Source organism: Odocoileus virginianus, chromosome 14, assembly GCF_023699985.2.
Source record: "Odocoileus virginianus isolate 20LAN1187 ecotype Illinois chromosome 14, Ovbor_1.2, whole genome shotgun sequence".
Lineage (NCBI taxonomy): Eukaryota > Metazoa > Chordata > Mammalia > Artiodactyla > Cervidae > Odocoileus > Odocoileus virginianus.
In genome coordinates, this window is record NC_069687.1 from 62,370,399 (window position 1) to 62,514,577 (window position 144,179).

The 144,179-nt window shown below is 48.3% G+C and overlaps 2 long non-coding RNA genes and 1 pseudogene across 2 annotated transcripts; all 3 read right to left on the reverse strand.

Moving 5' to 3' along the window:
• Positions 1-9,951: 9,951 nt before the first annotated feature.
• Positions 9,952-18,239, reverse strand: LOC110139792 (uncharacterized). The gene is made up of 2 exons (XR_002314583.2): positions 17,973-18,239; positions 9,952-10,350 (listed from the first exon to the last, which is right to left on the reverse strand). It is a non-coding gene; the product is annotated as an uncharacterized lncRNA (long non-coding RNA).
• A 6,916-nt stretch (positions 18,240-25,155) lies between these two features.
• On the reverse strand, positions 25,156-30,010 carry LOC110139786 (CD151 antigen pseudogene; annotated as a pseudogene).
• A 4,310-nt stretch (positions 30,011-34,320) lies between these two features.
• LOC139038286 (uncharacterized) lies at positions 34,321-93,571 on the reverse strand. The gene is made up of 3 exons (XR_011491276.1): positions 93,443-93,571; positions 86,580-86,754; positions 34,321-37,554 (listed from the first exon to the last, which is right to left on the reverse strand). It is a non-coding gene; the product is annotated as an uncharacterized lncRNA (long non-coding RNA).
• Positions 93,572-144,179: the final 50,608 nt, after the last annotated feature.

A 144,179-nucleotide genomic window follows, 5' to 3' on the forward strand; every position in this document is an offset into this window, starting at 1 on the left:
GCTGACTCTCTATGGAGGTGCAGTTCTTGGTAGAAAAACACAACTCTTTTGGTACAGGGCACCAACTCAGGAACTTCATTTTTTCTCGTGTAAACTTAGCTTGTAAACTTAGCTTGACTCCTTGCCACCTTGGATAAGATCTTTGAGAGCTGGAAATTTAGCCATCACTTCTTTGGTCACTTATCTTGTGTAACAACAAAACTTTCCCCAGACACTTATATTCCCAAGAATAGTCTCAATTCCATAATTAAAATTTCTAGTCCAGGTAATTGAAGGGACTCCAAACTTTATTTAAAGTGAAGATGTGTTTCCTCCCAGCAAGTTGCCACCTGCTTAGGACCCTTGCGCTGGTCTCCTTTGGTTCCTCAGGGTAAATGGAGGGTGGAGCTCAGGAGTGCTCATCTCTCCATGGTGCCTGGTCCCCATGGTCTCTGGATTTGGTCTTCCTTGGCTTTGGCAGAGGGTTAAGCCTGACTCTTTCTCTCCTATCTTGTGGGTCTCACATCTCGTTGTTGTCGTTCAGTCACTCAGTTGGGTCTGACTCCGCGCCCCTATAGGCTGCAGCAGCACTCCAGGCCTCCATATCCTTCACTGTGTCTGGAGTTCGCTCAAACTCATGCCCACTGAGTCGATGATGCCATCCAACCATCTCACCCTCTGTCACCCCCTTCTTCTTCTGCCCTCAATGTTTCCCAGCATCAGGATCTTTTCCAATGAGTCAGCACTTTGCATCAGGTGGCCAAAGTATTGGAGTTTCAGCTTCAGCATCAGTTTATATTCCAGTGAATATTCAGAGTTGACTTCCTGTAGGATGGGCTGGTTGCATCTCCTCGCAGTCCAAGGGACTCTCAAGAGTCTTCTCCAGCACCACAGTTTGGAAGCATCAATTCTTCAGCACTCAATTCACATCTTGCAGATTCATCTTTGGTGTCGTTGCGCCTAGGTGGCCATTTTGGATAAAGACTCCGGTCAGCCGCCGCTTCTGCATGATGCCCGCATCTAGATTCTCTGCCTCACCAAACGGCTGGCCATTCCCAGCTCGGCACTCCTCTGCTTTTTCTTCACCCCAGCCTCTTCTCGGCCCTGACCTCTTAGATGGAGGGCAAACACCAGCCCTGTGTGTTCCTGCAAATTCAAGGGGCAAAGACCAAGCTCTCCAAGTAGTCCTCTGAAGGCGTCAGATGGGAAGGAAGTACTCCCCCCACCCCCATTTCCTGCTTTGAGGCTGGGCCAAGAGAAAATATCAGAGCATTTGCCAGGAGGGTCTTTCCTCTCAACCTATTCAGTCTCAACACTTTTATCCCCTCAAATAGGTATTGGGCTCAGGGTTACAAAGCTAGAATTTTGTCCCCCACCTCTGTAGATCCAGCGTGGGTGGAGGAGTTGGCCATTTTGCGGTAGCACGGATCCCATTCCTGTGAATCGATGTTCCATCAGAGTGTTCCATAAGCACATGTGTACTTGGTAGAGCAGAAGAAGGCGCTTGTAGAGAGTTCTGTTTGTGCCTGTGGAGAGCGTGCCGGGCCGGGTGTCTGTACATGGATACACATTGTGTGTGCAGTGCATGAAATGATCGCAGTAGGTGTAGGGATCGTATGTGCACACACATGTGTGTGTGTGTGTGTGAAGTGTGTGCTTGAGCTGAATGTGCACATGCTGATCTCATCTGTGAGCGCTTTCCCCATGAATGACCCCACGTGCTCCAGTAGCGGAGGCTTCCTCCACGACTCTCTGCTAGGTGGTGTGAAACCAAAGGCGGCTGAGACCCGTGTGTGGGTCCTCAGCCCCAAGGGAGGTGGACCCACCCTTCTTACAGGCGGGCACCCTGCCAGGGAACAGCAGTCACAGTCACTCTCAAGTAGGGTGAGGCATTCACGGCATTAGCCTCCCCCCGCCTCACTGAGGAGGCCTAGAACCACAATTTCATTTTCCTTAGAGCAAAACGCTCCTCTTCTGGTTTTACCTCTAGACTGAATGCAAGGGGGAGAGAGCGAGAGATTCCCGCAAAGATTATCGCATTTGTGAAGCCAGCTTATTTCCCCTCTTCTTTGAACATGAGCTACATGAGCCGCCCATGTGAGTCTTAAGTCCCCGCCGTGTGACTCTCTCCTCGTGCTGGTGGTGTCGGCGGGCGGCTAGAGCGTTGCACCAGGTCACCGTGCCCGTGGGTGCGCCTGTCGTGGGGCCCTCGGAGGTGCCAGGGAATGCCGCTGGAATATGTCTTTCTGGAGAGCCGGGGACCCATTTCCATGGCAACGCGCAGAGAAGGCTAGGGATGCGGGGACAAGTTGCCAGACGCCGTGACCAGGGCAGGCTTGCCACGGTGCTCAGGAAGAAGTCCTAGCTTGAGTGAAGAGAGTCGGGAGGGAGGCCCGTGCTCTGCCTGTAAAGAATTTGCTGTGTGTTCTGCTGCATGTCTCCAGCAAACTCAGGCCCCCAAGGAGGAGTATTTGCATTTCCCCTATCTTACTCCAGAGGACCTAGGAGTCCACCCTAGTACCATAGACACCCAGCATCCCTTTTAGTAAAGGTGCCAGTTAGAGGGGCTGGTTTTCCACAGAGTCTGGGAGAGGTTACTGCAGAAATAGTGGGGGCAGTGGGAGGGGAACCCAGTCAGTCTCATTCTTCAGGTTGGACTGGGCCATGGGATTATCCAGTAAACTCTCAAGGAATGGTTAGCTTGCAGTAACTAAGACAGTGATGCTCTTTCTTCTAAGAAAGATACAACACAGTGAATCTCAGTCATTTTAGACTTTTACGGCTTGACAGCCCCTGCAAGTCACCACCTCTGCAGGTGGGCATACTGAGTTCATTCATTTACTCATTGGGCACATAGGTACTGAGGACCCACCATGTCCCTGAGATGGGCTCTGAGAGGACAGTAAGTCATGAAGCATCCTGGCTCTCACGGAGCTGACATTTCATGGGGGGAAGAGTATTGATGATAATGAGGATTAATAAGTGAGATATATAGCATGCCAGGTGGTAATAAATGCTATGGCGAAAAATATAACAAGGTGAAGGCCATTGAGGGGGAACGGTGGTTGCCGGAGGGACATTTCTCTTCATAAGGGAGGCAGAAAGGCCTCACTGGTAAGACGGCCCATGAGTTGAAATCTGAAAAAGTGGAGGGCGCACACTATAGAGATATCAGCAGGAAGAGGGTTCTGGGAGTACAAGTGCAAAGGCCCTGGGGCAGGAGCTTGCTGAGCATGTTCAGAGAACTGCAGGAAGTGCAGAGAGGCTAGAGCTGAGGGCCAGAAGGAAGGTGGTAGGGGTCAAGGTCACAGGGTATCAGTGCCAGTTACGTGAGCCGTGAAGGCCTCTGTGAGGACTTTATTTTTGCCCTAAGTAAAAAGACAGGCCACTGGGGGTTTGATAACAGAAAACACATGATACTGCTTACTTTTCTTTTTCAAAATGCTTTTATTTTGGTGAAATGCTCATAAAATTTACTATCTTGCCATTTTTAAGTGTACAGTTCAGTCATATTAAATATATTCATAATATTATATAATCACCACGATCATCCATCTCCATAATTATTTTCAGCTTCTTAAATTTTTTTATGAAGTCCAACTTACTAATGCTTTTCTTTTTAATAATTTTTAAAATACTTATTTATTTATTTGGCCTTGTCAGGTTTCAGCTGTGGCACACGGGCTCTAGAGTGAGCAGGCTCAGTAGTGGCAGAAGTTCCTCTTTTCCGTTTTAAAGCTGAAACTGTGTTCATTAAACCACTCCCCACTTCCGCCCCTTGCACCTTGGCAGCCACCTCTGCACTTTCTCTCCCTGGGATTTCACCTAGTCTAAGTACTACACAGAAGTAGAATCACACAGTATTTGTCTTTCTGTGACTGGCTTATTTCACTTGAGCATAATGCCTTCAAGGTTCACCCATGTTATAACACGGATTGCAAAATCTTTGTTTTTCATAGCTGAATAATATTCTATTGTATGTATATACCACATTGTGTTTATCCATTCATCCACAAGTGGACACTTGCATTATTTACACCTTTTGGCAATTGTGAATAACACTGCTATGAACATGAGCGTGCACGTGTCTCTTCAAGATCTTCCTTTCAGCTATTTAGGATCTGTACATGAAGTCCAGATTCTTAACCAGTGCCCAGTCAACACAGTGACACCAAGGGGAGCGGTGTTCTTGCCTTAATGAAGCATGTCTAGCAGGCACTGGACATGCAGCTTCAGGTGTTAAGGGACACAGATGGCCAACCTACTGTGTGGCCCAAAGGCGGAAAAATAGTGAAGAAAGATTCAGACTCTGCTCCTGAGATGCTCGCAGAGTGTAAGAAGTAACCAACCCTGTTAGTCAAAGGGATTTAATTTATCATCTTTTTAAGGAGGTGTCTCATGGTCCTGATGTACCCAGAGTTGGTTGAATAGATGTTTTAGACCCACAGTAGCCAAATAATGATGTGAAGGATGATGGTCTTTACTGACTCTTCACCCTGTGCTAGGCATCGTTGAGAGCTTAACGCATTGTCTTAACTGAATCTTTGCAATCACCTTGTAATGTAAGTATGGTTATTGTCATGCTTTTACAGATGAGGAAACTGAGGCTGAGGGGGCTGAACTCATCTGCCCAAGCCATGCAGCTGGGGTCAGAACCGGGGTCAAGCCAGCCCTCCCAGATGCTCAGGCCCATACTCTCGTAAGCCACTGCCTGCCTGTTCTTGGCTCTGCCATCGGATCACTATGCCTTTCCCTTCTCTGGCAAGCTGGGTGAATCAGGCTTAGAGAGGGCCCACGTGGGCCAGGTCCAGGCCCCCAGAGTGAGGAGCCTTTTGCCACTGAGAGAAGCACCAGTAGATTTCAACACCCACATTTCCTCATCTTCCTTTCCCAACATGTGGCCCACAGGCCCCAGAGCACGGCAACAGTCAGGGAGAGGAGGTCAAGGGTCAGGAGACAGACCTCACTTTGTCACTTCTCCACTGAGCCCTCAGCATCTCCTGGCCGTCGGGGTGCTGCACAGAACCCCGAGAGATCCTTTAAATGTACAAAATGCATCACTTTATGCAAATGACTGCAACGCATTTGTAGTTTCCCACAGCTCCTGAAATAAAAGTTACACTCCCGACCCCAGCTCAGATTTCCCTGGTGGCTCAGCTGGTAGAGAGTCCACCTGCAGTGCAGGAGACCTGGGTCTGATCCCTGACCTGGGAAGATCCTCTGGAAAAGGGAATGGCTACCCAATCCAGTATTCTGGCCTGGAGAGTTCCATGGACTGTATAGTCCATGGGATCGAAAAGAGTCGGACAGGACTGAGTGACTTTCACACACCCCAGCTTACGAGGTCCCATGTGGCGCTGCCCTCCCCCGGTCCACCTAACCTCAGTCTCCTTGCTTACCATGGTCTGGCCAAGTTGACTGTATCCTGTTTTCGCCTCCACTCTGAACAAAAGTTCTTTCTTCAGAAAGGCCTTCTCCAAACTGCTTAGGTAAATTAGACCTCTCTTTGTATCATATAACTTTTTTTAAAAAAAAAAAAAAAGTCAATATTTTTTTACTATGGTAAAATATGCATACTTCCCAAATGGCACTCGTGGTAAAGAACCCACCTGCCAATGCAGGAGACTTATGAGACAAGGGTTCGATCCCTGGGTTGGGAAAATCCCCTGGAGAAGGAAATGAAAACCCACTCCGGTATTCTTGACAGGAGAATCCCATGGACAGAGGAACCCGGAGGGCTACAGTCCATGGGGTTGCAAAGAGTCAGACACGACTGAAGCAACTTAGCACATAGGCACACAAAATATGCATGCCATAAAAGTTACTAGCACACAAAATATGCGTGCCATAAAAGTTACCACGTCAACCATTTTTAAGTGTATGTTTTAGTAGCATTAGTTACATTCACGATGCTGTGTGACCATCACCACCAACCATCTGCAGATGGAACTTTCATCATCTTGAAAAGGAACTCTGTACCCATTAAACAATATTTTTTCATCCCGCTTCTTCTTCCAGCCCCTAGTAACCTCTATTCTAATTTCTCTTTCTATAAATTTGCCTATTCTAAGTAACTCATATAAGTGGAATCATGTGACATTTGTCCTTTTGTGTCTGGCTTATTTCATTTAGCGTCAAGTTTTCAAGGTTCATTCGTGTTGTAGCATGAATCAGAATGTCCTTCCTTTCTGAGGCTGAACAATATTTCACTGTATGCCCATTCCACATTTTGTTTGTTCATGTGTCTGTTGATGGAAACTTGGGTTATTTCCACCTTTTGGCTACGTGAAGGATGCTGCTATGAACAGTGGCCCACGAGTATCTGTTCGAGTCCCTGCTCTCAATTATTCTGAGTATCACAGAATCTCTGGAATTGTGTCTATAAAACACCCTAGGACCTAAAATTATTTTGCTTATTCCTTTGTTTGCTAACTTGACTTCCACATCCTCCCATGTCTCCTTGGATTCAAGAACCTTGTCTGTTTTGGTTCATAATTGTTATCACAGTGACCAGCTGATGGTAAGTGCTCCATAAACATTTTTTAAATGAATGAATGGATGGATGAGTAACACTGCAGATGGGCCAGCCTGTTGGGTACAAGACTAGTCACTTCTAAAATGAGGACATTGCTGAAATGCTAAAATGTTGACAGGCATTCACAGACATTATTTAAACATTTTTCTCTTTTGAAAAAGCAAATCAAAAGTTACAAAACTGACATGTGTATCACCATCTACAGAAATGAGAAATGCCTATGCAATCAACATAGCATCAGAAAGTTGGAGAAATCAGAGGAATATTCTGCCCACCTGTCAGTGTGTCTGTGTTGCTGGAACCAGGTAAGGTGAAGGTTTGGGGGGCTCTGGGCCAAGGGGCCAGTCTCCCCCAGTCACCCCTGCCCCCAAGTGAACACGTCTCTGCCGGCCCTGGTCATCTATCTGCACTGCTGTGAGGAGGAAGAATATTTCAGGAGAGACAGAAGCCCTTAAACCCCAATGAAACCACAGTGTCGGTGAAGCAAAGTGAGGGGAGAGGCTGGGATCCCAAATTCCGCCTACTCGCCCCTCCGTGTTTGAAACTGGAGCCGTGTCATTTGTCCCCTTCACTCTTCGTGTCATATGCCTTTCTGCAAGTCAGCTGGAGGTCCCACCCCCCATAATATATTCCCGGTACATAAGTACCCTTCCTTATGTGTGTATGGGTGTGTATATGTGTGCAATATTGTGCTTTATAGTAAAATATATATATATATATATATATATATATGTTCTTCATCCCAGTTTCTGGCACAGAGCTCCTAAGTGATAGGAACGATAAAGCTGTCTCTGGATATTCATAGCAAACCACTTTCAACCACACCTAAGTGTGCCTGAGGATGCCGGCTGGTTACCAGGGAACCAACCAGGATTAGAGGGTTGGATTTTCTTTCTGCTTTTTCACTTATTTATTGAGCCTTGAAGAGGATGGGGTTTGGAGAACATCAGGTTGGAGAACGGGGAGGTACCGGTAGAGTGGGGTGCTCCTGTGGCAGGGGTAACGGGGGCGGGGAGAAGCTCCTCTCCCCATGCCTTGCCCAATGCCTCTCCTCCATCTAGCTGTCCCTGAGTTATATCCTTTCCTAATCATCTGGTGATTTAGGAAACACAATGTTTTCCTGACTTCTGTGAGCTGCTCTAGCAAAGTAATTCAACCTCAAGAAGAAGGTGATGGCTTCTGACTCATAGTTGACAGATCAGATGCTCAGCAGACAACCTGGACTTGTGATCGGCATCTGAACAGAAGACAGGACAGTCTTAGAGGACTGAGCCCTTAATCTACAGGATGCAACGCTTTCAGTAGACAGTGTCTGAATTGAGTTAAATTGTAGGATGCCCAATCGGTGTCCACTGAGATTTGAGTTAATTGCCTGGTGATGCTAGGAAATGAATTACACAACCTGTGTGTGTAAATATGGGTGTGTATGTTTCTGGATGTGAGTGCAGGCATGCATACATGTGTATATGTGTGTGGATGTGTTTACCTGCAGAGTCTTTGGGTTCAAACTCAGTTCCAGTTGGACTGTGCCACTTACAAGCTTGGGACATTGGATAAATCACAGACTCTCTGAGCCTCTGTTTTGTTTTCCATAAAAACAGCTAAATAGAAACTCTCCCACTGCAGGATCTGTGAATTAAATGAGGTGATGTCTTTTAGCACTGCCCACAGGGCTGGGGTCTGGCTCAACATAAGTGCCAATAGATGATGGCTGTTGCTTTCATTTTTTTCAGTTTATTACTCAAATTCCTGGCCAAGATTCGTGTCGTCAGTCACTAGTTAAGCTCAGTAAACCACATTCTGCTTCCATTCAGTGGGAGGTGGAGTGCAAAGAAGGGACGTCAGTCAAAGAAATGAGAGAAGGCTTGATTCACCAAGCACGTCGTAGAAGGGCAGGTTTTCTAGCCATCCTGTATTTTATATCTATTTCTTCACTGAATCCTCACCTCAGCCCCATGAAGGTGGCATAATGATGCCCAATTTCTAGATGAGACACTTGAGGCTCAGCAAATAAAAGGTCACGTATCCAGCCAGCATGGAGCCGGCATTTGAAGCCAGGCCTAGGGTCTTTAGGGTCAGTGTTCCCCATGCTCCCTGACAGTACAGCATGGTTCGAGGACCAGCCAATGACACTGCTGCAGACTGTTCCAGGCAGAGGACCCAGGGAAGAGAGGGAAAGAATGCAGTTGATCCCAGAGGGTAGAGCTAATGTGAAGAAGGCAGAGATGAAGACTGAGACTGGAAAGGTGAGCAAAGACCAGATAACACAGGAGTTTGCAAGCTACACTGATGAGTTTGGAATTTTTCCCAAGGCCAAGGGTTTCAAACAAGGAAAAGAAGTCAGATGGGAGCTCATGGAAAATGACTTTTCATATTCAATAAAATTAAACCTTAAGTTACTCCAAGAAAAAATCTAGGAGCAATGGCAGCGGCCTGGGCTAGGAAGGATGACTCTGGGAAGCGTGCCTGAGGAAGCAGCAACCTCTGAATGCCTACAGGGTCCTCACGCTGATCACAGTGGCCACAGCATCCTCCTCTCTAGGAGACGGCCGGAGGCTGGGATACAGCTGCCACCTCCCTCTCCCTCACTGCTCTGAGCCAGTAGGTCTGTGCTCCAGGCAGGAATTCCAGAACCAACACAGATGTCAGTGTAGGGCCTGGGTACAGTGGCCTCAGGGCCCTCCTGGAGAAGGAAGGTCAACAGAGGCACGGGTACCACGCTATCGGGAAGACACGCTGATCGTGGCAGTACTTCCTGTTCTGTGCTCCTATGTTCACGCTTCCTTTTTCCAGGACAAACAGGTAGCCTCATGCTATAAATAGAAAATGCTCAGTGGCAATCTGCCTCCTTGGGGTTTGTGTTTCAAAAACCCTGAACTTGGGACTTCCCTGGTGGTCCAGTGGTTGAGACATCCCCTCCCAATGCAGGGGGTGCAGGTTGGATCCCTGGTCGGGGTACTGGGGTTCCACATACCTCACAGCTAAAAAAACCAAAACAAAACAGAAGCAGAATTGTAACAATTCAATAAAGACAAAAAAAACAACTCCACATCCAAAAACTAAATAAGTTCAAATCTTAAAAAAGGCCTGAATTTGAGGTTATTATCCTTCAGAGAAGAGAGAGCCAAGTGCCTCTGAGTGCAATGAGATGGAAGATTCCCCAGGGGGATGGGGCAGAGGCTGGCTGCGTCAGGGGAGGTGGCTTGGAGGGGAACATTTAATTTAGGGAGGCCAGCCCCTGGCATGGTAGTAGCAAGGATGCCTTCTATCAGGGTGCACAGGAAGGACATGGGGAAGATCAACAGACCTGTGGCTGGAAGGATGCCTGGAAGACCCATTTCAGTGGACAGCTACCATAGTGGGCTGCCCTAAACCAGAGGGGTCCCCTCACCCCAATAACTACTAAGACCAAATTTCCAGTCACCTTGGCAAGAATGTGGATGCAGGTCAGATTTAATTAGACTTTATGGACATAAAATAAGGCAAAATTTCTTGCACGGTCAAGTTAATGGAGTGGATTCATACCTCGAATCATTTATTAATAGGACATAATCAGGAATTCCATCGGGAATTGTCTGGTTGCTAGGAATAGAATTTTACTTGGAAAAGTTCGCATAAAAGTAAGCCAGTCAACAAGATACAGAGCAATCTCACAGTCTCGGACTGTAGGAAACATGCTGGGCTCAGGGGAACCAAAGATTTCTTTCTACATCTTTCTGTGGCTCCATGCTTGGGGCAGCTTCTCTGATCACGTGCTCCACCGTCCCTGGAAGACCCTCATTGTCTTCAGGTTTTTGCTTCCTGCTTCAAGCTCGTGTCCAGCTCTGCTTTATGCCCTGGGGAGATAGGGCATGAAATGATAAAGACCCAGGTCACATCCTCTCTACTGAACTTTATTACTGCCCCTGCCAATGGATGAACAATACAGAAAGATAGCACCAATGTAGACAAATTCTGTATCTGTATCCTTTCTTCTCTCCTCCCCACTAATATAGCTGGTGTGTTTATATTATTGATTAGAGATCCATACTGAAGATTTAAAATAACACATAGACCTTACAGCATATGATCATAAGGTCTCAGTGGAAATCCTTCTCAGTATGCAAAACTCATGTTAGATTTATTTCTTACATTCTTCAACTTTTGTGCCAGTTCCAAGAAATGCTCTATTTTGGAGTAAATACAACTTATTTGGAATTTTTACTGGAATTTCATTATAAAATTTATCACATTTACATGAACAAAATGAAATGGTTTCTTCTACAAATACCTTAAATTTTCAATATATGTATGATGAAAAATATGTTTTTTTCCTAGAAAACTGGAAGGTATCTCAACCAGCTGCATGCCAGAACATGACAAATACGGGATTTCACTGGAACTCAGTTTCCCCATCTGTAAAATGGGGATACTACTTTACAGGGTGATGTGAGAATGAAATAAAGTGTGCAGAAGAACAAATGTGCAGCAAATATTAGTTATCCTTTTTCCTAGAATATTGCAGCTGTAGACTAACTCTATCTAATTGATCTATCAATTGATCTAATTGGTTTAAACTCTCCAAAGGATCAATCTAATTGTTATGGAATACGTTTCTTGAGGGTCAAGACTCTTTTGGACTCTGGTCCAATTAGCTTGACGGGTGGGCGGGCTCATGTGGCGCAAACATGGCTGCCCAGGCCAGCCATGTGGCTGGCTGGTGAAGACAGTGATTGCCACGAAACTGAATGGGTAGTTCTGCAGCAGCGCGTGTCTGGAATCAACACTCAGAGCATTTAGAGCTGGAAAGGCAACTGAAATCATCTGGCCCAGTTGTCCCAATTTTACACGTTTAGAAACCAAGGCTCTAAGAAACATGGTGACCTACTTGGGGTCACACAGTGAACTGAGGCAGAGGCTCCCCCAAATACACAGTGTTCTTCCTACCTGTCTCCGTCCAGTGGGGCAAGAGCCCTCCCACCAAACCACCTTCCAGGACCCTGCGAGTTCAGTGGTGTCACAGCCTCCACCTGTCAACAGCCTGGAATCCCAGGCTGCAGGAAGTCTTCAGACTCCCAGCCTGTTGCTGCCCAACCCCGGCCACCTGTCTAGCCAGATCCCACCTGTGCCCTCCAGCCGAGCCGGTCTGGTTGCCACAGGTGTTCCTTCCTCTCCACCTTTGCTCATGGGGCAGTTTACTGGAATGCCGCCTTCTCCCACACCCATCTGGGCTCCGCAGGCCACCACCTCTGGGAGGCCCTCCAGTCTCTGTGTCTTTTCCTCTCTCTCGACTCAAAAGACCACCGCCTGCTCCATTCAGGGGATTCATAATTATATACTACGGGCTTGTTTTAATTACCTCTTGAGATTGGAAAACTTATCTCACTCATTTTGCATAAGCAAAGCACCCAGGGCTGTGTTAGGTGTTTTGAAGGTGCTCAGTAGACATCTGTTGAAGGAATGAGTAAGTGAGTGAGTAAATGACTGAGTAAACAAACAGAATGATTGGAGTGACCGTCAGGTGGGACTCTCTCCTGCCCTCACTACCCTGAGAGTTGGACCCTCAGCAGCCTTTGTGGCCCTTGGATCTCCTGGGAAAGGTGGAGAGGGCCCTGGTGTAGACCGGTGACCACAGCCCGTCCTGGAAGACTCACTGGGATGGGTCAGCCTGGAGGCCTCACTGACCACTGCCCACCAAGGCTCACCCTGTTATCGCTCCCATTTCACCAACGAGGAAACTGAGGCTCAGAGCTGGAAGGGGGTCCCTGAGGGTCACATGCAACTTGTGCCTGCCTGGGGACTCAGACCGGGGTGAGGCTGACCCCACGGCTCTGTCCACCCATCTCAGGTGCATGCCATGTGTGAGCCCCAGGCATGCAAACGAGCGGGACACACCTCTGACCTCCAGGAGCCCGCAGGGGCCTGGTGAGCTGTGGCTGGGACCAGCCCTGAGCACACCACTGAAAGCCAGGCCCCGCGTGCCCAGCAGAACAGAGGCTGGACAGGGGGTGTGGGAACACGAAGGACAGCCGCAGGGAAGCCAGAGAAAGCAAGCAATCCCTTCCTCTGCGCAAAATCTATAGGGTCCCTAGACCTTCCGAACTTCCCCATAAGACAGCTGGGGTGAGGACAATGAAGCCTTATTTACAGGACAGCACACAGTCAGAGGGTTAAGAGAATAAGGAGACCAGTGTGAATCTTCTTTCCCAGGCTTCTCTCCACTAACCACTTCTCTTTCCGCTGTCCTACAGGGAAACCCAGGGCTCCCCTGGTGGCTCAGATGGTAAAGAATCTGCCTGCAATGCAGAACACCTGGGTTCGATCCCTGGGTCAGAAAGATCCCCTAGAGAAGGGATGGCAACCCGCTCCCGTATTCCCCACTGGAGAACTGCATGGACAGAGGAGCCTGGTGGGCTACAGTCCATGGGGCTGCAAAGAAATCAGACACAATTGAGTGACTAACACACACACAGACAGAGACAGAGGAATCCCATTCCAGAGAGTCAGCTCTTGGTTTTCAAACATACCCTTCCTGATTTGGCTGCCCAACCTTTGCCCGGGCCATTCCCCAAGCCTGGACACTTCCCACCTAAACTTTCCAAGGGCCCAGCTTTGTAGGACACAACCCTGATCTTAACTTCCTCTCAAAACCTCTCCAGGTCTCCTCCAATCTGAATAAACCCCTCCTCTCACCCCAAAGAACCTCTCCCTATATCATGCTCTGATTTAATACTTTTTTATTATTTTTTAAAATTATTTTTTAATTGAAGTACAGTGGATATACAACTTTGTGTTAGTTACTGCTCTAGAGCAAAGTGATTCAGGTACACACACACATAGTCTTCCCACGTGGCGTTAGCAACAAACCCACCTGTCGATGCAGGAGACATAAGAGACTTGGGTTCAACCCCTGAGTCGGGAAGATCCCCTGGAGGAGGGTCCCACTCCAGTATTCTTGCCTGGAGAATTCCACAGACAGAGGAGCCTTGCAGGCTACGGTCCATAGGGTCACAGAGTTGGACACGACTGAGGCGACTTAGCACGTACACACACACATATACACATATACATATATGTGTGTGTGTATGTATTTTGTTGTTGTTTAGTCACAAAGTTGTGTCCTATTCCTTTGCGACCCCATGGACTGTAGCCTGCCAGTCTCCTCTGTTGATGGGATTCCCCAGGCACGAAGACTGGACTGAGTTGGCATTTCCTCCTCCAGGTGTCTTCTTGACCCAGGGACTGATCCCACATCTCCTGCACTGACAGGTGGATTTTGTACCATTGAGCATATATATATATTCTTTTCCATTATAGTTTACCATAGGAGATTGAATATAGTTCCCTGTGCTATACGATAGGACTTTGTTATTTATCCATTCTATATACAAAAGCTTCACATCTGCTGACCCCAACCTCCAACTCCATCCCTCTCCAACTCCTCCCCCTTGGCAAACACCAGTCTGTCCTCTGTGTCCATGATTCTGTTTCTGGTTTTCTAGACCAGTTCATTCACATTTCTTTAAATGATAACACAAGCTCAGGGCCCAATGTCTGGCTCAGACCACACTCTCCGGAGTGAAATGGTGTTCCACAAATTTTGGCAGAATGAAGGTATGAATGAGTGGTGGCCCTTTCACTGTTGTAGAGGGGATTCATTTCACTGAGATGGCCTACAAAGTCTCCAGCCTGGAGACAGGCCCTGAACAGGGGCCTGTAATATGCTCAGTGCCATGAAGTGGTTTGAAGCAATGCAGTCTCCTAGGCCACACCCGGCCAGCATAGCTAGACTTCCTGATCGGAACAAATGCCAACACAAAGGCTCCAGCAGGCCCAGTGCCAAGGAGCTGCCCACTGATTTCAGATAGAAGCAAAGTCTGTGGCCCTGCAAGGCCACCCTTCATCCTGCCAGCTCCCATCCCCGCCTCGCCAGCTTCCTAGGCCCACAGTTTCAGGAAGAAAAATGAACAAAACTCAGGTTCAACCAGATGGTCAAGCTGTTTTTTTATTCACCACTTGTGGAGTCCTGGGGCTGGGCTCAGGAGGTGTGGCTGCAAAGCAGCCCAGGGTGGCTCACAGTGAAGACTAGAGGCCCTGGGTCTAGATGGATTGCTGGCCTTGAGGGTACCAGATGCTGTGACAAGGCCTGGGCAAGGCCATCTTCCTCTCCAAGGCTCAAATTCCTCACTTACAAAGTACAAATAGTACATTGCCATATGTTAGTCTGTAGACAAATACTGACTTGGGACATATAAGACAGACAGAAAAAGGATAGCAATGATTATTGTATATTTATATCATATATGATATACATATTATATATATATTACATATATCAACAACACATATGTATATCCATATCTATAGATCCCTCTATATATTATGTAGGCAAATATACAGACATAGTGACATGGTGATATTTATCCCCATGTTAGGTTTTCAATTGTCTTCCCTTAAGAAGAATTTTGGCCTTTTTTCTGAGATTATGTCTCTCCTTTATTTTTTTTTTATTTTGTGGTTGAAAGGGCTAGGCTTTTTGTTCTTCATTCTCTCCACCTGGAATCCCTAATCCACCCAGCTGTCCACTCACAAGGCTCATTCCCTCACCAGCTTCAGAACTTTACTCAAACGTGTCCTCCTGGACACGGAGGAGGAAAGCTTCCCTGACCTCTATTAAAAGTTACAGCCCATCCGTGGTACACCCGGTCCCCTTCCCTGACCTGTTTTTCCTCCATGGTACTTAGCACCACCAGACCTAATATTTATTTCCTGGTTTGGTCCATTGTCTAACTTTTCCCAGGAGGACAGGGAGTTTTGTCCATTTCATTCACAGCTGTATCCCAGAACCTGAAATACACAGTCAACCCTCAATAAATATTTGTCAGATGAATAAACAATTAAATGAATATTTGTTTTTTTAATGTGTTTCCTTGACAAAACTAAAAATAAACAACTCACTTCTTTTTCAGTTCCTGAAATCAGGCATTGGAAAGGAGAGGATTTTACAGATCTGTGAAATCGTTAAATCACAGAGCAAACGCATGTGAAAGTTTTGGTAAAATTCTAACTGGTAATAACGATTCCACCCGTCCTCCTGTGCCCCTCCCCCACCTCCTCCCCTCCTTTCCTCCTCGGTCCTTATCTCTCCTCACCAGGACTGTCCCCAGCCCTGCAGAACTCACAGGAACTCTCGGGCCTCTCAGTTTGCCTAACTCATTTAGTTTCTTTAAAAACCCTGATTATAGGCCTGGCTTGGGAGAACCAGACTGTCAACAGGCTGGTAATGAAAGCTGTCCTGCCTGGCAAACTCAGGCACCTGTGTGGGCAAGACTGCGTTTATGATCCCAGGCCACAGATGAAATCAAGGAAAGGCTCTTGTTAGTTTATCTGCTTCTCAATCCTGGGCCTGCTGTTTCAGGAGTCCAGGTGCTCAGCGCTGAGAAGGTGCCGGCCTCTAGCAGGAAGGCCTAGGGAAGCTGCTGGCTGACACACGCTGGCCTGAGAAAGGGGGGGGCAGCTTCAGGACCCTGGACGAGGTCCAGAAGGAAGCTCAGAGACGACACAGACTGACCAAGTCAGTGCGCAGCTGAGCAGACGAGGGTCCTGGAGAGCCTGGGACTGACTCAAGATCTCACTTGGAGGGACTTCCCTGCTGGTCCACTGGTTAAGAACCTGCCTTCCAACACAGGGGATGTGGGTCTGATCCCTGGCCGGGGAACTAAGATCCCACATGCCGGGGGGTGGGCTACTGAGTCCCCTCGCTGCAACTAGAGAGAAGCCTGTGCACCACAGCGAAGGGTGCGCGTGGGGCACTAAGACTCGATGCAGCCAGAATTTAATTAATTAGAGAGAACAATCTCACTTGGAAAGGAGAAAACCAAAAACCTGATGTCTTTTTCCTGATTCCCTGTCCAGCACCCTCTGACTAGAACAAAAAGGACTTCAGCCCTGGGCCCTGCAGTTCAGAGAAGCCCACTTGGGCCTTCCTTCCCCACAAGTGAGGAGTCTCAGGGAACAGAGGAATCTGCCCAGTTGGAGCCCACAGACCTCCCCTCCAGGTGGAACTTTGGGTTTCTAGGACTTTGGGATTCCCACTTACGAGTCCGAACTCACTTCCCAGGCCTCTGTAGGCATCTCACCCATTCTGTCTTCCCTTGGGAGGCCAGTGGGTGCCACTTGCTAAGTGAGGGTGGAGGGGCGTGTGTGGGCTGCTTCCCAGAAGCCGCTCACAGAGCCAGAAAACACCGAAGATGGGAGGGCAGCTGCCATATTCTGGGGTGAAACTGCAGAGTTAGGCCTAACTCCAGGTCACTAGGAAGCCCTGTCACGTTAGGCCTTAAGACACACTGTAGTTGGCAGTTTCTTCACTTGATCTGTGACTTTTGGAATAAGTAGACTATGGTTTATGACCAGATCTGGGATGAACCTGCTCTCTGGAGTGTACACTGCTCCTCGGGACCTCCAGTGTGCCCTGCTGGAGGCCTCCCTCCTCAGGCCTCTGGGAGGAGGGAGCAGACAAACAGCAAGTTAACTTTGAAATGAGAAAAGGAGGGGACAGAAAAAGATGCATTTGCCCCACCCCACCCATCGGAAAGGCCCCTTCAGCATGTGCAGGTTTTGCTGGCTGGACATCTGCCTGGCTGCTTGACCTGGCCAGCTGAGGTGGGCAGGGGCTGTGTGCCTCTCTTCCTGACTACTGCTACCATCCAATCCTCTACCATGCTGTGACTTCTCAGGAATAAGCTTGATATAAGGGGGTGACAATGCAGGAAATAAAAGCTGGCACCAGATGTGCCAATGGATATGACCCTGGAAAGGGGTTTCCTGGGAAGTTAGGCTTCCCTGTATCTTTCCCTGGGAGCTCCCAAATCTTTGCTAAGTTAATTTCCTATGGAAGGGAGACTTCTACTCTGCCAGAGCTTCTGTTTAATTTTCTGATGAAATGACCTGAACCAGAGTTCTCTATCAGACCTACCCTCCCCTATTTAGAACATCTAAACGGTGGTCCCATCTGTTGCTTCAATTTCCTCTTTCCATCTCCCCTCCCGGTGCCCTGGGCTCCACTAACAGCTTCCTAAGCAACTTTTGCTTTTGCACATGCTGCTTGCCCTGGGATGCCCTTTCCCTCTTTTCTCCAACCGGCTGAAAAGTTCTTCTTCGGGAGCCAGCTCAGTCCCCATCCCCCTGGCCTGGCCCCTCCCAGTTGCCCCAGCCATCTCCTCTATGCCTCCCCTGTTCTCCCCAAGCCCCCTGTGCTTCCTTCCATAAAAGGACTCTACACTGAAGGCTGACAGCTACCTGTCTGTCCCCACTAGAGAAACTAGTGAACAACTTGGGGCAGGGACTAGATATTTTTCTTTTCTTTGTCACTGCACAACTCAAGTCTGGAAGGCAGTAGGTGCTCAGGAAAGGTCAGCTGAGGGCGGGAGCCCTGGCTCTGCATGGGAGTGATCCCAGCGCAACCTTATCTGCTATTTACCGACAGAGGACTGATCAGAATAGCTATTGTTATTCCCATTTATCACTCCGGAGGCTGAGAAGCACTGGACCCAGCTCCTCTCTGGGGGCCCCGGTGTTTGCAAAGCAATCCTGGTTTTTCCCCTGCTTGGCTGGGGGCTGGGAAGCCACACATCACTGGCCACGTGCTTCCCAACCAAAGGGCAAAGTGGCCATTGACTGTTTTCTCAACAACTGCCAGACTTTGCCCCAGGGCAAGGAGGATGGAAGGGTGAAATGAGAGAGCTGGCATGCGGAGGCCAGAGACCCTCCCTCTCCCAGGGACTGGCAGAGGCCCAGGCGGGAGCTGGGTCCAGCCCCAGGGACACACCAGCGCAGGGCTGGCGAGAGAGGAAAGGTCGGTTGCAAAACCCCGTGTGTGGCAGCCTGACTGCTGAGTCATGCTCCTGAGGCCAGTCAAGGACCAAAGTCGGGGCTGCGAACTCAAAGCCGTCCGGTTAGCCTTGAGCCTGTTGATTCCCTGGGCTTCCACGACTAATCCTTCCTTGGGCCCGACTAATCCCCTTTAGTAGAGCACAGCTGTTGTTCTGGGGATTTTTTCCCCAGCATACCCTGCTCTTTGGATGACAGGATCCTGGTGTTCCATGGAGACCCTCTGCCCCACCACTCTCAGACTGAAAGAAGTCAGATTCTCTCCTCCCCACTCAACACTAAGGCTGGTCACCTGGCCCAGGCTTAGCCAATCAGAACATTTTCTCTTGCCCTTAACTAGCTCCAGGATAAGAATGTGGTGAATACAATAACCAATGAGCCTCAGTTCCAAGATAGTCGCATGTTGCATAAAAGATGCTTTATTTTCAACAGGAATTGCTAGCTCTCTGGAGCAACTAGAGACTCTGCATGCCTGCTGGTTGCCTGAGAATAAGGTCACCCCAGAGACAAGCGAGGCTGAGAGAGGGTGCAAGCGGGACACCCAGTCTTACAGTCATTTGTGAAACTCAAAACATACCTCTCGCTTTCAGCTACGTGGACTAATACTTGCCTCTTTGCTTATGCATGTTTTAAAGTTGGGTCTTTGTTATTTGCAAATAAATGACACCAAATAGCACCACCTGGATAATATTTATTCTATCTTCTGTTTTCACTCTATGTTCTAGCTTAAACCTCTTTGTTGGCCTTAGCATCTCTACCCTGGATTATTGTACCAGACCACCTACTAATAACTATAACAGAGTCATAGTAGTAATGAAATAACTGCTATATACATGCACTTCCTACTTGTTATAGCGACCCTTCAAACTGATACTCTCTTTGGCCTGCTGAAGAGACCGAGGGTCACAGAGATAAGGGGCAGTTAGCAAGTGGCAGGGCTGAAATTCAGTCTTCCACAGTCTGACTCCAAAGTGTGTGCTCTCTGACCACATCCTCATCCTGCTTCATTAAACTCTGCTACTGCTGCTGCTAAGTCGCTTCAGTCGAGTCCGACTCTTAGCGACCCCATGGACTGCAGCTCAACAGGCTCCTCCATCCTTGGGATTTTCCAGGCAAGAGTACCGGAGTGGGTTATCATCATTTAACTCTAGGCAGACCTAATTTCTCCCACAACAGTAGCAGATTTTGAGGGTAGAAACACTTTGGTCCTTTGGAAGCACAGAACCATGAGCAGTCAGACTGTCGATTATCCTGGACTTCAGGGACACTTTTTAGGGGCACTGGCTCTGCTTTTAGCATATCCTTTTTCTTTCCCCCAAGATCCGTGCTCGGTTTTGCTGCCATGCTCTGCTTGCCCAGGCTCGGGTTGCCTAACCAGCACTGGGCAACCGCTGTGGTCAGTTGCGCTGGTTGGGTTGCCTTGGGTTGTACGTTCTGTTCTTAGTTTCACCCAAACCATATGGGCAAAAAGTGGGGAGATGATCCCCGGGCCTATCAAAGTGCTGTTACCAGAAGAGAGAGCTGCTCCTTCTCACCCCTGCCCTAGACCTCAGCCATCCAAAGCAGCAATCATTTATTAATATTTGCTTTTGTGGGGTGCCAGCCCTAGGCTGAGCACTGGAAGGACAAAGAGGGGTGAGCACAGACTTGTCACTGATCCAAATGGTGAGTAGTTCGCTGTCTGAGAATAAAAGTATCATGAGCAAACTATCAAAATGCTGTAGAATGAGGTGATAACCAAGGAAGCATAGAGCACCCTTGAACAATTCATTGTGCTTGGGCATGGGAGAGGGGACATGGGAGAGCCATACTGAAGAGGTAACATGTGAGCTAGGCTTCAAAGCGTGTGGTCGTTTTCATCAAGAAAGAGTGGTGGGGAACAGTGTTTCTGGCAGAGGGGAACAGCATGTGCAGAGGTACAGAGACATGAGAAATCTCGTATATTCTGGAAAGAGTATAGTTGGGTAACAATGCAAGACAAGGAAGGGGAAAAGGGGCTTTTTAGCCTGAGGAATAAAGGGGGGGGAAAGCATAAAAGCAATCACTATTAGTTAGAGTTTAGAGTGACTACCTAAGCTTTGCTTATCCCAAAAGGAAGTTGGTACCTCCCCAACCCACAGCTTCCCTTGGGAGAGGATGGCTTAATTCAAACAAGATGAAGAAATGCCTGGGGAGCTGAGCGTGGTAGCGAGAGACCAAGATAGCCTGAAACCTGCGCAACGGAAAGGGGGCTGCAAAGGAGGGGGAGGCCACGGGAGGGACAGGTCAGTTGCTGAATTCAATAAAATCTTCCTTGCTGAGCCCTCTCTTGGGCCTTGCAAAATACAGAGATCAGTAAGGCAGGGCTCACAGGCTGGCTAGAGAAACACACAAGGCGACAGCAAAGACAATGTGCTGCATCTGTGGCTTGGGGTGTCCAGTAAGTGTCTATGGGGCACCAGAAACACCTGCTCCAGGCCAGAGGCAAGGAAAAGTCCTCTTAGAGGAAGTGACATTGGAACTTCCTCTAAGTTGGATTTTAAAGAATAATAGAAGTTTGCTGCCTAGAGACTGAGGAGCTCTTATCATTCCCTTACCCCCATCTTATTAAAACTGCACATGGTAGCTACTTGGCCAACACCTGTCCTGCCTGCTGAATTCCAGAGCAGCAGAGATTTTACTCGTCTGGTTCACTGAGTTCTCTCCTAGACGTAAATGAGCACCTGGCATTGAGTAGGGTCTCAATAATGTGTGTGTGTGCATGAGCGAGCAGCCTGTGCAAAGCCTCAGCAGACGGTGCAGACAGAGGCAGCAGCAGAAAGTATGATTTGGGATAAGGCAGGTGGGGCAGGCAGAGTCCAGGGCAGAAATGACCTGGATTGCCTATTTGAGTAGTTTGGAGTTTAGCCTTTAAATGGGGAGGGACATGATCGGATTTGTATTCACCCACTTAGAAGCTCCAGTTTGATCCCTGTTTGGGAAGATTCCCCTGGAGAAAGGAATGGCTACCACTTCAGAATTCTTGCCTGGAGAATTCCATTGACAGAGGAGCCTGGCGGACTACAGTCCATGGGGTCACAGAGAGTCAGACATGACTGAGCGACTAACACTACTACTATTATTTATTTGACAAAGACATATGGAGTACCTACTATATGCCCAGTACTGTGTTCGACCCTAGGGATACAGGAGCAAGACAAGCTCCTTCCTCACAGGAGCCAACATTCTTGTGGGAAAACAGAAAACTTGTAAGCTATTAAGAAATAGTGTATCTTCAGCTAGTGTTGAAATGCTAGGTAGGAAAATAAATACAGGTAAGAGCCTAGAAATCATTAAGAGTGGGCAGTTTCAGAGCCAGATGAGGAACACGTCAGATACAATTATATTTACTGCAAGGAGCAAAAGACCTGGTTCACAAGTAGCCTCGTGTGTAGGAGTTTATTTGTATCTCACAACAGGAAGTTCAAGAGGTAAACACTCCGGGGCTGGATGGGGACTCAGGGATGATGTCAATAAAACATGTTCCTCCATCTTCTTGTTCTATGCTGTGAGCTTTATCTCTGATGTTTTAATTTCCCTTAATGAAGAGTTACACATTACACATTTACTTCAAGTTCATAATTAAAGACACAATGTTTTGCTGACATATAAATTTCTCTATCCAGAAAACTTCAGAAAAGTCTGATGCTCACAAAAATGACTGATAGGCGTTTGGGGCAGTGGGAAATTGGAAAAAGGGCCAAAGCCATGTCTATATTGATAAGGTAGATGACTGGAGGGCACTAGTATGTGTGCAAGGTATTTAATTCCTATCCTGAGCAAATTCAGTGGAAGCAGGTATTCAAAATCAGAAATGGTCATGAGTGTGTAAGCCCTGTCTCCCCACATCTTGCACAAAGAAACGTTTTAGTGAGAGTGTCAGGCTTCCTAAATGTAATAGAATGGGAGATATGGGACAAGCTGACCGCAGCTGACTCTTGGTTTAGAAAGGATCACTCTGGGGCAGTGGGGAAGAAGGATGTGAGGAGCAAAGTCTGGAAGCAATAATCTTGGGAGAGATGGGGAAGGCTGGCCTGGGCAGGTGACAGGAATGGATGCAGGAGCAGCTTTGAGAACTACGGGGTAGAAAGCTGACACCGTGGCAGGTCAGATAGAGATGAAAGAAGGGCGACGCTGAGAGGAGGGGGTGCGTATGCAGCTGCAGGAATTGGTGAGTCCCCAACATTCTTGGGCCACCCTTTGGATTGCTTGTCAGAGGCGAATTCCAAGATGGTTTTCTGAATGCTAAGGAGTTCCTGGGGTCAACCTGTCCTTCTTTGATTGGTGGAGCCAACCAGTCATGCATTCAAATACTCCCTGGGTACTGGGCATTCACTAGCGTCTTGGTAACCAATGACAAATCTGTTTAAAAAACAAAACAAAACACGGTGCAGACATTTAAGGAACTTGGGGGAATGCAGGCCAAGGAACCCAGGCCTTGGACCCCAGTTACTGGACTTTTGAGTTGGTTACTGTTTAGGGGAGATTTTGTTGAGAGGTGATAAAAATTGCTCTAAAAAACTTGGGGCTGGGAATTCCCTGCAGTCCGGTGATTAGGGCACCTCGCTCTTACTGCCAAGGGCTGGGTTCGATCCCTGATCAGGGAACTAAGATCCCACAAGTCATGTGGTACAGTCAAAAAAGTAAAAACGAAACTAAAAGCCAAAAGAAACAATACCCTTAAGTTCATGAATATCATCTCCTAAACAAGGAAGGGAGGATATTGGTCTGAGAAAGCTTCCTTCCTCACAGATTAAGACCTTTATTTTTCTTTAATGTAACTAGCTAGACTGGTTTCAGGTAAACAAACAGTCTATGCTGCCTAGGCCAGGCACTAAGAACAAAACAGAAGAAATTCCTTCCCTGAGAGTTCTGGTGGCAGGAGACACCCAAGGCCCTAAATAAACAAGTTGTCTGTGTGGTACACTAGTGGTTTCCTTTTGTTTTCCTATGTTAGGCAGAGTTCTTGAGCTAAAGCTATCTTTCGTTACATAATTCACTTATAAGTCATGTTGGGTTTTTTTCTTCTTCAATCACTTAGTCAAAAGGAGATTTTGGTCCAGACGTGTGCCTGTCAACCAGCAATAGGAAAAGTTCTGGCTACCTGTTGTCCCAAAGTTTTTCATTCTAGAATTTGGGAGAACTCAAAATGGAATCACTGAAGCCCCAGAGTGAACTGTCCAGTTCACTTCAGTTCAGTCGCTCAGTTGTGTCCGACTCTTTGCAACCCCATGAACCGCAGCATGCCAGGCCTCCCTGTCCATCACCAACTCCCAGAGTTTACTCAAACTCATGTCCATCGAATCGGTGATGCCATCCAGCCATCTCATCCTCTGTTGTCCCCTTCTCCTCCTGCCTTCAATCTTTCCCGGCATCAGGGTCTTTTCCAATGAGTCAGCTCTTCACATCAGGTGGTCCAAGTACTGGAGTTTCAGCTTCAACATCAGTCCTTCCAATGAACACCCAGGACTGATCTCCTTTAGGATGGACTGGTTGGATCTCCTTGCAGTCCAAGGGACTCTCAAGAGTCTTCTCCAACACTGCAGTTCAAAAGCATCAATTCTTCGGTGCTCAGCTTTCTTTATAGTCCAACTCTCACATCCATACATGACCACTGGAAAAACCATAGCCTTGACTAGATGAATCTTTGTTGGCAAAGTAATGACTCTGCTTTTTAATATGCTGTCTAGTTCGGTCACAACTTTCCTTTCAAAGAGTAAGCATCTTTTAATTTCATGGCCACAATCACCATCTGCAGTGATTTTGGAGCCCCAAAATATAAAGTCAGCCACTGTTTCTACTGTTTTCCCATCTATTTGCCATGAAGTGATGGGACCAGATGCCATGATCTTAGTTTTCTGAATGTTTAAGCCAACTTTTTCACTCTCCTCTCACTTTCATCAAGAGGCTCTTTAGTTCTTCTTCACTTTCTGCCATAAGGGTGGTGTCATCTGCATATCTGAAGTTATTGATATTTCTCCTGGCAATCTTGATTCCACCTTGTGCTTCATTCAGCCTGGCATTTCTCATGATGTACTCTGCATATAAGTTAAATAAGCAGGGTGACAATATACAGCCTTGACGTACTCCTTTTCCTATTTGGAACCAATCTGTTGGTCCACGTCCAGTTCTAACTGTTGCTTCCTGACCTGCATACAGATTTCTTAAGAGGCAGGTCAGGTGGTCTGGTATTTCCATCTCTTTCAGAAATCTCCACAGTTTATCGTGATCCATACAGTCATAGGCTTTGGCATAGTCAATAAAGCAGAAATAGATGTTTTTCTGGAACTCTCTTGCTTTTTTAATGATCCAGTGGATGTTGGAAATTTGATCTCTGGTTCCTCTGCCTTTTCTAAAACCAGCTTGAACACCTGGAAGTTCACGGTTGACGTATTGCTGAAGCCTGGCTTGAAGAATTTTGACCATTACTTTACTACAGGCAATTGACAAACAAGATCCAGGTTTCCCAATTCATAGGCTGAGGTGGTACAATTCTCCACCACCTGATGGTAAAACTATCTATCTGTTCTATGCTCCAGACCAAGCTGGCAGTCCAGGGGTTGATACACATATGCCTCATGGTGAAGACTTTGTTAAGTATACAGCTCTTGCTAGGCAACAGAGAACTTCCACATTTGTTACCTCACTCTACACAGACTTACTAAATTTAGTAAATGAAGTTACAAATTACCCAGTTAAATCTGAATGCAATATTTGGAACATACTTATACTTAAAAAAATCTTTGTCTGTTTGAAGTTTGATTTTAATTGAGTGTCTTAGTGCATTTAGTGCTACTATAACAAAATACCACAGAGCAGGTGGCTTAAAAAACACACATTGATTTCTCGTCGTCTGGAGGCTAAGAAGTCCCACATCAAGGCACGAGCAGATTTGGCGTCTGGTGAGAGCCCTTTCTCTGGTTCACAAATGGCTGTCTTCTCCCTGTGTCCCTGTATGGTAGGAAGGATGAGGGAGCTCCCTGGGGTCTCGTATCAGGACTCATGACATCCATGAAGCTGCTGATCTTGGGACCTATGTAACTCCCAGAGGTCGCACCTCCTAATACCATCAGTAGGGCATTAGGATTTAGCAAATGAGTTTTGGTGAGATATAAGGATTTAGTCTATAGCACTGGGTGCTCTGTATTTTATCTGGCAACACTAACCCCACAATCCTCAGAGGCAAGCAGTATCACTGTCCCTGTCTGATCGTTGAGGCTCACAAAGAAAATTGCCTAAGGTCAATCAACCAAGGTGGTGGCGGAACCTGGCCCCTGGGTTCACCCCAGGGTGTCATCTTTAAGGCATCAAGGATGCACTGGGGTGGAATGTGGGTGTCTTGGGGCTAGAAGGGATGAACAATGTAAGCTAAGGCGATAGAGGGACCAACCAGCATGAGTTGTGGGCCCTGCGGTCTTCATATTAGAGGGCAGGGAAGAGAGTGTTTCCGTTCTTAGCTGTAGCTTATTTTCGGTTTTAATTTACTGTACCAGGACCTGGGCACCCCGGCCAACGAGGCTGGAAAGGCAGGAAGCCATCTGGAGCTGTGTGCTGAGTCATAGGGCCCGGAGAAAAACAAGAACATCGTGATGGCAGAGGAGGAGGTGGGGAGCAGCCTCCCTGGAGATCACGAATGGCCACCGGAAATAGAAACCGCTCCCTTTGAAGCATGTGTTAGAAGGGCCAAGATCACCACACAGCTGGAGTCCCCTTTCTATTAACCGCCAACTGAATGCAGAGCTCTGTTCTGTGAGAATGTCAAAAAGTCAGGTGGTTAGTGAAATTTCTAGCTTTTTTGAAGGGTAAGGTGGGGTATTGGTTCTTTTTTTTTTTTTTCAAATCCAGTCTCATTCTCTTCTCTTACTACCTGTCAGTCCTTGGGTGGTATACTTAAATTTTCTGACCTCATTTCATCTTCAGGAATAACTATCCTCACCTCACTAAAATAGTGTGAGGGTTTCAACGAAATCACAGTTTTAAAAAGTGTCTTGCCTAGGTCTAGTACACAGTAGATGGTCCCAAAAGGGTAGGTTTTGTTGTCAGAGAGACATAAAAATGTCTCCCTACAGGGTTGATGCAGGGATTAAATCAGATAATGTGGGGAGGAGAAACATTGGATCCAGGTCTCACTGAGAAGTCAGCTAAAGACAAGATTCCTTTTTCCTTGGTTTGCCCCTAGATCCTGAGATGGCTGGTTCTGGTCCCCCTGGATGCTGTTTAGTAAGGGTAAATACAAACACAGGGAAGGCTTATATATGTTCATTCCATTCACAAATGTTTCCTTTAACATTTTGCATATCACCGGTTCAGCCTCTGTGGAGGTAGAGACAAAATAAGGATGAGTTCCTATTTGTTCATTGTTTTCAGCAATTGTTTCATGGTCAGGCACTCTGTGAAGCACTTTATGCAGATTGGATTCTCAGAGCAACTTTTTCAGATAGGTACTATTATAATCCCACTTTACAGATGGGAAAACTGAGGCTCAGAAGGATTCAAAGGCACATTGTCCAAAGGCACAGAGCTAGTAGAAAGCAGAGGCAAGGCTCAGCCCCAGGCCTGACTATCCCCACCATGGACCAGTTCCCAGAGGGAGGCAAATACTCAGTTGGAGATTTCAACTTATCCAGGCACAGAGGTGTCTACACAGCACAGTGAGATGAAATGTCAGGGGAGAGGTTGGTCATCAGAGTGACTGACAGCAGTTTTGGGCTGGAGGGGCCTCCCTGAGGGGCTCCCAAGAAAGTCGGGGAGGGGGAGTAGCCTAGACTGTGGGGGAGCAGATTGAAGAGAGTATAGAGAAGCAGGTGAGCAAAGGCACATAAGACTTGGTCAGGTGTGGGCAGGCTTCAGCGACAGGCCGGCTGGCTGAGCCCAGGGCCTGTTTTAGACACAAAAGGAGGAATATCCAGTTGGGACAGAATCTGGCTGGGGCAGGCTGTCATCAGTTTCCAGAATGATAAACTCCTCAAGCCCAGCCGAAGCGACTTCTAGTCTTAAAGCATCACTGCTTAGAGGATCCCTACAAATCACGTGCTGGCCCTGTCAGCAGTGCTTGAAGGTGTACCTGTGGTGGGAAATGAAGGAGGTTTCTGTAGGCAGTAGACATCAGCTGTCTTGTTGAGTGACCTCAACCTTAAGTAAGGAGATTGTGACAGTTCCTTTGTGTTCAGAGGATTCCACTAAGAAGGCCAAATGCTAAGGGTCATCAAAGCAAACTCAGAGACGATACAACTGTTCTTCAAGCCAGTCTGGCAATATATATCAAGAGGATAAATATGATTCCCCCTTTGATGCCACATTTTTCAGTGCTAGAAATTAACCCTAGGGAAATGGTCATGGAGGGATGCAAAACTGTGCATACAAGGATGGTTGCCATAGTATCACTTACAAACACAAGTATCAGAAATGTCTGCCCTCCAACCCCAAAAAGAGAACAGATCTGTGGTTGGCAAAGGGGGGAGGGGGGTGGGGGAGGGGTGGATTGGGAGCTTGGGATTAGCGAATGCAAGCTGTTACATATAAAATGGATAAACAGTAAGGTCCTACCGGGTACTAAATTCAATATCGTGTGATAAACCATAATGGAAAAGGATATGAAAAAGAATGTATATGATTGTCTAACTGAATCATTTTGCTATACAGCAGAAATTAACACAACACTGTAAATCAATTATACTTCAATAAAATAAATCAAATAAGAAAGAAATGTCCCAACTAGTCAATAGCAGGGACTTAGTTGAAAATGATGATATATTCATTCAACGCACTACCACACTACCATTAAAAGTCGTTGTTTAGTTGCTAAGACGTGTCCGACTCTCTTGCAACCCTATGGACTGTAGCCTGCCAGGCTCCTCTGTCCATATGGGACTTCCCAGGCAAGAACACTGGAGTGTGTTTCCATTTCCTTCTCCAGGGGATCTTCCCAACCCAGGGATCAAACCCAGGTCTTCTGTTTGGCAGGAGGATTCCTACCACTGAGCCACCCGGGGAAAGTCACTGTGGTCACCATATTGAGTGACAACATCCAGTTGCAAACCATTAATATAGTATGCTCTCAGCTTGAAAGTACATTAATAAAATCCATTCCTTTTTATTTTAATTCCACAGAATTAAATTTTTTAAATTCGATTTATTGAGCGCCTGCCAAGTAGCAGGAGCAGCCCCAGGCGTGGAGCACCGCAGTGACTATAACCCGGGGCGCCTGCCTCCGGGGGAGGGGTGACAACAAAGAACTAGTGAACGCAAGCCTGCAGATGGTGTCAGCACAGTGGGAGGGCAGCAGGGGGAGCGGCAGAGGCTTGGCCAGGGGAGTGCCCCCCAGTTAAGGAGGAGGCCCCAATACCCGAGGGGTCTGTGGGGGAGGCACTTGGGGCCTCCTCACCTGCTGCTCGGCGCCCCCTGCGCCAGCCCATTTCTGCCCAAATCGCACAGGCCTGGGAGCAACCCAAGGCCATGACTTCAGCCCAAAGAAGACAGCGGTGGGAGGGGGGACCCTAGTTAATCCCCGCCCCAGCAGATAGGTGGGGCTGACCTTTAGGCCTTGGGACTTTGGTGTGCAGCTAGAGGCACTTGAAGCTGCCTCTGGGGTATGGGGTCCCCAGAGGTCCCGGTGATGGCACAGTGGGGGCCCCAGGCACCAGAACGCAGTCTCCCTGGTAGGGGAGGGGGCAGAGCCGCATCCTGGACTGCAGCAGCCTTCTGTCAGGAGCGTCAGTAGTCACCGCATCTCAAGGAGCTACGGCGCACACAGAGGGCTGGCTCCCGAGGACACGGGCAACAGTGCTCCAGCTTCAGGCTCCTGTACCGGCAGCTCGTGAACGGCACACTAAACACCTGCACACAGGTGATGCCCAGGCCCACAGCCCCGCTGATCCTCAGGTGCTCCTGGATGAGGGTCTCCAGCTTGGTGAGGCAGCCGCCCTCCACTCTGTAGATGTTGGAGGCTGGTCTTGCAGCAGCTGTCGGGGACCATGGGTCCACCTTCCTGGCCCAAGTGGATCCACTCACTGTCCTGCCAGTCCTGCAAGTTGTTGCTGCCACAACAGTAGAACTCCTGCTACAACCTGTCCACAGCGCTGGTCACGCCCTTGTGGCCCGGCTGCGGGTACCCCGTTTTCATGGTGTCCCTCAGGTTCTCCTTGAGCTCTGCATTCAGCTGCTGATAGTAGACATAGGCTAGGACTCCTGCAATGATCTCCAGCAGAGAGTTGATAAGGAGAAGGACGCAGTACAGACGTAGCAGGTTCCTCTGTTCCTTGAAGGCGGCAGAGCAGCCCAAAACCCGTCACCATGACAACAGCGCCGGCCACCACCAGGATGCAGGCTGTGGCCAGGCAGGTGCTCCAGGCCAGCTGGCTGATGCAGTCACGCCTGAGGGCCCTGCCGGCCAGTCCAGCCAGCCAGAAGCGGCAGCTGCAAGTGAAGAGAAGGGGCTTGAGGCAGGTAGTGCCACATGTAGTTGTCGACTTCTCCCTGAATTCGCCCATCCTGGGGCCGGCAGGCAGGGAAGGGGCTGGCTGGTGGGGAGGGCTCCTCTGTAAGCAGGAAGACAGAGGCTCTCACCTGAGGAGGCGCCACTAGAAGGCCAGGGACAGGTCACAGGTCTGGCTCAACCAGCCCCGCTGAGTCTGGTGGTGGGCGAGCCCCCCGCAGCTCTGAGCGCAGAGAATTCGTAGCCGGCCCGGGGCCCGGCCCGCGGCCAAGGACGCGATGCAGGTCAGAGCAGAGCTCTGCGCCTGGGCGGGACACCCCCTCGGGCAGGCCCCTGGGGTCCACCAGAGGCGTCAGAGGCCAGGCGGGCTGTGGCCCCACCGCGGTCCACGCCCTCTCCACTCACTTTTTAAGTCGCTAAAGTGCTGTGTCCCAGACAATATTCTGAACACTTAAGTGATGGAGGGCAACGAGGTGAGTGTATTATTTGGGAGGCAGTCAGATGTCAAACATAGAATATGTTCGAGAATAAACAAGGTAATTCCTGAGAGTAGTACAGTGCCATAAAGAAGATATAAGATGGGCTAGTTTAGACTGAGGGACAAGGTAGGGCTGATCCGAAGAACTGACGGTTTGATCGCCTCCCACATATTGAAAAACCTCTGGTCCTGAGATCTGGGGAGGAGCATTTCAGGCAGAGTGCCGAAGGCTTTAAGGACAATGCAGCTGGGGTATTAGAAAAGAAAATAAAGGAAGAGAAGTAGTGTGTGAGCCGGGAGAAAACAGGTAGGGGAGAGTCAGGCACACGCAGCATAAGTAGTCTGAAAGGCAACGTGAGGTTTTACAGGGAGTTTGGATTTTATTCTAAGTGCAATGGGACACTGCTGGATTTTGTCAGGCAATGATTATATTTACATTTACATTTTCATAGCCAGAAGGAACTACATCAATGGGTTAATAGAGACCATCAAGGGGTAGAGGGGAAATGAACAATTTTTTCTTTGTTTCTGTGCGTTTTTCTGTAACGCCCAAACTTTGACAACTAGAAACAAATAATAATTTCTCTTTTAAAAATCATGCACCAGAGAGCAATGCAAGCTAATGGCCACCGTTTACGTGGAGCCATTTACAGGAAGAAAAGTCTTTTGCCATGTCATCCCATTGCATTTTCACAATAGCCCCATGAGTTAAGTCAGACCATTCGGAAGGCCCAGACTCTAGCAGAAAATGTCAGAACTGGGACCAGAATAAAGTTTCTACAGCCTTTGCCCAGGCTGGCTGATTCTGCCACACAGTGAGGCTTCTGGGGCCCTTAGATCTGCCTTAGATGCATCCAGATACCCAGAGGCCCCAGGAAGAAGTCATGAAATTACTGCCCCCTACCCCCTCCCTGTCTGAGGGAGAGAAGGGAGGGCACAATGCCCCCAGTTGTACGTGGCTAGTGCAAGAGCACGTGTGTGCAAGAAGAGGGAGCTTGTCCACGTGGTAGATGCTCCATAAACATTTGTTAATTAGTGAAATGACTTGCTTTCAGGAAAATGCTGCTTACTCTTGGGAGGTGGTTTAGCTGACTTCACAATTCATTAGCTGTGTGATCTCAGGTTAATTATTCTACCCTCCAAGCCCAGAGTCATCTTCTGTAAGATGAAGATAAAGCCTGTACTTGCTCACCTCTGTGAAGTGTGATAGTTGGGGGCAGGCTCTAGAACCAGACTGCCTGGGCTTGAATCTGCTTCTACTCAAGACCTCAGTTTTCTCATCTGTAAAATGTGAGTAATAATACCTGTCTCCTAGCACTGATGTTAGGATTAAATGAATAGATGGAGAACTTTGAAGAGGTCGTAGCACATGGTATGTTCTCCTTAAATGTCAGATAATATTAGCATTAGCATTATAGGGAGTTTGCATCAAGGGAGAAGCTTTTGGAAGCACAGAACTTAACACAGGGTGCCAATAAGGCTGCTACTGACTTTCTACCACCATTCCTGCCATGATCACTGTTTCAGTGATTTTTAATTCACCAGCCACCCTTTTGTTTAGAAAGGAGACCCCTTACCCACCAGGAGGTCCTTTGCCTAGTTAAACAATAGATCTACTCTCTCTCATCTCAGGAGGTTTATCTGTTCAAGGTCATGGAAAGAACCCTCTGACATTTTCCGGGGTCTCTGTCTCTAATTCATTTAAGGAGCCACTTTTTACATTTCAGGCTTGACATTTGCTGAATGACATGAATGGAGCCTGCTCAGGTGAGCAGCCTGGGGTCTGTCCTCCGCCCCTGTTTTCAAGCCTCAATTGTTTGAGGACCACCAATAATTGTGCAACAGCTGTATACCCCTGGTCTACTGGGTCTCCTGTTCCCTCATTATTTTTCTTGAATTTGTCTCACATTCAAAGCTCAAAATATGTTGCTCCTAAAGGGAAGCATACTCATTACTATAAATGGAAAGCCACAAATAGAAGCTACTCATAAAAAGAAATATTATGCAAATGAAGCAGTATTGCTGAATTCTAGAGGAATAGGGTCGCCCATTGAAGACTCTAGGCTCATGAAGCCTTTTAGATGTTCATTTAAATGGGAGATCTGGAGAGGTGTGACAGACATTAGTGCCCCAGTGGGGGCCTTCTTGGTGTAATAAGGATTGAGAAAGACTTTAAAAAGGAAAAACTCTCTAACCACCTGATTCTATCTTTTTATTTCTGCGTCTGTTCACCTCCTAGAACTTTCTCGTCTGCTAGGGGCTCCCTTCTATGCTGTTCAGTTCTTTACTGAGAAAGGTAAGGCATGAACAGCCCATTCTGTGCTTCTCACTTGTCAGGTCTCTTTAGGAAGGTTCTTTGCCCTCTCTGAGACGCCACTGCCATGCTTTTGCTAAGTTGTGTCTGATTCTTTGTGATTCCATGGGCTGGAGCCTGCCAGGCTCCTCTATTCATGGAATATTTAGGCAAGAATACTGGAGTGGGTTGCCATTTTCTACTCCAGGGATGTTTTTGACCCACGGATCAAACCCACATCTCCTGAGTCACCTGCATTAGCAGACAGATTCTTTACCACTGTACCACCTGGAAGCCCCTCTCTGAAATGAGGGAGCTGGATTAGAAACATAGTCTTCTCAGATGATTTTCAGGCCCCCAAAGTGTGCTTGGCTACCCATCCATGTTTTTCCCCTGAGGACAGAGCAGGAGTGAAACCCACCCTAAGGATGGTCTCCTGGAATAGTTCAGGTCCCTGGATCTCCATGAGAAGCAAAGAAGTAGGATTTGCCACATAGTCACGAATGAATGTATGTTTCCAGAGGAGTGCATTTTCTGCATTTTGAACTGAGCAGATGGCTGTGTTTGAATGAAAAAGGAAATAGCCTAACCCCTCTCTGCCCAGACTACGCCCTAGGAAGAAATGACAAAATGACTTCAGGTTTCATCCCCTCATTCAGCAGCCCCTGCAAAGGTTTCCTTCATTAGAGATCCTGGTAAATGCTGCTGAGGCATCGCCCCTAACTGATTCCTCTTTCCAGGCCTCCTCCCTGCTTCTAAATTGCTTGGAATCTGCCGCACCTGTGTGTATTCAGATTCTTTAGCCTGGCGTGTGCGCCCCTCCTCAGTCTGGTTCTAACCTGCACTTTCAGTTCTGGCTGCTGGAACGCCCCTTCCTTGCACCTCCTGCTTCGGGCAACCTGGTTCCCTGGCACAGAGTAAGTGTGAAAAAACGTAATTTAAGAAAAGAATTTGTCTTATGCCAGGATGCCTCTACAGTCCTTTTCAACATGACCCTTTCTTGAGGGTCAGGGACGAATGGTGATTGAAAACTTCCTGTATGCCTGCCGTGGTGGGGTGACCACAGTCTCAATTTGCTGAGGATTTTCCTGATTCCGGCGCTAGCAGACCAAGAACCAGGCAACCCATGTGACAAAGGCAAATCAGGTCAGTCGGTCACACTGTGTGTGAAGACTGCATGTGCCTTCCCTCCGTGGGACCTCCGGCACAGTGGGGGAGGAGACAGTAAACAAATTATCCCGCAGAGAAATAAGTCATTACAAGCCGTGGCGAGTGCAAAAAGAAGGCAGCCCCAGGACTTCCCTGGTGGTTCAGTGGTAAAGAACCCACCTGCTAATGCATTGGACATGGGTTCAGTTCCTGGTCCAGGAAGATCCCACATGCTGCAGGGCAACTAAGCCCATGAGCCGCACTGACTGAGCCCAGGTGCCCTAGAGAGGTCCCTGCAGTGAGGAGTCCACACACAGCAACGAAGAGGGGCTCCCGCTCACTGCAACTAGAGAAAGCCCATGCACAGCAACGAAGACCCAGCACAGCCAGAAGTAAATTAATAAGAAGGCAGCTGTGAGCTGACTGATGTGGGTACGAAAAGGAAAACGCAGGGTCCCAGCCCTGAAGAAGCTCCTGGTTGCAGCTAGGAGAGAGGAAGATACACAGCTTGTTTAATGTCAAGTACCAAGTGTAATGGATCAGAAATGCACACTCCCTTTTCCCTGTTCACAATTCACCATTTCTATTTTAATTGCGGTGTCAAGCATCAGAAACTCACTGGTAAATTAAATAGATAAACATCAATCAAAAGGGCATTACAAGGAAAAGCTGAAAAACTAGGGGGCTTTGAAAGAGAGAGAAATGATGGTTTCTTAGGGAGCTGAGAGAGTAAAAAAATATGTCAGAACAAAAGAACATGCCTTGTTCCATTTCCATTAGAAAAACTGACTCAAGCCATCCTCTGCCCGTGGGTTTCTCTGCCCAATATTCTAACTCCAGTAAGAAAGAATTTGATAGCCAAGCCTGGGTCTCACGCCAACCCCTTGGCTAGGCTAGGGTGGCTACCATGATTAGAAATTCACCAAAATAGTTTGTGATGGGGCCCTGGGGAGTGGGGTGGTTGCTAATGGCAACAGAAAAGCCAGGATACTGGGAAGGTGAAGGCCTCAGTCACCTGTATCCCTCTTTGTGAGGCGGTCCAGACACCGCCTGCCCGAGGCCTTCCTGCACTGTGCTCACAGCCTTCCAAGGAGCTCTGTTGGCCTTATGTCCAGAATATCCTGTTCTATTGTGACCATGGACAGCCCCATGCTGACGTCTGCCTTCAGCTGATGGCACCTTGGCCATGCCCACCTTAGAGTGTGCGCTGGATCCGTGGGCACAGCCTGCGCATTTCCTGGCACAGAGCCTTGCTATTAAGGACTTTCGAGAGAGTTCTAAAAGAGCCCATTGCCCTGATGATCCCACTCGCCTTCCCCCCGGGCCACTGCCCTCGAGCCAAACCAGCCTTCTCTCTGCTCCTCACCCACTCAGCCTGCTTTGCTATCCCTTCTGCCCATTTGTCGGCTCTGCTGATCTCATAGCTCAGCATTGGGGAGATTTTGTCCTCCAGGAACATCTGCTGACATCTGGGGACAGTGTCAGCTGTCACACTAGGGAGCAGGCTGCCACCAGCATCTTACGGGTCGAGGCCAGCGATGCTCCTAAATGCCTCGTAAAGCACAGCACAGACCCCTGATAGACCCCCCGACAGACCCCCCGACAGAGAGCTACCAGGCCCCACACGCCCTCGGGCTGAGGTGGAGGAGTCCAGGGGTGTGGCTGAATGCCCGCGGCTCTGCTCCGAAGTCCTCCACGCCAAGAGGCCTTCTCTCACCATCTCTCTCTCGCCCCCTTTTGTATTTTCCTAAAATGATTGTGTCTGTGTATTCAGTTGCTTATTGGGGGCCTGTCTCCTGTACAAAAGGGTCAGCCCTCGGAGAGCAGGCCCCCATGGGCCTTGTTCCCAGCTGGCGCCCAGCCTGGAAAGCAGCATGCGGCACCCTGTGGGCTGCTCCACAAAAACGTGATGAGTAAACGTTTCACAGAGGACAGTGGCTCCACCTCCTCGAAGAGCAGAGGTCAGAGCACTCGGCTATGAAGTCCAGCCCTCCTCAGACTGGCCATCTTGGGATGCATTTGAGTTTGTTTATTTCCCCAGCCAGTTCACATTTAGCCTGTAGCAAGTTTCTGAAGCCTCTTGTGACTCAGTTTCTGCATCTGTCAAGTGGGGCTATGTTTATTAGCTCCTTCCTTGCAGAGACTGTGGTGGAGATGAAATAAATTAACCCACAAAACACTTAAGAACATGCCTGACTCAGAAGCGCCTTAGTAAATGCCATCTCTCATCATCATCATCACAATGACTTGGCCAGAGTAGGCGGTGGAGATGACAGAATGGGCTCTGGGGCCCTCCCAGAAGATTAGGGGATTAATGCAGCTTGCAAAGCCAAAGCTGTCCCCACTTGGTTTTGCCAGCTCCTTCTCTGTCCATGAAATAAACCAGATGAAGCCTTTATCCATCTCTTGTTTTGAGAAGGAGGCTATCAGGAACTGTGGATTTGATGTGGCAGATGGTGCTGTCCTTGAATTATGAAACCAAAGGAGGAAATTAAAGTGCTCCATTGCAACAGATATGGGCCAGAAGGGCTAGAGGGCAGGGCCTGAGCCACAAAGGAGAGTGAAGGAGGTGTTTTATCAGCTGGACAATGGCTATTCCTGAGAGTAGCTGGAGTCTACTCTCCAGCTAAGAATAAGAGATTTTATAGCATAAAATCATTTGAGACTACTTTCTTCATTTTATATAAGCAAATGAGGCCCAGAGAGGGAGAGTGACCCTTGAGGTCACATAGCCAGTTAGTGGCAGAGCAACCCACACCTCTTGTTTTGTTGATCAGGGTATGTTTTCCGTCCCAGGCCAAGACCGGGGGCAGCCTCTGTCCCAGGGCGTCCAGACTTCGAGCATCTCTGCTCTGCAGAGACTGGGGTACATGTACTCCATGTCTCTCCCCAGCATACTCATACTCCCAGGGGAGTATGAGCCAGAGCTATGGAACCCTGTCTGGGCCTTAGAACCTCAGTTTGCTTATCTGTAAAATGGGAATAATAATAGGCTCTATCTCACAGCGTCACTGTGAGAATTTGGTGAGTTACTATCATATCAAGCATTTAGCCATGGGCTTGGCACATAAAATGCTCTGTAAAATGTTGGTTCTTATTATGGCTCCAGAATTGACTAGGGTCTAAAGGCCCCTAGGCTGCAGGCCCCTCAGAGGCAGTGCCCATCTACAGAATATCTTTGGTCCTCTATGCCATGCCAAGCAATTATCACCTGCCAGGACCTCAGTAAACTGTAGTGGCTGACAGCTGGCCCCCTTACAGACCCCCATTTCTCAATGGGTACAACATAGCACCAGGAAATGCTGCCAGCAATGCATGTGACTTTGGTCACTAGTTTAGACTTTAATCGTAAACAGATAAAGCAACCCTCCTGTCCAGGAGTGAACCAGCCTCGTGATGAGGGCAGTGTTTGTTTCCCATCCTTCCTCGGCAGGCAGAGTGGAATCTTTCCCCAACTCACTGTGGGCTATTTGCATTTAAATTGGTTTTCTCTCATTATAGAAATCTCTTAAGTCAGCTGCAGTTTCCATTTTCCCCGGCATCAGCCTGGAAGCTCCATTTCTTGCTCGAGGGTCACTCATGCCTTCCTCCTTCTCGCCGACAGTGAGATGTGCTCACCTGTTTTCATCGTGGACACCAGATAGCCTGCAAACGTTGCCTGAATCCCAGGCAGGCTTGGCATGTTTTTCCCAGGAGGAGGTGGAAGCTGGGGAGGGACTGGAGGATTCTGGCCCCTGCTATTGCAGTAAGGAGACCCTGGGGGCTTCATCTTCTGCATCTAGGCCTCATTTTCTCATTTGCTAAAAAAAAAAAAAAGAAAAAGAAAAAAACATTGATCAAGTAAGTATGATGCTAGGTGCTTGAAATGCAGAGATAAATAAGACACATCTACCACCTCCCAGGAGCTGCCTGTCTAGTAAAGGAGAGAGAAAAGAATACAAAAAAAAAAATTTAATGTAGTCAAATAATTGCTTTAATAAGGATCAAAATAGATTCAGCCAGAGCATAGGCTTTCAGATAAGGCTCATCATAAACCATGGTCACACACGGGCACACACACACACTAGCTAACATATTTATAGCATTCCATGTGTGGCCGGGGATCTTTCTAAACAAATAATACATTAGATCTATATTACATCTATATCTATGTTGAGCTTCCCAGGTGGCACTAGTGGTAAAGAACCTGCCTGCCGACACAGGAGACATAAGAGATGCGGGTTTGGTTCGGGAAGATCTCCTGGAGAAGGGAATGGCAACCCACTCTAATATTCTTGGCTGGAAAGTCCCATGGACAGAGGAGCCTGGTGGGCTACAGTCCCTAAGATGGCAAAGAGTCGGACAAAACTGAAGTGACTTAGCACCATATATGTGTGTGTGTGTGTGTGTGTGTGTGTGTGTGTGTGTGTATGTATGTATGTATAATGTGTATGTGTGTGTGTGTACATGTTCAGTTGCTAAGTCATGTCCAACTCGGACACCGCATGGAATGTTCATGTTCATAGGCTCTGTCCTGAAGGCCAGGGGAAACTATGAAGTGGTCAATTTGGTTACAAGGATCGCTGTAGCTCTGGTGTGGAGGACTGCCTGGACAGGGACACCAGGAGACACTATAATCAACAGACGGAAACAAGAGGTGTGAGAGCTACAGTTGAGCCAGCATAATCAATAGTGTCAGGTGGGGGGGTTCTCCAGCCAAGAGGCACTCCTGCTGCCCAGCGACGTGTGGTGGGGCTGCACCTACCCACAGAAGATGTCCTTATCTAGTTCACCCAGACACCTTGTGGGCTGGTGGTGGCCCTTGTGTGTGATAGTCAAGAGGGGTGGGGAAAGCACTGAGCGAAGGCTGTGGCATTTGAGGAAGAGATGGGGGACCGAATGTATGAGATAGTGTGGGCCAAATAATCTGGTCTTGGTGATCAGCCTGATGCCAGGGCTTGAGGGAGAGCCAGAGATGGGATGGTGCCCGCTGTTCTGGTTGAGCTCAATCAGCTTTAATCCCACTTCAGTCTAACACCAGGGGGTCGGCAAACTTTTCTGTAAAGGACCAGACAGAAACTACTGTAGATTGTGCAAGCTCTGAGGTCTCGGATACAACTACTGAACTCTGCCATTATGGTGCAAAACACCCACAGACATTGTGTAAGGGAATGGTCGTGACTGTGTTTCAGTAAAACTTTATTTACAGAAACAGACTGTGGGACAGATTTGGCCTGGGAACTGTCATTTGCTGACCGCTGCTTTATGCCATCAGGTGACCCAACCGCCAAGGCGACCAACTCACATAGCAGGTACCCACTGAGGAAGAGAAAGGCTCACACCTCATCAGGTACAGACAGATCTCATATCTCTTCTCGAATGATGTCTTCCTGTTCACAAACACTCATCTGAATTAAAGAGTAATTCCAGTGTCGAGTTCCTGGAGCTCAGCTCTGGTGGAAGGGACATCATGTCTCACTGCAGCCGTGGAGTCTCTGTTACAGCCACAGTGGAGGCCTGGGCGCGTATTTCCATTAGTCACAAATGCAATGCAACAGAAACACTAGCTCACCTCCACTGAACACTCACTTTACACCAGACACTGGGTCAAGGGCTTTACTTGAATGATCTCCTTTAATGTTGACCAAACCTCAGTGAAGCAGATAACGTATATTATGTATCCCCTTTTTACAGATGAGGAAACTGAGGTACAAAGAGGTTCAGTATCTCTGAGGCTGGAAACCAAGCAGTCCAATCCCAGAACCTAGGTCCTCAAGCACTCTCCAACACTGACGTCACAGGCCTACCTGGATGACCACGGTCTTTATGACAACCCCCCCATGCTAGCCCTAATACACTGGACAGCTGGCCAAGCGCTTGGGAAACTTTTGTCTTCTGGCCTGCGTGGCACTCTTATTAAAGACCAGCAGTCCAGCAGACATAAACCTGCTTCTAAACCAAACCAAATCAACAAGGTCAGTCTCTCCAAGATCTCTGTTTTTGAGCAAAATGGTTGTCAGAAGCGAGTCTGGATGAATAGATTGATATCTGAAGGCATTGCATCTAAGGGGGCAGGGGAAGAAAATGAGAGAGAACAGCTGATCTCCATGGGTTCACTCTGCAAACACCCAGCGAGGGCCTTGTCGTCCCCTGTCCGTGCCCTCCTGGAGGGCACTGGCTGGGAGACAGCCAGACACAGAGCAGACCATCTAAATGCCCTGGGCATCACAGTGTGGTGATCCAGGGTAGGCTGGGGAGAGGGGGCAGGGACATCTGTCTTAGCCTGAGCAGAGGCACCTGGAGCCCAGCCCAGACAGTCTAGGGGTAGGGTGGTGGTGAGGGCTATTCCCAGGGAGGGAACAGCGTGTTCCAAGGCAACGGGCGGGAGGTGAAGTCTTGCTGGAGTGAGGGAATCCTGTATAAGGGATGCGGCTGGAGATGTGGGGAAGTTGGCCCCCAGCAGTTGGTCTGGACCACTCTGGGATGGAGGCCACCTCGTTCTCAGCTCCTTTCTGCAATTAGAACAGCCTCTGAGTTCTAGAGGAAACACAAATTGCTGGTCAGAAATGGCGATGCCAAGAACACTCTGCTGACGCTGCGTTAATAGTAAATCACCTCTATCACATCATCGGTTTCCCCCTCACTCCCAGGGGCTGTGTCTTGCTTATATTCATGGACAGTTTGAAAGTGGGCAGATATTCATATTCCCACCACCCTTGTTGTATCAGCCAAAATAGTAACAGCTCTTGTTTGGGGGCCTCTCACAGTGGCTAGCAGTGAGCTAAGTGCTTTATAAATAATATCCTGTTTAACAGAGGAGCAATCTGAAGCTCAGAGAGGCATCACAACTTGCTGATTAAGAAAAGAATAGATCCAGGATCCAAACATACACCTTCCTGACCTCTGAGCCTGGAGACTTCCCGCTCAGCCTCTCAGCCTTGACACCATAGAATTTAAGGACTTTGTGGATTTCTGAGAACATTTTCATCTTTTATTATATTGGCTCCTCCAAAGAACTTCTGAACTTAGCAGGTAAAAAACCCTGGGCTCAGAGAGGTACAGTGTCCTCCCCAAGGTCACACAGCTTTTAAATAAGGGGCCAGCAGGAGACTTGAACTGAGGTCCTACCATCCCAAAGCCAAAGCTCTATCTTCTTTATCATGGTTTCCAAGTCCACAGCAAAGAAGACGGACAGCTAAGGTCACATCCTTGGATGATTCTTATTTTAACCCGCCCCCCCGCCCCGAAACCCATGTTCTCTTAATCTCGACATTGGCTGGCATGTATTCATCAAGCAATCAAAAGACAAACGCCTCAGGAGAGCAGAACGTGCAGACCACAGCCAAAATGACCTCACAAGGAGCAGGTTGTGCCAAGCAAATATTTCCTCTGACAGAACGGCAGGCTGGGAGATAAGGCTAAAGGCACCGACGCCGTCGTTTCCCTGGTTCTGAAGAACAACTTCGATTAGCTCCACAGAAACACCTGCGGGGGGCGAGGGGGGGAGGTCACCCCACACACACCCACAGAGGCATGCGCCCACACAGACACTGACAGACACGTCTCCAGAGACATGCATGCCAACCGAGAGATGCAGACAGACGCAGCTATCCACACACCCCCGACTCAGACACACACACACACGCTTAAATACAGACACAGTCAGAGATACACAGTCACACAGAGACATATGCAAACACACACACCTACACACAAACATGCCTGCCTCCCCTTCTCACGCACACACCAGAGGTACGTGCGCACAGTCACACACACACACAGAAATGGAGACACACAAGGATGGTCACAGACACACATCCACACACCAGGACACATCCAGTACCCCTCGCGGCCAGGAGGAGCCTACTCCTCTCAAAACCCTCGTCCGTAGCCTGCAAGTTACATCCTTCCCAAACTGGAGCCTCTGAAAGCTGTATGCCTCCAGCGTCCATGCATGTTCTCAGCTCTGCCTCGGCCTGGTGTCTTCACCCAGAAACTTGAAACATACCCCAGAAGCTGTGTGCAGTTGAGAAAGACTCCACACTTTGGAGTCAGGCTGGTCTGTGTTCTATGATAGTTGAGGCTCTGCCAGTCACTAGATGTGGGGACCTAGACAAGTCTCTTCACCTTTCTGAGCTTCAGTTTTCTCATCTGCAAAAGGGGCTGATAATCCCTGTGATGAGCCCATTGAACGGGAGCCCCCTGAAGTTCTGGTATTCAGCAAGGACCTCTCCATGGCAGGTATTTTTGTTATTTGAATGTCTGCCTGCCTCCCCAGCCTGGAGCCACCTTGTAGGTAGGGGTCTTGTCTGTTTCTACCCAAGTCTGTTTCCAGGGCTGAGCAGTCTGCCAGGCACATGGTAAGTGAAAGGGAAAGTGCTAGTCACTCAGCTGTGCTCGACTCTAGGACCCCACGGACTGCAGCCCGCCAGGCTCCCCTGTCCACGGGATTCTCCAGGCAAGAGTACTGGAGTGGGTAGCCATTCCCTTCTCCAGGGGATCTTCCCAACCCAGGGATTGAACCCAGGTTTCTTGCACTTCAGGCAGATTCTTTACTGCTGAGCCACCAGGAAGACCTGGCACATGATAGGTGTTCAGCAAATATTTATGAAATAAGCAAGTCCATATCCTTAGCTCCTAGTACAGACCAGGCACACAGGATATGATCAACTGCAGTTACAGAGTGTTGACAAAAGTGATACATGAAAATATAATTGCAATCATGGACCAAGCTCTAATTGTACGTCAGGCATGTCTTTTGCAGCATTCCATGCTCTCCATGACAGGCATTCATTTTGTAGATGAGGAAACTGAGATCCAAAGAAGTCGTTTACCAAGGTTACCTGATTTCCTGAGGGTGGCAGCTCAAAACTGGGAATCTGATTGCTGAACCTAACTCTAGACTCCATGAGTAAATATTTTCCTCTGGTGACACAACTCCACTGATGATGTCTACAGCCAGCTCTGCTTAGTTACAATGTGGACTAACTCTTTGGAGTGAATTGTCATCTTCAATCCCTGGACGTCTCCGTATATAGCATCTGTCTGGAATATCTTCCATGTGGCCATGGTTACATTTTTTAAATATTACAATCCCAAACTCCTGATGTCTGCATTTCTCCTTGGTCCCTGTCAGCTAACATCTATCCACTGATCTATCTTTCTATCTATGATCTGACCATTAAGGCCCATTCTGTCCTCAGATGTTTTTCCTCTGTGTTCTTGTAAACTACACAGCCCCAGCCTGAATCTGTCAAATCTGTTTTCCTCTCTCTTGCATTGGTACAATTCAAGGGTTTCAAACTCAACCCACCTGTGGGCCAATTAAGCTACTTTGCATGACAACCACATTTGGCAGTAATTAAAGGCGAACAGTTGAGCATTTTGCAAATCCTGAAAGGTTGCTACACTTGTACCAGCCTTGCTTCTGCACACCTTAGAAAACAGACTCAAATCCCCACCACCCCTCGCCCAACAATTTCCCTGAAAAAGAAGAATTTTATGAAAGATTTCTGTCTCTATTCAGGGTCGTGCAAAATGGTAACAGCCACAGGCTATGGAGGCCATAATTACCTTTCCACACACAGGAAAATACAAATGTCTAAAGACAGTGGCCACCTTGCATGCAGGGGGCCAGGGCAGGCTGCAGTGACTCATCAGGCATGCCAGGCAGCCTCTTTCCCCCTGCAAGCAGGCTCCATACTCACTCACAGCTTTGCCAGGTGAATGAGCGGAACAGAGGCATCTGACAGCGGGGGCGTTTCTATTTCTGATAGCTTAAACCCTAACATGACACAGGTGGTTTTTAAGACTTTTTTTAGTGAAATCATCCTGGGGGAAGAAAAAGGGTGAAAGTATTAGTCGCTCAGTCATGTCTGAGTCTTTGCAACCCCATGGACTGTAGTCTGCCAAGCTCTTCTGTCCATGAAATTCTCCAGGCAAGAATACTGGAGTGGGTAGCCATTCCCTTCTCAAGGGGATCTTCCCGATCCAGGGATCAAACTCAGGTCTCCTGCACTTCAGGCAGATACTTTACCATCTGAGGCACCAGAGAAGACCAAAGTCATTCTCTTGCTTCCCAATTATGGCTCTATTCATTGGAATAGTCACTGTGAGCAGATTTTTAAAAAATAATACACACATACATATGGTATATGTATTAGCCAAGCAATCTGTATTTTCCCTATCCTTGCCACCTCAAATCCCTCCCCCAACTCTCTCCCTCAGCACCTGCCTGAAATTCTACCACGATCAGGTCATTGCACGGGGTTGAACTTGGTCCTGGTGTGGGTGTCGGGGGATGGACTGTTTGATAGAACAGCAACTTCTTAGTGTACAGAGCAGGTGGGTGGGAGGGAAGGCATGCTGACACAGCAAAGAAGAGAGGCCCTGTGAGCCAGGAAGGGCACCAGGCCCTTCACAGAAGTCATCTCCTCAGACACCCACAGGCCCCAGTCACCGACTCTCTGCATTTCAGAGGTGCTAAAAGAGACTTTCGGAGAGAGGAAGTGACCTCCCCCCACCAAGCACTCACAGAAAGACCAGGATGCAGGTTTGTTTGGCTTCAAAGGCTAAACTCTCTCCTCATATCCCCATCACCTCCCAAATGTTTTACAGTCCTACTAAAATGCTGCTGAACACACCACACTTTGTCCACCTGGGGATGACAAATGTGCTTTCAAGTGCCAATGTCAATACACTGGCGGAACCAGGAAAATGTCATATTTCCTGGGAAAATGGGTCTATTTCACTGAAAGGGTGGAGATGAGGATGCAGCACGCATGTGCGACCAGGAGAGCTCGGTACAAAGACCTGAAGTGCAGAGGATGGTGGAGAAGCAACAGGCAGGCCCCGGGATCCCTGCACGGATGGCTGAGCCCCAGAAAGCAGCCCTGGGGTGCTCTTCTTTGGTGAACTCTAGTTTTTGTATTTATTTGGGCCACAGTGCATTTTACAGTCAGCTGCTGCTGAAGAATTCTAGTTGACCATGGTCCCTAGCAACTACAAGAAATTATTGGAGTTCTGAGGCTGCCTCTGTGATATACATTTTTTTGCATTTTATTTTATTGCAGTATAGTTGATTTGCAATGTTGTGTTTCTACTGTATGGCAATGTGATTCACTTATACATATATATATATACATTCCTTTTCATACTCTTTTCTATTATGGTTTATCACAGTACATTGAATACACTTCCCTGTAGCACTTATTTTCTACTGTCATTTTAAAAATGATCCGTTCTCCATGTTAGACTATAAACTCTAACATTTTTATCTTTGGTTCTCTTTCCTATGATGGTACCTTAATAGAGTAAAAGCTCTAACCGTTGGACTAAATCAATAATGAGTTAATTTAGTCATTTTATAAGGGAAGGGCTTTAACTAACTAAAACAAGACACCTTCCGTGTGAGCCTAACAAGAGGCACAGGGGAAGACAGACTGACATGAGCTTTTCTGCTCTAGAGGTTTCTGCTGAGAAGCTTCCTTATTCACAGAGTCCTAACTCCAAACTGGACTTCAGCCCAAACTCACCCTTACCCCCTTCTCCAGGCTCTTTCTCTTGGGGTCCCCATTTTGACAGCTCGGTAGAAGGCACCATCAGAGGTTGTGGGGTCATCCTGAGTTCTTGGCTCTCTGTGCCCGCCCCCCCCCATTTACCAAGTCTGGGTGGCCCTGCCCTCCGGGCTCCAGGGACCTGGTCCCCTGCTCACCAAGTCTCTCTGCTCACTGCAGGCCTCTCTTTCCTTGTCAAGGTGGCTGCACCAGGCCCCTCTCTGCTCTTCTGACTCCAGCCCATCCTTCCCGCCGCCCCCCCTGTCCCCCCCACCGCCCAGCTCAGAGAGAACGTTCTAAATCACAAAACCGGCCACCTCGCCACATGCTCAAAAATCCTCCCCTAGATCTCCATTTTCTGAAGATAAAATCCAAATGTCCAGACCTGACATCCAAGACCTTCTGTTACCAGATCCCTGCCCACTTCTCCAGCCTTATCCACAGCTGCTCCCCAAGGCACAACCAGAACCCTCCTCTGTCCAAACGGGCGGCAGCCCCTCAGAGGCCCATCTCCACGCCTCCCCTTTAACCAGGCTCTTCCCTGCTGAGGCCCCTTCCGGCTTCTCCAACTCCTCTCATTCTTCAGCTCCACTCCGGCCTCGAAGGCCCACCCCTCCCGTCTGGACGGCCCAGGTGGGATGCCTCCTCTGGGCCTCCATGCCCTCCAGCGTCACTCATCCCCTGGTGTCAGGAGTCTGCTTTTGCGTTTTTAAGAGGAGATTCTCAGGAGGTTGGACAGAACTCGTGGCTTAGTTAAAAACATTTGGAGGAAGATATGTCAGAGCAAGATGCTGCACTGTTCCCTGCTGGCCGGAAAAGTGTCCCTGGGCTGTGCAGAAAAGGACTGGGGCGGGGACAGTGAGAGTCACTGCCCTGACCAAACAGGCCTGTGTGCGCGGCTCCCCGGGCCCGGTAAGGGGACAAAGTCCCCAGAGGAAGAACCTGTGGGGTCTCTGAGCAGAAGGCAAGGAGGACCCCCAGAGAGGAAGGAAAGCCCCAAAGCGCAGCAGTGTCCACATGACATGTAGGCGACGGGGAGTTCAGACATCTCTCAGAGTTTACCACAATCCTGTGAGGCAGAAGAAGTCATACAATGACTCCTGTGAGCCCTAGACTGTCACAGAGGCCACAGAGTCACCTGATCTGAGTTAACTCACAAACAAGAACAAGGGACCGCTCCATGGTGTCCGCATTGACCAATGACTGAATGATAAACGCCACTGAAGGTGACATCAGTGACCAGTGGCCTTCCTGCCATCACCGAGCACGCCAGCATAGACGTGATTGCTGGGGAGTGGAGGGAATGCTTCGACTGTGATTCAGCTGAGACCTGCCCCAGCTAAATAGAGGCTCAATAGAAACTGAACCTAGGCATAATAGAGAAACACAGATTTTATATGTATCCCACACCTGAGTTTGTAGACTGAAAATCCTACCCATTACACGTGAATGAAGGAAATAACACAGTTGATAAAAGTAACTTGGCCAGTAAGGCACACATATTCAGAGCTGGGCTGAGTAAAATTTCAAGCACCCTTCCTTCCTGTGACAGGAGAAGGATGGCTTCTCTGCAAGAATGAGGCTGGAGAGGAATTCTGAAAAATGAGTAGAACTAGGCAGGGAGGGAGACAAGAGCTGCCAAGCAGACAGAACTGCACATGCAAAGGCCTGTGGTAGGAAGGAGCTGGGCTCATTCATGGAGGAAATAGACTCCTGTGTCAGAAACCCTGAGAGTGAAGGTGAGTGAAGAGACAGAACACTGGCGCTTCTGACTCTCCCTCCTCAATCCCATTTAGTTTGGGCTACACCTAGTGACTTATTTCTAACAAACAGGATAAGATAGCCATGGATGCCGCCTCTGAGATTAGGTTCTAAAAGACTTCCCTCTTGCACCCACTCTGTCTCTGGCTTTATCCCTTGTTTGTTCTGCTGAAGCAAGCTGCCATATCGTAAGCTACGCTACGGAGAAGCTCTCATGGCAAGACGCTGAGAGAGCCTCTGGCCAACAGACAGCGAGGAGCTAAATCCTGCCAGTAACTGCAGGAGTGAACTTGGAAGATCAGCCCTGAGTTGAGGCTTGAGATGACCACAGTCTCCTGTATAACTTGGTTGCAGCCTTGTGCAAAGCCCTGAGCTAGAGGACCCAACTAAGTCATGTACAGATTTCTGACCCACAGAACTAGTGACATCATAAACCCGTGTTGTTTTCTAAGTCACTGTTTGGGGGCCACTGTTACACAGTGATAGATAACTAATGCAGCTGATAAAGTAGGCAGGTATGAGATAATGCAAAATATTTTTTATTTTGGTGGTTAGTCTTAAGATTTTAGTAAATTCTCCACAAGGAACCTGTGTGTAATTCACCTGAGCTTCTGACTCTGAATGTTTCTGATTCATAAAAAAAATCTATGTAGCATTAGGAGTTGTATGTAAGCTAATATTAGATTCTCTAACATGGAAATGGTATGGAGCAATAGAAAGTTGGAAGGGACAGGAACTAACCTGTGCTGACAATCTATGGAGAACCTGCTGCTGCTGCCGCTAAGTCACTTCAGTCGTGTCTGACTCTTGTGTGACCCCATAGATGGCAGCCCACCAGGCTCCACCATCCCTGGGATTCTCCAGGCAAAAACACTGGAGTGGGTTGCCATTTCCTTTGCCAATGCATGAAAGTGAAAAGTGAAAGCGAAGTCACTCAGACGTGTCCGACTCTCAGAGACCCCATGGACTGCAGCCCACCAGGCTCCTCCGTCCATTCCAGGCAAGAGTGCTGGAGTGACCAGGTTCTTGTGAAATGCTTTTGCTTCCAGTGTTGGCCCAGGCACACCTTTCCAATGAAACTAAAGAAGCTTTGACTATGGCAGGGACAACATTTTACCCTTTCTCTTTGCTAAAAAGAACCCCTATATTATTGGGGTAGGGGAATCTACTTACCCAGTACACTTTCCCAGCCTCCCTTGCTGTGTGCATGTGTGGGGAGGTAGGCAGTAAGATATAAGCAGAAATCACTGGATGGATGTTTTGTTCTTAAATGTTGACTCATCAGAGAAGCACACTCTCTTGTATTTCTCTTCTCCTTGCTGGTGCCTGGAAATGTGGGCACGATGACTGGAGCTGTGGCAACATTTATGACCATGTATTGATCTTGATGCTGGAAGCCACACTTCAAGGATAACAGAACAAAAAGATGGAAGGAACCTTGGCTCCCTGGAAGGGATGACATGGGAGTCACCATTCCAAACCTTGACTCTTTTCAGTGTCACATGAGAGAAAAATAATTCTTTATCTTGTTTAAGTCATGATTATCTAGATTTTCTCTTGCAGGGAGCTGATAAACCAGTCAGTCCTAAGTAATACTTGCATTCTGAGTAAGGTACTTAGCTACATTTTGGGATTTCACTTTTAAATTGCTAAGACTCCAGGCTCTCAGAGAAAGATTTTCCCTTTTGCCTCTCCTGATTAACAGTTATTAGTATGCTTTTGAATTGTGGTGTTGGAGACAACTCTTGAGAGTCCCTTGGACTGCATGGAGATCTAACTAATCAGTCCTAAAGGAAATCAACCCTGAATAGTCGTTGGAAAGACTAATGCTGAAGCTGAGTCTCCAATGCTTTGTCCACCTGATGCGAAGAGCTGACTCTGGAAAAGACCCTGATGCTGGGAAAGATTGAAGGCAAAAGGATAAGGGGGTGGCACAGGATGAGATGGTTAGATAGCACCACCAACTCAATGGATATGATTTTGAGCAAACTCTGCGAGATAGCAGAGAACAGAGGAGCCTGGCATGCTGCAGTCCATGGGGTCCCAAAGAGTCACACATGACTTGGCAACTGAACATCCATAACAACAACGCTCTTCAGAGGAGAGCAGAGGGGCCTAAAATTTCCCGAACTTTACCCCATACAGCATACTCTACCCATTATTAGTACTTATCTCACAACATATTTGTGAGCTGGGGCTATCATCCCATTTCACAGATGAGGAAATGGAGGCTCAGACAGATTATATCACCCTCCAGGGAACACAGCTAGGATCTGAACCCCGACCTGTCTGACCCCATAGCCTGTACTTTTTCTGTTGTTTTCCCACTGTCTCCCAGTCTAGAACTCTGAGTCCCAGTTCAGGCAGAAGATGGGACAAGTCAGATCATCCTGAGGTCCCTGGACCAGGCTGCCCGGCTCTCACTCAAATCTTCTAACTGCAGCCACCGAATGAAGGCTTCTCTACTGCCAGGTGACTAAAGCAGACGGCCCAGCTGGTCCCCCCTGTAACTCACTGCCATCCTGTTTACTGGCCATCTGGCCCTCATCTCTGTGCTTCTCTGACTGTCCCTGCTCAAGGACCCTCTTAAAGGGACAGAAACTCTCCTTGGTTTCATAAAGAACCTCCATTCCTAAGTGAATGTATTTCCAACCTTGACCAGAGCAAGCCTGCCAAAGAAAAGGCCAAAACCACAGGGTTTTCTGGGAGCCACACAAGTCTATTTCTGACCTCACATTACAGCATCCAAAAGGATTACCTGTTCTAAGCAAACACACTCAAAACCCGTGACAGGAATGCAGTCAGGGCCACCTGACTCCTCAGCAGGCTCCAAATATTCCCCAGCGAAACTTGCTTTATCCTGTTCAAAACTCCTCTGTCTGTCCCAGGAGAGACTGGAAATATATTCTTTCTAGGAGCTGCTGGAAAATTAGCCCACATTAGTAGAAGCCTAGATGATGCTGAATTGGGGACAGAAAGGTCCATTTGAGAGAGGAAAAAAAACGTTCTTTGTAACCAGGACAAGGCTAAACCTCCCTTCTCTCCATTGGTCCAAATCTATGCCAGCCTCCCACTGGCATCCGTGGGTGTGCTGAGAACAAGCTATGGATTTCTATAGAGACTGTCGCCATGGTACTAGGGGCCTTATTCTGCTATTTCAAGAGGAAAAATAATCAAAAGGTCAAAGGAAGAAAATCTACCATAGAGCTTTTCAAACTACAAATATTTGTAATGCTTAGCGAGTGTCAGCCATAGCAAGTTGGGCTGGGAGAGATGGCCTGTCTTGCAACCCCCAGGAGTCAAGCACAAAATTGGGCACTGCCCATATGTGATCCGATTTCTTTCTCACAACAACCTCGAAAGGGCAAAACAGTACAATCCTCATTTTGTCAAGTGGGGGAAAAATGAATTTAAGGAACTTGTCCATGGGCATCAGAAGTGTCATACTGGACAAGACCAAATCCCAATAGAGGGTCCATTTAGGGGGTGGAGGAGATGCTGAATATAAAGTACTGTTTGATCTGTTTACGGAGACATGGGGTGAATTAGGGAGCTGACAGGCAGTGGAGGGAGAGGGAGGAATCAAGACGGCAGAGAAGTAGGACGTGGAGCTTGCCTCCTCCCACAAATACATCAATAAATACACCTGCAAGTGGAACCATTTACACAGAACATGTACTGAACACTGCAGAAGACCTCAGTCTTCCAAAAAGGCAAGGAAACCTCCATGTAATCAGGTAGGCTAAGATCATGGCATCTGGTTCCATCACTTCATGTCAAATAGATGGGAAACATTGGAAACAGTGACAGACTTTATTTTCTTGGGCTCCAAAATCACCATGGATGGTGGCTGCAGCCATGAAATTAAAAGAGACGCTTGCTCCTTGGAAGAAAAGTTATGACAAACCTAAAATGTGTATTAAAAAGCAGAGACATTACTTTGCCAACAAAGATCTGTATAGTCAAAGCTATGGCTTTTCCAGTAGTCATGTATGGATGTGAGAGTTGGGCCATAAAGAAGGCTAAGTGCTGAAGAACTGGAGCTTTCAAACTGTGATGCTGGAGAAGACTCTTGAGAGTCCTTTGGACTGCAAGGAGATCAAACCAGTCAATCTTAAAGGGAATCAGTCCCGAATATTCATCAGAAAGACTGATGCTGAAGCTCCAATACTTTGGCCACCTGACGCAAAGAGCCGATCCATTGGAAAAGCTCCTGATTCTGGGAAAGATTATAGGCAAAAGGAGAAGGGGGTGGCAGAGGACAAGATGGTTGGATGGTATCACCAACTCAATGGACATGAGTTTGAGCAAGTTCCCGGAGGTGGTGAAGGACAGGGAAGCCTGGCATGTTGCAGTCCATGGGGTCACAAAGAGTCAGACACGACTGAGTGACTGAACAAAACAAAAACTGGGTAGGACAAAAAAAAAGAGAGAGAGAGGGAGCTGATAGGGGTGCTGAGGCAGCTGGGAGGAGCACAGAGAAAATCGCACACTGTCTGTTGGCCTGAGGGGCAAGGAAAGAAAACATCGTTATCAGCTAGTGGGGACTGCAGGGGAGAAAGCTCCCCTGGACTTGGAGCAGCAGGAGCTGGGCAGAGAGTGAATGGGAGGGGTGGCAAATGAGCATCTCCAGCACAGGGACATCTACTGACCACAACTGGGTGCTGCCAAGCCCCATCCAAACAACTGAGGATGGAAGGGGAATGCTTCCCAGTAGGAACTGGCAATCACTACGCTAATTCTGGTTAACAGCCACCAAAGCCAGTGGCTTACATGAACAGGCATTTTTTTTTTTTTTTTTTTTTGCTCGTGCATCTGAGGACAAATTGTGCCCCTGCTGGGGTCTCCTGGGCCAGGTTCCAGGCTCCAGGTTGAGCTGGGTCTGCGCCACTTGCTCCTCATCCGATGTGGATTTTCTCATCTCGGATGACAGGTGCACAGACCAAACCGCACAAGCACACGGAGGCCCTCTGCTCGCGTCGTGTCCCCCACGTCCCACCGGCCAGCACACGCCTCCTGACCAAGCCCAATGACAGTGCCATAAGTGGATAAAACTCCGGCTACTCGATTGAGAGGCACTGAAAACCCATGAGTTGAATAACATGATGTATAGCCCTGTTCTACAGGAATGAAGATTAGAAGCAATATTTTAATCTACCATCTTCCCCAAAGGAAAATAAAAATGTTAATATCAAAAGAAGAATAGAAATAGATTCAAAACTACCCATGTCAACCACAGTGGTCTCGTGAAATGTTCATTTGGACAAGCTGGAGAAGTGGGGGCGGGGATGAGAGTATGTTCGCTGGATTCTTGGGGTCAAGTCTCAAAAATTAGTAAGTTTGTAGAGATTGGTGCGGGGAAGGTCTCTAGTGGAGATTTCAGGACTCTGAACTCAATGGCATCCCATTCGTGACATTTACAAATGACATGATGATTACATTCCAGAAATTACAAAGTTAGGGGCCACAACCCAACTGAAATACTTGGATGCACTGAAATACTTGGGGCCCTAAAATATTGTGAACGGCATGTATGAGAGACTGAATCCGATCACATGATGTTCAAAGGGTAAGTCATTCCCACCAGGACTCAAAATCTTGACCACAGAGACACCAGATTAGGGGCTTTCACTTAGTTCTGGGATTCTAAGTGCAGTCCCTCTCTGCGCCTCAGCGTCTCCTTCGGGGCTGATAAGACCTGCCTTGGACAGACAGGGGAGGATTCTGAGCAGCACTGTGCGTGAGCTGAGCCTGCGGTCTAGGAGGTGCTCCCTGCCTGCGGGTGCTGCACACCTTTGCCTGAGTGGCAGCAGGTGTGCCTGTCACCTGGGGACCCCAGCTGACTCAAAGATAACGCTGCGCTGGGTGTGCACAGCAGAGAAACTGAGCTGGAGCCCACTCCAGGTGAAAAGCAGGTCCCATTGCATTTTAGCCCTCATCTGCAGCGACTCATTCAACCTCAGGTATCTTGCTTAAAAGTGGGACCTTGATAAAAGGATCAAGGAAGAGTGCCAGGGAAGGCAGGGGAACTCAGCATCTTTTCCAACCAGAAGACTTTAAGGAATTAGGGATCTTGAGTGAGGACAGAGTCATAATGCCAAACATTTGCCAGAGTGAAGCTGAAGGGAGTGACCTCTATTTGGCATGCAAGGCTGGATCCAAGGTTGGAGGCTGTTGGATGCCCGTGACAGGCTGTGGATTTAGGCTCAGAGTAGGGAGGGGCTTGGAACCCATCACTGTGCTCTGAGTTTGAAATGTACTGTCTTATTACGGGGCTCCCCTGGTGGCTCAGACGGTAAAGTGTCTGCTTGCAATGTGGGAGACCAGGGTTTGATCCCTGGGTCAGGAAGATCCCCTAGAGAGGGAAATGGCAACCCACCCTTATCATGGGGCTTGGGTCAGATAGATATTGTCCAAATCCTGGCTTAGCTTACTTCCTATGTGACCTTGGGCAAACCCTTCCATTTCCCTGGCCTCTGCCTGGGTCAGAATTCTGCTCACATAAAATGCTAAGGAAACGGTAACAGATGGCAAAGATTCTGAGTCTGCCTGCCAGGAAGAATCACCTCTCCCTCCAGAACTAGGGGGGAAGCAGAAGCCATATGAGGGGAACTACTGAAGCCCCGTTGGCACCAGTGGAGAGTGAGACAATGAGAAGGTCACTGTTTATTGCCCCTCTCTCAGCAAAATGGCAATCTCTCAGCAGACAGGAAGGATGGAGGCACTGTTGACTTTTCGGGCTATCCCTCCGGGATCTGGCGCTAGACCTGACATCATGGAGACTGATCAACACTGGAAAGAAAGAAACAATGAGGGAGAGAGGGAGAGCAGGATGGAGAGCATTCCATATGCTTAGCATTCCTCCCTCACAGAATCTTATCTTCCCAAGAACCTGATAAACTAGGAATTATCACCCCTCACTTTCTGAGTAAGTGCAAATTGGGCTCAGCAAATTGCCTTTTGCAATGTATGAGACCTGGGCAAGTTACTTCCCTGTTCCTCAGTTTCCTCATCTGAAAAATGGAGGTGGTGATAATATCATCTGGCTCATAGATTTGTCATATGAGTATTGTTTTGGCACATGATAAATCTTGACTAAATCAAGTGTTTGATTGGAAGATTTTTCCTTCCATGCCATGCACATCTACAAACAAATATTTAAGTGGTTCCATCTCTATAATCAATGCCACATACATAAATTAATTTTCTTTCCAAGGTTGAGGCCTGAGCACAATTTTGATAAACCACAGCTGTCCACATCTCCCTAAGCTGGAGCTTTTTTTTGGAGGGTAGTGAAAATGCGACACACGGCAAAGGAGGAAAAATCACTCTCATAAAATAGCACTAAAGCAATAAATGCAGATCATGGGATTCATGAGGATGACAACCCACCAGTGTCTATGAATATTTGATCAGGTTGGCTTTCAGGAACGTGGTCAGGAATTTGCAGGCAGGCTGTGGTTCAAGCTTGCAAGTGATATACATGCAGGTATGAAACTAACTCCTGCACCTGGGCAGCCCTTCCACCAGAAATTTCTGCCCTGCCAACTTGACGCAGGTAGTGAATCAACCGAAGGGACCGAGGCCCAGACCTCCCCAGCCCAGAGTGACCCATGTGGCCAGTGACTCCCCTGGCGCTGACCTGAGATGACGCTATTAACAAGGGCTGAAAGCCACTCAGCCTGCTAGGGAAGATCTGGGTTCGTGTGAACCAATCTCCAAGTCCCAAGCTGTCCTCCAGCCCCTTTCAGGGACGGTCTGGGAGCAGCTCAGGTTTCCCACTGCCGGGGCCTGTCTAAACAGATCCCATTACACCCCAGCAATGTCTCCCTGAGCCAGGGACACCCAGCTGGGGGAGGTCAGCTTTTGGTTTTCCGGACCTTGGGATGAGAGGATGTCAATGGGGCTGGCAGTGTCCACCCCTGCATCCAGGCCTAGGGTTGCTACTTGAAGCTGCACTTAAGAGGGCACGCCAGGTTTGAATCCTAGATCTGCCACTTTCTAGGTCTGGGGCTTGAGCAAATCCCTTAGCCTCTGAGCCTCAGTCTTCTCATCTGTGTGAAGATATAAAAGTATCCAGCTTTCACATTTATTAGGAGACACAAGTGATATAAACCACACAAAATGTTTCACATGGTGATTAGCCATGATTAGAAGCACTAGTGCTTAATAAGTCTGAGCTATTTTTATCGTTTCTTCCCATTGTTACTGCTCAGGGCATGTTCCTAGGAAACAGAATTCCACACTGTACTGGCCAAATTCATCTGTTAGACCTAAGCAGAACAATGAGATAGTCTAGTGCTCAACCATTTTTTAGAGATTGAGACTTTGGGGCCTACCTGCTAGGCAACTTCCTCCAGGTCACGCAGGTAGCTGGTGGCAGAGCTGAGCCTGAATCCAGGCCTTCTGAGGCTCCTCCTCCTCTTCCTCCTCCTTCCTGTCCTCTCCCCACCCCCCTCTGCATTGCACTCTCCAGCAGACAGTGTTTGTACACGTATCTGTCCCCATCGCATCAGGTTCCCGCGGAATCAGGGCCACGCAGCCTCATCTCATTTGCATCTGTCCTTCTCTCCTGCAATGCATTCTGGGAAGCTCCTCTGAGCTCTGGGAATTAGCATCCTTCTGACAGACTTCTTCAGGTCCAAAGGAAATCAACACCTCTCTAAGATTTCTATTTGCCCTCAAATTTCGGCCCCAAGCCTCAGTAATATCTCTGTTCCTCACTCCCTCCATTTCAAAGGAGAGCTACAGAAACACACCTGCCTCCGGCTTCTTTTTGTGAAAGCTAAGATAAATGTTCAGGGCACAGGGGCTTTTCTCCTCACAAGGCAGAGGAAAGGAAGAGCAGGATTTGTAAAAATCATGCCCCAGGCACTGAGCCTGCTGCTAAAACATGAAGGTCACTTGTGTTACTATAAATGTTATTTTTTCCATAAACCTGAACTGAATTGTACTCCAGACAAAACAATGTTTGCCTCAAAACAAAACACAGTCTTTGAACCTAGACATATGTGAGTCTGACTCCCAGCTCTGCCATGCCCTGACCCCTGGCCCTTCACCACTTCATTGCCCATCTCCAGACCTCCGTCTTCTCATCTGAAAAATAGTGACAACACTGTCCACCTCCATGGCTCTTTGTCAGAGCCTTTGAGCAAAATCAGATGATATATGAAAAGTCCCAGACATAGGAGACACACAATCAATAAGAACTTTCATTAAGTGACTGTCACCATGGGGTCCTCAATCCTCCAGCAGCATTTAAAGCAGAGTTTCAGGATGGTTCTGCTGCTAGGAGGAAGCTTGCTTGCTTGCTTGAAAACTCATCGAACCTCTAAACCTCATTTTCCAGATGCATCTGTGCTCCAGAGAGGTAAATTAGAAGGGAAGTAGGAAAAAAAAAAGCTGGAGATAACACTGAAAATCCATTTTAGGGCCAAGGGGCTGCAGAGGGATGGACAAGACGACCAGGAATTTTGAGACTTATTTACAAAGTCACACCCACAACCTCAACCCCCGTGACCTTCGTGCCACAGCCAAGCACCCCATTGAGCCCACTGGAGGATTTGCAGTGGGGTTCAAGGCTGTGGGCAGGCTGACTGGACAGCAGAATGTGTCCTTAGGTCAGTTCCATTGCCACAAAATGAGAATAATACCTCCATCACAGGCTCATTGTAAAGACAAATACTTAATGGAATAAAAGTGCTCCTACCTCATTTGAGTAGGGGATGGCAGGCATTGTGCCAAGTGCACCCCAAACATTTGGTCCTTTGAGCTAATAAAATTTATGTTAAGAGGAAACTTTCTCTCACAGTAGCAATTGGAAAATAGTTCTCATTTGCTATAGATAGATGATCACTATAAAAATTTTGTTGATGTTATTGTCGCTCAGCTGTGTCTGATTCTTTGCTACCCCGTGGACTGCAGCATTTCAGGCTCCCCTGTCCTTCACCATCTCCAAGAGCTTGCTCAAACTCATGTCCATTGAGTCGGTGATGCCATTCAACCATTTCATCCTCTGTCATCTCCTTCTCCTCCTGCCCTCAATCTTTTCCAGCATCACAGTCTTTTCCAATGAGTCAGCTCTTCGCATCAGGTGGCGGAAGTATTGGAGCTTCAGCTTCAGCATCAGTCTTTCCAATGAATAAAACAAAGTCTGCCAGTGTTTCCATTTTTTCCCCATCTATTTGCCATGGCAAGTTTGGTTGTTGCAAACTTCTTGGTGCCAGAATCCTTTGTTCTTACAACTGTCTGCCTAGGTCTGGCCACAATGTTACTAAATCTCCAAGACAGCAAATGTTATTCTCTGTTCTACAAATTATATCACTACATGAACAGAAAAGTGTTATACTTTAAAGGTCAGACCCTTGAGAATGGGCTATCCAATATTTTTCAGGTTATAGGCAACATTCTTAACTGGTAGCTAAAGCAATAGAACACAAAGGTTAAAGGAAAAGAAACAGACCCAACATGGAGTCAGAACTGTTCTTCCCTAGGGAGGTGTTGGACCATCCTCCCTAACAGCACTGAATTGATGGGCAGGTGGGACAGTGGAAGGACAGTCTCGTTGCCTCCTGTCTTTAGCTAGAGCTGCCACACAAAGCACCAACAGGGGCTTAAACAACAGAAACTTATTACAATTCTGGAGGCTAGAAGTCCAAGACCAAGGTGTCAGCAGCGTTGGTTTCCTCTTGTGGGTGGCTAGCATCTCCATGTGCCTTCAAATGGCCTTCCCTCCATGTCTCTGTCCTGATTTCTTCTCTTTATAAGGACTTCGGTCATATCAGACCTCATTTTTACCTAGTTAGCTCTGTAAAGACCTTATCTCCAAATGCAGTCACAGTGTGGTACTAGGGGTTGGGACTTCAATAAATGAATTTCAGCCCTGACCCTTCTGATTGTGAGAGGTCAGGGTGCCTGTCTGGCCTCTCAGAAGCAGGGGTCTCTGAGCTCAGGGCTCCCAGTGGGATCCATGGGCATCACACATGGGCAGGGCTTACTCCAACGACATCTCCTCAGAGGCTTCTTCTATCCATTCTGTCTAAAAAGGAACCCCTTCTCCACTCCCACACACTCTCTGCACAGAGGCTTTCATTACTGGAACTTGCTATGAGTTATTCATTTGTTCGTTTCTCATCTAAGTCCTCCACTAAAGTGTCAGATTCATGAAGACAGAAATTTTTATTTGTCCCAGCTGTATCCCCAGCGCTGAAAATGGCACCTGGGTCGGGGTGGAGCCAGGGGAGGCGGGGCGAGGAGGTGGAGCACAGGGGATTCTGATGGCTGAGACGACTCTGTGTGAGACTGTACGGTGGATTATCCATGTCCTGATGCATCTGTTCGAAGCCAGAGAACACACAGCACCAGAAGAGAATCCTAGTGCCAACAACGGACTTCAGTTAATAATCTATATAAACACTAATGTGCACGCGTGCTAAGTCACATCAGTCGTGTCTGAGTCTTTGTGACCCCGTGGACTGTAGCCTACCAGGCTCCCCTGTCCATGGAATTCTCCAGGCAAGAGTACTGGAGTGGGTTGCCATGTCCTCCTGCAGGGGATCTTCCTGACCCAGGGACTGAACCCGCATATCTTATGTCTTGGAGAAGGAAATGGCAACCCACTCCAGTACTCTTGCCTGGAGAATTCCATGGATGGAGGAGCCTGGTAGGCTATAGTTCATGGGGTCGCAAAGAGTTGGACATGACTGAGCGACTTCACTTTCTTCCTACAGTTCCTTTTGAAGAAGGAAATGGCCACTCACTCTAGCGTTCTTGCCTGGAGAATCCCATGGCTGGAGAGGCCTGGTGGGCTACAGTCTATGGGGTTGCAAAGAGTCGGACCCGACTAAACAACTAACACACACACACACACACACACACACACACACATACATGCATCTTATGCCTCCCACGCTGGGAGGCAGGTCTTTACCACTAGTACCACCTGGGAAGCCCAGATAATAATGAATCAATTATCAATAATAATGTGTCAGGGGAACAAGTAACAGCAGTAAAACAAGAATCATGATGAGGACTCACTGAGACCCCAAAAGGGAAGGTCTCTTGCCCAAGTTTACTTGCAGTGGGTAGAGGGCCGAGCGGGATCCTGACCTAGGTCTGTATAGCACCAATGCCTGTGAGGCCCCATGCACCCACAAACCCACACTCTGGTCGGTGAGTGTGGAATCTGCACTCTGCTACAGGTTCCAGGGCTCCCGGGGGGTTGCTACTAGAGGTCAGGTGGGAAGGCCACTGAAGTCATCCCTGAGAGTTTCCTGGAGGAGGTGCCACTAGAGCCTTCATAGGAAAGCACAGATTCTGGAGTCAGGCTTGAGTGTGTGGTTGGATTCTGCAGCCCTGGGCAAGTCGTTTGACTCGGGGTCTCAGTGGTCTCACTAGAAAATGGGAATGTGGGGCCTGTCTCCCAAGGCCTCTTAAATGAAATTTAAGAGGGCTCCCAGGACTGCCATGTGCAAGCTTAGAAAGATTTTTAATCTCTCCAAACCACAGTTCTTTCATTTGTAAAGTAGAAATAATAACAGTACTTACCAAAAAGAATTGTCATGAGAAGTAAATAAGGTAGAACACGTGAATTATTTTGCATGACTCCTGAAATATAGTGAATGCTCATTAAATACTGTGGTACCTTGAATCAAGATATTCATGGCAGAGGAGTAAATTAGTACAAACAATTTTGGATAATAGCATGGCAGATCAAATGTAAAATGCCCCTACCTCTGATCCAGCAATTCTACTTTTATGTGTTTATTCCATGGATGTATCGAGATATACATGTGAGGATACTGACTGGAGCATTGTTTGTAGCAGCAAAATGCTGGAAGCAATTCCAATGCTCGTTGTTAAGGGAATTATCAATCTAGTTACACCAATCACAGCGAGACCCACAAAGAGCTAGCATGCAGTTGTTCCAAGGCAAAATGCAGATTTGTGTGCATATCCAGAAAGAGGTCCATGACATATTGTTAAGTAAAAAAGCAAGCAGTGGAAGAGTTTACATACTAATTCATCTTTGTTAAAAAATAAAGGCACACACATGGTTAGAAATATTCTGAAAAGATTTTCAGGAAGCTATTAACGGTGATTCTTCTAGAGTAGTGGTTCTCAGCAGGGCTCATTCAGCCTCCCAGGGACATCTGACAAAGTTTGGAGACAATGTCAGTTGTCACACGGTGGTAGGGGGGCAGGGGGAGTGTGCCACTGATGGCAGAAGCCAAAGATGCTTCTCAACATCTTGCATGGAACAGGCACAGAACTGCCCCCACAATGAGTTATCTGGCCCTAAATGAGAAACTCCACTTGAGAGAGAGATGAGGGCTATTGAATTTGGGGATGAAGACTTACTTTTAATACAATGCTTTTGTAATGTTTGAATGTATTCCATTCAAGGGAACAACAACAGAATCTGCCCACTCTAAATTGTGAGATCAGGCATGTGAAACGCCAGCACAGGTGTTTGCTCACATGGTGTTCTTCCCATGAGTTTCAGTTTCCGCATCTGCAGAGTGGGTGTGCTGAAGCCTGCTCTCAAGACTCACAGAAGACAAAATGTACCAGGTTGAGTGCAACCCACATCTCAGGGCTCCACAGTCACGCTTCAGGGACAGGCGGAGGCCGCCCCAGAGATGTTCCTGGCGAGTTTCAGGGCAGGGCCGACAGCCTCGGCCGAGCAGGGGGCCGGCAGAATCGGAAGACCGCTGTCAGCAGCCTGTGCTGGGGGCCACGGAGCCTGCAGCTGTCAGAGGCAAAGCGAGCAGGGCCTCCAGGGCGGATCCCCGGAAAAACAGTCCAGTGCGCAGTCTGTCAGAACCCACTGTAGGGACCAAGGACACAGGATCATTCGAGAAAAACAGAGTCCCGCACAGAGGGGTGATCACGTGCACCTCGGAGCCCCCACCTGCCAGCTTCAGCTTCAGCAAAGCAGGTCCAACAGTTTGGGAAAATGTTTTTATCTTTCCTAAATACCTGACAATAAAAAGTCTAACAGAGGGGTACTTACCATTGACTCCTACATATTACGTTTTACACATATGTTTTCCTACTTTATGCTCACACCACCCAAGAACCAAGGAGCCATCATTTTACAGGTGGAGAAACAGGTTCAGAGGGAAGTGAGATCTTCACAATTTCAGGTCAATCACTCAAGCCCAGGTGGTCTGGCTCTGAGTCACCGACCTGACCTGCGGGGGTGTGGCCACCCCACATCCTTTCTGCTGCTCATTACTCCAATCAAGTGTCTCCACCCACTTTCCAGACCAGGGGCACTTCTGAGAGACACACCCTGAGTCTGACTACCCACATCCTGGCATGTCTGGCAAAGAACTGTCAGGAGCCCCACTGCTAAAATCAATTTCATTTCCCATGGCACTAACCTGACTCTGCTGGGTCCCTGAGAGATAGGGCTGCCAGGTAACATACAGGACACCCTGCTATATGTTCCCTGCATACTGTCCTGTTGCTGAAGTTGTTTAGTTGCTAAGTCATTTCCGGCTCTTTTGCAACCCCATGGGCTGCAGCCCACCAAGCTCCTCTGTCATGAAATTTCCCAGACAAGAATACTGGAGTGGGTAGTCATTCCCTTCTCCAGGGCATCTTCCCAGCCCAGGGACTGAACCCACATCTCCTGCATTGGCAGGCAGATTCTTTACCACTGAGCCACCAGGGAAGCCCAAACTGTCCTATATTATACTAAAAAAAATTATTTGTTATCTGAAACGCAAATGGAATTGGGTACCCAACCTTTCGATTTGCCAAATTCGACTACCTGTCAGAGCAAGGAGGAGATTAGCTCTTCCTCGGTTGCAAGAAGCTGGTTGCATCCTAGAGAGTTTGCATCTGTTTTATCAGAGGTCTTGCTCACTTAGCAAGGGAGCTTGGAGACTGCCGGGAGGCCAAGTGGTCACTGCCTGTGCCAGTTACTCGAGCTGTTTGGAGGGACTTTTCTGGAGGCTGTTTGGCACAGCAAGAGAAGGGATTTAGAGCAGAAAAAGAAACTAATGGACTTTAAGCTTCAGAGGGTTTCTCTGGCACAGGTCCTATCTGAGACCTTGGTTTATATTTGTAAAGTCTGTTCTCTCTTTCTCTTTTAAAAAGATATTTTTTCTCTCTAGAGCAGTTTTAGGTCTACAATAACACTGAGAAAGAGGTGTAGAGATTTACCACATACCCCCTACCTACACACATAAGTAGTCTCCACTTTTATTAACATCATTCACATGGGTGGTACATTTGTTGTCAAGGATAAACCTACACGGACACATCATAATCTCTCCAAAGTCCATAGCTTACATTACGGTACACTCTTGCTTTTGTACATTGTATGGATCTGGACAGATGTATAACAACATGTATCTGTCAATGTAATATCCTACACACTATTTTCACTGCCCTAAAAATTCTCTGTGCTCCACTTATTCACTACTCCCTTCCCCGAACCCCTGGCAACCACTTTTTACTGTCTTCATAGTTTTGCCTTTTCCAAATGTCACATACTTGGAATCATACAGCATGTAGCTTTTTTTGGATTGGCTTCTTTTACTCACTAATATACATTTAAGTCCCCTCTGTGTCTTTTCAGCACTTGATAGCGCCTTCTTCTTAAGGTATGATTGATATTCCATTGTCTGCATGTTACACAAGTTTCTTAATCCATTCACTTACTGAAGGACACCTTGGTTGCTCTGAAGTTTTGGCAATCACAAATAAGTCTGCTATAAACATCTGTATGCAGATGTTTTGTGGACAAACATTTTTAACTTTTTTGGAGAAATACTAAGGAGTATAACTGCTGGATTTTATGGTAAGAGTATGTTTAGTTTTATAGGAAATTACAAAACTGACTTCCAAAGTGACTGTCCCATTCTGCATTCCCACCAGCATTGTCTGAGCATTCCCGTTGCTCCACATCCTCCCAGCATTTGCTGTCTGTGCTTGAGTTTGGCCATTCTAATTGGTCTGTAGTGGTATCTCACTATTGTTTTCATTTACATCTTCCTGATGACTTAGGATGTAGAGCATCTTTCCATATGCTTATCTGTCTTCTGGATATCTTCTTTGCTGAGGTATCTGTTAAGGTCTTTGGCCCGTTTTTAGATGGATTATGTGTGTTCTTACCGTTGACTTTTAAGAGTTCTTTGTATATTCGAGATACCAGTCCTTTATCACACATGCATTTTGCAAATATTTTCTCCCAGTCTATGGCCCGTCCTCTAATCATCTTGACACTGTCTTTGGCAGAGCAAAGTTTCTTATTTTAGTGAAGTCCAGGTTCTCAAGTCTATCTTTGATGGTCATGTCTTTGGTGTTGTACCTAAAGAGGCATCACTATATGAAAGGTCATCGAGGTTTTCTCCTCTAGTATCTTTCAGGCATTTTGTTTATTAATTTTTATTCATTTATTTTTGGTTGAGCTGGGTCCTCACTAATACACACGGGCTTTCTCTAGTTGTGACAAGCTGGGGCTACTCTTCATTGCAGTGAGTGGGCTTCTCATTGTGGAAGCTTCTCCTTTTTTAGAGCACAGCCCCAGAGTTGTGGCTCATGGGCTCAGAAATTGTGGCACATGAGCTTAGTTGCTGCATGGCATGTGGGATCTTCCCAGACCAAAGATCAAACCTGTGTTCCCTGCATTAGCAGGCAGATTCTTAACCACAGGGAAGTCCTTTTAGGACTTTTATAGCTTTATGTTTTATATTTAGGTCTATGACCCATTTTGAGTTAATGTTTGTGAAGGGTGTAAGGGTCTAGATTCATTTTTTTGATATGTGGATGTCCAGCTTCCAGCACCATTTGCTAAGAACACTATATTTGCTCCATTGTTTGCCTTTGTTCCTTTTTCAAAGATCAGTTGACTGTATTTATGTGGGTCTATTTCCGGGCTCTCTATTCTGTCCCATTCACCTGTCTATTCTTTTGCTGTTACCACACTGTCTTGATTACTTTGCAGCTTCCCAGTGAGTCTTGAGGTTGGGTAGTGTCAATCTTCTAACTTTACTTTTTGTCCTTCAATATTGTGTTGGTTATTCTGGGTCTCCTCTCCTTATTAATTTCAGAATTGGTTTACCAATATTCACAAACTTACTTGCTGGAATTTTGATAGGAATTGCATTAAATCTATAGATCAAGTTGGGAAGAACTGACATTTTGACAATATTGAATGTTCCTTTCTACCTGCAAACATTTATTTAGTATTTTTATTTCATTGTTCAGAGTTTTGTAGCTTTCCACATATAGCTCAGTCAGTATAGTCACTCAACTGTATCTGATTTCTTTGTGACCCCATCGACTGCAGCACGCCAGGCTTCCCTGTCCATCAGCAACTCCCAGAGCTTGCTCAAACTCATGTCCCTCAAGTCAGTGATGTTATCCAACCATTTCATCCTCTGTCGTCCCCTTCTCCTCCTGCCTTCAATCTTTCCTAGCATCAGGGTCTTTTCTAATGAGTCAGTTCTTCACATCAGGCAGCCAAAGGACTGGAGTTTCAGCTTCAGCATCAGTCCTTTCTGAATGAATATTCAGGACTAATTTCCTTTAGGATTGACTGGTTTGATCTCCTTGAAGTTCAAAAAAGATGTCCTTTTCATTTGGATTCCTTGCAGTCCAAAAAAGATGTCCTTTTCATTATGGGGCCCGGAATGCAAAAGTAGGAAGTCAAGAGATACCTGGAGTAACAGGCAAATTTGGCCTTGAACTACAAAATGAAGCAGGGCAAAGGCTAACAGTTTTGCCAAGAGAACGCACTGGTCATAGCAAACAGCCTCTTTCAATGAAACAAGAGAAGACTCTACACGACGGTCAATACCAAAACCAAATTTGATTATATTCTTTGCGGTCAAAGATGGAGAAGCTCTATACAGTCAGCAAAAACAAGACCAGGAGCTGACTATGGCTCAGATCATGAACTCCTTATTGCCAAATTCAGACCTACATTAAAGAAAGTAGGGAAAACCACTAGACCATTCAGGTATGACCTAAATCAAATCCCTTACAATTATACAGTGGAAGGGACAAATAGATTCAAGGGACTAGATCTGATAGACAGAGTCTCTGTCATGACATTGTACAGGAGGCAGTGATCAAAACCATCCCCAAGAAAAAGAAATGCAAAAAGGCAAAATGGTTGACTCAGGAGGCCTTATGAATAGCTGAGAAAAGAAGACAAGCTAAAGGCAAAGGAGAAAAGGAAAGATACACCCATTTGAATGCAGAGTTCCAAAAAAGACCAAAGAGAGATAAGAAAGCCTTCCTCAGTGATCCTCATTGATCCTCAGTGATCAATGCAAAGAAATAGAGGAAAACAATAGAATGGGAAAGATTAGAGATCTCTTCAAGAAAATTAGAGATACCAAGGGGACATTTGTGCAAAGATGGGCACAATAAAGGACAGAAATAGTATAGACCTAACAGAAGCAGAAGATATTAAGAAGAGGTGGCAAGAATACATAGAAGAACTATACAAAAAAGATCTTCATGACCCAGATAATCACGATGGTGTGATCACTCACCTAGAGCCAGACATCCTGGAATGTGAAGTCAGGTGGGCCTTAGAAAGCATCACTATGAGCAAAGCTAGTGGAGGTGATGGGATTCCAGTTGAGCTATTTCAAATCCTAAAAGATGATGCTGTGAAAGTGCTGCACTCAATATGTCAGCAAATTTGGAAAACTCAGCAGGGGCCACAGGACTGGAAAAGGCCAGTTTTCATTCCAATCCCAAAGAAAGGCAATGCCAAAGAATGTTCAAACTATCGCACAACTGAACTCACCTCACACACTAGCAGAGTAATGCTCAAAATTCTCCAAGCCAGGCTTCAACAGTTTGTGAACCATGAACTTCCAGGTGTTCAAGATGGATTTAGAAAAGGCAGAGGAACCAGAGATCAAATTGCCAACATCCACTGGATCATCCAAAAAGCAACAGAGTTCCAGAAAAACATCTATTTCTGCTTTATCTACTACACCAAAGCCTTTGACTGTGTGGATCACAATAAACTGTGGAAAATTCTGAAAGAGATGGGAATACCATACCACCTTACCTGCCTCCTGAGAAATCTGTATGCAGGTCAAGAAGCAAGAGTTAGTTCTAATTGTTGGAACATGAACCAACAGACTGGTTCCAAATAGGGAAAGAAGTACGTCACAGTTGTATACTGTCACCCTGCTTATTTAACTTCTATGCAGAGTATATCATGTGAAATGCTGGGCTGGATGAAGCACAAGCTGGAATCAAGATTGCCAAGAAAAATATCAATAACCTCCGATGATACCACCTTTACGGCAGAAAGCAAAGAAGAAATAAAGAGCCTCTTGATGAAAGTGAAAGAGGAGAGTGAAAAAGTTGGCTTAAAGCTCAACATCCAGAAAACTAAGATCACGACATCCGATCCCATCACTTCATGGCAAACAGATGGGGAAACAATGGAAACTGAGAGACCTTCCTCATATAAATCTTGAATATATTTGTTAGATTTATACCTAAGCATTCATTCTGAGGGTTGCTAATGTAAATAGTATTGTGTTTTTAAATTTGAATTTTACTTACTCATTGTTAATATAACGTGAGTGAAGTGAAAGTCACTCAGTCGTGTCTGACTCTTTGTGACTCCATGGACTGTATAGTCCATGGAATTCTCCAGGCCAGAATACTGGAGTGGGTAGCCTTTCCCCTCCTCCAGGGGATCTTCCCAATCCAGGGAACAAACCCAGGTCTCCCACATTGCAGGTGGATTCTTTACCAACTGAACTAAATATAGAGGGAACACAATTAACTTTTATACGTTAACATTGTGTTGTGCAACCTGCTATATTGGCTTATTAATTCCAGAATGGATGCCCTTTCTTAAAGAGGGATCACAAACTGTTCAAATCCTTGCTATGGGGGAAGTGTTCAGGATGCTGCTGCCCCCAGGACTTGTGGGAAGAAGCGGATCTCCTGCAGGTCCACGCGCTACAGGAAAGGGCTGACCCCTTAAGCGAGGGCTAGGACCCTAGTCAGGGCCAGAGCAGAAGACGGTTCTAGAAGTGGAAATGAAAGTTACAGAATTATGCTCAACAACTGAAAATGTCATCAAGCACCAATCTGGTGCCAGGCACTGTTGCTAAGAGACTTCATGAGCATAATTTTATTTAACCCTCACAGCAAGCCCGTGGGGCCAGTTTCATTGTGAGCTGTGTTTTGCCCAAAGAGATGCTATGGGTACGCAAGAGCACCACATGGGTAAATAGAACTGAGATTTGAGGTCAGGTCTTCTGAGAGAAGGGAGGAGCCCAGGGAGTCAGGAGAGAGACAGTGCTGGGTGGCTGTCTGGGTGGGTCAGGGCCTGCTGTGTTATTTTCTGATGAGGCTATAGCAAATTGCCACAAACACAGTGGTGGAAACAATGCAAATGCATTATCTTACAGTGCTAGAGGTCAGAAGTTCAGTCTCACTGGGCTAAAATCAAAGTGGTGGCTCAGTTATATTCCTTCTGGTAACTTTAAGGGGAGAATATATTCCCTTGGTTTTTTCCAGTTTATAAAGGTTACCTACATCTCTTGGCTTCTGTTCTCTTCCTCCACCTCCAAAGCCAGCAGCACAACCTCTTCTGATCTCTCTCACTTTCTACCTCCTTCTTCCATATTTTAAGGACCCTTGTAATTATCTGGATCCACTCCAGGATCACCTCCCCACTTCAAGAGCCTTAATTAACTTCATCATATCTGTGAAGTCCCATTTGCCATATAAGGCAACCTATTCACAAGTTTGAGGGATTAGGGCACGGATATCTTTAGAGAGGGCATTTTTCTGGCTACCGCAACTTCCTTGGCCGGCTGTGATCTATGCCTTTGTTCTGGGACTTGGGGTGAAGTCACTGGGCTGGAGTTGATCCCCCATGTGGGAGGGATCAAGGATGATCCTCCCTTAGAGGTCTCTGACCAAGACTCTGAAGATAGTTTACTCCATCTTTTCAAGGAAGGAGTAACTCCTGCCCACTGAACCATGCCCGGGGCCACGAGGAAGGGCACAGTTCTCAGGGTTGTCTGCCAGGTCTGTGGTACTGCAGGGAGATGGGGAAGAGCGCAGACAGAGCAGGAGGGGCGTCCTGGTGGCTCACATCTGAATAGTGATCCTTTTGACCTAGAAGTTCCATCATCTGAGTTTTTCCTACAGACTCACCCACTCCTGAAGAGACGTGCACAAACTTAATTATTCCAACTGCGTGCTCAGTTGCTCAGTTGTGTGCGACTTTTCGTGGCCCCGTGGACTGTAGCCCACCAGGCTCCTTGTCCAAGGGATTTTCCAGGCAAGAATACTGGAGCAGGTTGCCATCTATTTTCAGGAAGTGGGACAGAAAGGTGGCTGCACCCAACTCTGGGGTGTGCCTGGGGCTTGGACTGGATTAAGGTCAGAGGAGACGAATAGTCTTTCACACTGACTATTACACTTGGCTATAGTATCTTGAGGCCTATAGTCAAATTCCCTGAAAAGTTTAACTGGTATTTGTGGCAAGAAGGATCGAGTGTCCCTCCAGGAAAGACCACGAGTTCAGTGACTGTAGCTGAATCATTCTACAAAGCTCCTTTCCTAGAAGGAACATCCTTTCTGGTGTGGTTATGAAGGCCACATTGATTCTACAAGAATGGTTGCTTTTTTTTTTTTTTTTTTTTTTATGTTGATGGATTCCCAAATGGCTCAGTGGTGAGGAATCTGCCTGCTAATGCAGGAGATGCAGAAGACATGGGTTTGATATCTGGGTCAGGAAGATCCCCGGGAGGAGGAAATGGCAACCCACTCCAGTGTTCTTGCCAGGAAAAGCCCATGGGCAGAGGAGTCTGGTGCACTACAGTCCATGGGGTCACAAAGGGTCGGACACGACTGGACATGCACGCGGTTTATGTTGATGGCTATAATTAATCACTCATTAATTATTTGTTCACCTAACTTTTACTGAACTTTTTTTCTGCAACAGGCCCAGGGCTGGTCACTGGGAGTATAGAGGATAACACACAGCTGCTGCTCTCATGGGGCTTATAGTCTAAAGGGAGAACCAGGTCCAATTATAACACCATGAGCTGAGGGCTAAGATGGGAGGGGGGATCTTTCTACATGGGGCTGTGGAGCCTGGAAGAGGGGCCTTGAAATTTACCTGAGGGGCCTGATCTCCAACCTTCAGGAACAGTAGGAGTAAGCCTGGAGAGAAGGGAGAAGGGAACAGCATTTGGAAAGATGAAAAAGTGAAGGAATGTAGAATGCTCGGTGGACTAACTTTACTTAAGGTTAAGCCTGAAAAGACTAACAACAAAGTCTGCAAACTCTAACCCTGCCTAATAATATCCCACATTCCTTGACTTCCCGCTGTGTGCCAGGCATTGAGCCAGCCATTAGTTAATCTTCCAAAGAACTCTAGGAAGTAAGCACTAATGTTCTATTTTATGGATGTGTTAATGCTATGGATGTGTTAAAGCCCTAACTCCCAATTTGACTGTATTGGGAGGTAGGGCTTTTAGGAGATAATTAAGTTTAAATGAGCTCATAAAGTGGGATTTTAATCCAATGGGACTGGTGGCCTTCTAAGAAGAGGAAGAGAGAGATCTCTCTAGCTTTACGTGCAGGCACCAAGGAAAGGTTATGTGAGGACACAACAAGAAAGCAGCCACCTGCCAGCCAGGAAGACAGCTCCACCAGAAGCTGAACCCTGTTACACCTTGATATCAAAATTCCCAGCCTCCAGAACTGCAAGAAAATATATCAATATTTGCATTGTTTTTACACCATCCAATCTGTGGTATTTGTTATGGCAGCCTGAATTAACTAATACAATTATTATTATTTTTATTTTCATGATAATCATTATTGGTTTAGTAGACATTTTTTTATTCTACATTTATTGAGATATAATTGACATATAGCACTGAATAAAATAAAAATGCACAGAATAATGATTTGACTTATATACATCAGGAAATGATTATTACCATAACTTTAATAAACACCCATCATCTCATAAAGATACAAAATTTAACAAATAGAAAACATTTTTTTCTTTGTGATGAGAACCCTTAGGATTTACAATTTTCATGTATAACATACAGAAGTGTTAATTCTATTTATCATGTATATTACCTCTCTAGTATTTATTTGTCTTATAACTGGAAGTTGGTACGTTTTGATGGCTTTCATCCAATTCCCCCTCCCCCCCCACCTCCTGGTGACCACAAATCTGATCTCTTTTTGTGTAAGATTGCTTTTTTGTTTGTTTTGAAGTTTAACTGACATAGAACACTATGTTGGTTCCCATTACATGACATAGCTATTTGATATTTCTATACATTTCAAAATGATCACCATGATAATCTAGTTGCCATCTGTCACACACAAAGATATTACATAATTTTTGACTATATTCTCCACACTGTACATTTTATATTCGTGACTCATTTACTTTGCAACTAGAAGTTCCTCTACGTCTTAATCCCCCTCCAGCTATATCACTCCTTTCCCCACATCCTTCCCTTCTGACAATTTGTTTTTTTCCAGTAATTATGACTCTTTTTCTGTTTTGATATTTGTTCATTGTTTTACTAGATTCCATATATAAGTGAAAATCATATTGTATTTATCTTTCTTTAACTTATTTCACTTAGCAATATACCTTCTAGGATATTCATGTTGTCTCAAATGGCAAGATTTCATTATTTTTTTAGGTTGAGTAACATTCTATTGAATGTGTGTGTGTGTGTGTGTGTGTGTGTGTGTGTGTGTGTGTGTGTGTGTGTGTGGTGGCTCAGACAGTAAAGAATCTGCCTTCAATGCAGGAGACCCAGGTTCAATCTCTGGTCGGGAAGATCCCCTGGAGGAGGGCATGGCAACCCACTCCAGTATTCTTGCCTGAAGAATTCCAAGGACAAAGGAGCCTGGTGGGCTACAGTTCCTGGGGTTGCAAAGAGTCGTACACAACTAAGTGCCTAACATTTTCACTTTCACTTCAAATATATATATATATATATATATATATATATATTTACACTTTATCCATTCCTCTTTTGATTGGCACTTAGGTTGCTTCCATATCTTGGCGATTGAAAATAATGCTGCGATAAACATTGGGTACATATATCTTTTCTTAGTATTTTCATTTTTCTCAAATAACTATGCAGAAGTGAAACTGCTGGTTGGTGTGATAGTTCTTCTATTTCTAATTTTTTTTGCAGAATCTCCATAGTGTTTTCCATAGTGGCTGTACCAATTTACATTCCCACCTGCACAAGTGTTCCCTTTTCTCCACATCATCTCTAACACTTGTTACTTGTCTTTTCTATAATAGCCATTCTGACAAGTGTGAGGTGGTATCTCATTGTGGTTTTGAGTCGAATTTCCATGATAATTAGTGATGTTGAGCATCTTTTCATGTGCCCCTTGACAACCTGTATGTCTTCCTTGGAAAAATGTCTATTCAGGTCCTCTGCACAATTTTTACTTGGCTTAGTTATTCTTTTTTTTTTTATGTTAAGTTGCATGGCTTCTTTGTATATTTTAGATATTAACCTCTTAACAGACACATCATTTCCAAGTATCTTCTCCCTTTCAGGAAGCAGCCCTTTCACTTTGTTGATAGTTTCCTTCACTGTGCAAAAGTTTTTTAGTTTGAGGTGGTCTCTTTTGATTATTTTTGCTTTTATTTCCCTTGCCTGAAGAGACAGATCCAAAAAAATATTGCTAAGGTCAATGTCAAAGAGTTTAAGTACTGCCTGTGTTTTCTTCTAGAAGTTTTATGGTTTCAGGTCTTACATTTAAGTCTTTTATCCATTTTAATTTATTTTTGTATATGTATATGGTATATTTTTGTATGTGGTATATATTTTTGTATATGGAAAGCAGATGACATGACACTATACATTGTTGTTGTTGTTCAATTGCTAAGTTGTGTCTGACTCTTTGCAACCCCATGGACTGCAGCTAGCCGGGCTTCCCTGTACTTCACTAGCTCCCGGAGTTTGCTCAAATTCATGTCCACTGAGTCAGTGATGCCATCTAACCATCTCATCCTCTACTGCCCCTTTATCCTTTTGCCTGCAATCTTCCCCAGCATCAGGGTCTTTTCCAATGAGTTGGCTCACCAGGTGGCCAAAGTATTGGAGCTTCAGCTTCAGCACCAGTCCTTCCAGTGAATAATCAGTGTTGACTTCCTTTAGGATTGACTTGTTTGCTCTCCTTGCAGTCCAAGGGACTCTCAAGAGTCTTCTCCAGCACCACAGTTTGAAGGCATCAATTCTCAGCCTTCTTTAAGGTCCAACTCTCACACCAGGACATAACTACTGGAAAAATCATAGCTTTGACTATATGGACCTTTGTAGGCAAAGTGATGTCTTTGCTTTTTAATACAATGTCTAGGTTTCTCATAGCTTTCCTTCCAAGAAGCAGGCATCTTTTATTTTCATAATTATACTATCTATAGAAAATCCTAAAGATATCACTCCAAAATTATCAGAACTCATTAATGACTTTGTTAAAGTCATAGAATTCACAATTAATGTACAGAAATCTTTTTCATTTCTATACACTAACAACAAACTAACAGAAAAAGAAATTAAGAAGGTAATCCCATTTATAACTGCATCAAAAAGAATAAAATACTTGGGTAAAAATCTAAGGAGGTAAAAGATCTGTATTTGGAAAACTGTATAACATTGATGAAAAAATTGATAACACAAACAAATGGGAAGGTATATCATGTTCATGGATTGGAAGAATTAATATTGTTAAACTGACCAGCAGTCCCAAGGCAACCTGCAGATTCAATGCAATTACTTTCAAAATACCAAAACATTTATCACAGAACTAGAATAGATAATTCTAAAATTTGCACAGAAACAAAAAACACCCCAAATAACCAAAGCAATCCTGAGAAAGAAGAACAAAGCAGGAAGGACCACACTCCTTGATTTCAAACTATTATTACAAAGCCACAGTAATTAAAACAGTATGGTGGTGGTAGTGTTCAGTCAGTAAGTCGCATTTGACACTTTGTGACCCCATGGACTGCAGCATGCCAGGCTTCCCTGTCCTTCACTATCTCTTGGAGTTTGCTCAGATTCATGTCCATGGAGTTGGTGATGCCATCCAACCATCTCATCCTCTGCTACCCCCTTCTCCTTTTGCCTCCAATCTTTCCCAGCATCAGGGTCTTTTCCAGTGAGTCGGCTCTTTGCCTCAGGTGGCACAAAAAAAGACACAGATGAGTGAAACAAAAATAAATCCATACTTATATGGGTAATTAATCTATGATAAAGAAGACAAAATATAATGGGGAAAGATAACCTCAATAATAAACAGTGTTGGGGAAACTGGGCAGCTATATGCAAAAGAAACAAACTGGACAGGTAGACACTTCTTGACCATCCAACATTCATCTTGCTCCTTCAAGACGATTCAGCTGATTCAGGTAGCTGATTCAGGTATCCATTCAATTGGTTGCCCGTACTGCTCTGGCTAGGGTACTCTTACCCCTCACCTATAATTCAAAGGGTGTGTCTGATTTGGTCAGTGACCTTCGAACCCTGCCACAGTGATTTGATCTGTCTTTTTTTTTTTTTAATCTTTTCCTGGTTCCTCCCCATTTCCCAGTCTCTACATATAGGATAACTCAGAACGCAGTCTTTGCATCTCTTTGATTCTCTGCTACACTCTCTGCCCAGGTAATCACAGCCAAATTTATGGATTTAAATCCTATTTCAGTGGTTCTCAACCCTGATTGCCCAGTGGAATTACTTGGGTGCTTTTAAAATTCTCAGTGCCTGGCTATGCTCCACAAGTTCCAGCAGATGCCGAGGACTCAGCAATATAGTTTTTAAAGCTACCCACATAAATCCACTGAAGTTAGGTTGGAAACCATTGCTGGAGGGAAGAGATAAAGCAGGGGAACCAGTTAGAAGGCCCTGCAAGACCTGGAGATTATCTGGGACTTTGATGAGGGCAGCAGTGGACATGAGAAGTGGTAGATTCTAGATATATTTTGAAGGTGGAGCGAACAGGATCTTGTAAAGAATTGAAGGTGTGATGAGAAACCAAGAGACAAGTCAAGGACAACGCCAAGGTTTTCTCCTGAGGACTGGAAGGACGGGGAACCCACGCATTAAGGTAGAGGACACTATGGGAACAGCGGGTTTGGTGGGGGGTGGTCAGGAGCTTTGACAGAGGCCAGGCTAAGTTGGGAGATGATTATGATGATGATCAGGCATCCAAACTGAGACCTGGAGTCAGAAGTTGACTGAAACATGTATGTGCAGGGACGCTTTTAAGTCAGAGACAAGGATTTGGCCTATAGACATGTTTTTCTCAACTTCAGGCATACAGTGAAACCCTGTGGATTCCCAGGGGAACTTCTACAGATCCTAATTCCCAGAGCCCATCTCCACTCAACTACATCAGGGCCTCTGGGGGTGGGACCCAGGCATCTATATTTTTAAAGCTCTCCTGGTGATTCCAACATGGAAGCAAGACTGAGAACTTCTGTTTTAAAATCAGATCTTATCATTTTTCTCCTCAGAACCTCTATGGACTTCCTATTTTACTCCAAGGAGAAGGCAATATTCTCACCACAGGTCTCAAGGGCAGTACCATCTGCTGTTCCCCTGACCTCCATGACCTGACTCCTGCACACCCCTCCTTGGTTCAGTCACTTGGCTTCCTTCTTACTCAAAAGTATCAGGCACATTCCTGACTCAGGGCCTTTGCACAGACTGTTTGCACATTCCTGACTCAGGGCCTTTGCACAGACTGTTTGCACATTCCTGACTCAGGGCCTTTGCACAGACTGTTTGCACATTCCTGACTCAGGGCCTTTGCATGGGCTGTTAGCACTACCTGGAATACTTTTCCCCCGGCTGCCCTCAGGGCTCACTTGCTCACCTTCTTTGATCTCTGCCTAGACTCCCCGAGTTAACACCGCCACGTCCCCCACTTGTGCTCTCCATCTCCCTGCTCTACTTTATTTTTCTCCAAATTTCTCCCTCCTTGGCACGTGCTTGCATACTTAGTCATGTCCAATTCTTTGGACTGTAGCCCGCCAAGCTTCTCTGTCCATGGGGTTTTCCAGGCAAGAATGCTGGAGTGGGTTGCCATTTCCTTCTCTAGGGGATCTTCCCAACCCAGGGATTGAACCTGCGTCTCCTGTGTCTGCTGCGTTGCAGACAGATTCAAAATACCACATGTTTTACTTGGGTCTGTGCTTTTGTCTATATCCTCCTGCTAGAATATAAGTCTACTTTTGGAACTTTTGCTTGTTTTATTCATCACTATGCTGGGGTTCTAAAATATTTTGTTGAAAGGAAGAATAGCTTAATCCAGTATTCAGCCAAAAAGAGCTATAGGAACTGATTTGGAAATGGGTACATATTGAAAAAGAATGAAATAATGCCTTTTGCAGCAATTTGGATGATCCTAGAGATTATAACACTAAGCAAAGTAAGTCAGAAAGAGAAAGACAAATATCATATGATATCATTTACATGTATAATCTAAAATATGACATAAATCAACACATCTCTCAAACAAAAGCAGACAGTCTTTTGTAGTTGCCAAGAGGTGGGGGCAGGGAAGGGAAGAATTGGGAGTTTGGAATTAGAAGATGCAAACTCTTATATATAGAATGGATAAACAAGAAGTTCCTACTGTATTGCACATGAAACTATATTCAATATCCTGTGATAAACCATAATGAAAAAGAATATGAAAAAGCACACACACACATACATATATTTGTATGTATGTATAATTGAGTCACTCTGCTGTGAGTAGAAATTAACACAATAATGTAAATCAACTATACTTAAAATTTTTATTTTTTAAAAGAAATGAGCATGTGACTCCATTTGGGCCAATGAGATATGAGGGAGGTGGACTGGGGTCTTTTAGAATAGCTACAAGAAGAGACAGTGTGTGGATATGAAGGCTACAGTTGCCTTGCCATTGTCACCTTGTGCATTAAGGGAATCTAGATGGAGATCAAAGCCCTCGCACCAGGAGGTTGGAATTGAAGGTGGGGAGGATCTAGGTTTGGACAATCCGCACACTTACCATTTCCTTGTTTCAGCCAGCCTAAGGTTTGGGGTTTCTTGTCTTCTTGTTTGCTTTTATTGTTAAGATTACTAACTGTATGGGAAGTAGTTACAGTGTTTTTAAAACAAATTAAAAGTAATTATTAGAGCAATGTAACTGAAAGCCAGAATGAGGACTTCCCTGGTGGTCCAGGGGTAAAGAACTGCCTTGCAATGCGAGGGACTGGGTTGGGTTCCTGGTCGGGGAACTAAGATCCCACATTCCCCTGAGCAACCAACCAGCGCGCCACAACGACCGAGCCTGAGAGCCACAATGAGAGTCTGTGCGCTGCGGCGGAAGGTCCCACATGGCCTGATGAAGACCCTGAAAGCTGCAACTAAGTCAGATAAATATATAAACATTAAAAAAAAAACACAGGATGAGGCGTCACCTCACACGTGTCAGAATGTCTATCATCAAAAAGTCTACAAATAACAAATGCTGGAAGGATGTGAAGAAAAGGGAAACCTCAAACACTGTTGGTGGGAATAGGTAAGCTGGTGCAGCCGCAATGTAAAACAATATGGAGGCTCCTCAAAAAATTAAAAATAAAACTACCTTATGATCCAGCAATCCTGGATACATGTCCAAAAAACATGCTAATTTGAAAAGATACATGCACCCAGTGTTCATAGCAGCACTGTTCCCAACAGCCAAGACACGGAAGCAACCCAAATGTCCGCTGAGAGATGAACGGATAAAGAAGATGTGGGACGGGACTGCCCTGCTGGCTCAGTGGTTAAGAATTCACTTTCAACGCAGGGGACATGATCTGACCGCTGGCTGGAGAACTAAGATCCCACATGCTGAGGGGAAGCTAAGCCCGTATGCCTCAATTAGAGAGCCTGCAAGCTGCATGGTACAGAGCCCACCCGCTAGAGAGAAGCCCATCCACGGCACTGCAGAGCCTTAACTAAGAGCTGATGCAGTCAGAAATGAGCAAACAGAAAAGAAGATGCAGTGCACACGCACAATGGAATACTACTCAGTCGTACAAAAGAAGGAAATAGTTCCGTTTGCAGCAAATGGATGGACCTACAGAATACTAAGCTTAGTGAAATAAGTCAGAGAAAGACAAATAGTATATGATGTCACTTATATGTGGAATCTAAAACACAACACAAGTGAATGCATATACAAAACAGGAACAAACTCACAGACAAGACAAACTCAGGACTACCAAAGCGGAGAGGACAGAGAGGGACAAACTTGGGCTATGGGATTCACACACTACATGAAAAAAGTAACTTAAAAATAAATTTCAAAAAGTTAAAAAAATACAAGTTTCTAAATACAAGTTTCTCAAATTTTTCTAAAGTCTTCATTCCCAGGCCCAAGACTGACTTTAGAACAGCAGGGCTGGAAGCCAAGAGGCCCAGGAGTGAGTCCCGGCTCTGTCATGAGCTAGCAAGTCTGTTTCCCATTCTGAGCCTCAGTCTCCCCATTGTCTAAGGCGAGAGGAGTAAGTGACCCTCATGGCCCCTCGCAGCTGGCAGAGTCCACACTTATCTGGGGTGATTAGATTTTATTCCTTAGCCTCATCTTCCCAGCACTCACATGGAGGCAACTAGGCTGTAAGCATCAATGTGCGCCCCCACCCCAACCAGGGAAAACAGAATAAAGCGTTCCCTGTTCGTCTCTGTGACACGCTGCTCTGCTAATTTCATCCATGATAGAACTATAACCCAGTGATGGTGATGGTGATGGTGCAGAAACAGAGAAGAGAGCATGTCAGAGAGGCTCTCAGCTCCCTCCAAAGTCTCAACTGCAGGGCCTGGGAGTGAGGTTCCATGTAAGTCCATTCCTTCACTTGACAAGCACCTTAAGAGTAGAGTGTGGGTGGGTACAGGCTGCAACTGCACACGTCATTAGTATCTACGCTGTGTCAGCACCTACACAAGCATGATCTCACTCTGTCTTCACCATATCCCCCTAGGACCCCGACTGTTTCTGTCTGCTTTGTACTGAAGAAAACACGGGCTCAGACAGGGTGAGAAATGTGCTCTGAGTCTCAAAGGACAAGAAACTATCACACTCAAGTTTTGAGCCCAAGCAGTCAGTTCCTGACTCCTGAGCTACGCTTTCAAGTTCTTCATAATCGCGTTTGCCACGGGAATCAGATCCCATCCACCCACTCACTGGACACAGGTATGTATATTTTGGGGGCATCTACTCTGTGCCTAGTCTTATCCTTGAAGCTGGGGGTTTAGCCAAGGATCAGACCCTCCAGAGCCCATGGAGGGGCTCCGAGGTCTCAAGACAGAGTCTAGCTAGTGAGATGGACTCAAGGAAAACCACAGCCTGATGGTGTGGGACCAGGCATGGAGGCCTGTTCCTACTCAGGCCCAGAGAATTTGGCCCATTCATTCATTCTCTCACTCACTGACTCACTCGCTCACTCATTCATTCATTCCCTCACTCATTCACTCACCCAGCTCCTATGCTCTGTACTGTACAGGCCCCCTGCTAAGACCTGGTACAATCTCCCCTCACCCTCTCTGCACAGCACAGCATGCAGGATCTTAGTTCCCCAACCAGGAATCGAACCTGTGCCCCCAGCAGTGGAAGCGCAGAGTCTTAACCACTGGACTGCCAGGGAAGTCCCAGTCCTGGTACAATCTAGAACAGGCAAAACCCAGTCATCATCTTATAGACTTGACGGTCTACTAGGAGAGGCAGACAATCAACACAGAAGAAGAAGAATTGGTTCTGATGAGGATAATGCTGTGAAGACAATAAAATTGGATGAGGAATCAGAGCGACTGAAGGGGGCGGTGAGTGTGGCGAGGGAAGGGTCCTGAGGAGACGACTTTTACAATGCAGTCAGAGGAACGAGAAAGGGCCTGCCAGAAGGTGACGAAGGCAAAGCCCGCAGAGGTGGAGAGAACAGAGTGGTGTAAGGGGTAACTGTCTGGACCCAGAGGCAAGTGACTCCCAGGAGGCCCCAGGGCATGGTCAGGCCCCAGACCCACAGAGCCTATATCTATTATATAAGGAAGGCTTTGGAGTTTTTTCCAGAACCCTCTCTTGGCAATATTCCAGACAGCTGTGACTGTAGTCAGGCCCTTCTTATCCCTGGCTGGGGCCAGGCCCATGTCACAGTCCCTGCTATCATGGGTCCAAGAGTAGGGCCTTCCTCAGAGGACAGGGCTGAGGAGAGTGCATCCTTAGCTGCTCCTCCGCGTTCCTCAGATCGTGTATCCCCTCTCCTGGCTCCAGGGCTGGGGCAGGCCTCATCAACAAGCCAGGCGGGGCCACTAGCGGTGCTGATGGGCGCATCCTCCGCAGCCAGGCAGCAGACTAATTACAGACCGGTCTGTCATGAGAGGCGGGTGGGATGATGAGGAGTGGCCGGGGGTAGAGAGGGGTGGCAGTGTGCAGGCCTGCAGGAGTGCTCCAGTGGGCCACCAGCTCAGCATCTAGTCAGCTCCAGACCCCACGCACACAGGCCCTGGAGAGGATGAAGGAAAGGCGGGAAAGAATTGTGCTGAACACTGGCCATGGGCCAGGTGCTAAGCTGGGGCTTTGACCTCCACTTTCTCCACCTAGAGAGACAAGTGTAATTTACTCCATGTGACAGACAAGAAAATGAAGCTCTCCAGAAGTCAAGCAAATTGCTCAGATGCCTGAGAATGGTGGAATGAGGATTCAAACTTAGGGTGAACCCAAAAGCTTTTCAAGGAGGAAATGAAGGAAGAGGTGGATCCGTTCTGGAGCTGAGAAACCATGAAGAACAGGGGTGAACAGCAGAGAACGTGGAGCTGAGGCTGGCCGAGGTGGTGCCGGCTGGGGAGCCCGATGCGGCCTTCTGGATGTTAAGAGCACAGGGTGATGTCGGAAGGCTGCTGGTTTGGTTACAAACTGGGGCTCCTATAGTTTGCTTTTCTTTCTTTGGGGTCTTCTCTTGCTTTTTCTTTGGGGTGTAAAACCCTAGGAAAGCAAATCTCTTTCAGCAAAACCCCTGAACCAGGCTGTCTCTGAGATCACCTCCCAGTTGACAGTCCTCAGAAAAGTCATCCTGAATGCATCTTCCTCCTTGGAGGGTCTTGTTATTCAGTCACTCGGTTGTGTCCAACTCTGTGACCCCATGGACTGCAACACACCAGGCTCCCCTGTCCTTCACCACCTCCCAGAGCTTGCTCAAAGGCATGTCCGTGGAGTCAGTGATGCCATCCAACCACCTCGTCCTCTGTCACCCCCGTCTCCTCCTGACCTCAATCAAAACCGCACAGCATCAGGGTCTTTTCCAATGAGTCAGCTCTTTGCATCAGCTGGCCAAAGTATTGGAGCTTCAGCCTCAGCATCAGTCCTTCCAATCAATGTTCAGGGTTGGTGGTTCTTTAGGAAGACAGCCATGCTCTTCCCTGGGACCTTGGGGCATGTTTAGAAGAGATTTCAGTCGTCAGTGCCTTGGCTGCGGCTGTGGGGGCTGAGTGGCTATGATGAAACTCCCTAAGCAAATGCCGTGCCCTTAGGGCTCAGAAGCAGTCCCCACAGCACGCTAAGCATTCTCAGCCCCCTCGACCGCTTCACCTGCTCCTGATTCACCGCACGGCCTGCCGAGAGGGCTGAGGGCGCAGCTGCTCCCTGGGCTCAGATCACCGCATGAGCCCCAAGCTCCGGCGCGAGTCTGGCTCTCCCAACCCAGCAGCACTCTTCGCAATACATTCCAGACATGTTTGGGGGCTCCTGAGAAAGCGTCCCACTTGTGAAGTGCCCACTCACAGCGGGAAAGCCCCATCCTGTGTCCCAGATGCCCTTCTGCTTATTCCAGTGACCTGGCAGGGTGAGCGAAGGCGGAACACAATAGACTGAATTTCAAATCCTGGCTTTGCAACTTCTTAGCTGAATGACCTTGGGCATTTGATCTTACCTCTGGGAGCCTCAGGGGCTTCAGATGTAAACTAGGATGACAATTGTTAACCCTCACATTTGTTCCTATGTGCTCCAAAGCTGTGTAAGATCTCAGGCTCTGGGAAAAGACACCTGGATTGACTCTCCTGCCTGTCAACAGTGTTATCTTGGGCACCTTGCTTGGCCTTGCTAAGCCTCAGTTTCCTCATCTATAAAATGGGGATAATGAAAGTCTCTAATCCACAGGGTTGTGGAAAAGATCAAACACCATCTAAAGCAATCCACCAGCCATTTAACATCTCTTCACTGAGCACTTACTCAAGACTCACCGAGGGATGCAAAAGCCCTAAAGATGCCTGGGCTACTTGCCTTTTCCTCTTTTTTTAGGAACACCATCTATTCAGACACAAATGATTTTCTTTCATCATCCAGGAATCAGAAAAGATGATGTCACGTTCCCTGAAAAACAGCTCTCTTTCCAAAAAGGGAAATTTCCCGTGACAGTAGCTAAGGAAACAGGCCAGCAGGGCAGGGCTCTCTCAGCGTCCTGAAGGCTGGCGTAGGAGCTGAAGTCACTAACGTCTACATGTAGAGACGCCACACAGTAGGTCTTCACACCTCAGGGTGGCTGGCAAGGGCAATGCAGGCCTCCCCTTCCACCCAGAGGGGCGTGTTTCATCCACTGCACCGGCAGACCAGCTGTAGGAGGGCACCAACCCCCCTCCCCACCCCTAGAGAAACAGGTGGTGGTGCTGAGGGTCTGGAAGAAGGTTGGTATTAAAAGAGATTGGAAGGGCCTCGGGTGTTTTGTTCTCGGAGGCTCAAATCACATCTTGTCAGCCCCGTGGCTGCTTCTGCCTTGTGCAAAGGCAGAAGCAGCTGGCATTGCCATGGCAACCAGGCAGCATCAACTTCCAATTTGCCCCTGAATTTTCTATAACAATGGCAGAGCCACGGAAAACATGTTTGGGACGTGAGAGCCATGAACAGAAAAATCACACCAGGGAACTGCTGGGAGCTGAGAAAGAGGGGAGTCACATTTCCTACATTTTTAGCTAACCCAGAATGCAGTGAAAAGACCCAAGAGCAAACCAAATTCAGGCTGAGAGAAAGAAACGTTCCTAAGTCTTAACCTGTGCTAAGATCCCCAAAACCAGATTACTCTTTGCATTGAGATCACAGCCACTAACAGTTGTCTCACAGGCTGCAGCTTAGATGCTGGAGTGAGAAGGAGACAGGATGCTCCCATCAGTGAGACGGAAGCACCTGGAACCCAGACTGGAGAGGACTTTGCAGAAGAGAGGTCTTCAATAGATTTTTGAGGTGCAGTTTTCCAGGTTTGTCAGCACGAGGTACCTGGCATCAGAAAAATGGCTCCGTACCTATCATCTCATCCACGTCAAGAAGGTCCTGGTCTCTTCTTAATTATAGTCAGCCACATTATTAACTTTAATGTTTCTAGGAGCCACATTAATCAGAATAAGAAGAAACAAGTGAAATTCATTTTGATCCTATGTTCTATTGAATCCAATAAATACATCCAAAATATCATTTTAATACATAGTCAATAGACAAATCACTAATGAGATGCTTTATATTTCTTTTTTTTATCAGGTCTTAGAAATTTGGCGTGTCTATTACCCTTACAGTGTGTCTCCCTTTGGACTAGTACATTTCAAGCCCACAGCAAGCACATGTGGCTACCATATTGGACATTGCAACTCTGATATTGGACATGGAGCCTTGGCTATGTGATAGGCTTTGTCTCAGGTCACCCAGATTATATACTTCCAAGCTGGGAATTTGGTCCAGTAATGCCACCATGAGACGTGCTTGAGTAGCGGGGATCATCTGGACAAGGACCTACAGCAGGGTTCCTCGTGTTGACATTTTGGTCAGGATTGTTTTTTGCTGTAGTGAATAACCTGTACATTATAAGATATTTACAACCTCCTGATCTCTCCGCCCTAGAGGCCATTAACAATCCTTAAATTGTGGTAACCAAAAATATCTCTAGATACTCCGAGATGTTCCTAGGGCAAGGGGCAAACTCATCCGCGTTTGAGAACCACTGTGCTAGAATAAGATGGAGCCGGGGGGACCAGGAAGTATGGCATTGGCTTGTGTGACGAAAAGAGGGGAAAGGCAGGGGTGAGGCTGGGTCTCGGGGACAAATGGAATCAACTGGTGGAACGTCACCAGAACATTCTCTCTTCCTCTTTCACTGCTGTTTCTCTAGCCCCATCAACTTTGTTATACTCTATGAGGCTGAAACCAGGGGTGTCAATGGGCTCCAAGCTTGCACATCTCATGGTGACCACAGAGGAGGACTCTCTGCCTCTTTCCATTAACCTTCATTCCCAAATTCCCAGGGCAGGTCTCTGATTGGCCCGCCCCAGGTCACATGGTCACGGCTGTGCAGGGTTGGGGCAGGACCCCCAGATCAGGAGGTAGGAGCAAGGGGAGCAGTTCACCCACAGAAGAGGGTGACGTGCCAGGAAGACAAAACATACACAAAACTATACCCTTTCAGCACAGCAGAATGTCCAGGAGCCAGAGAGATACAGAATTATGTGGGGACCAGCATGAAGGCTTACTTTCCTCCTCAGAAACCACAAGCATGGTAGATGGGATGGAGCAGGCAAAGAGCTTCAAGCCCAGGTTGAGACAGATAACAGAATTGGGATGATCTTTTTATTAAGCTTTGAGCTTTAGAATGTCAGAAATCCCATTTTTCCCTTTGGAATTCTCCTTAGCAGGAAGCAGAGCATGGGGCAGATAATATAGGCAATGGTTAACTTTATGTGTTAACTTGGAGGGTGTTTTTATTTTTTATTTTTATTTTTTTATCATATGATATTAATATTTGTCTTTCTCAGTCTGACTCACTTCACTTAGCATGATAATCTCTAGGTGGAGGGTGTTTTTAAATGAGATTAATATTTAAATCAATGAACTTTGGTTAAAAGAGATTGCCCTCCATATTGTGGGTGGGCCTCATCCAATCAAAGGCCTGAACATAACAAGACAGGCCTCCAAACAAGTGGGAATTCTCCAGAAAACTGTCATCAGACCTCATCTGAACCACTGGCTCTCCTGGGTCTGCAACCTGCCAGTCCACACGGCAGATTTCGGACCTGTCAGCCTCCATAATTTCATGAGCCAATTCTTTATGATCTCTATACCTATCTACCTATATCAGTTCAGTTCAGTTGCTCAGCATGTCCAACTCTTTGCAACCCCACAGACTGCAGCATGCCAGGCCTCCCTGTCCACCAGCAACTCCTGCAGCTTGCTCAAACTCATGTCCATCGAGTCGGTGATGCCATCCAACCATCTCATCCTCTATCGTCCCCTTCTCCTTCTGCCTTCAATTTTTCCCAGCATTGGGGTCTTTTCCTGGAGAAGGAAATGGCAACCCATGCCAGTACTCTTGACTGGAGAATCCCGTGGATGGAGGAGCCTGGTGGGCTGCCGTCTATGGGGTTGCACAGAGTCAGACACAACTGAGGCGACTTAGCAGCAGCAGCAGCAGGGCCTTTTCCAATCTACATATATAGATACATGTCTATCTATCTAACCTGTTTCTCTGTGGAACCCTAACTAATACAATAAGTTTTCATCAGATGAGGCTCTTTCTTCTTATCAGAAATTGGAGACTGAAATTTTGTGAGGGTGAGATGGCTCTAAATAAGACCCAAGCTGAGTATGGGATGAGCCATGGATGGGGTGGGCTGGGGTGGGCTGGGGGGAGCGGGGAGAAGTAGGGCTGACTCCCAGAGCAATGTTAGATGGGACCAGTTGGAATTGGCCATGGAAGCTGGGAAGGGCAGGAGATGGAAGCCAAGTTGGCTAGCCCTGGGGACCAATAGGATGCTTCCCAAGGAGAAGACAGTGGCCTGCAAGGATCTCCAGGAGCACCAGCCCTGGGAGGCAGCGACAGGAAGCCAGCCAGAGGGAGGAAGAGGCTTGGCCAACCACAAGCCTGGCAAGCCCTGCCAGGAGCATGGCCCCTGCTCAGGAGACACCAGGGCAGCTCACTCGCACCACTGTGTGTCCTGGCTGTGACCTCTCTAAGCCAAGCCTCCTTGTCTGCCCATGGTGAGCAGTGGTTACCACCCCCTGAGCTGCCGTGAAGATCAAGCGGGATTATAACTGCGAGGCCCAGAGCACAGAATAGGTGTTTAATAAACCTCTTGGACGGCCTGTTGGCAGCTGCCTGGTCCTAGCGCACACAGCCCCAGCTGGCCCTGCATGCTGGCCTTTTCCTCCTCCAAGAGCAACTATTGTTGGGCATTCCCATGAGCCAAGCGCTTCTCTACATGCTTTACCGGTAGACACTCACTCCTCAAACAACCTTCAGATGGTGGTGGTGTTCAGTTGCTAAGTCATGTCCAACTTCAGGGACAGCACTAGGATTATTATCCCTATTGTGCAGTTGAGGAAACTGAGGCTCAGAGAGCTGCCCAGAGGCACACAGCTCTTAAGTGCTGGAGCTGAGCTTCAGATCCAGGCTGCTGGATTCAGGGTCTGTTCATCTCTGCTCAGCCAACCTATGATGTTCTGCCACCAGACTCTGAGGTCTATGAGGGCAGGGGGGGCCTCACTCACCATCTAGCCTGTGGGATTAACAGAAGCCCTGCAGAGAATTCAAACGGTCCACCAGGAGAAGGCAGCACTCAGCCCCTCCTCGGGGCCCTCAATGCACCTTCTCAGAGACCGAGACTCTGGGTTGAGCAGTCTACACCCAGAACACCAATCAGTGTGATTCAACAGCTGAGCGCCAAGAGAGGACCACAGTGGCTAGATGACCAGGTCTACCCAGAGCCAGATGCTAGGCTGTGAATGTTGGCCAGCACTTACAACGTCGGGGGCTTTAGGCAAGTTACTTAACCTCTCTTGGTTCAGAGACTTCAAACAGAAGGCAGATAATGAAACCACACAGTGTTGGCTAAGAGAGGCAAACTGAGTGAGTTTCTACTCACATAGTGAGTGCTGAGTAAATGTCACTCGTTTTCAGATGAAGTGCTGAGGCCTAGGAATGAAAGACAGCAGCTGCCGCTTATCAGAAGTGAGATGTTCCAGGTCCTTTCTCTGCATTAGATTCACAGACCCTCACCACCTGCCTGGGAGGCAAGGCCTGGGGGGTGGTCATTATTCCTAATGACTGGCAGATGAGGAAGATAAGGGATGAGAAGGCAAGAGAGCGCCCGAAGTCACACAGCTGAATGGCCAAGACAAGACCACATTGTTCCTGACTGGAAACCACACCCCCTCCTGCCCTTGGAGCATCAAGGAATGTTGAAGGGGAGCACAGACCTGTTCCCCAGACAGAGCAGAATTCTGGACGAAGGGGAAGAGGAGAGGGGATAGAGGAGGAAGGCAGGGCAGCAGTGTCTCGTAGGTTGGACCCTGGGAGGGGAGCTTTCGAAATGTTGCATCACTGCGCCATTATCATCCCCATTTCCCAGATGAGGAAGGTGAAGCTCAGCCATGTGAAGGGCTCATCCAAGGTCACAGAGCCAGTAGGCACTGAGCCAAGATTAGAACCGGATCTGACTCTAAACCCATTGAACACTGACACCCACCTGCTCTGCTCAGGGCACCTGGAGAGGGAGGGACGGAAGGCAGACGGGGAGTGGGCGGGGAGGCTGCAACCTTCGTTCCATGGGCATCCAAAGAAGGGTCCTGGAGCGTTCAGAGGACCCGGATGCTGCTAAGTGGACCTCTGAATCCCACGTGGACTATGAGAAGGGTCAGTTCCTGCAGGAGAGAAGGGGTACAGGGGTGAGAGACCAGCTTTACTGAGCACACAGGCCTGCAGTGAGCACCTCTGAGCCTCCATCTTCCTCTGCATGCTTCCATTCCAGCTTCAACCACACCGTCTGCTTTCTCTCTTTCTCCCCACTGAAATGACACCTCCTAGAAGAGAGGAACTGGGTCTCTCCATCTCTGTGCCCCTGGGAATCCACACAACTGGCTTGCAGTATTTGAACTCACATTGCATCCTCTGCTCCACATACCCACCCCGTCACTCACCATCCCCATTCCCTTTGTTCTCAAAGAATGTATCTGTGCTTGACACATTGCATTTGCTAGGCTATGAAGAGGAGAGACAGTCTGCTTGTGAGTACCTAGTAGAATTTCTGGCACTTGGGAGCCACTCCATAAATACTTGTCAGATAATTGAATGAACAGTAGGTATGCAAGATGATCTTTTAAAATCAGTGACAGGGCAGTGACATTGTTTACTGGGCAATTATGTATGTTACTGCATCGAATCCTCACATGCAGCTTTTGATAATTATCTATTGTTTAAAGATCAGATGAGAGAGGAAAAGTGACTTTCCCAGGGTCACACAACTGGTTGGTGGCATTTGTGGGATTCAAGTCTGGTTCTACCTGATTCAAAAGCCATCCTTGTTCCACTTTTCCCTTCTCTCTCTAATCTAGTGGGGAAATCAGCAAAGTACAGTGCTTGCTTTGCCAGGAGAATGGTTACACACATGCCATTCTCTGGTTACATAGCTCACAAGATTTCTGATCTGGTCATCAGAGGACAAGGACCAGCCAGGCCGAATTAAAGAAAGCATCCAGCCGCACCTGTTCAGTGAAGATCGATAAGCTGTGAATGATGTAACTGAACTCATGACAGCCTCAGTTTTCATTTCCTGGTTTTATGGGGGTTCAGAGAGGTGAAGTAATTTTCCCAAAGCCACACAACCAGCTCCTGGGAATGCTGAGTGGAGATTTGATCCCAGCTTCGCTTGACTCCAAAGCCTATGTTTTCCCCAAGCTGTTTCTCTTTCTGTTATAGGCATGTATTGGCAGATTCTGGAGCCAAATTGCAAAGCCATCCCATAGGCATCTGTTCTTACCCTATTCCCACAGGATTTCAAATCCTTGGAAGCTAATTTCAACTTCAGTATGAGTTTAACGGGGGTTCCAATAGAAGCCTTCGGAGACTGAAATACCTTTGGGGTTTAGTCAAATAAACCTCTGAAGGAAATTCAGGCATTTGGGCAGAGGATTGAGTGTATTCAATAACTATGGTCCTACCTGCATGGTGCCACCCCCTTTCCTGGGAATAACTCTGTCCCCACTTCGGCCACCGAACTTCTGGAGAGGCCATGTCTTATAGGACCCTGTTCCCCAACCTCTTGTTGATCGGTCCAAACAGTCAATCGTGGCACCCTCCCACCTCAAGCAGTTTTGATTGCCCCAGCTCAGACCAGAGGCCTTTCCTAGGACTTTCTGAATGGGAACTGAAGGAATAGGTGACACTTTCTCCAGTAATAGAATGTGCAAAATGTTCAACTCAAGAACCAAGAGGTAGCAAATTCACAGAAAGCGGTTCATTTGAGAGCTGAGACAGCTTGCCTTGTGTCCCTGAGGACACGTGATATGTGGGGTATGTGTGGGAGGGGCAGTCTTTTGTGCATGCTCCCTTCAGTGCCATAGCCCGCTTCCTCTGGGGATTTCTCCATGGAAACACTGCCCACACAGGCGCCAGCCTCACTCTGACCCCACAATCCCCTTCAAAGCTTTTACTCCTCATCCCTTCTCTGGCCTGAGCCTCGCCCAGCTGGGCCTGGAATGGCAAACCCCAGAATTCCTGGCTGAGCCCTTCTGCTGTCATCTGAAATTCACCCCCGGAGATGTCCCACCCACTTCTGCTCCCTTCCCTCCAGAAGGCCGGGTGTGCGCGTGCCTGGGGCGCACAGCCACACTACACACACGTGCACATGCACGCACGCCGCCACACGCCCACTCACCCTCTCAGAGCACGCTCCCATTTATAGACACAAAATCGCACTTCACAGGGTACTTGTGCCCTTGAACGCCACGCTGTCACTTCCACGCATGCGCACACACCAATACTCTCCCGCATGCGCGCAGGGTCAGAGTCACGGGAGCTTTCGCAAATGCCCATAATATTGAACACTCACACGCTCTTATTCATACCACGCACCCGCAATCCTTTTCTTTGTGACAATGCAAACTTTCCCCAGGAAGACCTTGAACCCTAGCGTAGGACACAAGATGCCTAGCATCTTGTTCCATCCCCCAACCAACACCATGAGGAAGGTACCCTTTGCACCCTCGCCTTACAGATGAGACAGCAGGGCTTAAAGAGGGTAAGTGCCTGCAGGCATACAGCCACCAAGTCACAAGCTCGATTCTGGCCCCTGGCAGTTTGGTTCCAGAACTGGACTATCAATGCCAATCGTGTGCTCACTTAACCTGTGTCTGAGCCAGGACGCGTTCACTGCCCTAACTGGGATTGAGGTTGCCCATCTGCAAAATGAAGTTAAAGGAGGTATTCTCTCATCCACTCCCCCAACAGATGGAGAGTGTGTGATTTCATAGTTGACACTTGGTAAGTGGAAGAAACTCCACGCCTCTCTAAGTACTTACAAGTAGCCTACCAGATTGGATTCACACAACCGAGAGGGGAACCTCCCGGCAGGTTCAGGAAGGTTATGAACAGGAGGCTAAGGCCGGCCCCCGGCTAGTGGTGGGGCCAGCACAGGCAGCTGGGTGCCCTCAGGGCCCCGAGTGGCCAGAGTGGCCTCCGTCTGGGGACAGGTGGAGTCTGCTCCCCTGGAGAGGTACAACCCCTGCTACCTCTGACTTCTCCCTCCTTTCTTTCCCTCAGCGAACACCGAATGAATATTAATACCTGCCACATGCCAGGAACTGCCACCGCTGCCCCTACAAGCTTGCATTCCACAAGGGAGGCAGATGAAGCCTGCCTCTGTGTGTGTTGGGGGGGGTGCTGAAGGTGGACGTTCGGGGACCTTTCGGGGCACATGGACGGAGCCCCTCGAGGTCCAGGAGGCTTCCCTGAAGAGGAATGACGCCCTCCTGGTACCAGTGCATTTGAAAGGAAGTCACGGTGGGGGGAGGTGGGGGTAGAGTGACCTCTGAGCCCCAGAGGTCAGAAAGCCAGCCCACCAGGAGAACTCATCTCCCACCCACCCACAGTCAGTGCCTCGGAGCCCACCGACTCCTGTCAGAAGGGCACTCCTTCCAGCGTCCCCCAAAGGCTGGCTGCAGCAGGGTCCCAGGGACCACCCCCACCCCCCCACAGCTGTCCTTGTACCTGGCTTGCCTCCCTCTGTCTCCAGGGTAGCTAGATTCATCCTGGGCCTGATTTATTAGCCTCTTCCTGGAATCATCCCAGATGCTGTCACTGGTCTCAGTCTCTGACCTGCCTGAGGGCCAGGGGAGGAAATTCATTAGGCCGGGAGAGCTGGTGGCCCAGCCCGTCTGTCTGCGCGTCTGTCCCCTCTGTCCCCCCTCCCCTTCTATGCGCTTCACCTGCATAGGCAGGAGTTCTGTGGTCCGCCCGGGTCACCCAGGCAGTGACAGCAGGGGCTGACGCTTCCCCGGGGGAGGGTCCTGACCAAGGAGAGACAACGGCAGAGAGCCTCTCAGACGCTCCGGGGAGCCACCTTCCAGCACTGCCTTCCTAGGCTCCCCAGGCATCCTGCCCTAACCAAGAATTTTCCACTGGGGAGTGTGGAAATCTCTCTCCCAGTAACTGAAGGCAGGTACACCAGCTCTGCCTGTTTTTATGCAAAAGGTGTCTTTCCGAGCAAGGTGTATGGAAATCAGATCTTCTAACACAGACTGTTCCTTTTAAAGCTGACAAGAGGGAACTTCCAGAGCGTTCTCACCCCCACATGGGACAAACAGGATAGTTCGAAGGAGTATAGGGATGTGTGCCTTTTAATATATATTAAAACAAATTTTTTAAATGTATAAATATATAAGTAGCATGTCTAATCTTTGATTATAGAAGATAATTGCTTTGAATAAAGCTTAAATAAGTATTTACATTTTTAAAAGCAGATCAGTTTTTTAAAATGCAAAACAATAGTTATAGGAAGTGTACAGATTTGGCAAACACACTAGAGTTTAACATACACAAGTGAGTGAATGCATTGCCAAGGTTAAATTTCTTGAGGTGAAGCAAACCTTGATTAAGCCAGCCTATTCCATGGAGGGAAACCATAACCCTGGCTTATCTACTTCCCCAGCACCTGCTCTCCTCAGTCCACAGAAGGGAAAGCATGCAAACCAGAGGCTGCCTGTGTGCACTGACCCCGAAGCTATGAGGCCTCGGGAAATGTTCAACCCAGTGACTGGCTGGCAGGGGCGGGCGGAGGCCGTCACCCCTGACGTCTGACTCTGTGGGGGCCAGCAGGGGAAGCGGGGAGGGAGAGCCAGGGTCCCAGGGTGGTCCTCCTGTGGTTACCTCTTCTAACCTAAGGAGAGGTGAGATGCTGAGACCCCCGGAGGCGGCAAGGAGCAAATGAAGAGCAGTGCTTGCAGCTTCCTCTGTGTTGGTAATATCCTGGAGTCAGTCTCTTCCCTCTCACACACACACAGCGATCACTGAGCACAGTCTGCATGCACACACAAACACACAACCTACAGTCACTGGGACACGTCTACAGGCAGACACACTGTTTACTCAAGCACAGAGATGTAGGTACAGACACACCCCCCAAATATCTGTGTGCATAGAAACACATCAACATACCTTCATGTGTGCACATGTACACAGACTCATTTTACACACACATGGACACAATCACGACCACAGTCACCTACATATACACGTAGACATGGATACTGCGCTAACACAGTCAGAGGTAAGCAAATCCACAGACGTATCCGCCCAGATATTCAAACACAGGCAGATAGAGGAAGAAGGACGCCATGTACAGAAAGAGAGACACCTATATACAAGGACACACAGCACAATCTCACACTTATCTGCACGTTCACAGACCCACTATGACACACACAAATCAATACACATACAGGGAAACACATACACAGGCATGCGTTCAAACAGAGGATGCAAGCACACACTCCGAGCTGTGGGACAGGACAGCCCACCTTCGGTTTGGGAATGTCACATCAGACATAACAGGATTTGCTGCCCACGTGTCCCTTCGGCCGCCAGCTTCCCAGGTCACAGAGCATGCCCTGGAGCGGGGCCTGAGCCAGGTGTTTAGGGAAGGGAGGAAGGTACCCCCCCCCCCCAGCCCCACAGGGAGCTCAGGGCTGAGGGACTCAGAGGGCGACCTCCCCGCTGTCCCAGAAGTACCTGGGAGGGACCGAGATCACACCAGGCCGTCACCCCACCCAAGCCTTTAGCACATGGTTTGCATTAGACACTCCATCTGCTGCGATAGCATGAAGCCATCTCACCCACTGGCATTCAGTCACAGGACAGGGGGAAAGAGGGTGAACCAGAGACCACCTAGAGGGGTGCAGCCAAGCAAACCAGAGGGCAAACACTTCTTCTGCCACCCCAAAGCGGCAGGCCTTGAGTAGGTCACTTTAGCTCCCTGAGCCTCGGTTTCCTCATCTGTTAAATGAGCTCAATGATAATCCTAGCTCAAAGAACACTGTGAGAACTAAATTAGATGGTGCATACAGGCTGGTGGCTCAGCTGGTAAAGAATCTGCCTGCAATGCAGGAGACCTGAGTTCGATCCCTGGGTCTGGAAGATTCTCTGGAGAAGGGAATGACAACCCACTCCAGTATTCTCACCTGGAGAATCCCATGGACAGAGGAACCTGGCAGGCTACAGTCCATGGGGTCACAAAGAGTCAGACACGACTGAGCGACTAACACTTACTGAGCGCCCAGGACAGCTCTCGTCACACAGTAAGCGCACTGGAAACCAGGTGTTCTCAGCCTCGGTACTATTGCTATCTGGGGCAGATAATTCTTTGCTGTGTGTGTGTGGTTGGGGGCTGTTCAGCACAGTGTAGGATGCACAGCGGCATCCCTGGCCTTACTAGATGCCAATAGCACCCCCTGTTCCAAATTGTGACAACAGAAACATGTCTCCACACACGGCCAAATGTCCCCTGGGGGCACAAAATCTCCCCCTGTTGAGAATCACCGCGGTACATGCTGACTGTTATTATCATCGCTGTTGCTATGAGTATCGTCATCATCGTTAGGATGATGTCAGCTGTAAGACAGTAGAGAAAGGGGACCCAGGACTTCCCTGGTAGTGCAGTGGCTAAGGATCCGCCTGCCAATGCATGGGACATGGGTTCAGTCCCTGATCCAGGAAGATGCCACATGCCGCAGAGCGCCTAGACCCTTGCCCTACAACTGTTGAGCCCGAGGGCTCAACTCCCGAAGCGTGGACCTCGAGTGCATGCTCCACAGCAAGAGACACCGCCGAAACAGGAGCCCACGCACCGCAACCAAGAGTTGCTCACCACAACTAGACAAAGCTTGTGCACAGCACCGAAGACCCAGCGCAACCAGAAATAAATAAATAAGATAAAAAGAAAGGGGACCCAGAGCAGAGTGAGAACATGCCTTTTTCCATCAGCCACTTCCCTCCTCTCTCTCCTCCTCACCCCCCATCCTGCCCTCTCTCTGCGGTTGGCTCCTGAAGACACTTTACCTGACTGGACCCGGCCTAGCTGAGCAGCTGAAGGGGAAGTGGTCGAGGCACGTGCAGAGAAGTGAGGCATGGTGTTAGGATCGCTTTCCCCAAATAAACTGGCTGACCGGGAGCAACTACACACCTGGAAACCAGTTTTCCAGGGAAGGTGTTCAGGATGCACCCAACTTCTGACTGACCTTCGGTGGGGTGGGGGGTGGGGGGCCAGGACCAGGGAAGCCAGGAGCCAAGAATTCACCTGGGAAAGCAAAGGAGCAGAACAAATGACCCCTTGGAAAGTAACCTTGTCATATCTATTAAAATACGAAATATTCATATCTTTTGACCACATAATCCTTTACATGGGAACCTATCCAACATAACAAACACCAGTTTAAAAGACTTATAAGTAGCACATATTTATTTTAGTACTGTTTATAGTGGCATAGACTGGTCCATCAACTGGTTGAGTAAATTACAGGTCACTCAAACAATGGAATACTAATGTGATTTTAAAAAGAAATTAGCTATATAGCCAACAATTGGGGTTGACATCTAGGATATAGTTAAATGAGAAAAATAAGGTACAGAACAATATCAATTACAAGATCCCACTGTTTGGCAAGAAGCAACTTGTTTTTATAAGCCTCATTTTGCACATGTTTGAGCATGAAGACTACTAACGTTGGCTGCTGGGCAAGAAGGGTGGAATAAAATGAATCTACAGAGGCTACTTTTTGTGTATGTGTGTATGTAAGCTTATTTAATCATTGAGTGTTTTCACTCACAGGAATGAAAGAACCCTACACTGTTCATTTCTTCACAAAAATTTAGTAAGGAATGTTGTTAAATGAAAAGAACTCTTTATTGAACCAGTCTCCAAAGCTGAGGGCTCTTTTTTTTTGAAAAGTGTATTTTATTTTTATTTATTTAAAGTACGTTGAGCAACTCACTCATTTACTGATTCACTCAACAAATACTTCCTAAGCGAGCATTGCCCTAGGCGTGTGCACACAACAGGAAATGAGATGCATCCCCGTCTCCTGGAGCTCATAGCCTGGGGGAGAAGCAGACAGCAGACAGATGAACACCTGCGTGTAAAGCATTGCACAGTCGTGTTTGCATAAAAAATAGAGCAGGGCCAGGGACAGAGAGCGATGGACAGCGGCCAGTCTTTTAGACAGCGTAGCCAGAGAAGGTCCCTGGGCACAGGCCCTAGAAGGGACTGAGGGAGCATGGAGCAAAGTAGAGATCTGGGCAAGAGTGTTCCTGCAGAGGATGCATGAGGGCAAAGCCCTGATCAACGTGCTCGGTGAGCTCAAACACGGAAGGAGGTCAGTGCAGGAGATGGTGCTACATGGGCACAGGAAGGACTTGGAATTTTAATGCACATGAGCTGGGCACCTCTGGAAAGTTCAGGGCAGAGGAATACAATGGTCTTATTTCCCCCTGACCAGACTGGATGAGGGGTCCTCCTCCTCTAGAAAAGCAGGCTCCAGTGTTCCTGGCCTTCTTCAAGACTGCAGTCAGCCCAGGCCCCACGCTGGAGGGTCTGAGAGGAAACACAGCCGCAGTCCTGGCGGGCTCAGGCAGGAACTGTCCGGCTGCATGACGCCCTGGCCATTCTGACAAGCGAGACACCAGTGGGTGAGAAGCAGTGGGCACTCCCATCCATCGCCGGTGGGAGGATTCTCCCAAAATGAGCCGTTTGGAAGCAGTTTGGCATTACCCAGTTCAGCTGAACACACACAGACCCAGAGATCCACAGTTGTACTCCTAGCTGTGGACCCTCCAGGGAACCTTGCAAGTGCATGCTAGGATACATGCACACTCATTCGCTCAGCAATACTATCCACGGTCGTAAAGACGGGAACAGCCCAAATGCCCACAGAAAGTAGAACATCTGAGGAAACTAGGTGGCATTCCTCCAGAGGAACACAACACAGGAGTGAAGACGAATCAACCACTGCATGCTTGGGCGTGAGTCCACGGAATTCTCCAGACCAGAACACTGGAGTGGGGAGCCTTTCCCTTCTCCAGGGGCTCTTCTCAACCCAGGGACCTAACCCAGGTCTCCCGCATTGCAGGTGTATTCTTTATCAGCTGAGCCACAGGGAAGCCCAGGCATACTGGGGTGGGTAGCCTATCCCTTCTCCAGCAGATCCCAACCCGGGAATTAATGCTTGGGCTTGGGGCTTGGGCTCGAGGGCTTAAGTTTGGGCTCCCAAACCCTCATGTGAGTGGAAAAAGCAAGTCACAGACATGTACAGTATGATTCCATTTACCCAAAGTCCCACACAGCCAAAACTAGCTATCCCTTGTTTAGGAATTCATAACTAAATCATAAAAATATAAAGAAAAGCAAGGGAAGAATTAGTACCACACTCAAAATAAGGAGATGGAGATTTTGTTGTTTTCTTTAAAAAGTGAAAACAGTTGATACTTCTTTGTACAACTCACTTAAAAAGAAGCCAAGATTTATGAATGTCTCGACTTATTTTGTTGTTAAAGTAGAAGAGGCAGATAAAATTATCACTAGACTAAATCTCTCTCTCCTCCCTTTCCAGTGGGACTGTAAGTTTCCAGCAAAAGAGTGCTCCACACCTGTTGGGTTTATCGTTTAAAACTTGAAATAAGCTACACAATTATATCCATTTCAGAAGTCAGCAGAGTGGGGCTCAGAGAGGTACCGTCACTTACCCGCGGTTACCTGGGATTCAAATCCAGCTCAGTGCGACTCCAAAGTCAGAAAGAACTCAAATCGTGGGAAGAACTGGAACCAGGCCACAGTGGCTGGAGTGTGGTTCGTCAGGGCCAAATGATGAAGGGATTTGTAGGTCGTAGAGAGAAGCCTGGCTTTTATTAATGGTGCCCTGGGGAGCCACCAATGGGCTTTAGAGCAGAAAAGGGACAAGGCCAGATTTGCATTTTATAAAAATTTCTCCAGCCACTGGATCAAGAGTAGACTGGAAAGGAGTGACCATGAACATCGGCAGGGAGGCTACGGAGTCACAGGCTGATGGAGGGGAGCTAACGGATTCTTGACACATTTCAGGGAGGATCACAGAATCTGGCAAAGGATTGAATATGGTGCTTGAAGGGAAAGAAGGAGTCAAGGATCATCCAGGCTTTGATTTGAACAATGGAGTGGAAAGTGGTGACGTTTGAAATAACTGAAGAAAGCAATATGGGGGGGAACCCCTTTAATTCAATAAAACTTCCGGTTTGAGTCTTGGTCTCCACACTGGAGGCAAGGGGCAAGCACGAGCTGCCTGAGGTCACCCCGACCCCAGCGGGGGCCATGCTCTTGGCCTGCCCACCCACTCCAGCCCTTTCTCTGCAGGCCAGTGCTTTCCTCCCAGCTCCCTCTGCCCGGGGTGCAAACTGATGCGCCCCACTCCAGTGAGCCCAGGCCTGGCCTGAAACCTTAGGGGAGCCGAGGCTGAGCCACCAAGCTGAGACACCCCCACCCCTGCCCCAGTGCATTTGGTGTTGGTTCCTCTGGCCTTTGGTGACATTCTCCAGTCTCCAGCCTTTTGCAATGTCAGAGAGAAACCTCAAAAATCTGTACGGGCCCATGAGCTACCGAAATCATCCTTGGGGTCGCCTAGAAGTTGGGTAGCAGAATGAAAGGCAACTGAGCATCTTTCCTTTTCCCTCGACCATCACCTGAATTATTGAATAATTCACTTTTCCTGGAGATGGTAGAATAGAGTGTTTAAGCCAATGGCATTTGGGGTCACACAGTTTGGGGCTGGAAACCAGCTCTAGCAGCACTAACAGCTGTGTGATCGTGGGCAGCACAATGCCTGGCACATAGCAGGGCCTTATGTAATGGAAAGTGGCAGTGACGCAAGGAAGATGAGAACAAAGAGAAGAGAATTTGGGCAGGTGGATCCCTAGAGACCTTCCTGCCACTATATAGATTGGTAAACTGAGGTCTGGCGTGGTTGAAGGGCCTGCTCTAGCAATCTCATTAGACGTAGAATTGGGGAGTAAACGCCACACCCTGACCCCCAGGCCAGTCCTCTCTCCAGACCGGCTCTGGGAGAGCCGGGGACACTAGAGGAGGCAGCAGGGCCTATAAAACGTGTTTCCAGTTGGCTGCAAGGCTGGGCTAGAGCAGAAGGGCACACAAGGGTCCACGGGTGCGGTGGGTTTGCCTGTTTGCACCATTTAGGCAGCACAATGATTAGAAAAATATCTGACCTACTTGCTACAATTTGTAAATCAGGAAGTTTCATCTGAGAGGAACACGGAAACTCACATTACCTTATGTAAAACAGATAGCCAATGATTTGCTATGTGACTCCAGAACTCAAACCTGTAACAATCCGTAACAATCCAGAGGGGTGGAATGGGGAGGGAGGTTCGAGAGGAAGGGAACATATGTACACCTATGGCTGATTCATGTTGTTGTTTGGCAGAAACCAACACAATTCTATAAAACAATTATCCTTCAATTAAAAATAATTAAATTTTAAAAAATTTTTAAGGGAAAAAAAAGTAAGATTCTGAATTAAAAAAAAAAAAATCAGAAGCCCTGACCACCCTGGACCTGTATTTATTCATGACAATAAATCATTGGAGCTGACCGGTGCTGCTTGCTCTGGCTGGCTCCATGGTCTATTTGCCACAGTCTCCACCCTTCTCTATTGTATCCTGGTTACGACAGCCTGCTGTTGCCTGCAGGGCTCTTTCATGCCTGACCTCCTGTGTTTTGAACACACAGCCTGCTTCCCTCATGTATGTGACCTGCCCTGTCCTGTGGTCAGGCATTTGGTACTCTGGCCCTCGAGTGTCTCCTTTAAAAACAAATGTTTCAGGAGACGAGCTATAAAACATGTTCTTATCCACCTGTACCATCACACCCTCTGTTTTCTTGGGTCATTTCTCCCAAACTCATGGGAAATGAAACCTTCCTCCTCGCATGCATTTGGAAACAGAAAATTCTGCCTGTGGTCATAGTTCAGCCCTTTCTCTAGATTCCCCACTTTGCCTTTCAGTTTGGATCTTAGCAGGGGTTACCGTCCTCACTTTTCCAGTCTTTCCCTCCCCCAGCCCTCTTCCCTTTGCCTGCCCGCTAGGTGCCTCTCCTCCCCTCCTCCCTATAGAAGCCCAGCCCCATGTTCTGTCCCCTGCAGCTCAGAGAGGGCCTGCCCTTCCTTTCTGATCTGGCAGGCAAGAGAATCCAGAGACAGACAGCACCGCCCAGTAAGTCCGTACACAGCACCGCCCAGTAACGCACTCCGTACCCCAGAGGTGGGGCAGGGGTGCGGTCAGACGTCTTGGATTTCTTAGAGCAGGAAAAACAGTCATCAACTTCCCACCCCCATATGTTGCCCTGGACAGTGGGATAAGCAGTCTTTACCTGCCTTCCCTCCACTTTTAGAGACGAATAAATGAAATGTCTTGTCTATCTGGAGCATCTATTTAGACCTACACCACTTTCAAATTTGCTGTGGCCTCTGAACCAGCTTCCCTGACTCCACCTCTTCCCCTCCTCAGTTCAGCTCAGTTCAGTCACTCAGTCGTGTCTGACTCTTTGCGACCCCATAAATCGCAGCATGCCAGGCCTCCCTGTCCATCACCAACTCCCGGAGATTACTCAAACTCGTGTCCATCGAGTCGGTGTTGCCATCCAGCCATCTCATCCTCTGTCGTCCCCTTCTCCTCCTGCCCCCAATCCCTCCCAGCATCAGGGTCTTTTCCAGTGAGTCAACTCTTTGCATGAGGTGTATTGGAGTTTCAGCTTCAACATCAGTCCTTCCAATGAACACCCAGGACTGATCTCCTTTAGGATGGACTGGTTGGATCTCCTTCCAGTCCAAGGGACTCTCAAGAGTCTTCTCCAACACCACAGTTCAAAAGCATCAATTTTTCGGCGCTCAAGTTTCTTCACAGTCCAACTCTCACATCTATACATGACCACTGGAAAAACCATAACCTTGACTAGATGGACCTTTGTTGGCAAAGTAAAGTCTCTGCTTTTTAATATGCTGTCTAGGTTGGTCATAACTTTCCTTCCAAGGAGTGTCTTTTAATTCCATGGCTGCAATCACCATCTGCAGTGATTTTGGAGCCCAGAAAAATAAAGTCAGCCACTGTTTCCACTGTTTCTCCATCTATTTCCCGTGGAGTGATGGGATCAGATGCCATGATCTTCCCCTTCTACCATGCCTCAAATGCAACCAGGTCTCCCTCCTGTTAAATGCCAACAAGAGCTCTCCATCACCTCCAGAAAAAGGTCTAAGGCCTTGGCCAACTGGGCGTGGCCACCAAGCTTTCCAGCTTCATCTCTCGCCTCCCCATGAGTAGCGGGCACTCGGGCTAGGAAGCCACAAGCTCTCACCTCTTCTTCTGCTTTGCCTGTGGTTCTTCTTCTACTAGGACAGCCTCCTGTCCATCCTTTAGGGATCAGCTTAACCTCCACCTCCTCCCTGACTCTTTGTCTCGGTGGTGGTGGTTAGATTGTCTTGCTTCTTCTCTGCGCTGACACCTCTCTGCTGTGACCTGCACAGTTGTGTGACGTTTGCAGATCTGAGGCTCTCAGACATGGACCTTCGGGTTTGTCTGTGTCCTCAGACCCTGGCACAGAGCCTGGCAGGAGGAATAGCTAATGAAGACCTGAAGAACTGAAACGATGCAGTACTGAATTTCAGCCAAGACACAGAAGGGTGTTTGAAACTGGAAGAGGTTGTCCTTGGGTCTTTTGAGAATGTCTCCTGTTTCATACAAACAAAATTTCTGTCCTTCAAGGAGATGATCATGGGCTTCCTTTCCATTTGCCAGTCACAAGGTTCTTCCTCTTCTTCCTCCCACAGAAATACATCCTTCCATCAAAGACACTGGACCACAAAGTGCCTTGAGTTATGACTGACCATTTTATGGGTCTAAATCTTATTACTCCAAATGGACCGTAAGCTCCTCAAGGGTAGATCTATGATATTCATCTATCCATCCATCCATTTATCCATCTGACCATCCATCCAAGCAGCATGCATGCATGCATGCATCAGTCCTTTCATCTCTCTGATCACTCATCTACCCATCTATCCATCCAACAATCCATTCATTCATTCATCCGACCACAAGTTCTGTAACAGGGTGATTGCCCCAGGTGTGGGTGACAGGAAAAGCCTGGTGTGGCAGGAGCAGCAGCAAGAACATGGGGAGGTGCTGGTGAGCGGGCGCTTCCGAGCCGGAGGCTGCACCAGGAGCCCTCTGTCTGTGCATCAGCGACTCTAAGACCTGGGCTGCGTTTAGGCAGCACTGTAGCACTGAACTGGCATTCCAAGCGCTTCGTTGTTCGTTCATGCACACAGACATGCTCAATAACAGAGACGTGTCTTTCCTGTGATGTCACTTTCTCTTACATAATGTGAAGTGTCTATTTATACACACCATATATGTCTGTATATAAATATACAGACACACAGCACATACGTACAAGCACACGTGCAATAGCTTCTTTCTTCTCCCTGACGCTCAGTCTACATAAAACAGTTCATTGAAATGCAGACACTGTCATCATCATCTTTGTAATTATGTAAGTACCACATCTTATAATCTGTCACTAAGCCGTGTCTGACTCTTTTGCGACCCCATGGACTGTAGCCCGCCAGGTTCCTCTGTCCATGGGATTTCCCAGGCAAGAATACCCGAATGGGTTGCCATTTCCTACTCCAGGGGACCTTTTAGACCCAGGCATTGAATCTATGTGTCCTGCGTGGCAGGCAGATTCTTTACCACTGAGCCACTAGGGCAGCTATCACACCTTATACTGCTACATAGTATTATATTATATACATGATATTTATATAACTCTTTAGTGAATACCACTTTACCGGGAAAATCAAGTGCAGCCTCACAACAGTCCCACTGGATAGGATAGGCTTGATTTCCCCATCTCACAGATGTGGAGCCTGAGGCTCAGAGTGATAAAGTTACTTGCTCGGCATCACACAGACAGAATGGGGTGTGGCGGGCGGTGTGTGGGGCGGGGGAAGCAGTCCTGGAGCCCAGGTCTGCATGATTCCACCTCCCTGCTGCCTCCATCCTAGAATTTCCAGACCCAAAGTGGCCTGAGAGAGTGGTCAGACGGCTGAGTCAGGAGCTGCCTGTGGCTGCTGAAGAGTTTGCCTCTATTTAAAGAGGAGCCATTTAGGAAATGGGGACCATGGTCATGGCTGCACAGACCAGCTGGGCTCCGGGGACTCGTTGGAGCTGCCCAGCCATTAAGGACCGCTGCACAATAGATGCACTGACCCAGCACTCAGAGGTGACCCCCAGAGGTCACTAGCCCCTGGTTAAGGAGAAGGAGCACAGACCCGTGATGACTTTTCCCGTGGACCACACAGGGAGGGGACTGGGCCGCCTGGGAGTTTGTCCAGGCCTTTGGGGTCAGGCTGAGAATCATATGCACCAGCTTGGGTTATGTGTCTGACATTTGTTAGGTACTTGCACATGCATTCTCCTAGCTACCCTCCAAGAAAGGTACTATTAATACCCCCATTTACAGAGGGAGAAGGGGCAGCACAGAGAGCCAAGTGTCTGACCCAGGCTTTCACAGCTGCTGAGCAGCAGAATTCTCCTCAGTGCAGTATAACACCCATCCGACCATCCATTCATTCACTCACTCGACAAATGTTTGCAACATGTCTCCACATACCAGACACTGTTCTAGGTACTTGGAATTCATGGGTAAACAAAACTGACAAAATCCCCACCCTCATGGAGCTGGCATTCGAGTGCCACTGTGCCAGAGCCTGTAGTTCAGTAACTACAGAAACAAAATAAAGACCCAGTTCTTGCCTTCAGGGTGCTGTTGTCCAATGGAGGACATACATTGATGGAAAATTTAACAGCACTGTGGAAAGTTCAGGAAGTTTTGATAGGGGTTCACAGAGGGGCTGAGAGAACAAAGGGTGGGCATCAGGGAAGGCTTCCTGGAGGGGGTGTTACCTAAATTGAGCCGTGCAGAGAATGAAGCTCGAACCTGATCTCTTTTGACTGCTGCACCCTTAAAGACCTTGGCAAAGCTGCCTAGACCTGACTTGTTCTTTCAAGTACAGCTTGACCAAGAGCCCAGAGGCAGGAGGCAGGGCTTGGGTTCAGGGAATTCTAGTTCTGGTTACAAAGGTCAGGGAACAACCCAGCTAAAGAGAACAGTGGGCTCGAATGGCCTCAGGCTTTTAGGAAGCACTGGTGAGTTTTAAGCAGGAAAGTGGCCCAATGCCACTGAGGGTTTCAAAGATCCCCCTGGGCTTTTAGGAAGCACTGGTGAGTTTTAAGCAGGAAAGTGGCCCAATGCCACTGAGGGTTTCAAAGATCCCTCTGACGCTGAGTAGGGGCTGAAGTGGAGGGAGTGAGGATGGTGGCTGGATGAACTATGGGCTCATCCAGGCAATGGCAGTGCAACTGAAAATTGCTTTGTAATTTATCTTTTCAGAGGCAAAATTATACTTGCTCATTAAAATACAAGGAAGGAAGGGAGAGATGAGGGAGGGAAGGAGGGAGAAAGAAAGAGGGAAGGAAGAAGGCAAGAAAGAAGGAAAAATGGAAGGAGGGGAGAAACGTAACCAACAGCAAAGTCAAGCCAGCATTCTCTTTTGAAACATTTTAACATTTTATTATGAACTATTTCACAGGGATACCTGAATGAAGTTTATACTAAATCATAAAGCATGATGAAAAAACAAATCCCATAACCCCTCCATTCGGTGTAGGCGCCAGAACTTGCCGAGTCCATCCAAGCTGAGGCGGATCCACCGTGATGCCCTCCCGCCCCCATCCCCACACATCTAAACCCACCGTGAGTTGACCACACCCTGCGTTTCATTTGGTCTCTTCCCCTTGCTTCACTTCTTGTGTTTACCAAATACAGTGTGTGTCTAATGTGCTTATGTGCTTATTTTCTTGTTTTCAAGCTTTATCAAAAATGCATCTTAGATCCTTCTGCAACTTGCATTTTAAGTTCAGTATCCCATGTCTCCAGTTTAACCATGTTGACCCCCATGACTGCAGCTTTTTGTTTTTTTTTCTCCTAAATTGGGCTTCCCAGGTGGGCTCAGTGGTAAAGAATCTGCCTGCCAATGCAGGAGACACAGGCTTGACCCCTGGGTCAAGAAGATCCCTTGGAGAAGGAAATGGCAACCCACTCCAGCATACTTGTCTGGGAAATCCCATGGACAGAGGAGTGTGGGGTCACAAAAAAGATGGATATGGCTTAGCTACTAAACAACAATAGTTGACGTACAGTATGTTATATGCTTATTTAACTTGCATGCAGAGTACATCATGAGAAACACTGGGCTGGAGGAAGCACAAGCTGGAATCAAGATTGCCAGGAGAAATATCAATAACCTCAGATATGCAGATGACACCACCCTTATGGCAGAAAGGGAAGAGGAACTAAAAAGCCTCTTGATGAAAGTGAAAGAGGAGAGTGAAAAAGTTGGCTTAAAGCTCAACATTCAGAAAACTAAGATCATGGCATCCGGTCCCATCATTTCATGGGAAACAGATGGGGAAACAGTGGAAACAGTGTCAGACTTTATTTTTCTGGGCTCCAAAATCACTGCAGATGGTGATTGCAGCCATGGAATTAAAAGATGCTTACTCCTTGGAAGGAAAGTTATGACCAACCTAGATAGCATATTAAAAAGCAGAGACTTTACTTTGCCAACAAAGGTCCGTCTAGTCAAGGCTATGGTTTTTCCAGTGGTCATATATGGATGTGAGAGTTGGACTGTGAAGAAAGTTGAGCACCTGAAAAATTGATGCTTTTGAACTGTGGTGTTGGAGAAGACTCTTGAGAGTCCCTTGGACTGGAAGGAGATCCAACCAGTCCATCCTAAAGGAGATCAGTCCTGGGTGTTCATTGGAAGGACTGATGCTGTAGCTGAAACTCCAATACTTTGGCCACCTCATGTGAAGAGTTGACTCACTGGAAAAGACCCTGATGCTGGGAGGGATTGCAGGCAGGAGGAGAAGGGGATGACAGAGGATGAGATGGCTGGGTGGCATCACCAACTCGATGGACATGAGTTTGAGTAATCTCCAGGAGTTGGTGATGGACAGGGAGGCCTGGCATGCTGCGATTCGTGGGGTCGCAAAGAGGCAGACACGACTGAGCAACTGAACTAACTAATGTTATATGTTACAAATGTACAATATAGTGTTTCCCAATTTTTAAAGGTTATATTCTATGAGTAGCTATTAATAAAATATTGGTTCCATTTCCTATGTTGTACAGTATATCCTTGTAGCATATTTTATATCTAAGTTTGTACCTCTTACTTCCCTTATTTTATGCCTAGTAGTTTGTACCTTTTACTTCCCTACCCCTTTATCACCCCTCCCTTCTCTCCACTGATAACCACTAGAATGTTCTCTATGTCTGATTCTTTTTTGTTTTATTCACTAGTGTGTTGTATTTTTTAGATTCCACATGTAAGTGATATGAAACAGTATTTGTCTTTCTCTGACTGACGTATTTCACTTAGTATAATGTACTTCAAGTCCGTCCATGCCGCTGCAAAGGCAACATTTTATTCTTATAACTGAGTGGCATTCCTTGTAGATATATATATTACGTACTCTTTTATCCACTCATCTGTTGATGGACACTCAGGTTGCTTCCATATCTTGGCTACTGTAAATAATGCCGCTATGAATATTGGAGTGCATGCATTTTTTGAACTCATGTTTTTGGTTTTTTTGGATATATACCTAGGAGTGGGACTGCTGGATCATATCGTAATTTGACTTTCAGTTTTTTGAGAAAGCTCCATACTGTTTCCATGGTGGCTGCCCCGATTTACACTGTCACCAATGCAGGAGGTTTTTCTCCATACCGTCGCCAACACTTGTAACTTACGTTCTCTCTGACGGTAGCCTCTCTGACAGGTGTGAGGTGATATCTCATTGTGGTTTTGATCGGCATTTCTCTGACGATTAGCGGTGTTGAACATCTTCTCATGAGCCTTGGCCCAGCTGCATTTCCTCTTTAAAAACACCTCTCTTCAGTTCTCCTGCCCCTTCTCTGATAAGGCCGCGTGTTTGTTTGGCGTGTGAGCTGTTTATATATGTTGGATGTGTGCGTGCTCAGGTGCTCAGCCGTGTCCAACTCTATGAACCCCTTAGACTGCAGTCCGCCAGGCTCCTCTGTCCATGGGATTTTCCAGGCAAGAACACTGGAATGAGTTGCCATTTCCTACCCCAGGTGATCTTCCCAACCCAGGGATCGAACCCGCATCTCTTGCATTTCCTGCATGGGCAGACAAATTCTTTACCACTAGCACCACCTGGGAAGCCCATGTATGTTGGATATTAACCCCTCATCATTCGTATCATTTGCAAATATTTTCTCCCAGTGTGTGGTTATACTTGATTTCCTCTCACCAGTATATGGTGTACTCTACTATGTGTTTATAACTCAACTCACTTACCCATCCTCCTGTCAGCGGGCCTATGGATGGTATCCAGCTATTTGCCATCTCAAATGATACTCTTTTAGACATTTGCAGGCACAGCTTGTGAGCACCTGTGCGTATTTCTCTGGGGTTTCTCTAGGCAACCTTGGGGTAGAGCCGCTGGTGTGTGGGCCCCCTCCACGCCTCTGACCTAAGCAGGTCCAGTAGTCCCCACTTGGGTCTGAGTGCTGGTACGTGAGGAGGCAGGCCCAGGCCAGCCCCTGGTCATCTGCAAGGACTCAGCAGGCACCCCGTCTGTTCCTCACTTGCCAGCAAGACCAGCAGCCCCCTAGCTAGACACTAACCAGGTCACAAGAGAGCGTCTCTCACACTCTGGGCTTGTTCCCTTTCCTCCAGCACTTGGGCGTAGTGAGGCTCTGCTCACCAGCCACTGGGCCCAAGGGAGAGGGTAATAATAGCAGCTCTTGAACTGACTGCACCCCAGGCCCTGTTCAAATCACCTGCAGTGTGTATCAACTCACCTCATCTTCATAACCGCCCTCCCAAGGTAGACACTGGATTACTCCTATTTTACAGACCAGAAGCTCCAAGTTCTGGCCCAGAGTAACCCGTGCTAAGTGCAGAGATCAGCGTCAAACCCAGGCAGGCTGGTCCCTGCCCTCCCGGCTGCCCTACCAGCCCACCTCCCATGAGGTGGAGAGAGCTCCTCACCACTTCTGGATCCATCGGCACTCTTTCACTTGCAAAAAAAAAGAGGGGGGGAAGAAAAGAAAAAAGAAACAGAATTTGAATGAATGAACAGAAGTAAAATGGAGGACTTAGTGGATGACAAAAATAAATCCAGAAAAGACAGGTAGGAAGCAGACACAGGGGCCTGCTGGGTGCAGGGAGGCAAAGACTCTCAGGCACCCCTCCATCTCCCCCACCCCGACATCTCTGGATGTGCTGTCTTCATTCTCTTTCCATGCGAGGGGCTGCCTGCCGCCGTCACCTCCCCTTCTAACACCCGCGAGTTACGAGGGGAGGATACCGATCAGCTCTGCCAGGGCCTGCGTCCTCTCCCGGATCCTCGCTCGTGGCCAGGTGAAGCTGGGTGGTGGCCGTGGTGCAGAGAGGCTCCTGGGCCCCCACTGTTCCAGGAGGGGCAGGACACAGCCAAAAGCCTGGGGACCTGAGCGAGAGGTGAGTGACCGTGAGCAGGGCCACCGCCTGCAGTGGTGGTTTCACCGGGACCCTGACCCTGCCGAGGAATGGAGGAAGCCAGGGTGGGGGACAGTAGGCAGGGGTCCCGGCCTCCTGCGGGCTCTCCCCACAGTGCGGGCAGCTCTTCCTTCTAGAGCAAGGCTTGGGTCTTTACCCAGGATTCAACTAGACTGACAGGAAGTCCTCTTTTAACAGCTTTCTATTCGGCATTCCGGGAAAAGAGGTTTCCTCCCGGGATTTGCAATCAGCAAAACCCTTCTTCCACATACCTCCCCCACGGAGGGCGCCGGGACCAGCCCGAGCATGGCCATCTAGGGCGAGGGGAGCTGCAGAGCCTTGGGAAGGGGCCGGAGGTCCTCTCCTGACCTGCTGATTATGAGCCCTGCAGCCCAGGGTGCCCCTGGCCACAGTCAGGGGGGCACAGGCAGGTCCCCACCCTCAGCAGAGTCAGCTCAGGGCAGAGGGCAAGGAAGCAGAAAGCTGGCAGGGGGCCCAGGAGTGGTCGTGAGAACATCCTGCATGGGCTGGCCTGGCTCCTCACTGCCCGTCTCCCCTCTGAGGTCACCCAACCCTCACCGAGCCCTGTGCTCTGGCCATCCCCGTGGAACCCGCAAAGTCTGATGTGTCCTCAGGGAAATCAGGTCAGAGAACATTCGAGAAGCAATTTGGGGAGTCCAGCAGACACAAATCTGGACAGAAGAACAAGGCCGACCTGTCCACCAAGGAAACTCAATCCGCTTAAGGCTGGTGCTCCCGGGTGACTGAGAAGAAAGGGCGCCTTCACGGGCCGGCCCGCCGCCTGCGGCACGGGGCTCGCGGAACCGACCCTTTCTCCAAGCTTTAGTATCCTGGGACCTGCTCGCCCCTCACAGCCTGGGGGAGGGTGCGGAGAAGCCCCCCACCCCACCCCGGGGCCACCGGAGGGAGGTGGGAGAAGAGCATCGGGAAAAGCCCTGACTGATGAGCAACCTCAAGGTTAAGGCTCTGAAGACAAAAAAAAAGACAGTGTGTTTTTGTCCTGGAAATTGGCTCATGGACAGATTAAATTTAGGAGTAACTGGGGCAGATACGCAGGGAAGCGTGTTTCCTTAATGAGCCTGTCTTTATTTAACTGCTTAATCATTTACTGGGCCAAAACATCTAGAGGTGACTCCAAAAGTCACAATGATGAAGACTCTGATGGATTGTATCCTGTTGATCGGTTTCAGGGCTGGGCTCCTGTGACCTGGCCTTGCCGTACCAATGGGATGAGGACGGGCAGCACCAATCACCGGGATGGTGCCGCTGTGTCGATGGCCCCCTCACATAGCCGCTCTGCTCAGGAATAACTGTCTTGCCATGTCATCTTCCTAACAGGGAGGTGACTGAGAAAGGCAAAATCAATTTGGGTGGTGCTTCCTCCTCTTGCCCTGACACCACCGTGCTCCAGCCTGCTGTGTTCCCTCCACTGCACTTCTCATTCATCCAACAAAGTGGTTCCAAGCAATCAGTATACGTCCTGCATGGGGCCAAAGGGCATTGAAGAAAAAGCAAAGAAAGCTGGGTTCAGAGGGAAGAGGGGGGAATGAATGGGAGGAGCCTGGGCACTTTTAGGGAAACTATTCTGTCTGATGGGTCTTTCTAGGTGGCTCAGCGGTAAGCACTCTGCCTGCCAACTCAGGAGATATGGGTTCAATCCCTGAGTCAGTAAGATCCCCTGGAGGAGGGCATGGCAACCCACTCTGGTATTCTTGCCTGGAGAAGCTCATGGACAAAGGGGCCTGGAGGGCTGCAGTCCATAGGGTCGCAAAGAGTCGGGCATGACTCAAGGGACTTAGCACACACATACTCTGTCTGATACAGTTTTGGTGGATGTAGGCATGACGCTTTTGTCAAAACCCATAGACCTGTGGAACACAGAGTGAACCTTAATGGAAACTATGGACTTTAGTTATTAATAATATCTCAGGATTGGTTCAGCAGTTGTAACAAGGCCACTGCCCTAATGCAAGATGTGAGAAATAGGGAAACATGGAGGAGGGGGGGGTGGGCGGCGGGGTGTGGGAACTGTCTGTATTTTTTGTGCAATTTTTCTGTAAACCTGAAACTGCTCTGAAGAGTCAAATCTATTTTTTAAAAAAATAAAGTGAACTATAAAAGACTGTAAGAGGGGGCTTTATCTACACTTGAGCATCTGCAGAGGCGATGCTTAAAACCATAATCTGGTTGATGGTCCTTCGGCCGTGGTCTGCCTGCGGGAATGGGAGGGATCCATGGCTTAGTGAGTGTGCATCGGCAGGCCCTGCCCACTTGTTCCATTTCTATGGGAACGGGGGAAAGAAGCTCATTACTCCAGGAAATATCCCAGAACCAAGATGACGAGAGGCAGAGAGAGGGGTATGTCTACAGCTCAAAAAAATACATTCAGCAGAATAATAAGATTTTATAATGGGGGGTAAGTCTTTTCTTTCATAACACAAATTGTGGGAAAGTTGGACAAATGTTCTCGGCTGGTGGATGTGCATGAAATGCTTATTAGGCCTTGGAGAGGTGGAGCCTTCAAGGAGGAAGGCTGAGATTGTTGTATTGACCAAAAGAGGACACAGACTAGAACAGGTTGAGAAACACTGTACGTGTGAACTCACCACCACCCTGCGAGTAAGACGGCATGACTCCCACTTTCCAGAAGAGGCAACTCGGGCTCAGAAAGTTGACGTCCCCTGCCCATATCACACAGCTCAAAAGCTGCACAGATAGAAGTTGAACCCCAACAAGATGTGCCAATGCAGTAGCCATCATTACCAACAGCGTGGTGTGGGGGCTCCAGAGGACACCAGTGGCATTCATGGGGAGACTGGAAAGTCACGGCCCAAAGTCAGCAGGCCAGCAAGTCACCCTGCCTGTGAGGGACTGCAGTGGGGGGACCCCCACAGGGCTGTCCTCCAGGGGAGAGAGACCTTAGGGGGAGAAAGATCTTGGTGCCATCCAGAAGCCAGAAGCACCAGCCCAGGAAGTACGGGAAAAGCCTCCTTCATCTAGATGTCACCCATGTGGGACCCTGTCAGCCCAACCTGGGCTGAGCCGAGTGAGGTTCAGGCTGTCCTGGGCATTAAAAAGTTTATAGAGCTAGGATGGGAGGGAGGGCACTTAATCAATCTAAATAAACTCTTCAGGAATTTCAGATCATCTGTTTTGTTCTTTGGTTGTTGTTTTTGTTTTAAAGAAGGAGCTAAGGGCTTCCTTGATGGCTCTGATGGTGAAGAAGGAGCTAATGAGATCATGCAGTGCGTGTAAGCTAAGTCGCTTCAGTCGTGTCTGACTCTTTGCAGTGCTATGGACTGTAACCCACCAGGTTCTTCTGTCCATGGGATTCTCCAGGCAAGAATTCTGGAGTGGGTTGCCATGCCCTTCTCCAGGGGATCTTCCCTACCCAGCAATCAAACCCATGTCTCTTACATCTCCTACACTGGCAGATGGGTTTTTTACCACTAGCACCACCTAGGAAAACCCCAATCATGCAGTCAGTCAGTTCAGTCGCTCAGTCGTGTCTGACTCTTTGCGACCCCATGAATTGCAGTATGCCAGGCCTCCTTGTCCATCACCAACTCCCAGAGTTCACCCAAACCCGTGTCCACTGAGTCGGTGATGCCATCCAACCATCTCATCCAGTCATACCCTTCTCCTCCTGCCCCCAATCTCTCCCAGCATCAGGGTCTTTTCCAGTGAGTCAGCTCTTCACATAAGGTGGCCAAAGTGTTGGAGTTTCAGCTTCAGCATCAGTCCTTCCAATGAACACCCAGGACTGATCTCCTTTAGGATGGACTGGTTGGATCTCCTTCCAGTCCAAGGGACTCTCAAGAGTCTTTTCCAACATCACAGTTCAAAAGCATCAATTCTTCGGCACTCAGTTTTCTTCATAGTCCAACTCTCACATCCATACATGACCACTGGAAAAACCATAGCCTTGACTAGACGGACCTTTGTTGACAAAGTAATGTCTCTGTTTTTCAATATGCTGTCTAAGTAGGTCATAACTTTCCTTCCAAGGAGTAAGCATCTTTTAATTTCATGGCTGCAATCACCATCTGCAGTGATTTTGGAGCCCAGAAAAATAAAGTCAGCCACTGTTTCCACTGTTTCCCCATCTATTTGCCATGAAGTGATGGGACTGGATGCCATGATCTTAGTTTTCTGAATGTTGATCTTTAAGCCAACTTTTTCACTCTCCTCTTTCACTTTCATCAAGAGTCTCTTTAGTCCTTCTTCCCTTTCTGCCATAAGGGTGGTGTCATCTGCATATCTGAGGTTATTGATATTTCTCCCGGCAATCTTGATTCCAGCTTGTGCTTCCTCCAGCCCAGCGTTTCTCATGATGTACTCTGCATATAAGTTAAACAAGCAGGGTGACAATATACAGCCTTGACATACTCCTTTTCCTATTTGGAACCAGTCTGTTATTATAGGGGACTGGAATGCAAAAAAAAAAAAAAAATCAGGCAGTGGGTGATTTCAAATGTGTGTTTCCCTCTTCCTTCTAAAAGCAGGTGAGAGAGGACTTCCAAAGAGCTAAGTGTCATGTGAGGACGTGAAAAAAATAAACGTCTAGGAACGTCACGATGCAGCACAAACTCCTCAGCACCAGCCAGCTGGACTTTGCCATGGTGGACATGTCCTCTACCTGCCCTGTCCAATATAGTAGCCACTGACCACTCCTGAAATGTGGCTGCCACTCCAGAGAAACTGCATGCATCATTCTATTTGCTTTAATCAGTTTAGTTAAACAGTCATATGTAGCCAGTGGCTCCCGCCTTGAACAGGGCAGGTTTGGACGGTTCCCCTCTCGGTGCTGTGACTTCTCTCCCTTTTAGTCCAAGTTGTTACTCTCACCAAAGCAGCCATGAAAACAGCACATCTTCCCAGCATGGTCCCTTGTCACGGAAGCCCTTCAGTTCAGTTCAGTTCAGTCGCTCAGTCGTGCCCGACTCTTTTGTGACCCCATGGACTGCAGCACGCCAGGCTTCCCTGTCCATCACCAACTCCCAGAGCTTGCTCAAACTCATGTCCATTGAGTCGGTGATGCCATCCAACCATCTCATCCTCTGTCGTCCCCTTCTCCTCCTGCCTTCAATCTTTCCCAGCATCAGGGTCTTTTCCAATGAGTCAGTTCTTTCCATCAGGTGGCCAAAGTATTGAGCTTCAGTTTCAGCATCAGTCCTTCCAATGAATATTCATACCTGCCAACTGGCACAAACCCTGGGAGAGAAGGGGGCTTCCCAGGTGGTGCAGTGGTAAAGAATCTGCCAGTCAATGCAGGAGACACAAGAGATGTGGGTTTGATCCCTGGGTTGGGAAGAACACCAGGAGGAGAAAATGGCAACCCACTTCAGTGTTCTTGCCTGGGAAATCGCATGGAGAGAAGACCTTGATGGGCTACAGTCCAAGGGATCACAAAGAGTCGGGCATGACAGCACACACTGGGAGAGATGGAGAAGGGAGTTCTCAGAGCAGGAGAGAAAAAAGTGGCCCAGAGAGGAAAAATAACTTTGCCAAGGTCTCCTCGCGTCTGTGGGGCCAAACAGAACAGAATCCTCTGCTCTCAAGAGGGTGGCCCTGCCGGGTACTCTGAGCTATAAGATACAAACATTTGCCACCAACAAACAAACATATATATTAAGCATCAGTCATGTGCAAACAGCCTGTGCCTGCTTTAGGGACACAGCATTGGAGTCAATAGATGGGACCCTTTCTGCTCCCTCTGCAGTTTCCTACCCAGCAAGCATGTCACAGGCACCCAGGTGCCTGGGTTGGAGGGCTAGTGCTTTGGAGTCAAGGGCACAGGTCAAAAGACCTTGATTCTCCAGCATCTTATTCTTATGAGGTACTCTGCACTAGGAAAAAAATAAGAAAGAAAAGCTCCCACTAATGAGTATGTTTTGGAATCATTGCAAACAATATTTCTCTTCCTAAAGACTGACAAATGTTCATCAGCATTTTCAGGAAGTGGGCAGAAAGGAGGGAGGCAGTCGGGGAGTGGACTAGGTTTGGGATTGGCTTGCCTCACTCGTAAATCCTTGCTCGGTCCACTTACCAGCTGGGTAACTTGGCAAGAGCCTTTCTGAGCCTCAGTTTGTGCATCAGTAAAACGGGGATAGTGGGGACAATGCATCTTATTTTGGACAGGGCATGAGTCTGCGTCCAGACTAGGGTGATCCTCCGTGACTGATGGTTTCCTTTTTCTTCACCTGGCAGGAATATGGAGGACAGGGAGGGGAGGCTGACCAGGGATTATCTGCCTGGACAGCCTGGACAGAACTTGGTCACCAAATAAAGAAGTAAGTAACTGTCACCAGGCTCCCAGCAGAGCATGCAACACACTTGATGGTGGAAACAAAGGCAGGACACGCACTCTGCCCTGAGTCTCCCAGCTCCTCATTTCCCCCTCAGACTGCCTATCCCAGCTTGGGGTCCTCCATGCAAGCGCAAGTCAGCTTCAAGTGGGGACTGGAGCCAGCACTCAGAGAGGACTGACGGGCCTGCACACTGGTCCATAGGCCAGAACCCACCACCGCCCAAGTCAAGGCCCGTAGGCCTTGGGTGTTCCCCTGAGGAGTGGCGAGTAAGTTACCCAAGGGCCCTCTGCTACCCACGGAGGAAGCGACCTTCTGGAGCCACCCAGGGAGAGCCCGCTCAGTCAGCATTGACACAGTTTTCTATGTTCTTTCTAGTAGAAGCAAAATCAAAATGTAACATCTGCTTCCCCGAGGCCACATCTTCGGATGACAAATCAAAGACCCAGGCTGAGTCCTGGCTCTGTGACCTTCCTGCCTTGGACAAGTCGCCTCCTTTCAAGTCCTGCATACTGGCTCAGAGCCTCTAGGAAAGCGAATTCAGCCGTCCAAGCCTGTTTCCTCTTCAGAAAAATGGGGGTGAAAAACCTCTTATACTTGGGTAGTACTGCACTTATAGCATGTATTCCCTAGACCAGTGGTTCTCAAAGTGGGGTCCGTGGGTCAGCAGCGGCACCTGGGGATGTGCTAGAAACGCAGATTCTCGGATCCTGCCCCAGATCTACTGAATCATACTTCTGGGAATGGGGCCCAGCAATTTGTGAATTTTAACGAGACCTCCAGGGCTTTCTGACACTCATGATTTCAAGGCACTGCATTAACTGGTAGCTGTCTGGGGGTTATCAACAGTCCCAAAACCCCTTCCAGCTCCCAGTCTGACTGTGGCCTTAGCCAGCCAGACCTGGGGAGAGTCCTGGTGCCTCTACTCCAAGCTGCTGACCTCGGGCAAGCTGCTTGCTCTGAGCCTCAGTTTTCTCATCTTTGAAATGGGTGTAACACATGTCCGGCAGTTTGTCATAAGGCAGCAGACGCAATTATCTCAGTGCCTGGAACATCACAAGAGCTCAGGAACTGGTGGGTCTATTACTGTTGCCGGTTTCCCTCTTAAGCAGGTACAAGGGATTTTTGTTCTCAAAAAGGCTAAAGTTCCTCTGACATGAATTCCCAGCCACCCTGCCATCATCCCCCCAGTGATGTTCCCCTGAGGAGTGGTGAGTAAGTTATCCAAGGGCCCTCTGCTACCCACGGAGGAAGGCTTTCCACATCCGAACAAGGAAGAGGATTTCAATTACCCAGGATTACAAAGGAGGACCTCAGATGCACCATATGGCCTGGGCCTGGCCGCCCTGATGTTCTGCCTGATCGAAGGCTCTTGTGTGAGATATTAACATAATATCCCCTCCAAAAGCGATTACAGAGTTGCAGGCAGCAGAATGTCGTTTGGTAGCCGCAGCCCGCGCTCATCAGCAGCGATGACTAAACAAGCTAATCAAATCAGTACAAATTTGCACATGGGCCTGGCAGCTGGGCCTGAAATCGCCGAGGCGAAGGCATAGTCCTGCCGGAGGATGACTTGACTAATGGGCTCCCGGTGGGCAGCCAGGCCTTGGTGGGCTGCCTTGCCAGTCTGCCTGGTGAGGGCGGCTGCACCCACAGGCAGCTGGAGTCAGGGTTCCGGAAGAGGCAGAGGCTGGGTTAGCAATCAGCAAAAAGATGGGGAGGAGCAGGAGGAGCGGGGGGACCTTGCACCAGCCCCTCCAGCCTCGCCATGTCCTGTGGCGCGTGTGTGGAGAGAGGGACCAACACAGTGGCTGCCACATGCAATAAGAGTGTGGGCTCCAGAGGCTGCTGTGGTTCAACTTTCAGTTCTGTCACTTGCTGCGTGTCCTTCAGCAAGACGCTTAACATCTCCGAGCTCCAAGTCCTCACTCTAAAATGGGGATACCCACTGAGTGTTCAATAAACAATGATTATTGTTGTTGTTAAATTGCTCACAAACTTCACATGGGCCTTCAGCGTGCCAGGCCCCAGGCTCTGAGAACGCCAAGGTAAGGAGGGCATTGTCCTTCCTTCAAGGCGCACATCATGTAACGGGGGCTCCGGATGAGTAAGCAGAGGGCTGACAGAGGAGAGAACAGACAGCCGAGAGCAGTGACCAGGGACACCCCAGCCTGGGGGACCTGGGGAGTCACCCGAGAGGAGGGAAACTACAGCTGAGTTGGGGAGGGTGGGTTGAAGTTCTGCAGCAGGGAGACGGCAGAGGTAGAGCCTGGAAGCCAGGAGCACAGGCGCCTGGCCAGGCAGCCGGAGTCCCCCGGAGCAGCAGGCAGTCTGCCCGGCGGGGGTGCGGTTCCCAGCTCAGAGACCGAGCTCAGAAGGTGGAGCCACGTCTCAGGAGGCTGGGACACAGGCACACATGCTACTGGAGAAATTCATCTGCCACCTCGTGGCTCCCAGGACGCTGCTCCGTCCCTGGGATTCTCCAGGCAAGCATACTGGAGTGGGCTGCCATTTCCTTCTCCAGGGCATCTTCCTGACCCAGGGAGCAAACCCACACATCTCTGCCGTCTCCTGCATTAGCAGGCAGGTTCTTTACCACTAGTGCCACCTGGAAGCAGTCCATGGGGTCACAAAGCGTTGGACACGACTGAGGACTAACACAATAGAGGAAGCAGCAGGAGAGAAAAGTGGTTGGAAGGTGCCGGCTCATCCGGCCTCGCCGGGAGCCTCTGGGCAAGACCCTTCCCGTCGGACTCCCGCGTGGGAGGGTCCCGGCTCTGTGCCTTCCACCCCCAGTCACCTCCCTTCTACTTCACAAGTTACCCCAGCCACGGAAGCCAGCATGATCACTGACTTGATACTTGTCTCAAAACAGAGGCACCCCTATTTAAAAACCACTCATTTCTAAAGGAAAATATTTTTAAATTGCTCGTTTAAACAGAAACTGTAACAATTCCCTAACTGCAGAGCCAGTATTATTTGCCATTGATAGAAGATAGCTGTGAACAAAACAAGGTGACACACCGCTAGTCAGATGCTGGCGCTTCCTGAAGACTCCGGGCCTCCGGTCTGCAGTGAAGGGGTGGAGGAGGGAGCAGGTGTTCTGGGAGGTGTTTAAGACACCCCAGCACCTAGGTGCGACTCTCTGCAGAACTGTAAGGGTTGGAAGAGACCTGAAGAGGGAACGCAAGCCTCTCTGGGTAATTCAGTGTCACTGAGCCCCACGTGTGTGGGCCACCTCCGCGTTCTTGCAGACCACAGGTTGCTCTGCTCTTGGGGACATGCTGGCCCCGATCGCCTTGAGCACCATTTCCAGTTGTAAACTCTTCACTGCTGTGAGTGTACCAGCGCCACAGAACAAGCAGGAGTGACCGGGCCTGACGCGCCAGCCCACGCCCTGTCCGCAGACCCCAGGACGCTCCTGGGAGGAGCAGAAGCGCCCCGCCTTTGGAGGATGGCCACGCTCGGCGCGCTCCGCTCAGGTTCCTTTTCAGAACGCTCTCGGGGAAGGCCATCTACGTTCCCTCCCGTGGGCCCGCCTCACAGACCCCCGTGCCCACGCCTCCCTTCGCCCACGATTCCAGCCCCAACCCTACCCTCAACTCCGCTCCGGTGGCCTGACCCCACCTCCGGAACGGAGTCCCAGCCCCCGGCGCCCGGCGTCTCTGACTGCGCCTGCAGCCGCGCGCTGCCTCCTCCTGACTCCTGCCTGCTACGCCCCCCTCAGAACACCTGGCTTCAAACGCTGGCTCTGCCGCTTGCCTTCTGGATAGCACACATCACCCCTCTGCACGTCTGCAGTTATATAACCCACCTCATGGGGTTGTGTCAAGAGTCAAATTAAACAGTGTTGACCACACAACAAATCACTATTCAACCGACTGAACAGATGAATGAATGAAACCAGCTGGCCTGTGGTTGAGAACTGAACCAGATGTCACATCCAGACACCTGGGTTCCAGTCCCAGTCCAGAGCTAGCCGACTGTATAACGCTGGGCAAGTCATTTTGCCCCACTGGGCCTCAGTTTCCCCATCTGTCAGCAAAAAGATGGGACTGAGTTTCTGCAGAGGTTGCTTTCAACGTTAACTGGTAAGCCGTGTGATTTGGTCTATGAGGCCAGGAAGAAGGAGAGTCTGCAAGCCCTTGGTTTACATGAAGCACAGTCTGCACCTGTAGTTTCTCCAGCAGTAGGCCGTGGAGCCAGGAAGGCGGTTAGCTGAGTGGGTAGGAAAAATCCCTCTTTTGCCACAGAGTCGGCATAGAGTATAACAATGCAGCTAAAAATAAAAACCCTGCCATGTCCTAGCTGTGGACAGTCTTAAGAAAGTCATGTGAGCTGTGAGCCTCAGTTTTCCTCATCAGTAAAATGGGGATAATTTTCCCATTCTCTGTGGCATTTTAGGAGACTCGAATGAGAATACTGATTCTTACTACTTGCTGGTTCCTGCTACTTACATGTAACAATCTCTTAAGGAGTGATAGTGTCCTTATTTTTTACATTTTTAATTATTGTTACCCTGGTACAAACAGTCATCACATTGAATACAAGGGCCTAAAAGTAAAGGCGGGAAGTGAAGTCACAGGAGTTATGAGGGTGCTTGGTTCTCCAGCCCCTCACAATACACCTGGGACAGCCAAACCTGGAGGGGCACAGAAGGGTGGCAGGGGGACCTCAGCTGAAAGAGGAGGCAAGGCTCAGGGATGGAGGGGGGTCCTGTGACCCCTCCTCAGCCCAGCTGCGCACACACTTCCCTGGGCCCCTGGAGGCTGGTATAGAAGCCAGACACCCAGCCCCATCCACATATCTATGACTTCTCCAAGGCCCATGCCACAACCTTACTAACAGAAATAAAGAGTACCAGGCACATGTGTGTGTTTGTGAGCACACAGCGGAGTGGCTACCGAGGCTGGACACGAAACAGGCCCTGAGTCTAAGTCCTGGTCCCAGCACCCACGAGCTTCGTGACTGGTGCAAACACATCCATCCTCTGGGTCTCAGTTTCCTCCTCTGATTGATGAGGACAGCGTGGGGAGGGTGACGCGACATCACGCAGGGAACCCATGAGCATGGTGCTGGTTCATAGGGCACGCTCCTTTGATCCTGATTGTTCTGTTTTGCTTTAAAGGATGGCAGTGCATTTCCCTTTAAGCCAACACGGATGACGAAAGGCGAAAATCGGGAAGGGTAAGCTGGCCTTGAAACCAGCCCCTTGGCTCTCTGTGAATTCCATCATGTGAAACGGATTTCAGACAGGGGATCTCTACCCTGGCTGCACACTCAGATCTCCTGGAGAGCTCTGAGGAATCCTACACTGGGGCCACACCCCAGGCCAACTGGTTCAGACTCACGGGGGCGGCAGCTGTTGCAGGATGATTTAAAGCCACCCCCCCCAACCGAGTGCACCCACCCTGGGGCCAGGCTTGAGAACCAGGAGCTTAAATCAGAAGGACAAGCTTAGGAGTGAGACTGGCCTGCGCTGGAATCCTGGCTCTGGAACTTCCATGTGACACTCAACTCAGCACACAGTCCTGAGCTGTTCATTTGTCTAAAATCAGCAATAACAACACAACCTCGCAAGGGTGGCATGGAGATTTCACTGAGACAGCAGGACTCGCTAGGTACTCGAGCTGGTCACCCTATGAGTCCTTCCAATAAATTTGAACTCATAATATAACATTAGGGAAAAGCAAATTTAGCCACAAGTATTTGAGACCATAACATTTACTTACGTATTTATTTACTTTGCTTTGCTGTTTGGAGTCTGTTAAACCCCACCCTGTCTGAGGAAAGACGTGAGACTCCCAGGTATGTGTGCAGTACAAGTATTGTGGTTGTTCAGTTATTCAGAGGAGCGTCTTTCTCCAACAAACATGAATGCTTTCCCAGCTTGGATTTTTTTTTTTTTTTAATTGGAGTATACTTGCTTTACAGTTTTGTGTTAGTCCCTGCTGTGAATCAGCTATATGTATACGTATATCCGGGGCTTCCCAGGTGGCTCAGTGGGTAAATAATCCGCCTGCAATGTAGGAGACGCAGGCGACTTGGGCTCGATCCCTGGGTTGGGAAGATCCCTGAGGAGGGCATGGCAACCCACTCCAGGATTCTCGCCAGGAGAATCCCATGGACAGAGGAGCCTGGGGGGTTACAGTCCATGGGGTCGTAAACAGTCAGACACGACTGAGCGACTGAGCATGCACGCACACACACATGTATGCCCTCCCTCTGGAGCCTCCCGCCCAGCCCACCGCATCCCACCCCTCGAGGTCGTCACAGAGCACGGCTGAGCTCCCAGTGCTATGCAGCAGCTTCCCTCTAGCTGATTCTTTATGAATACACATGGCAGTGTAGATATGTCAACCTCAACCTCCCAGTCACCCCACCCTCCCGTCCCCCACTGTGCCCACGTGTTTATTTGGCTTTCACGGCTTTCTTCCTAGGAAGGAATCTGGGAGCCACTAGAGGTTGCTGGGAGCTAATAAAGTCGGACAGGGTGGATGCTCCCTTCCCCTTCACAGAAGGGCCCTCGCCCCCACTGGCTGTTTGCCTGCTCTTGGAGGAAGTTGCTTTGGGACCCTGCAAACCTGCCCTGACTACAGAGTGAACCATCCTCCACTGATGCATGGTGCAGGGGGGGTAGAATGTTCCAGAAAGGCCAGAGGGTAGAGGAGAACTCAGGAAAGCTGGTGTCAGGCTCGTGGAGCCCACTGGCTGCGTGGCTTTGAGCCACTCCTCCCTTCCACCTCTTGAGCCCTGGTGTCCTCTGTACCGTGGCCGTCTCCAGGGCTGCGGACAGACCTCCCCTACTTCTCACGCGGTTTCGAGGAGAGGCACTATGGCAGAGCACCGGCTGTTTCCTGGGGCTGCTGTAACAAATCACAGACTGGCTGGCTTGAAACAACGAAGATTTATTTTCTCGCAGTTCTGGAGGCTGTAAGTTTGAAACCAAGGTGTTGGCGGGGCTGTGTTCCCTCCAAAGGCTCTAGGGGTGATTCTTCCTCTGACTTCCAGCCTCCAGGGAAGGCATTCCCTGGCTCTGGTCTCCATCACTCCACTCTTTACCTGTCTTCTCTATGTGTCTCTTCACGTGGCATCAAATTTAGGGCCCACACAAATCATCCAGGAATATCTTATCTTGAGATCCTTCATTTAATTACATCTGCAAAGACCTTTTATCTAAATGAGGCCACACTCACAGGTTCCAGGGATGAGGATATGTATATCTTTTGCTGGAGGGCAGGTGGCTTCCCAGGTGGCTCAGTGGTACAGAATCCACCTGCCAATGCAGGAGATTCAGGAGTCATGGGTTTGATCCCTGGCTCAGGAAGATCCCCTGGATGAGGAAATGGCAACCCATTCCAGTATTCTTGTCTGGAGAATCCCATGGACAGGGGAGCCTGGCGGGCTACAGTCCATGGGGTCACAAAGAGCTGGACACAACTGAGTATGCATACACATCTTTTGGGGACCACCATTCAGGCCACGACAGGTAGCTTGCAAACCATTTTAGTGTTTTCTGAACACTATTACTATTATTTCTATTACGAGGGGACCAGTAGGTCTCAAAGTGCATGCTAATGTTATGGACGGGTGATGGGAGCCTGGGGAGTAAGAACACACCATCACTGAGCACCTACTACACATCAGACAGTGTCTGCTTTCCACCATTAACCTCACTTTATCCTCACACCAACTCAGCCAGTATTCCTGCCACCTTCCACAGATGGGGAACTGGAGGCTCAGACCCTGGGAATTTGGCCAGGGTCACTCACAGAATAAAGGGTGGAGGTGGCATTTGAACAGAGGCAGGCTCTGATTCCACTGGCAATGCAAGTAACCACTATTATCACCAACCGCGGCAATCCACATCCCCCTGCACACTGGCCAGAAGCCCCGGCTCTTCCTTCTTCCCCAGGGTTCCCATTAAAGACGTCATCCTGATGTTAACCCTGCACAGTTCTCAGATCCACAGCCATCTCTCTATCCCTGCATGATGCACCGTTCAGCCCTACATCACCTCACTCCTGGACCACAGCCCAAGTCCGCCCTAATGACTCTCTGGACCTTGGGTATTTCCCAACTCTCTGCTCATTAGATTCATCCTCCTCTCAGCAACTATGAATTTAGGAAAACTGCATTCCAGTCACGTTGGTCCAAATTCAACCTCCTTAATTGTATGTACTGGAGAAGACTCTTGAGAGTTCCATAGACAGCAAGATCAAACCAGTCAATCCTAAAGGAAATCAACCCTGAATATTCATTGGAAGGGCTGATGCTAAAGCTGAAGCTCCAATACTGTGGCCACCTGATGCAAAGAGCTGATTCGTTGGAAAAGACCCTGATGCTGGGAAAGATTGAAGGCAGGAGGAGAAGGGATGACTGAGGATGAGATGGTTGGATGGCATCATTGACTCAATGAACATGAACATGAGTTGGAGCAAACTCCAGGAGAGAGTGAAGGACAGGGAAGCCTAGCGTGCTACAGTCCAGCAGTTGTAAGAGTCAGACATGACTGAGCGACTGAACAACAACTGCGTGTACAGCATGGACCACGACCTTCCGGCCCCTGCCTCCCTTTTCAGCCTCACCTCACACCTCTCCCTCAGTCACATGGCAAGTTCCCCTAGCACTGATGTGCTTGTAGGTCCCCACCTACAACATGCTGTTTGCACCTCAGGGCCTTTGCACATGTGAGTCTCCCTGCCTGGAAGATCATTCCTATCCTAGCCTCTCTGTCCCAGCTTCCAGCCTGCATACTCTGTGAGGGCAGGGACTCGGTCTGTCTTGTTAAACTGCTTTATCCCTAGTTTCAGCATAAAGCCTGGCTCACAGTAAGGCATCAGTAAACACTTCTGAGTGATGAATCGACAATTTGGAAAAAGATGTCCGTAGGCTGAACTCAGTTCCTCTTTTCTCAGCTCTGGTACTATACGTTCCCTTGGGGTACCAGGTTGAAATTTTCCATCTCCCCCACCAGTCTGTGAGTTTGTCCAGGATGGAGGGGTTCAGTCTGAGGCTACAGACCCATGGCCCCAAGATGTTCCCTGACATCATGCTTGGTTAGGTCTACCCCCATGTTTTTTCTCTTTCAAAAAAAAAAAAAAAAAAAAAGGTTTTCATTAATTGCCAGTCTTTTAATACTGAGTGATTTTTTTAAAAAAATCTAAATTCAGAATTCTCTTGAAAAATATGATCTGGTACCCTGGCTGGCTCTCTGCATGACAAGGACAGGTCGAGATTGAATAGCACCTGGCCCTTCAGCTGTCCAGCTCAGTCCATGGGTCCGCCCAGCTCACTTTCTGCCTCTCTGTCATCTGCCTAGCCCCTCTGGAATTTGAATTTTCTGGTCTCAGATCATATTCATCTGAGAAATTCTTTTGAGGACCCAGCGGTGCCCTTATTAGGTCTCTGCTATGCAGCATGTCTTATGTTGTTGTACATGAGGTCAAATAAGCTGACACTTCAGTGGGATTAAACCTGCCCTTCTTAGCAAAGAGGAAAACAAGATCAATTACAAAAAGTCAAAGTGCTCATGAGATTTTTTTTAAAGTGCAAGTTGTCCGAACTCAGTGCAGGCATCCACAGGGCTGGGTTCCCCAGGGCAGTGCTTCTGCAGTTTCAATGTGGACAGGAATCACCTGGGCGCCGTCTGTTATAAGACACATTCAGATCAGTGGGGCAAGGCAGGGCCTGAAACTCTGCGTTCTAACAAGTGCTGGGGAGGATAATGGTGTTGGCCCCTGCATACTGTGCAGAAGCAGGCTCTCTAGTGCCAGCATCTTTTCCAGGCCATCCAGGTATTCTTGGGTCAGCCACTTGCTTGGTGTCACCATGACAAATCCCTTCGAGGATGCCGAACTATTCTTTTAATTCAGGAAAGGGGAATATGGGGAGCAAGGGACACACAGCAGGTAGGGTTTTGGAGGGTGGAGGGGGCTTAGCTGCCTTTGCAGCTGGGTTCCCCCTCCCCACCACTGACCCCCTTAAGTCCCCAAGCGGGCTATCAGATGGGGTCTCAGACTGGAACCCCACATTGGGATGGGGGATGCTCCCAGAAAGATCTGAAGATTCAGGCTCAAGTTAACTGAGTCACAACCACCGACCTGCCAACTTGGTGTTTGTTTTGAGCAGCCCTCACAGTCAGGTCCGTGTTCCCAGTGTATTATTTTTCCAGGTGGCAGAAGGGAAGGCCTTTGCCCTCACAAGGTCAGGGATCTCAGAGGAAGCAGAAGCAAAGCTGACGCCGCAGAGCTGGTCCCCAGGGCTCCCCCTCTGGAGTTGTAAACAGGAAGTTGAAGGTACATGTTTCAGGAACACCCCCGGTTTTCTTTGCTGGTTTCCCCTGCAGCCAATCTGCCCATTCAGAGCAACCAGGGAGAAGATGATCCGAAAGCCTGTTGGCAGCCCTCTGAACCACGCTGGCCAGTTTGATGACAGCAAGGATGCTGGGCAAAGATCTGCACCCGGGGAGGGCGCAGGCGGTGATGGGCAGGGCTACAAGCTTCTGGGATACTGGTTACTCTAGCGCTCTGGTTACTCTAGCCACTTTCCCCACTCCCTCCATGCCACCCTCCAAAGTAAATATTTCTCAGGGCCACGGACGTTTGAAAAGCCAACCCCTGGGTGGTGACGGCAGCTGGCGAAGCTTTCAACAGCAGGCCAGAGGAGGAAGCGGAGCTGGGGTGCCCAGGCTCATACCAGGCTGCTGGCTCTAGGCTTTCACTATTGTCCCCTGTTTTCAAAGTTCTCAGTCCGGAGGGGGCTGGGAAGGTCTGAGTTTGGGGATTTGTTCAGCCTAGGTATACATAAATAGCAGCAGACAAAATGTCCTTTATCAGCTATTTCCCAGGAAACAGGGAGAAAATTCTTCTCGTTGCCAGATTATAAAAGAAGAGGGAGACAGCCCTCTCTTCTTCCCTTTCCCCCATGCAGAACACTAAGTCACTGTCTGACACCCACCAGGAGGGTCCCTGTTGGAGAGAAGGCAGGGGCGGGCTGGATGACTTGGGCAGCTGCTAGGAAGACAGGTTCACTGCCAGCCGGGGCATAGAAAGTCTTTCCCAGGAAAGGGGAGGTGACGTTAGCCTGCTGGGGAAACTGGAAATTATTAACCACAGGATGAGCAGAATTAAAAAGAGCTGAAAACTGATTGTTGGCTTTACCAAGAGTTATAAGCATGCTAGGGGAAAAAAGGATAAATATATTTGAATTTTTTTTGTTTGTTCCTGAATCAGGAAGCACCATTTCCAATAATTCTGTCAAGCAAAGCCCTCCAGTGTCCTCTTCTGCTGGTATTTCAAGGCTGGTTTTGTTATTTCTTCACACAGATGGCCTAGGAAACACTCACCACACTCAATATACTTTTCTTTTCTTTCTCCCTGCCACCTTTTTCATTCGCCCAAAGAATCTGAGTCTTTTTAATCTGCCCCTTTCTTATTTTCTATTTCTGATTTAGATAATACTTTAAAGGGCCTGAGAAACTATTTACATCACAGGAGAATTTCAGATGCTTTTTTATCATAAAAATAATAGGTCCTACTTCCTGCCATCATCAACTAACATTTTATCGCTCATTTACCATGTGTCTGGGTGTGTGCCATTGCTTTTCAAAGACTGACATGTGGTAGTTCTATTTGCAGTTGGGCTTTTGTTATTGCTGTCGTTATTGAGTTATACGAGTTCTTTACATATTTTGGATATTAACCCTTTATCAGATATATGATTTGCAGATATTTTGTTCCATCCTATAGGTTGTCTTTTCATTTTGGTGATTTTTTTTTTTTGCCGTGAGAATTGCTTTAGCTTGATGCAGTCCCACTTGTTGATTTTCGCTTGTCTGTCATCCTATTTCTTGGTATTTATCCAGAGGAAATGAAAACAGGAATATCGACAAGATACCTACACTCCCATGTTTATTGCAACATCATTCACAATAGCCGAGGTGGAAAGAACATAAGTGTCTGTCGGTGATGAATGGATAAAGATGTGGTGCCTAAATATATACTGGAATACTATGCAGCTGTGGGAAAGAGAGAAATCCTGCCGTTTGTGACAACATGGATAAAACTGGAGGGCATATACTAAGTGAGGTAAGTCAGATAGAGAAAGACTGTCTGTATATATGTATTCCCTTATGTTTGAAATCTAGAAAAACTGAATGCATTAGAAATAGCAGAATGGTCATTACCAGGGGTTAGGAGGTAGGAGAATTGGAGAGATGCTGGTTAAAGCGTACACATTTGCAGTTAGAAGATGAATAAGTTCTGGTAATCTAATGCACAGCATTTTGATTATAGTCAACAATACCAAAAAAAAAAAATACCGTATTATATACTTTAAAGTTGCTAAGAGACTAGATTTTAAAGTGGTCTCACCACAAAAATGAAATGATCACTATCTGACTTATTTGACATGATGGAGATGTTAGCTAACAGGCTATGGTGGTAATCATATTACAATAAATACAAGAAATGCATCAAATCAACTGACATTTATACCAATGTATACCTTAAATTTATACAAGGTAATATATCAATTACATCTCAATAAAAATAAATGTAAAAAGACTGATATGTGAACAAACCACCTAGACAGTGTATCAGAACACAAAGCCTGAATCAGTAGTGTGGCCCCACGAGTCTGCGTCTCTTAACAGCCTCCAGGCAATGGCAATGCTACTGCTCTGGGCCACACTTGGAGGAGCAAAACTTACACCCGATCTCCCCTAATCCTCAGGCTGGTGGAACTGACTTTATCAAAAGAAGGTAAGGGGTTTTCCGGATGAAAGGGAGGAAGACAGGTGTGAAACATACTGTTTTGGAACTGGCAATGTGGATGTGGAAAGGTGAGTAGATGTAAGTAAGACGGCTGCAGGCAGGGGCATGCCCAGGCTTGGGACATCCTCCTTAGCTACAGAGACAGAAGTGTAAACCTTGGGCTTTGGAAACAGAAAGACACAGATTCAAGTTCTGGCTCTGTCATTCCTAAGTGGATGGTCCTGGGCAAGTAATGTCACCTCTCTGAGCCTTAGTTTCCCCATCTGTAAAATGGGGGTAAAACCTACCACCCAGGGTGACTGTAAAGAGCAAGTGAGAAACCACACTTCTAGGGCTTCACATGTGTCCACTGCCTAGTCCCTGCCCTGTACATGGGAGCTATTCAGTCATTCAACAAACTTAACGAACAGCTACTAATTTTCAGATCTATTCTACACACTAACAACATAAAGGGAATAAGCTGATGTGGTCACCATAATAATGACCTATGACACCCCCCCCCACACACACACACAAATGTTCATATCCTAATCCTTGGAACTTGTGAATGCATTATCCTATGTAGCAAAAGGGGTTTTGCAGGTGGGGAGAGGAGCATGGATTATCCAGGTGGGTCCAATCTAGTCCCGTGGAGATGGAAGCAGAGAGACTTCCACATATCAATATCTGAGCAGCAATTCTAAATCCTCCAAACTTACTCTGTTTATTAATAGATGCTGCTCAGAGCGACCTTGAGCTCCTGAGAGGAAGTCAGGATCATCTAAGACTCAGCTGTAGACTTATGCTTCTCACATCTTGCAGTTCTCATCCAGGTAGCCTTCAATGTGCAAGTGATGGAATGACCTTCCCCCAGTTCCAAAACTGCAGCTGCAGATGCCTGAAAAACCCCAGGGTCACAGCCACATGCCCCACCAGCAGTTGCCCTTTGACCTGACTCTCTTTACTTAATGGATGCTGGTTTTCCCTGGAAATCAAGGGGGATTGTGGGATAAGTCTTGAGCAAAATCAATCACTCCAAGCAAGAGAGACTGGCCTGGGGCAGGATGGCAGCTGTTCATTCTTAAGAATATCTTTTCCTGGCTTTAATACATACAAATTTGAGCCCAGAAGATTTCAGTCTGAAAAGTTACACAAGCATATACCAAAAGGTGTACTTTTAGGTTCAAGACATTTTTATATGTTCCTGACCTTTGTAGAGGTGTTTACATTGTATGTTACCTGTACTGCATGGCATCTGTAGAATGTATGTAGCAAGTCTATGGTCCAGTGCATTAAATAGCTGATAACTGTGACCCCATTAAGGAGGTTGGCTATAAACCAGTCACTGCTAAGCATTTCACGTGCAAGAGGAACAGTAACACAAGAGCAAGAACAGGAATCCTAACTCTGCCAATACTGGCTTTGAAAGCCTGAGCTAGCTACTTAAGTCTCAGTTCCTTCATCTGAAAAATGGGAACAATATGACCACATGTCATCAATTCTAAGATGCAATTTTTCACATGTTAGCAGGTCTGAAATCAGACCATGCCATACAACCAACAGAGTTTTAGATGCAATTAGAAATGGTATCATCCACCCAACAATGCTGTTAGGAGGATTAATGGAGATCACTACACTTAGAAAATTCTGAGCCTTGGCTCTGACACACAGTCCTAAAATATATATCAGCAACTAATACTTAATTTCTATCTCCAGCTCTGGGCTCTCCTGCACCTGTCTAGTGATGATCTTAACTTGTCCAAGTAAGACCCTGATTTCCTTGCCCCATGGCCTGCTTCTCCCCAGTCTTTCCCTTCTTAGTAAACAGCACCACCTTCCACCAGATGCTCAGGGCCAGAAATATGAGTTGTCCCTGAGTCCTCTTTCCCTCATTTTGGAGACAAAATCCATCCCCAAATCCCATCAGCTCCATCTTCGAAATACATCAGGAAGTTGACCACTTCTCCCTACCCATCCCCCTGTTTCTACCACCCTAGCCAGAGGCACCATCCCCTGTTACAACGACCTGCTGACTCAGTTCCTGGAGTCCACCCTTGCATCCCACTCAGGCCAAAACCCACACTGTCCCCTGTTACAAAGTGCTGCAGGATGTGACTTCTCTGACCTTTCACCCTCCCCCCATGATGTCTCCCACTGGCCATCATGCCCCTTTCACTCCGGCCACCTTCCTGTACCCTGGACTTGCCAAGGCATTTCTGCCTCAGAGCCTTCACAGTTGCTATTCCCTCTACTTGGGATGCTGTTCCCTCACCTCCTTCGGGTTCCTACGATTTTGTACACGAAACAATTATGTACTCATATGCTTATTGTCTCTTTCTCCTCCTAGAATAAAAGCTTCTTGAGAACTTTCATTCTACAAACAAAACTTACCATCTTATTTGCTGCTGTATTCCCGGCACCTAACAGTACCTGGAACATGGATGAGCAACACATATGTGTTGAGTCATTAATTGAATGAATTAGTAGACATTAGGTAAGGTTTTTAGACATGAGGATATGTATGTGTATGCACTGTTATATATACATGCATTTAAATACACACATTATTCATATCTATATGCCCATATTCATATTTACATTTATCTATAAAACACAAAGAAGAACATACTCATTCATAAAGAGATACAGACCAAGATTTTATTTTTGGCTCTATATCCACTGAAGAATTTTAGAGACAAAACAATATTGTATTTGAAGAAATACAAGCCCAAGGTCATACCAGGTCTAGCAGTGGCTACAAAGAATGTTGGAGCTAGAAGGTTCTTCAGGATCTTCTAGCCCAGAGTCAACAAAATATGTCCTGTCACTTTCCTCTCTTGTGCCCTTGGCATACATCACCAGTAGATCAAAGTACTTTCTCCCTCTGAACTTCCGAGTCCTTCTTAATATATTGCTTCAGGCAGCCTCAGCCACTTAACTGAAATGACTTGATAGTCCAGATCTGGCCCACCCCAATCAATTTCTGAATTGAGATTCGGAGACCCAAAGGGGGACCCTTATTCATCCCCAGTTTCATAGCACACCAGGGGCAAAGCACAGGCCATCATGGCTGGACCCCCAGTTTGTGTTCCTAAGGTCAGACATTAAGCTGGAAGGGAGCTTAAGAGATTATCTTTAATATGAAATCACATAGTCAGAAAGTCATTTTTTAAAAAGCTCTTTCATTACTTCTGATTACTTCAAAAGATTTTAATCATTTGCAGCCAAAGGCAACTCACTAGTAAAATGAGCTCAGGAATCAGACCACTCCTGGCTTCCAGGAAGATGCTAAATAGAGCCAATTTAGCAGTCAAGAGATCAAGAAGAAATTCTTGCCTTTGGGGAGACCAAGAGACAGCTCAGCAAAAATAGAAAGGGGCTGAACAGCTTGAATGGTGGGAAGTGAAGGAAGAGCAACACATTTTCCAACTAAAAATGGAATCCCGATTGTGCTCAGATTCCACTCCGAGGAAGGTAACCCTATCCTCAGCTCAAGACTAAATCCCAATTCTCCAAGCCAAACATGCAGTCCCACTCCTCTGACACCAATAAGTACAAAACTGCCTGTGGCACATTTCTGACCATAGTCCTGCTGCAGGACTCTGGGGATAGTTTGTTCACTCTTAAAATGAGAAACACAGAGAAATTCAGTCTCTTTTACTTATATCAAAAAATTGTTGCAACTGAGTGTGATGACTGGGCTGTGGCAGCCACCTAGGCACCATGAGGGAAGCAGCCTAAGGCAGGACTGATAGGCCTAGCATGTCAGAGCAGTGAGATGGAAGGAAACTGGATGCTTACTAACTTGAAGAACAAAGGAGTCAACAGGCCCTGAAGACACTCCACCTTGAATCATAGATCCTCCTTTGTTTAAACCATTTTGAGTTGGATTTCTGTTACCTGCCTCCAAAGCATCCTACCTGGTACATGAAACCATCTCCCATTTCCTTCAAGAGATTCAAACAGGCCTAGTCAAAGCTCCAGACATTTCCCAACGCCCAGACACTGCACTCCCACTCTCCTAGTTGTGTAAAGACAGCAGACCCTATCTGCTCTGAAGGCAGCTAGGAAAGCTCTACCATTACCAAAATGTGTTCCTGGTGTCTGAATAGCACTCTGAGTGAGGCATGGTCCTCTTTAGGCAGGCAGAAAGTCCTGGGATGGAATAAGTCCCCTAACTGTGAGGGAACTAATCATATCTCTGCCTTCTTCTAAGAAATGTAGGCACTATTACCCACTGAAGCAGATGCAAAGACAGGAACACAATTACAGGGGTTTTATTAAAGGAAATGCCCACGGGATTAAACGGGGGAGGGAGGGGGACTCAGACAGCAGGCAGACTATGATGCACTTTGACCCCGAGTGAGGGAAAGAGGGGAGATTGGGTGGAGCTGCCCTAGGCTGTCACACTGTAGCAATGCTCTGGCAGGACTGTCCTTCTGCCAAAGTCTCCTGTGAGAGGAGTGGTGTGTCCACCAAGGCTGGACCACCTTAGTCTTCCTGCTGCACAGATGCAGCAGGCCCTTGGTCACTTCCACACCTGTGAGTAGAGGACCGCAAGGTGCCTTCCCTGGCTGTCACAGGCAGCTGAGGCAGGGAGGCAGGGGGCGGATGGCCTCCCAGCAGGGTAGGGAGACCCGGGATCTAGCCAGGGACCAACGTCCGTGTGACAGTCACAGTCCCTGTCACCCAGGGACTCTGTCAGCCTCTTTTAGTGAACTCAGCTCCGTCCACCGAGGTATCAGCTGGGCACCAGGTTGTTGTTATGTTGTGAGAGCTCCCGGGCACCGTGTGGTGTGGACCAGGGTAGCAGGAGAAGACGCTGGGCTCACAAGGTCCACGAGCCACAAGCAACTGGGTACTAGGGTCCCTCTGGACTGCCACAGGCCACGCACTTTGGGGCACTTTGATATGATTCATCTGGGGAACCTCAGCTGACTTCTGACTTAACTCAGTGCTGGAAGGATATAAGCTTGGGTGCTGCATCAGCGATGCAAACACACAGTAGCTTAAAGGAGAAAGCAGTCAGCATGTCCCCACGGATCAGTGGAGGTGCAAGGTGGGGACTGGGGCCCGGGCTCCAGCACTCTCGTTGCTCTGCCCTCCCCTGAACGCTGCAGAATCATGTTGCCAACAGAATCGTACTGATGGAGTAATGCTGCGGCAGCACGTGTGTGGGGCTGGCTGTGTTCTAAATGCTTTATAGCTATGAATCCTTTAACCTATATCCCATGAGGCGGACAGTAGTAACTCAGTTTTAAACAAAAAGCAAAGTGCTCCACCATCTGAGCTCTTGCAACCACACCTATGAAGAAGTTGGGAGGGGTGAGGCAGGAGTGGTGCACGCCCTCCTCCCTTTAAGAGCTCAAGTCAGATGGCCGCCCTTGGCTGCAAGGAATGCTGATAGATGTAGTCTCTGGCTGGGCAGGCACATGCAGTGCAGCCACTGAAATTTCTCCTCCTTTGCCTGGAAGGGGTCTCTCAATCTTTCTGTCATGATTTAGGCTCACTTCACCATCATTCAAGACTCCGTTCATCCTCACTGGAAAGACACTCCCACCCCTTCCCTGACCAGGTTCATGCCCTCCCCACCCACCACCACTACCCCAACACAGGCTCCCACAAGCTCCTGAGATACCGTCTATTTCAGCCTTTATCATATATTATTATAAGATCTCCCCTGGGCAACAGACCAACAGACATTGTTTGGCCCACACTCTCTCTTTCCATTAAAAAAAAAAAAAAAAAAAAAAACAAAAAAAAATCATACAAAATTTCTTTTTAAGTTCTGAACTTTATTAAAAAATAATTACGTGTGGACCAGCAATAATGGGCACCTTGTTCATTCAACAAATATTGAATAATTCTTTGAACACCTACTATGCTGAGAAGAATTGAGACAAAGTCAGCTTATCCTCATTCTAGAGTGGGAAAATGAGGCAGAGAAGCTGCAACTTGCCTAAGGTTAAAACGCCCTTAAGTGAGTTTTCTCCTTAAAAATCATGAAAGCACAGCCATACTGGGCAGTCATTCTTGTGTAACACCAGTCGACGGGCTGAGTAGCTCACTAATTCCTGTGCAGAAGACAGGGCTTTCCACACAGACCCCACCGGGCCCTACTGTCTCATGCCACGTCTGCTTCCTTTTATTTATGTCGCCCACCTGGCCCTGCAGGAAGAAGGGGTTGCAAGCCCCTGGGCCATGAGTTTCTTTGGGGGGCAAGGTGCATCTCTTCTGGGTGTACCCTGCACTTAGCACATTGTGCATGTTCAAAAGCACCTGTCAGGCGTGCGACTAGATCCGTGCAAACATTCAGAATTAAAATTGGACTGAAGCGGCAGCTTACACTCCGCCCACCCCTCTCCCCAAAGGATCTATATTTAATTGTCTTTGCAAAATCAGAGCCTGTGAGCAACTTTGCACTGGAGATCCTTCCCAAACGTCAGAAATGCAGCAGCTTGGCCAGTCTCATGCTCCAGCCTACTAATAGCCTCTGGCTGTGTTTCCTGGGCAGCCGCATTGTTCTTAGAGACAGAGAAGCAAAGGCGACCTTCTAAGTCTGACCACCCCCCACTCCCACCCCCAGCCTCATCCATCCCTCCCTGGTGCCCTTCTTCCCATCTCTTTCTCCGAACAGCACACCCCGCTGCATATTCTGCAGGATGGCTTTTTACTTACTTATTTATTTATTTTTGTCAGCACTCATCAGCGTGGTGGGATGGGGAAATAAGAGCCCTGGCTCACGTGAGAGCGCTTCACCGGGGTCTCCAGGGAGAGTCCTGAGCTGCCTGCCGCGCCAGAGGTCACTGTCACCTTGGCCTTGTGGGCTGTTTACCAAAGAGAAATGAAGAGATCAGTCAGATGTCAGGGAAATGCTAATGGCGGGCGCCAGGCTGGGAGCCGGAGAGGTGATCCCTTCCTTCCCAATCCTGCAGCACAAAGGCCTCAAAGCCAGCAACTCCGATAAGAGGTCAGCAGGCAAATGTCAGGTCCCTGACGGGCTGCACCGCCTGGCCCGGCTGCAGAGGCTTCCAGGCTGCCTCTCACTTTTCCACATCCCTCCTCACGTCCATTCAACTGGAGGAAGGCTAAGTGTTTGAAACCCTGGCCCGCCCTTTATCTCCGGCAGGAAAGAAAGCCTCGTCTCTCTCCGGCCCCAGGGTCTGGAGGCACAATGAGAACAGCATCATTATCCTCCAGCCAGAGATAGGAAGAGTGGGATGTTGACCACATCCCGTCACTTAGCAGGATGGATGGGACCGGATTCCGCAGCAGAAAAGGATAGGAAACAGCGGGCTCTGTTTATGGCTGTGGGACGGATACACAGCCCGGCAGCCTCCCCACGCTGGGCCTCCTGAAGAAGTCACCACTGAACCAGGACCCCAGCATCCTGAGGCCAAGAATGAAACAGGCCTGTTAGGTCTGTCTCCCAGGGGAGTGACTCTCTTTCACATTCCTTCTATTGCTTCTCCACCCTGGGGGTTAACATCCGAGATGAGCTTCTCGGGCTCTGCTTTGGGGAGCCAGGCTCCATCCGGGCTAGAGTCGGCTAGCGTGCCATCGCCTTCAGGCAGCCCCTTTCCACCATCTCAACTTCAGCTGGCTCCTTCTTTGGGTTCTTTCCTGAGACGCTAAAGACTTACTTTGTCTGTATTGTCTGCATTCATTATCCAGGTTTTCTGCAAGCTCTCCTTTCTCCCCCTATCAGTCAACCTGCTTCAATTTTTCTCTGGGCTTTCTCCTCCAGCCCTGCATTGGTCAGGATAAAACCCGTGCATCCCGGGAGCCCTGCCCTGCTACTCTCTGAAGCGAGACCACTCTAATCTGTTGACGTCATGTCAGGGTAAAACAGCAGAAAAATGACATTTTCCACATTTCCAGAATCAAGTTGAAATGATCACCAATTCACAAAGCCTCTCCCAGCTGCTTATGAAAGGGGAGTGTTGAAAGTATGGTTTTGTTTTTCCTGCTCCAAGGCCAGGGATTAAAAGAAAGCCCCCTGGTTCCTTCTAAGCCAGAGAGTAGAACTCTGGGGCCCATCGGCCAGGCCAAGTTCCTCTTGTTCGCACAGGTCACCGACGCTGTGACCATCTGGGGAGAGCTGCCCGTGGGAGTCTGCAGCAGGGGTGCACGGAGTTCGGTCAAAGTCTGCAGGGCGGCGGAGCAGCTCCCCCGCGGGAAATGCGCTGGGAGGTGCGGATGGAGGACGTGAAGTCCCCGACTGGTGTGCACTATGTTCTCCCTCTTCGTGTTTCATGGGGAACGGGGAGCGTCTGGGTGGTGGTGAGCATGAAGAAAATCACCCACTGAAAGCTCAGGACACAGTGACAGCGCAGTCTCAAACTGTCTTCAGGAAACCAAGCCGTGTCTGGAAGGACTGGCTGTGTGTGTTTGGCTTTCTGAGGATGGAGGGCTCTGCAGAACCACAGGGGCCGGGGGCTCAGACGAGTGAGTGTGAGGCCTCACACGACCCTCTGCTGGCTGTTTTCCTTTCTGCCCTCCTCCCAGCCCTCAAGCGGCTCCCGGCCCTGGAAGTTTGCCCCCTTGGGGCTCTATCACCCAGTCTTTCTCAACCTCTGGCTTCTGGTTGAGTTTGCTGAATAGGAGGCACTAAAGACAAAGAAAATGAGGAAGGGAGAGAGGCTGGGGCATTTCTTCCTCACTGCCATCTTCCTAAAGCACAGGCCTCTAGCAGCTGTGTGACCCTTCAGGCCTGGGGCTGATAACGTCTTTCGCTATCATAAGATGTATCAGTTATCTGTTCAGTTCAGTCACTCAGTTGTGTCCAACTGTTTGTGACCCCATGAACTGCAGCACACCAGGCCTCTCTGTCCATCACCAACTCCCGGAGTCCACCCAAACCCATGTCCATTGAGTTGGTGATGCCATCCAACCATCTCATCCTCTGTCATCCCCTTCTCCTCCTGCCCCCAATCCCTCCCAGCATCAGGGTCTTTTCAAATGCATCAGGTGGCCAAAGAACTGGAGTTTCAGCTTCAGCATCAGTCCTTCCAATGAACACTCAGGATTGAGTTATCTATTATCAGTTATCTACCGGTGTGCAACAAATCATCCCAAATATAGGGATTCAAATCAATCATTATTTCTTTGCAGATGATTCTGCAGTCTGGGCTGGGCTCATCTGGGCAGTTATTCTGCTGGTCAGGGAATCACTCATGGAGCTGCTGTCATCTGACAGTTTGACTGGCTATTGGCTGGGTGCCTAGGTTCTCCTCTATGTGGCTTCTCATCAACCATTAGGCTAAATCAGGCTTCTGGACAGGGAAGTCTCAGGTCATCTTCCAAGCAGGTGAAAGCAGAAGGTGCAAGGCTGCCAGAAGTCTTGCTGGGACCTTTCACAATACCCCTGCTGGCGCATTCTATTGACCAAAGCAAGTACAGGACCAGGCCAGACTCAAGGAGTGGGAAAGTGGACCTCATCTTTTCATAGGAGTAACTCCAAAGTTTCTTTGCAGAGGGGCCTGGATACTGGAGTGGGAAGAATTTGTGAGCCTAACTTGAAATCTAACACCATAGTTTCTGAATATTTCAATTCTTTGGTTCCCTTAAGTTTCCATTCCTATGTGAGTGGTGGCTTCATCAGTGTCTCCTCAACGGAATCATCTGAATGAAGTTCTCTTTCCTGCCAGGACTCTGATACACATACCTTTCAATAGTAGCACTGGCTCCATTCACTGTATAGTTATTACCGTCACTGTTGTTGACATGTAGTCCTTGACTTGCTAGCAGTTTGATTTGCAGAGTCACACTTTTATCCCTTGTATATTTACAACTGTGGCATTTTATGTCCAATGCAGCCCTACTCATATGAAGAAAAGTTGTCTTACCAGGAGCGGCTGACACGTTTCCAGAACACACCATGGCCCAAACACTACCCAAGAAAGCTGTGTGGTCAAGATCTGACTCGGCGCACACAGCAGGCTGAGGAGGAGACAGCAGCTCACAGAAGAACAAACTAAGGCGCTGAGAGGCTGACCAGTTTGCTCCAAGTCATACGGCAAGTGGGAGAATAACAGTCAAAATCCTTTCAAGGAAAGTTTTCTGATTTTTGACACTGATGATATTCTTTCAGCTTGTGTAAAGTCAGAAATCACAAAGGATTTAAGAAATGTGAATGGTGTACAACATCATGTACTAAAATGGACATGATTTGCTTTCCTTTGTACAGTGTAATTGATATCCACATCAGAAGGCTATGAAACGTGTGGGAAATAAGAACATAGCATATGTTAAATTTATCCCTATTTGTGCTGACTTCTATAGACAGCTAAGCATCAGACCGATGATCTGGAACGCATTCCTGAAAATCAGGCATGGCTGATACTATTTTGTTCTCTTGTAGCTATACAGCACAGACTTCAGCCTTTGCTCTATTCCACTGGGGTTTGCTCTGAGCATCCACGGAGCTCAAGTCCACTATCACCGCTTCATTGTTGCAGAACTGCTGGTGCTAAAAAAAAAAAAAAAGAAAATCAGATCCTTGCACACAAATGAGCTTCTGGGGCCTGGTTAGTAAAACATACTTCAGGAAGCCTTCATAACCTTCACCCAACTGCCTATTGAAGTGAGGTTCTCAATGTCCAAATCAAGCAAAACCCTGGAAATATAACCCTGTTCGTTTTGTGGAAGGTGCCTTCTGTCACTGGAGGATAAAATGGTTTCATTCTCCCACCTGGGGCGCTGCAGTAACTTTCTGATTGGCAGCCCTGCTTCCTGCCTTGTGCCCCTCCAATCCATTCTCCATCCAGAAAACAGTGATCATCTTAAAACACAAATCAAGTCATCTGTCTCTTCCCTGCCTCCAAAACTGTTACCTCATAGCATTTCCCCCAAACTCCTTCCTAGACTATGCCTACATTTCAGGCCTTCTCCCAACTGACCGCCAGGCTCCAGCTGCAGATGCTGCCTCACAGACATGCCAAGATCACTTTCTGCTCAGAGGTGCTGCACCTACTACCTTAGAATGCTGTTCCTTCAGATCTCTGTATGGCTGGCTCCTTCTCATCAAGTCTCCCCTTGAATGTCACCTCCACCATGGAGCCTTCCCGGCTTGCTCTTTCACATCACTCAGTTTCTCTTTAATCCCAGTACTCATCACCAGCAATATCTTTCTGGTTATTCCGTTATGTATTCTCCTTCCCCCGTGAGCAAATGAGCTCCATGAGAGAAGCAGCGTTGTCAGGGGTCACGAACGCAACCCACAATTCTGGGTCAGTCTCCAGGCAGCTCCTAGTTCAGAGTTCTAGCCACAGCACCAGCCTGATTCTGGAACAAGTGCTGGAATTTTGTTCTGAGCAGCTTTGGAAATCAGATCTCATTCCCAGGCCGTGTGACTCAGTCGGCATTAAGACAGAAGGCTGCGATGAGGACACAAAGCGGCCTTCAGTCTTCAGAGAGATAGCAGCCCTCCGAGGAAGCAAGTCACAGATAAAAGGCTGAGAATCAGTCCCAAAGGCTGCCCTGGTCGCTGGAAGCTGTCCCCCTCTCGGACCCCACCAGCTCTCAGCCTCTCACAAACTCAGCAATCTCCCAGCCTTTTGAATGCGCCAGTATCGCCTAGCTACGGAATTACCACGCAGATAGGGCTCTGGGGATGAAATTAGATTTCCCTTTGCAGAACAAAGACAAACACACACTCTTCTAGCCCATCCTGGGAGAGTTGCATTGGGAGGGCCTGCTTCCGGGCCAGCCATTCAAAGCCCATGGGCTGTCTTGCTTGCTTCAGCAGTTCCTGGCAAAGTGCAACGGAGTTCTCCTGCTTTGAAATCTAATTGCCTGCCCATGGCTGTGAATCCCTCTCCAAAGGCAAAAAAAAAAAAAAAAAAAACCTGTTTTAAGTAGGAAGGGGAGGGGAAGGGGGAGGGAAACAGTTCTCACGGAACCAGCCGAGATGAACCCATTTAAGCTTTGACATGATACCTTTGGGGGAAGCCAATTGTTAATAGTCTGAGAAGCTCCTGTTTAAAAGAGAAAGATCCATAAATGTGGCTTCTGTCAGTAATGAGAAAATGGAAATCACAGGCAAAACCAGAAAACTCATTCCCCCAGAATCTTAATGATCTCCAAGATAATTGTGCTGGTTCTCAAATCAAGGCGTGAACGGTGACAGCTCTGGATTTTCCTATGAGGGTCAGACAGGTTCATGTTTTTTTAATTGGGCTCATTTCTAAGTCCTGGGCTTGTCGTGATGCCTTAATCCCTTCGCTGTCCCCCAGAAAAATGCTGTCTCCCTCCGTGTTTCCCGCAAACAAACGCAGCTTCTCAAAGGGGATATGAGCCTCTCTCTCCTGCAAACAGATTTATCATATGACTGCTCTGCTGTGGGTGAACTTGCAGTTCTCTTGCATAAGAGAGCAATTTCCTGAAGGTAAAACAAAAAGGGAAAACATCAAACTGCTGGCCGCTCCTCGTCTTCCATGTAAATATCTTGAGCCTCAGCTCCCAAAGATAATGGGAAAGAAGAGGTTTTATTTCAGGAGGATGAATAGCAATCTTTCAGATGGCAGGGAAATGCTTTCTTGCATTTGTTTTATTTGATGGGATGCACAAGCAGGAACAGATTCATTAACAATTTTAAGAGTTCCCCAGGCCAAAAGCTACCTTCTGGTAAGATCTAGCAGGTTAAAGTTCAACAATAATTAACAAATTAGAAAACTCTGCCATTATGGTGGAATATAAATTAATGGCTTTAATTAAGGATGCTTAAAACAAGAAATGAGATCTTAAAAGTAATCAAAATTATAATGAACCTTAGGATTGAAAAAAAAAAGGGAAGTGTAATTTCTCAAGTACGCACAGAGGTGTGAACGGTGACGGCAGCCATCAGTTCACTAATGAAGCACCAGCTCTTTGCCTGACACCGGCCTTACCACAGTCTCAGGGGAGCCTCAGAGCTGTCTCGGCCATTTCACTTGCCTTCCGGCTACCAGCTTCCTCCCACCCTGCGAGGGCAGTGAGGCCCGTCCCAGGTCCAGGCTCTGCTGGTGGGGATGGGCTATCAAAGAAACAAGAAAGAAGAAGGGAAGGAGGAAAGGAGGGAAGAGACTACCATTCTACATTCATTCACTGATCCGATGAATGCTTGTCTCACCATGTGCAACTCACGCTAGGTGCCAGAGAGACAACGCGAGCAAAGCAAGACCCCCCTCCAGCCCTCTTAGAGCTCATGGAGAAGGTAATTCCAACCACATCAACATAAATAAATAAACACAGGACTGCCGCTTTGCTGACGGCCACTGGAAGCACATGGGTACACAGTCCCGTGCGCAGGAGTAACCAGGAGACAAGACCCGGGCGCTGGGTCAGGGCAGGGCGCCCGGGGCGGGCACGGGGGAGGCCAGTGTGAAGGATCACTAGGTTTGAGTGCTTTCCTGTGCCACATCCTGCCTAAGTGTTCTTACAAGTATCATCTTGCTCACTTCTCACATCGTCCCAGGGGGCCGATGCCGTGATAATCCTATTACAGACAAAGTCCCCTTAGGCTCAGAGAGGTGACAGTGCTTGCCTCAGGGCACAGAGCTTAGATGTGGAAAAGAACCAGACACAAAGCAAGGCGGACCTGTCTCCATCACCCATGACCCTGAGCACACAGCCCTCCTGGGAATGGCAGGGTGAGGCCAGGCCGGCCTCCCCCTCCTCCCTCAGGCAAGTACACACACACACGCACAGGCACACATTCATGCTCTCTCAAATGCACACTCATAGACTCTCTCTCTCTTCACACACACACACACCCTGCACTCCTGCTCTCAGAAGCCAAGGCGACCCTCAGCCTGCTGCCAGCTTCCCCACCTTCTTCTTCCCCAGCTGCAATGTTCCTTTGGGTCAGGTGGGACTCGCTACGAGCAAGGAGAGACGCTGAGCTCCCACCAGGGATGCAGCCTGGAGGAAGGGGCATCCGACTGGACCCTGCAACCTCAACAGGTGTTTGACCCAGACGACAGAAAGAACCAGTGTTCCAGGCAGCTGGGAAAGTCTGCAGGCGTGAAAAGCCGAGCACTTCTGAGGAAAAGGGATGACGTCCACAGAGGGCTGCCTCAGACCCCCTCCCGCTCCTCTCCGCCCCCACCCCAGCGCACAGCCTGCTTCTTCTCCGGGACCCCCCATCTTAGCATAGGTACAACCAGCCTCCCAAGGACACGAGCCACAAACACAGGCGGCGGGCGCCCTGGCACCTGCCCACTCACGCGTCCAAGCTGTCACCAAATCCTAAATATAGCCCAAATCTGCCCACCGCCCCACCCCCGGCAGGACCCCCAGCTCCTCCCGGGCTGCTTGCACCGCCTCCCGATGGTGTCCCACCAGCAGCCCGCACCCCTGGAGCAGCCACGACAGCCTTCACCGCTGCACACCAGAATGCCTGCTAAAAGCTGCCCTCCAGGGAGCTGCTCAAACTCTCCTCCCCAGCAAGGCCTCCCACTCCCCAAGAGGTCAGACCCCTGTTTTATGCCTCATGACATGATGTTCTCCTCCTCCCTGATGCTCAGCAGAGTTGACACTTCTACACACACACGTCTGTGATGACTCGGTCTGATGGGTGGGTCTTGCACCCAAAAAGCCTGCTAAAAATTTTTTTAGCGTGGACAGGAAGATGCTAAAGCCAGGACGTGTGGCAGAGATGGGGCCTGCAGGGGAAAGGCCGGGGAGGGACACATCCCCAGAGGGTCTCAGATACCAGGCCCAGTGACTCCAGGACAACACGAGAGGTCTCTCTGGGATGGAAGGGCTGCAGCGACCTTCTCCTCCCCTGGTGCAGGCAGACTTTGGGAAATGGTCAGCGGGCTTTGGGCTCACTGCAGGGTCCTTCACTCCACCAACGAAGGTGGACAGCTGAGGAAACAAGCTGGCCCTGGGAAGGTGTTCAGAAGGCGGGGTGCTGATACCTGCCGCCCACAGCCAGGTGGCATCTCGGTCCCCTCCCACATACGGCTGCCCAAGGCTGCCCGAGCCACAGCAGGGCCCTGGAAGTCGGCAAAGAACCAGCACCTTCTTCGCGCTCCAGAAACCCCAGCCACGCAGCTGGGGAAGACAGTGGAGGGAATGCCTTCCTGATGGGCTGGACGGCGCTGATAACGGTTCTGCCGCTGCCTGAGAGGTGAAGTGATAGATGTCCTCGTTCGTGATGCCTCCAGGCCAGCCAGAGAATCCAGGCAGTTGTATCAGTGTGTCCAAGAAAGGAGGGTCCTCTGTATCCACGACCATGGCCCAGCTAACAGAAACACCACGAAAAACTGCCATCCCCTCCTGAGTTCACACAGCAGACAGCACGCCTCCCTTCCAGGAGCAGGGCCCCGGGGCCATAGCTGAACTGCTCCTGTCCCCGTGGGACTGACAGCTGGTACAGGGCGAACAGGCAAAGGGCTAACAGGACTCGGGCCCTGGGTATCTTTGGTTTATTCTTATAAGAAAATGGCTTTGCAGGGCATCAGTGGAGACGCAGACACAGGGAACATACTTGCGGACACAGCAGGGGAAGGAGAGGGTGGGACAAATCGAGAGAGTAGCTCTGAAACATGTACACTATCACATGCAAAGTTAGACAGCCGGCAGGAATCTGCTGTTGGACGCAGGGAGCTCCAATCTGGGGCTTGGTGACAGCCTCAAGGGGTGGGATGGGGCGGGAGGTGGGAGGTTCAAGAGGGAGGGAACATATGTACACCAATGACTGGCTGATGCTGATATATGGCAGAACCAACACAGTATTATAAAGCAATTATCCTCCAATAAAATAATTTTGAAAAAAGAAAATGGCTTCCAACATTTAAGAATCAGGCAATTTCACATCAAAGTCTAGAATTCTAGCTTCTCTTAGGGAAAGAGGATTCCATTCCCTCTGGTCATGCATTGCCCAGCGTGGGCGCTGCCACCCCAAGGGTCACGAGCTCTGCGCCCATCAGTGGCCCTACTCTCTGAGGACTCATTCTATTCTCGCAGCAGTCTCCTCATCAGCATCTGAGACGGACAGACGGTCACCAGATAATCCTCCAACTGGGTGGTCAGTGCACGGCAGGGGACGAAGAAGAAGGCGTGGTGGTTCCTGAGCCCCGGCCTGATGGGGTTGAATGTGGGGAAGCCTCCCGCGGGTATCCGTTCACTGGGGTCACCCCATCCTGTCCTACGCGGTGGAGGAGCTTCAGACCCAGCGATGCTCTGGAGCCCGAGGCAGCCAGGTGTGGAGTGAGTCATCCAGCCTCTCCCTGGTGCAGATGCCATGGAGCACATCTCGCATTCTGAACGGCATCACCGCTCATTCGACACTGATAAACCCATCCCCCTGAACAGGTAGCGTCTTCAGCAACACCAGGCATGACACCCACTGCACCCCAACGGCAACCCCCCCAGAACGCTGCAAGGCCTCAGCTTGATTCAAGGCCACTCTAGCCTGTCCCTGGGCTCCTCCGTACGTCACCCTACCCTATCCCACAGAGCCTGGTCCCCAGTGCACACCCCTCACGGGACGAGGGGCCCCTTCCCTGCCCTAGTTCACCGCTCCCCGAGCACCTTCCCTCCTCTCTGCCTCATCTGTCCCTCCCTAAACTCTCTCCCAAGGATCCAAGCCAACCCCCCAAGGAGGCCCTTCTGAGGCCCAGTGTGACCACTCTCTCCTGAGTCCCGGTGGTTTCCCACAATAAAACACAACCAGAAGGAGAGGCTCACACTTCTGTACATGGCAGGGCCAGAGCAGACCCAGGGCTGGTGTAAGGACGCCTGGAAGCTGCCTCTTTTTACCTCTCGTTCTGCCTCCCCGCCCACCTTTGGGCAGCCCCTGGAAGACCCGGGGCTCACTTCCTGCCGGCGTGGCGAGCCCATGGAAAGAGTTCTCCTTCCTATTGCTCCAGCAAAAGTCCTTCCACTGACCCTCAGCAAGCCGGACCCCGCACTGTGGCCAGAGAGAAGGGTCAGCCCTGCCCAAGTCACATGCAATGAGACGAGAGGACGCACTTTCCCAAAGGAACAAGTTTCTAGAAGAAGAAGGTCTGGAGGCCGGCCAAGCACACACAATGTCACTGGCTCTTCAGCTGTGCATCTCTATAATTGCACGTCTCACTCCGCCGGGGCCCGTGGCTGGCTCACCTCTGCAGCCCCTCCAGGGCACAGTTTTACGCCCTACACATAAAGCTGGTGGAATTAAATTCTGCAATTGACATGATCTCTGCTAGGAAAGACCCTGATATGTGTACATCCTCAAAGTGCCATCCTCTTCACTTGCTCTCCCTAAACACACAAAAGCTCCTGGAGAACAAGCCTGGCTTCTCTGTCTTCAGTGTCATCCATGGTCTAACCCACAGCGCTGGGCACCGGGCTGACCAGTAACTCTCTACTGATGGGCATCCGAGAGGATGTCCTGGACAGAATGAGGCTTCCCAGTTGGATGGAGCTAGGTTTAGATCACGGTTTCCTCCACCTCTTAGTCACCGTGGCTTTCTCAAGGGGCCAGTCAGGATTCAAGTGGGGAAGAGGCCACTAGGGGCATGGGATGAGAGCTGAGCCTGACACCGTGTGGGAGAAGGAAGGTTGGGACGGGGAGTGGCTGAGTCAGGTGGCTCACCAGCCGGGATCTGTGAAGTCGAGTGGGACTGGCGGGGCCAGTGGGGGTGGGTGGTGGTTGGTGGGATGTGGGAGCTGCTGCCTCCATGAATCATCCACAGTGTCTGGGAGAGGAGAGCTGGACGCAGAGCCAAAGAGAAGAGAAGCCCCCTCGAGCCTCTGGCCCCTCTGCATCTCGCTGCCACCCCCTCACCACCACAGCGAGGTCTATGGCGAGTGTGGCCCCTGCCCACCTCCACTTCCGGATCCTCACACACGTGCCTCCTTGCACCAGCTCATGCTCACAGCCATGCAGCGAAAGGGGCTCTGAACAGCACAGGCCAAGCTGCCACAGTCAAACACTGGACCCCTCTGGGCCTGTTTCCTCATCAGTGAAGTGGGGATGTTACTGCTTAGCTCAGGACACATCAGGCACACACATTTTATTATAGTTATCATTTCTATAATAATAATATACTATTATCTACTC